This window comes from Podarcis liolepis (genome assembly GCF_965112155.1).
Source record: "Podarcis liolepis genome assembly, chromosome: 5".
Taxonomy (NCBI): Eukaryota; Metazoa; Chordata; class Lepidosauria; order Squamata; family Lacertidae; genus Podarcis; species Podarcis liolepis.
Window position 1 is genome coordinate 66,870,717 of NC_139556.1, and position 144,179 is coordinate 67,014,895.

At 42.4% G+C, this 144,179-nt stretch overlaps 4 protein-coding genes across 12 annotated transcripts in view; 3 read left to right on the forward strand and 1 right to left on the reverse strand.

The window, feature by feature from the left end:
* The first annotated feature begins 19,331 nt into the window (after positions 1-19,331).
* KY (kyphoscoliosis peptidase) lies at positions 19,332-54,818 on the forward strand. Its single transcript, XM_083506443.1, has 11 exons — positions 19,332-19,755; positions 24,852-24,902; positions 31,813-31,860; positions 34,027-34,101; positions 35,360-35,407; positions 39,443-39,525; positions 42,103-42,211; positions 43,541-43,658; positions 49,617-49,805; positions 52,263-52,453; positions 53,304-54,818. Exons 1-11 carry the CDS (start codon positions 19,614-19,616, stop codon positions 54,206-54,208), a joined length of 1,959 nt encoding a protein of 652 aa, XP_083362569.1. The 5' UTR covers positions 19,332-19,613; the 3' UTR covers positions 54,209-54,818.
* Positions 54,819-60,115: 5,297 nt separating this feature from the next.
* CEP63 (centrosomal protein 63) lies at positions 60,116-88,843 on the reverse strand. 9 transcript variants are annotated; one of them, XM_083506435.1, is made up of 15 exons: positions 88,758-88,843; positions 86,036-86,092; positions 83,555-83,729; positions 81,811-81,906; positions 78,325-78,450; positions 74,994-75,107; positions 72,584-72,817; positions 72,182-72,327; positions 70,199-70,318; positions 69,209-69,323; positions 68,153-68,350; positions 65,402-65,467; positions 62,959-63,164; positions 62,417-62,699; positions 60,116-60,606 (listed from the first exon to the last, which is right to left on the reverse strand). In XM_083506435.1, exons 2-15 carry the CDS (start codon positions 86,065-86,067, stop codon positions 60,448-60,450), a joined length of 2,070 nt encoding a protein of 689 aa, XP_083362561.1. In that variant the 5' UTR covers positions 86,068-86,092; positions 88,758-88,843; the 3' UTR covers positions 60,116-60,447. The 9 variants fall into 9 exon arrangements, with proteins under 9 accessions (XP_083362561.1, XP_083362558.1, XP_083362556.1 ...); XM_083506432.1 differs by having other exon boundaries at positions 83,555-83,732; XM_083506430.1 differs by having other exon boundaries at positions 83,555-83,732; positions 88,491-88,825.
* A 59-nt stretch (positions 88,844-88,902) lies between these two features.
* Positions 88,903-91,758, forward strand: ANAPC13 (anaphase promoting complex subunit 13). Its single transcript, XM_083506690.1, has 2 exons — positions 88,903-89,204; positions 91,018-91,758. Exons 1-2 carry the CDS (start codon positions 89,106-89,108, stop codon positions 91,141-91,143), a joined length of 225 nt encoding a protein of 74 aa, XP_083362816.1. The 5' UTR covers positions 88,903-89,105; the 3' UTR covers positions 91,144-91,758.
* Positions 91,759-144,001: 52,243 nt separating this feature from the next.
* Positions 144,002-144,179, forward strand: part of AMOTL2 (angiomotin like 2) — a 20,325-nt gene continuing 20,147 nt past the window's right edge. The window contains exon 1 of the mRNA XM_083506409.1: positions 144,002-144,179. This exon is cut by the window's right edge and continues 394 nt beyond it. The gene's annotated coding sequence lies outside the window, so the exon portion shown is untranslated.

The window sequence follows — 144,179 nt, forward strand, 5'->3', positions numbered from 1 at the left end:
TGTGCTGTTTAGTTTCTGAAACGTATTTCTTCCATTAAAAGACTCTAAAACTATCCACTTACAGCCACTACAGTAGCCCACTACATTTATTTGGGAGCACTGCTGTAGGATTCCTGTCAGGAGAGCAGCCCTGTTCTCCCACTGCTAAAGAGTTTTCATTGTACAGCCTATATTCTTGCATATCAAGGTCATATTGACACAAAATAGGCTTTAAGACAACTGAGCACTCTAAAGGTTCTTTATACGCTGCCATTTTTAGCTACCTTTTTATTATTTGTATACATCTGGATTTTTTCCATAGCCTTTTAAAAACAGTTTCTTCTAAAAACAGTTTCTTCTTAATGTTTCAACAAATGAAACTGATTTGTAAGAATGTTACATGGGGGGGGGAACGATAGAGGCATTGCACATACTTTTGCAAATCAAGAAAATCTTTAATAAAAATACATTTTTTAAAAAACACAGTTTCTTCTAAACCTCTACTGATTCTTATAAACTTTGCAAGTATTAAAAATTGTAAATATTATTTGCTTGTTTACATTATTGTGCTCCATGCATTCAAACTTTATTCTGATCCTTGAAAAAGTGAAGTATAATTCCGCACAGGGTTGTATCCATCTAACCTGACATAAAAAGTCTAGTCCATTGATTTCAAGAAATGTACTCAAGAGGTATGACTTCATTGGATACTGAGTCTTTATCAGTTTGTGAACTGCATCTGTTTATTTATGGAGACAAAACTGCATATTGCGCTCAAACTGTGTTCTGTAGTACTCATCATACATCTGGATTCTTCCTCCCCACCCCTGTCTTTAATAAACCTGTTTTTAATCTCTATTTCTGCATCCATTTCTTTCAGGAATGCAGTTTCCATTTTCTCTTTTGAAGATACTGTTTAGAGTATCTGATAGACAATATGATTATGACTATCTGATTTATATCATTTTAAAATAGTATTTATACTCTTATCCATACTCTTTGCACACTTGTAAGAGATGGTAAGATTTGGTCCTTGGTGGATGCTGGAGGGGATCTTGTTTTGATTGTACCTCTTTCATCTTTTTTGCTCTTTTCATTACTTTCTTCCCATGGCCCATCTTTTCTGTGTTTTTTTGTTGTTGTTGTTGATGATGTTCTAATTAAGTTTTCTCTCTTCATCATCTGTTTTTCTCTTATTTTTTTCCTGGTTCAATCCCCAACACCTTCAGCTAGGTCTGGGAAATATTCCCTGTCTGAAACCCTGGACAGTTACTTCCTGTTAGTGTAGACAGTTCTGAAACAAATGGGCCAATACCTGGTCTGATGCAATATAAGGCAGCCTCACTAAGGTCCTAACCTTTTAATCTTATTTTTAAAATGTTCCTTTCTCGGTTGCGGGTGGCCTCTATTTTCTCAACAATGGCTTCACCCTATATCCCAGCACATCAACTAAAGTCTCTGCATGTGATCCTTTGAAACCTGAGGAAATTGTGCTTCTCCATAGGAAATGGCTGCCTATTCCAACATTGGATGATCTTCAGGGTCCCTTCCAAATGATTCCATGATTCATAGCGTTGGTGGTGATTCTGTTATTCCAACCAAGAGTCTGTATGGGTTCTCCCTCCCAACATACTCTGCCTTTTGTAAGGACAGTGTTTAGCATATGGTTGGCATGCGCCCATCTCAGGGGACAATGGAAGTGTGTGCCTTTGGAGGTGAAGTCAAACCATTGGAGAGTTACATCGCCTGCTGTGGCTGTAAAGACTGATACAAGAGACACATGTTTTGTTGCAGCTGGATCAGATGCAGGCATCCAGTTGTTCTGCTACAGGTGCACCAGGGTGTTTCTTCTCTGGGTGGGGCTGATAGAGGGAACCTGGAAATCTCTTAATAGCTTTTAAGCCTCAAAGGGTGTTAAGGAAAAGAGGAAGAAGTCATAAGAGAAGCCTAAGGAAGTCAGAAACGGCCTCTTAATGGAGGAGGAAGGGAACTGGTGAGGCATGGCAGGTGGTAGGTGAGCAGGCTTCTCTGCTCTGATAAGGGAGATGAAGAGAAGGGAATGCAAGCTGCTTCTGAAAAAAATCAACAAGCAGATGCCCGAAGATCAGTGAGGGGGATTTGGAACCCCAGGGTGCTGTCAAACTGCATACCACTTTATTTTCCTCTGCATGTCCACACAGAGGCAGTCTTGCAAACAATATGACAAACTAGACACGCTCCTTTCGAGATCTGCCATGGCAGAAATGCCATGACTTTCCGATCTTTATGCATAAGTGCATTATGAGTGTTCCAAAGTTTCACTGCTGGGACATGTGATGATGGAACATGAGCTGTCAATACCGTTAGCTATGGGGAATTAAGGAGCCTGGTGCAGCAGACGCCCTTTTCTATAGAATTGTTTTCAAAGATGTATAAACTACCAAAAGTGTCCCAGTTTGCCTCCTTAGTATAGCAGAGCTCCAAGTGTGAGGCACTAGCATGGATTGGCCTAATGCATGATGCCAGCTTTAAAATGTTATGTGTGAATCAAGATGAGTTTCTGCCTTGAGAGACCCTCTTTGGTTGCCCCAATATGGAAACTGAACCAGTCCTCGGTTTAAGCTCGCTCCTTCCCTTGTAGGGCAATTCTTCTCTATAGAAAGCTTCAATCTAGAAATTTAGATAAGACATCCAAAACTCATAGCTAGAAAAGACAGAGTCAGCTCCTCTGTAAAGTTCCAGGGATCCTGTTACTGCCAGAGCCCTGACATCCTGTGGCATGCCTTCTCTTTATAGAAGCCGTTGGCTCGGTGCAGCTGAGAGCAGATGGTCATAATGACTTGGCTGAGAGAAGCTGTCAGCACTGATCCTCCAGTCTCACATGATTTCAGAAATGCCACCTGGGGAGTGCAAAGTGTCTTGCTGCGTGCATACTAAATTACTGCCCATGCTGTGCTCTGTGACCATGGCACCACACAGTGTGTGCCAGGTACAGTTCCTAAAGGTTATACAGAATTCTGATCTAGGTTGTGTGATGGATGGAAGAGATTTTCCACATCAGGAAGATGGTACTGGGTCTCCCCAAGCCCACGTGGGTTTTATGCATTTCTGTAAGTGAAGGATATGCACACATGCTTGGTGGGGGTTTGGGCTGAATTCTGCATGCATTTAATGATCATTCTGGATTTTTTTTTTACCCATTTTCACTATTCCTGAATTAGGGACGCAGCTGGCACTGTGGTCAAAACCACTGAGCCTCTTGGGCTTGCCAATCAGAAGGTCGGTGGTTCGAATCCCCGTGATGGAGTGAGCTCCCATTGTTCTGTCCCAGCTCCTGCCAACCTAGCAGTTTTGAAAGCACACCAGTGTGAGTAGATAAATAGGTACCACTGTGGCGGGAAGGTAAACAGCATTTCCGTGTGCTCTGGTTTCCATCACAGTGTTACATTGCACCAGAAGCAGTTTAGTCATGCTGGCCACATGACCCGGAAAACTGTCTGTGGACAAACGCTGGCTCCCTCAGCCTGAAAGCGAGATGAGCACCGTAACCCCATAGTCGCCTTTGGTGGACTTAACCATCCAGGGGTCCTTTACCTTTACCTTTTTTTCACCTATTCCTGAATTATGGGCTCATCCAGATAAACCTATTTATTGAGCATTCACATTCATTTGTTTACAAAGAAGTTAGACTTTGTCTGTTCCGTTTCTTTTGTATGTTTGATTTTAGAGTTCTTTATTTCTTCAAACCTAAACACAAAAATTACAGATTTTGCATACAGAAATAGTGATAATGAGATTGTCCTGATTACAACAAAAACTGAGAAAAAATAAACCAACAAAATTTTACAACTGAGATTAATAATTCCGAAGTCCAGAACTATGATAAAATATATCCTATTAGTTTTCCCTTTCAGCTCAACGTATTATATTGTAAATTGTGAAAAAATAACCTCCGGTGTGTTGTCTAAGATACAGTGGTACCTCAGGTTAAGTACTTAATTCGTTCCAGAGGTCTGTTCTTAACCTGAAACTGTTCTTAACCTAAAGCACCAATTTAGCTAATGGGGCCTCCCACTGCTGCCGCGCTGCCGGAGCACGATTTCTGTTCTTATCCTGAAGCAAAGTTCTTAACCCGAGGTACTATTTCTGGGTTAGCGGAGTCTGTAATCTGAAGCGTATGTAACCTGAAGCGTATGTAACCCAAGGTACCACTGTATAGGTGGGGGCAAAGAAATCAGATAAAATTAAAGGTTTCAAGTTATTCTTGTTTCATTTGGGGGATGCTTAACATTTGTTTTTTTCGAATCCCTCTGAGGTATATCATATTAGTAAGTTATCCAGATCCTCACAGCAGATTACTAACTTTATAATTTCTCTGCTTCCTTTACTGGTGTTGTTTTCTTGATAACAGAGCTTCAGTCATAACTCTCATATACCAGTAACAAATGTGCATCATCCAAGGCTTGTTCTTGATTTGTAGAAACCATAAAATAATACCAAACTGGATAAAAGGTGTCTGATTTCTTTTGTGTAGTTGCCAATCTGCATCTCTCCATTAGTTTTTCTAATAAGGCCACATGTCTAATTATCCTACATGTCTAAGTACAGTCCCTCAAGGATTTTCTAGGGTCTTACTATCCTTGCCTTCACAGCAGTTAAAAAGAGATAGATGGGATCCTTGTTTTGCAAAGTTATATTTGCATCCGTAAATGGATTAAGAAGAGCCAATGTGGTGCCATTTTAATTTTTTTATTCACTATAGTTTGTATTTCCCAGGAAGAAAACATCTAAAATGCCTGTACTTTTTGGCACATCCACCACATATGTATATTCCTACTTCACCAAAGCACCTCCAACAAAGGCCACACAATGTGATGTTAATGTGAGATTTCTGTGGAGTCAAGTATTAGCAGTGGACCAGTTTCAGGTTTTGACACCTAATGTGTGTGGAAATTGTTTTAAACAGTGGTTTCTCCCACACAGCTGTTCATAGAGACTCCTCTATCACATTTCCAGAATTCTTTCCCCGCAAAGATCTTAAGAGATCAGCAGTACTTGTATCTATATCCAGCAAAATTTCATATAAGACTTGTGCCTTGTTATCCGGCCTCTTCAACATTAAGCTATTTTCCCAAGTTGTCAGTTATTGAAGGACCCTTTTTTGAATATCTCTCTTACTTAGAAAAGAAGGCAACTCTCTCCATAACAGCCAATGTATTGGGGTGTCATGTGAGTTTCGGCTCTTACAATGGTTTGCTGTCCTTATAGAAACTCTTTAGTTTGTCCAGCTTCCTTTGTTTCCATACCATCAAATTATATACAGTGGTACCTCAGGTTAAGTACTTAATTCGTTCTGGAGGTCCATTCTTAACCTGAAACTGTTCTTAACCTGAAGCACCACTTTAGCTAATGGGACCTCCCGCTGCTGCCGGAGCACAATTTCTGTTCTCGCCCTGAAGCAAAGTTCTTAACCCAAGGTACTATTTCTGAGTTAGTGGAGTCTGTAACCTGAAGCATATGTAACCCGAGGTACCACGTATCCTACACTAACTTTAAAAAAAAGTCTGGATGAAACATCAAAGGAATTAAGGTGTCTGCTGAATAGCTAGACATTCCCTGAACTTCAACTCAGAGTCGTGCAGCAAAAAAACTAAAGGGGCCAGGTTTCTGGCCCTGGGGGTGGAATAACATGGATGTTTCTGTCACAAAGACAGACTTGCTCTTCCATCACGTATTTCAAAAATACTTTCCACCTGTTATTGCGTGAGAACGATTACAACTAAGTTACATTTTAACACTTAAATATTATATACAACTGTGAAACGGATAGTGTCTTAAACGCAAATTGTTTCATATGTAATCTTCCTTGAGGAGAATGGGGAAATCCATGTAGAAGTTGTCCAATTGTTATTGCCCACAAAATAATCTGATAGGGTGGTGATGTCCTATGAGTATTCAATGAGTCCTTTAAAGGCATCTAGCTGATGTGGAGTACAGAGCTGTGTGTGGTGTTTGGGGATGATTGATGTACTTGGTTTTAGATTTTTCTTCCTCTTTCGCTTGTTTGGGTTATGAACTTGCTTCCTTCCTCCTTCAGAAAATCTGTCATCTTCATCATCGTCCCCCTCATCTGAGGGCATATCTGTGTTGAGAGTGCCTTCTGGCAATTGCGCCTCTAACACTGTCAGCAGCCTCACTGACTCTCTAATGTTTCATGCTGAAGGTTCCTCTGTTAACTATCAATTTAAAAGAAAACCCTCACTGGTACCTTAAGTTTACTTCTTGCAGCTGAAGTGTGAATGGATGGAGTTCCCTGCATTTCCTTAAAGTTTCAGGACGAAGGTCATGCAGGACCATCGTTAACTGGGTTTAATATGCTATACTCTGTTGGCTGTGGGGTTTTTTGCCTTTGCCATTTCTCTACTTTGTTTTTTCAGATATTATTATTATTATTATTATTATTATTTATACCCCGCCCATCTGGCTGGGTTTCCCCAGCCACTCTGGGCAGCTTCCAACAAAATATTAAAATACAATAGTCCATCAGAAATTAAAAGCTTCCCTAAACAGGGCTGCCTTCAGATGTCTTCTAAAAGGTTTATGTTCTACTTAAGTTTACTTTTCTTCAGCATCTAATCTTTTCCTCTTATTTTTTTCCATCACGCAATGGAAGAGTGTTTGCTTTGCATGCAGAAGATCTCTGGTTCAGTCCTATGGCCATTTTGTTGAACTTTCTTCATCCTCTGCTCAGAACAAATGCATCTTTCAGAATGTTGTTATTTTGTAGGTGGAATTCAGTTGCACACTGACAAATTCATGTTGTACAAATGAAGTGGTTTTGGCACTCTCATGCAACAAACCTGGTCCCCCACTCCCAGTCAGTAATTTTGCAGTAAGGAAGGTAATGTGAAAATATGCTGAAAATGGTGGGGAAACAATTGCTTTCTGTGATACTATATAACTTCATTGCAAGCCAGTCAGAATGAAGGCTGAATAAACAGTCAACATTATCTAATCTCTCCACAAAGTTTCTGCAACTTAATCAGAATAAATGCTCAATAACAAAGTCATCAGTAAGTGACCAAAGGCTCTGTAGCTTCAACAGGGCAAGTATAATAAGCTGGCTAGAATTAATGACTGTTTCTAATAGCATTACTCTGTCATCTCATACTTCAAGCAGTCCCTAAGTGAACTTACAAACACCAGAAAAATCCATGTAAACAATTTGCAAAGTTAAGAGCACCAGCTGCATCATCAGCTCTTTAGTATAAATATGCCTTTGGGCACTGAACTTTTGTTTTCCTTCTGCTCAGTAGCAAAGCATAGTGCAGCTCTTCAAGCAGTAACAAAGCATGTTCTGCAAACAGAATGTCAAGGTTTCATCTGTTGTAATCATGCTAAGTTTAACAGGAGAAGTGAACAGTGGCAACCTGTGAGGCAGTGTTACAGGTGGTAGGAAGAATGGGTTTTCCAGTGGTGGGCTGTGGCCTTCCAGTGGTGGGCTTCAACTCCCATCAGCCCAGGCCAGCATGGCCAATGGTTAGTACCAATGGGAAGTGGTGTCCAACAAATTCTAGAGGGCCACAGGTTTCCCGTCCCTATCCTAGCCAGTCCACATTCATGCACCTGTAGGTCCTGAAGGCAGAAATGCTCTGATTCCAGCCCAGCCTTGCATATCTCTCTAGTAAGCTCATGGGGCCTCATCTTCCCCATGTGCCCTCTTCAGTGGTGATGTCCTCTTGCTATCTCTTCCTACTAATCACACCATCTCACTAGCAGCTCCCCCCCCCCCCAAAAAAAGAACATTTGACTTCCACAAGTGGTATGTATCCAAAGCTTTTTTTTTTTTTAATGTACAAACACCCTCCCCATAAATTCCATCCATTTCTACAAGTGGACAAGGCCTTGGGAAAGTCAGACTAGTCACAGTGGATGCCCAAGAGACTGAAGGCAAACACCAGCAAAGATCTTAGGGATGTCAGAAGTCTTCAACAGGAAGTCAAGGGAGCTGGCTAGAAACTGCCTTTGCATCCATAACGAGGAGAGAAAATGCAGCCAGTGAGAAGATGGGAGTTACAGCTTGCATTAATTGACTCTTCCAAGCTCATGTTACACTCCTCTGCCCTCGACTAGTCTTTGTACAGTTGAAGCATAGCGGGCGAGCTGCAGTTAACTCAGACAGCATCTTTAAACAGAGGGGGGAAATAGACTCCCTTCCTGGCACATTTAATTGGTGACCTGCCGACTTAAGAGGACAATTTTACTTGAACTGTCTGCCTTGTAGAAGTGCTTTAGGGTTTGATTGGCCTGTCCGTCACCACAGGAGGGGGTGCATAATGAGCATCGTACTGAAAATTGCTCCCTGGAAGAATCGCCAGGAACTGGGCACTCTTTTTCTGCATGAAAATACAAAGTGCATGGTTTATGCTTGGGACAAATGACCTACCATTACTTAAGCCCATAGCAACAAAAAGATATGGGATGGTGATGGAAGTGTGATGACCTATACTATCTATGGAAATTATGTGGCCTTCTAGCTTGCAGTAATCATGGGTGGGATGTATATCTACCGAGTTTTACGGCATGTATTTCACTTTTGATCCCATAAACACAGAGCATTCAGATTATGCGCTTCGTGGTTAAAAGAAGTAACCAAACAACCACAAACTGATGGGCATTATCACTGGAACGCGATGCACCTATCACTGCTTTGCTTCAAGGTTGACCTGACATCCATAAGCAGCTTATGAGTGACAAATTTGTCTGCTCACACATTCAGTCTGTCACACGCATACCCTAACAAGGTATGTTAGGCTGCTTTCTGTAGTTAGGGTAGCTCTGTTAATGTGCACCACTGCATGGTCCTATACACTGCACATAATCCGAAATCTGTGCTTTTGCATGGTTCATAATTGGGCTGAAAGAGTGTGAATGCATATGACAGTGGGACATGTTGTGCTGAATGCAGGCAAGCTGAGGGCATCTGATTCTTCTTTACTGGTAACACCCCTCTTTTCAGTTATTATTTCATTAAAAGCATTTTCAACACACGTCTCCATTAAAATAAAATAGAAAGCTCAAGGTGCCGTACATTTTGGGTTGAGTCAAAATTTCTCATTAAAAGCTTTTGAATAAATTCAGGCAAAATGTCTCCTTTCCTGTTCCCTGCTCAGAAATAGCATGAAGAATATGGGGAGGCTGTTTTCTTCCCTCCTTACAATCTAATCAACAGGTTTAAACCAACAATAAAATATAAAATACACAACCAGAGAGGAGAGCAGATTCAACACATAAAAACATTTTCATTATCAAATTAGGCAGGCTAAAATTAACAGCTCGGGAAGCCAAACGGCTGCTACAAAATGAATGTTTTCACAAAGTGGTAGAAGGTCATCAGAGGGTTTGAAACAAGGAATGTGGAGGACCAGTCATCTCTTCAAAGATTTGAGGGTCTATGGGCAGTATTCAACTAAATTTTACTCAGAGCCGATCCACTGAAATTAACCGTCATGGTCAGGGGTCTGCAACCTTTAAGACAAAAAGAGCCACTTGGACCCGTTTCTGAAGGAAAAAAAACTGGGAGCCGCAAAACTTGTCATTATAAAAATAACTTTTTTGCCACTTTTTATTATTATTTATTTGTTTGACCCCTCAGAATTACTCCTCCTCATAGAAATAAGCGTTAAATTAACAAGTTACCTTTTTGTGTGTGTGTGTTCTTCACTCCCCTTCAAAACAGTGACAAGCGTACATGCCCCCTTTCAATGCAGTGACCAGCGTACATGCCCCTTACAATGTAGCTGGCGGGCGGGCGGGAAGGTGACATCGGGACGCACGCACCGCCCCCATGCGACGTCACAGCCAGTACAGCGCCCGCCACAGTGGGGAGTGTCGGGGCGCACAATGCGCCTCCCCCCCTCACTAGTATCCGCCCCGGAGCCACGGTAAAGGTGTAAAAGAGCCACATACAGCTCCGGAGCCGCGGGTTGCCGACCCCTGGTCATGGTTAACTTAGCCATTAATTTCAATGGGACTACTCTGATTAAAAGTTAGTTGACAACAGTCCTATGTTAGCACAAACTCATGGATTGCATTAGACCCCAGTCAGAAGATTTATTTATTTCAAAGCATTTATTAACTGCTTAACATGATAAAAATTTAAAAGATCTAAGTGATGTACAATTTAAAAAACACCCAGTATCATTTTTAGAATAGCCTAAAACCAATAACAGCAACATAAAACATCTTTACAGTGCATATACATATAATATAAATATAGATTACATTATGTAAACAGGAGCCTGCCACCTCCGGGTTGGTGGTGATGCAGAAAACCTGAATTGATGTTTGCTCCAATTGAGTGATAAAGAACAGGTTTTCATGGGGGAAGCTCCAGGGCAAAAACAACAATAACAAACCACTCAGATATGGAGCTTTTAAGGATGGACATGTGCCTGGAAAAAGCGGGGCAAAAGGTAAGTGTGGTTAAGCCCTAAAGTGGCAATGCCCCAAAGTAAAAACTGTTCTGGCAAAGGATCTTTGTTACTATTTCTAGGTAACACAGCAACAGATTCAATTAGAACAAGCTTTGGCTTTGCTCTTGATTTTCCAAGGTCCAAACAAATCACTGCTGCACAAGGGTTCAAGAGTGTACCTCCTAATTGCTGCACACATAGATATTGGCCTGGGGGGGGACAGGAAGATGCTACCAACTGGCGCTTGTTGATAGGCATACACAAAGATGTGAACAGACAAGAGGTGAAATTGAACAGGATACGTTTCTAGAGCAACGTTTCATTTCTCATGCTGTAACACATGCCTAGCAAAAGAAAGGCCAGTTGTGACAAATTAGAAAGTTGCCTCAAGTGTCATATCATACTGTTGGCCAGGTCCACACTTAGTAGTTCAGTCCAGAACTGGTGTCTTTCATTTCTTTACTTTCTGTGGGAAAGCTGGTTGGAGGGGAAACACATCACATTTCTTAAATAAGCTACAGCAGGCCTAGGCAAACTCGGCCCTCCAGATGTTTTGGGACTACAACTCCCATCATCCCTAGCTAACAGGACCAGTGGTCAGGGATGATGGGAACTGTAGTCCCAAAACATCTGGAGGGCCGAGTTTGCCTATGCCTGAGCTACAGGATACCTATGGGATGTGGCTACCATCATGCGTACTTGGCTTCAAACACCAGAGGTGTCAGAGCCGGTGGAAGCAGTGATGTGTACACACCGGTGAAGTCCATTTGTTCACTGTTCAGTATGAGGATGAGCAAAGGACAAGCTGTATGGTCAAAGAAATGGGAGGATTCTGGTAAACTCACCGCAGGTAGCAAAATGAAACTGTGAAGGTAACATATGGATGCCCAAATGAAAGTTTTCCAACATTAGGTTGAGCTGTTTACACAGTACAGCAGAAGTAGGGAACTTGTGAGCTACACATTGAAGTCCAACAGCACCTGCAGGGCCACAGGTTCCCCACTCGCAAAATATAGGAATCAGCGTATCTCTGTTTTTCTTCCTGGTTAGTAACTGAGGGGTGGTGGGAGGGTGAGAAATGTTTCTTTTCCGAGAACTAAATCTGATACACACTGGAGAAGCCAACTTGTATAGGGCAGCATTCATATTCATAAAACCACAAGCTGAGCCACAGAGAATTCAGGGCAGGTATGTTGAACAAGATTTGTAAGGGAATTCTCTCTCAGCTTCCTCAACCTTTTGTGTACCTCCTGCTGACTGGCTGATGATTGAGAAAGAAAGAAATCAATAAGTGCAGTGGGATGGGGTGGAATAGGATGGGAAGAACATTACAAACTACATGAGAGTGTGATCCTAGCCCCAAGAGAAACAAACTATCTCTGGCCCAGATTCTCCTTGCCGTCTCCCACTACAAGCTGTGTAGTTAAAACCTACCACACTATCAATAATAGATTCAATATTCCCAAAGTTATGAAAAACGATCTTCCTGGGTAATTAGATGTGGGTTCTCTTTCTCCTTTCCTTCAGTACGTTTGAATTAAAAGGAGAAAATAAGAGATAGCTTTGGGTAGACAGAAAATGCCCTGCTGCATTTTCTGCCATGGCATTAGAAAACTATACATGGTCAAAGCCATATGGAGAGGGCGCAGGACTGGTTAACAGGTGAGTAAAACATCCACATGTGTAGATACCATACACAGCACAATGGGACAATGACCTATCACCCCAACTGCATACAAATCAATATGGTTAACCTGACCCAACAACCTACCCCCACCCTCAACACACATACAAACAAGAAACACTGCAATCAACTGAATGCAGCCAACCACGCTTGGGACCCCTTAGCACCTCACATTATCTATCTATCTATCTATCTATCTATCTATCTATCTATCTATCTGTCTGTCTGTCTATCTGTCTATCTGTCTATCTATCTATCTATACAGGACCTAGCCACACAAACCCCGACACAAACCCTTATTCTAATAACAGGCAATAGTATGAAAGAACAATACCCCCTCCCCCCCCTTTTCCTCCAACTGCAAAATGTCTATGCCAAAAGTGTCTCTCGCTATATGTAAACAAACCGTGGAAGAGACTATGAATTGAAATTGGAGACAATAGATGTACCTTACCCTATTTATCTGTTTGGTTTGAAACACAAAAAAACTTTAATAAAAAATTATTTTTAAAAATGTGTAGACACAGTCTCACCAGCTGAACACAGCTATAGACAGCTTGTACACAGGTACAAGATAATGAATGAACACATGTATTGTTACTGGTTTTAGCTTTCAACAAATGGCCTGCTTTTGTTTTTTACAGTAGTTCAGGGATATATTTTGCCTTCACAAATACATTTTAGTTTGCGTGTACACCGGGGCCCCAGAGAGTGTTCACCTGTTTTACATAGTTGTGCTCTTTTAAGGAGTGTCTCGCTGTGGACTTAGAATTAAGCCTTGGCTGCGTTTGAAAAATGCAGCTGAGAATACAAGTATTCTCCTATCAGTGCCCCAGCCCATGGCACTATTTCTTTAAAATCCTTAATGTTTATATATTGCTTCAGGATGTTCAAAGTGCTTCCCATCAATATTCTTTACCTCAGCCCTAGGAAACAGGTCAAAAAATGTATACAGTGGTACCTCGGTTTACAAACTTAATCCATTCTGGAAGTCCATTCTTAAATCGAGGTGTGCTTTCCCTAATGAGGCCTCCCGCCGCCAGTGCCCTTCCACCGTTCAGATTCCATTCTTAGACTCAGGTAAATTTCTCAAACCAAGACACTATTTCCGGTTTTGCAGAGTTTGTAAACCAAATCGTTCTTAAACTGGACTGTTCTTAAACCGAGGTACCACTGTACCCACATTTCAGATGAAAGACTGAGGGACGGTTGTGTGTGCCTAAGAACATACAATGTCCACATTTGGATGTAATGACAAACTACAATTAGAGCAAGCTGAGAGGCACAAGCTAGCTTCAAATTGTGGTTTAAGGTTCCCAAATCATAGCTAGTGAACCTGGTCAGATTCACTGTCATAAACTCGCAGGACACAGAGGAAGGGGGAAGAGATCATGGTGAGGGGTGTAGCCACAATTGGTACACACCGGGACGAGCTGAAGAGGCGGGAGGGGAGGTTGGGGACTTAGGAGGTACTCACAGGACATCAGAGAATGTTGCAGGGGGAGCTGACAGTTCAGGGGAGCCAGAGAAGGGGGGTATATCACCAGGACCAGAGATGCCCCCGTCTCCACAGACACAACAGGCTCTGAGGCAGCAGGAACAGTAGGAAGGGCATTCTAAGAGACTGAGGCAGGCAAGGGAACACAGCCCAGCTCACTAGTGGACCAGGTGGAGATCATGGGGCTCATTAGGTCTGGGAAGAGGGTGGTGGTCAGTCAGCTGGAGTAAGCTCATAGCAGGTAAGGATCACATGCTTCATCAAGTAGAGAGGCACAGCTGCTCAGGAGCAGCAATCAAGATTGGGAAGGATAAAAGGGAAGCAAGGCAGAGACTCTGTGTCTGCTCAACTTTCTCCATTGATGAACTATGGCTTGGCTGCTTTGGGAATGCCATTGGACTGTGACTTCAGGACTGACCCCAGGTTGTAGTGCTTGTTGTATTAGACCTGGACTGGTATTTGACCATTTGGGCTGTCTGTCTAGTCTCTAATGTTGCCCTTAGGGCTGCGTGCAGTATCAAGACTTACTTCCCAGTGCACTTGGACACAGGACATTCATCCATAGAAAACAACCATAGTTTTGGCTAAATAAACCATTGTTCAGTGTTACATCCTAACCAGCCCAATGAGAGATTTGAACCAGAGACATCCTGGTTCATAACTGATGAGCAACCTTGCTTTTCTGCACTAGTTCTTCACACCATGCATCAGAATGATACTGTTACAAATCATGTGAGATTGTTTGACAATTAAGGCCTATTCAATTAGACTTTTTTTCTGCTCCATGTAGTTCCACAAAGTTTTCTTCCATTCCTTCTGTAATTTAAATAATTTAGTTTCCCCCCTTCTTACCCACAGACCTCAAGATATAAATATGATACCTATATGTGATAAATTTATTTATCATGTGCCCTAATAGCTTCCCCTACTCACTAATCCATCTCCCTGGGACTTATTACTTGGCACATCAAGCCCCCAAGCAACTTAAAAAATCTCTTCCTCCCCCTTCGACTGCAAATTTTCAGTCTGAACCCCAGAAGAGCAGAATTCAGTATCAAATCAACTTCTAATACATACAGATTAATTTGTCATGACAGTGGAGGCCCAAAGCTCCAATCCTAAATGCAATTACTGGAATGCAAGTCCCATTAAACTTGCTGGAAATTACTATTTCCAAGTAAATATGCTAAAGATTGTGTTAAAACTCAAACTATATGTTAGATGGTTTTCATTCCCTCCCTCATTTTGTCAAGACAATATCAGCATGCAGTCAGTGAGGCAAGGTTAGGGATGGGGCTGAAATTTGTTTTAGTTAGTATTCAAAGCCATCCTACCTAGTTTGTCCTTTCTGGAACAATATGTGAACTGAAGCACAGCTAAGCTTCAAAGTTCACAATTCTCCAAATTTTACAATGCAGTTTGCTAATCAAGTAATCTGTACGAACAGATAGATAGACTGGCTAGATGTGCATAAAAATGCATATGAAAGTGAACATATAAAAAATATGTTAGGCAGACATTCACACTAAAATGCTGGTGAATTTTCAAGAGGGCTTTTCAGAAAAGATTGTAGACTGCTGTGGAAGTACAGAGGTCTGAACTCAAGGCTAGAAAAATGAGAAATCAAAATTGACAGATTCATTTGTCTGCACCTTCTGTGCACTTCTCCCAAAAAGATCGAAAGATGAAACAGAAAACATAGTTTTGGATCATGACGTATCTTAATGGAGAGGTCAATCCATGCATATGCATGTAATTCAGCTCTCTGAAAATCTATCCACAGAATGAGAAATTAATTGTCCTTCAATCCAACCATGAGCCTGAAACATGGTGAAGTCAGTGAGGGAAAGACACACCCAGAGAAACTTGTGAGGGGCAGAGAGTGGGCTTGCTACAGCTAGCTTAATTAGGGATGTTTGAGAAATCTGACAACAGAAATGGGAGCAGAAATTGCTGCTGTTCATTTATTTGTCCCATATCTAGAAAGGAAATCAATCCAGCAAATACACTCTGGAGTATAAAGTGGATTTGATGTTTCCCATTTGTACCTGTCTTTCACGTTGTCCACATGACATGGATGTCAACCAAGTGGCAGGCCACACTCCCCCACCCCACCCCAAATTAAGATTTTCCTGATAGGTGGATAATGCAGTCAGGTGTGGGAGAGAGAAATCCAACATAAAATCAAAGTGTGGATGAAGTGAAGCACATTATGTGGCCAGGATGTTGTTGTTGTTGTTGTTTGGCTTGTTTGCATTTAAACTATTAAATTAATACAAAACATAAACATCAGTATTGTTACCACACACCTCAATCTCAGCCAAGCAGGTCTTGGTGCTTAACTAGGGTTTGTGTGCCATTGGAATGAGACATGGTAGAGATTGTATTAAGAGATTTGGTTTACACATATTTGCCTCTGGTGGAGGGAGTGCAGAACACTACACCCCAAGAGTATCTCTTTGTTGCTCCTTTCATAGCTTCAGCAAGCTTGGGTCCAGAACAGAAGGCAGCCATACTCCCTACTCTCTCAGAGCCCCCTTCTTCCAGCCAATGAACATGGAGTTCTTCCCTCCTTCCTCTGTTTTAAAAGGACACATTTTTTCCTGTTTTGATATCACCCTGTTACTCTGACGTCCCCGCTCCCAGCTTACATCATCAGATAATGAAATGCTAAACCTCACCTTTGTCTCTGCTCATCATCCCCTCATGAGGAAGGGCTCACACTCGTCTGTTGCCCAGCACAGGGTAACAGGCTCAATTGCCCATTTTCTTCCTTTGTACTACACAATGGTTCTTTTCTCTAAGCAATTCCAGGCCAAGAAACTGATTCAGTCTGCATTCCATTTACATGGAAGAGGGAGCATGCTATATTTCTCCTGCTATGGAGGGTAGGACTCGAGTCGATGGCTTCAACTTACAAGAAAGGAGACTCCAACTAAACATTCGGAGAAACTTTCTGACAGTATGAGCTGTTCGGCAGTGTAACAAACTACCACAAGAAGTGGTGGACTCTCGTTTCATGAGTTTTTCTTAAGCAGAGGTTGGATGGTCATCTGTAATGGATGGTTTGGCTGATACAGTATTTCTGCATTGCAGGGGGCTGGACTCAGTGATTCTTGGGCCCCTTCCAACTCTAAGATTCTGTGATTTGTACACTGCTAAGTTGCCTCGCACCCAGGTGAAGACTTCAAGCATTTAGTAATTGTCTACATTTATTAACTCTAGAAATTATGAGGGAGGGGGAATCTGGTACGCAGGACTTTCAGGGGAATCTGCCTACTCCCCCAATTCATAAACAACATTATTATAGAAGATTTAACAGTTCATATAATATGCTTACTATATTAACTATTACAATCAACACACACACACACACACACACAGAGAGAGAGAGAGAGAGAGAGAGAGAGAGAGAGAGAGAGAATATAAATTAATAGATAGAGTATATATTTCAACAGTTGGCCAACACTCTTAGTTTTACTGGAATCTCATGTTTCTCTGATTTGTTCCACCTACAAAGGAAAACAGGAAGTACCACCTTGAGGAAGTAAGTTGGTACCCTCTTGGGATACCAGTTGCCATCCCTACAAAAATAATGGTGTCAATAGATGTTAAGAGCAAGTATTCCATCAAGGGAAGCAATGTTGGGTCTAAGCAGGAAAGAAAGTGGATCCACTTCAATGAGGGGATTAGTTGAAAGGAAGTCAAATGGGAGAGTCAGGAGCGTCAAATCTCTCTGGGATGCTTGGAGATTCTTTAAAACATAATAATAGAAGCTCAGACAGAATGTATGCCACCACAAATTAGGAAAGATACCGTCGAAGTGGATGCCAGCCCTGTTAACAAGCAGAATCAGGGAAGCTATAAAAGGAAAGACTTCCTTTAAAAAGTTGAGAGCAGAAAGTTGAGCACTTTGGTAGCAAATGAGAGCATTGCTAAAGGAAGACAGGGAAATTGCAGAAAAGCTTAATGAATTTTTTATATTGGCCTAGGGAACAAAATATGGAGTTCTAGAGCTATTTAAATTACAAATTAGCACGTCACCATGTCCAGTTTTTCACAAAAGGCTGCCTAGTCTTCGTAAGTGCAAAGTTGTTGCCTCAACTCCAAAAATCAATTTTTGAATAGCCACGTAGACTACTGACATCAGAAATGGAGTGTGTGGGCTTATCCACTCTTATATTTTGCCCTACACTTTCCAGGTATGGACCACACTTTACAGCTCTGTGTCCAAGTGTCCTTTCTTTGCTTTGCTCCAGACCTTTTCCACGAAAACCTGCTCTTTAGAGCTCAACCCAAGCAAATGACAATCTGCTTAAAACCCAAATTGACATTTGCTCAGATTGAGATTTGCTCAGTTAAAGCTCTAGGGCAACCACCACCACCACCACCAGCAGCAGCAGCAGCAGCAGCAACAACAACAACAACAACAACAACAACAACAACAACAACAACAACAACAACAACAACAACAACAACAACATTGTGGAGGAAAGGTAAGTGTGAATAAGCCCTATATCGCTATTGGACAAAACAGTCTTATAAAGGGAGCTGCTTTTATTGGTTTCATATTCTTTTATGATTTTGACTCTTTCTCACAGTACCTCTTTTCTGCCAGCCATGATGGCTACAGTCTCCTGTTTTAAAGGTAGCATATCAGTTGCTGATGGACCATAATGGGAGATGAGCAGATTGCTGAAAACGTCTTGCCTTTATGCCCTGCAGGAGTCTTTCAAGAAACACACAGAAATTATACATGTGAACAATTATTGCACCTGATTTAAGCACCAACTGTCACTTGAGGACCATGGAGTGGTAGCATTTAAGCCCAGGATGGCTTGCCATCAGTTTCATGGGTTTGCATTCATACATCGAACGAGGGCTGCAGAAGTTCAAAAACTATCTAGCTGTGTTGCACTGTCCTCCAGCCCACAGGTGTTCCCATCCCAACCCCTGCCACCCCCAAGACGATGAGCCAAACATTGCTCAGCTGCCAGCTCGGACTGTGACAGGATGGAGGTCCGGGATATATTTAGAAAGAACTCTTATGCCAGCACACTCTCCCCATTACGGCAGCCGGCTAAACTAGGTCGCTCATAATTGCTATACCATACTGCCAGTGCTTCTATTTGCTGGACTGGGAGCTGGTAAAAATTGTTGACATTTCCACCTTTCCATGTTCTCTGCCTGCAGTTGCAACGAGACTGAATGGCAAAGCACACAAGTTGCTGCAGAAAAAGTGAATTGCTTGAGAAACTGAATGGGTGTTTTTGACGGGCAAATGCTATTACTGCCGCTGCTGTTAATACGATATTTTAGACACCAGGTTACTTCTGAAAATAATTGGGATTGCTCATTTTATCTGAAACAAGTACCCCAGGATGTGATATCAAAAACTTCCATTCACCAAAAGCATCCCTATTGTTGTTTTATTTTTTGCTGCTTTAAAATAATTGACCACCACCACCCCCTCCCCGCAGTCTCGTTTTAAGTTTCCACATTGGGTTTGGCAATCCAGCAGAAGTCCTTTTAGGGGGTATGCAGACTTCACAAAGCAAATTCTCCGAGAGCAACAGTGGTGTTAGCGGGATTTACATGTGAGCAAGGGCTTAATGCTGAAAGGGCAGCCAGAAGGGAGGGGGTTCGAAAAGAACATGTTCTGAAACTAGACCCCTATCTCTATCTCTCCCTCTCTCCCTCTCTCCCTCCCTCCCTCTCTCTCCAAAATGTGTCTCCTTCCTCAGGTTTAGGAAATGGATCCCTGCTGGGATTTCCTTTCAAAGGTGACTTGTAACCTACTCATTAGGGTAGATTTCTGCCGGGTACCCACAAACAGTGCCTTTGGCAGGGTCAGCCAAAAGTCGTGCGTGCGTTTTGCGTGCATGTCTGTACGGGTGTGCAATTTGGGTGAGGGGTAGAAAATACCCAGGGCACTTGGCAGCCGTGGCAGCAGTAGCATTAGGACTTCTAAGAGGAAGGCTGGAGAGGCAATGCTCTGATGGGGACTATGGAGTTTCAGAAAGACCCCAGTGCAGTAGCTCTAGAAATGCTCTTGATAGTCCAGCCCGAGAAGAGGAAGATGGTGCAGAGGCTGCAGATGGACAGACAGACGGAGAGCCACGCTTCACATCAAAGCGAAGGTAAAGAAATCTGTGTCGGCTAGTTAACTTGCAAGGATGGGAAGTGCAAACAAATCCAGTGGCAAGAGTTTAACTTTGCAGGATGAAAGTGGGAGGAGGGGAAAATAAAGGGAAGGAGCTATTTTTGCACATGCACTCCCACAAACAAGTTTTAACAAAACATGGGTATTCCCTTTGTCTGAGCTGCTTTTGCTAACTTTCAGCTTAACTCCCTCCTACCAACCTTTCCGTGAAAATTGTTGTCAACCACCCTGTGAACTTTGGATGGTGGATGAGATAATATAATAACAACAACAACGGGAAACACTGTTCCTGTTGCATCTCCATCTGGGAAGAAACCTCTGCAGCAGCACATAGGGCATAAACACAGCATTGTGCATAGTTACTGTGAAGGCAATGTCTTCACACTGTCCCTTCTTGATGTGAGAAGTTTTACAGTGTGAGAAACTTCCAAAGTTGTCATTCAGAAAATGTTCCCCGTCTGCAGACAGAACCAGTGACGGGGGCTGCTGAAACAGACAGTGATTCTGTAATTCAATCTCCTGTCTGTTGCCATCATAAACAAAGAGAACAAATGCTTGCAGTGTGTGTCTGTGTGTGCTAGCATGCATGTGTGTAATACAAGGAACTTTAGTATATAGCCTGATGCACCTTTTGCAGGGGACGTAATTGTAATGGTGACCTAAGTACTCTCCTTTCACAGTACAGAAACCAGTGAAATCGGTGACCTCAGAAAAATAATAGGAGCAGCTGTAGTAATATAATATGATAATAATAGGATATTGCAACTGGGAAGAACAGGCATTTCCAGTTGCTAGGGTATGAGGGGAATTCATTTGTTACTCAGTGTATATCATTCTCCCCACAATATTTCTTCCCTCACTACAACACTGTGCGGTAGATTAGGCTAAGAGTGAGACTGGTCCAAGATCACCCATTGATAATACAGTGGTACCTCAGGATGCGAACGGGATCCATTCCGGAGCCCCATTCGCATCCCGAACAGAACGTAAGACGTGATAGTGCGTCTGTGCGTGTGCAGGTCACGTTTTGCCACTTCTGCGCATGTGCATGACGTCATTTTGACAGTCTGCACATGCACAAGCGGTGAAACCCGGAAGTAACACACTCTGTTACTTCTGGGTCGCCGCGGAGCACAACCCAAAAACGCTCAACCTGAAGCGTATTTATCCCGAGGTATGACTGTATACATCACACATATTTAATGCTGAAATGTGCTGTATAGCATTCAGCACTCTAATACGGTAATCAATGTTATTGTCCCTTTATTACAAATGGAGAGTGAGTGAATAGTGGCTTGCTTAAGGCCACTTTGTGAGTTCATGACTGAGGTACAAATTGGTAAAATTTGAACCACCATCTTACCCACCACTACTAATTTTGTCCCTTTCTCCAAGAAACTCAGAAGCGACATACAACACTAGAATTTTGCACAACTTCAGCTACCCTGAGGCAGCCCAGTTGCTAGGGAAGCGAAAGTGCCTACATACTGTACACATAGGTACAATGCCTACATATACTGTAAACATGAGTACAATGCACAACATTCCCAGAACATCCTAGACTGCCACAACAAAGAGCAGCCTATTGGGAAATGAAATGCTCAAGATTTTAATGGTGATGCATCACTGTGGAATTATTAGGAGAGAACAGAATTGTTGGGAAGGCTGTGGCCCTTGTGCCTGCTCAATCTGCTGTCCAGGTGATGGACAATATCAGGACCTCTACTCTCCCTTCTTGGGGATCTTTACCTTTCAGCTGGACTTAGGCCAGGCAGCCTTTCAAACACATTGTCACGCTGATAGTAGCTCTGAGTTGTGTGTGACTGATTCCTTAAATTCCACCTTGACCACTGAGAACTTCACAGAGACGGGGCACTTCTCTTGATTGCCCACATCCCTGAAGTTCATTTGGCCTTCACCAAGGACCAAGCTTATCTTGTGGCAGACCCTGCCCTGTGGCCCTCCCCACTAATAAAGGTTCAGCAGGAATCATGCCTCCCTTTTTTGAGACGTCTTTTGAAAATTGTATTGTTTGTTCAGGCCTTTACAATAGGAAGTTTCATTTTTGACCCATCAGTATTTATTGATGTTTCGTTGATGTTATTATGGATACTTTTGTTGATTTGATTCTCCTATGTTGCACACTCTCTTGATATTTTTTATGAAAGTGTGGATTATAAATGATCAAATAAATAAGGAGGTTGGAAATATTAGGTTCCCTGTCCCCTCCCCCTTCTCCCTGCCGTGCATCTTGTCTCCATTCAAAATAGGGGACCTGCAATTGTTTTTAGGGAAAAAAGAGCAAGATTCTTTTGGGAGCGCCATGGAGCATCAACTTAATGTGTAGCTGGAATGAGTAGAGGGCTTGAGGAGAGAAGCTCAAGCAGGGTAAGCAGAGGATGCAAGGAAGATTCAGCTTCCCCCACCCTACTCAGCCACCTCTCTTGCTCATTAGAAGAAGAAGAAGAAGAGTTTGGATTTGATATCCCGCCTTTCACTCCCCTTCAGGAGTCTCAAAGCGGCTAACATTCTCCTTTCCCTTCCTCCCCCACAACAAACACTCCGTGAGGTGAGTGGGGCTGAGAGACTTCAGAGAATCGTGACTAGCCGAAGGTCACCCAGCAGCTGCATGTGGAGGAGCGGAGACGCGAACCCGGTTCACCAGATTATGAGACTACCGCTCTTAACCACTACACCACACTGGCTCTCGATACATTAAATTGTATTTCTTAACTCCTGCTTTCTTTGTGAGCGGAGCAGATGTAGGAGTTGTGTTAAAGAAAAACAATGACATATTAAAGCAAATGGAAAGTCTGTGCTAGATTGTCGCCATTATTTGTTTATTTTGTATTGGTCTTTCAGTAATATACATATGGTATAAAGTCACAAAATAGAAATCGAATATAAAAAGAAAAACTAAAACAACACACACACACCCCATTCCAAAAGGCAGGCAAGTCATCGTTTTTATTCTTAGGTATAGTTAATGTTGCATTCATTTTGTGTTGTTCCTGCAGCGTGCAATGTCAGAATAATGTCACTATTTTCAATGGCCAGAAGAGATTGAGATATCCAAGGACAAAGTTCAGAGCAGAAATATAAATGTAACATCCCAATTTGTGCTGACGCATTAGGTGTTTACGTGTTTCATAAACCTGATGTGTTGTGGCCATTATTTATAACGAAAACTGTCTGTCTGCAATATCAAGCCATTCCAATTCCCTTAGGCAGGCTGTTCACTCATCACACCGCCGTGGTGCCTTGGTCAGCTGCAGCGAGGTGGATCAGTCAAAGCACTCAGGGTTGTATGTTTGTTTCCAAACAAGGAAGAGTAGCAGGGATATGGTCACGAAACAAACACAGAAGGAGATTTTGGCCTTGAGAATGAGCCAACACATTTCAGAAGTTACCCTGGGGAGGTTTGGAGAGGGGTGGGAGTGTTTTTGTTCTAGCCAGCCCATTTGTTCATTCCTTCCTTTGGGAAAATGCTGTACATTTAATTTAAACTAACAGCTGCATCCAGACACCCTAGCATAGAAAGAGTTTGAAAAGGAATATATTGTTGCACAATCTCTGAGCAGTGTAAGATTCCAGGGCTTCAAATCGCTTACCTACGGTTTGGTTTCCTTGGAATGAGGGGCAGGGAATATTGTGGTGTCTGTTTGCCATATGGTTTATTTACACATATACACAGACTGAGTCTATGATGAAAGGGCTCATAGCATTAACACCCCAGAAGGACTTGCTTCTCCCATAGCCACAACCCTTGACATGACTATCACTCTCAGGCATCTACTTGCTTGTAGCCCAGTCCACTCTCTCCACTCTGGCCTTTGACCTTCTCATTACCAGCCACTACCAGCCAATTTGCCCTCACGCGCAGAGCAGGTTCCTTTCTTATACTAAAGACCCATACCTAGGGCCATTACCAAGAAGCTAGCCTGGCTATTCCAACAACTGAATCCTTCATGAGATTTTAACCCTTGCTGGATCCAGGAAGGGACTTGGGCATCCAGCCTAATTTTGTATGCATGCAAACACCAAAAAAAAACCACAAAGTTCTAGACAAAATCTCCAAGCGCTCCAAAGCATTGGCTTCCCTTTTGTCACCAGTTCTGCAAGACAGGCTGTGTCATGATCCTGTGATCACACCTTTATGGTGCCACGGGCAGGCTTTCAATTCTTAGTGAAACCTGAGAGATCAAAGGGAGAGCTGAGCAGGACTTCAGTGCCTCCAGCTTCTCAGGATTTGCAGGAGGACAATAAGACTGTAACTCTGTACCCAGCTACCTGGGAATAAATCCCATGGAAGCCAGTGGGACTTCAGAGGAGACATATAGAAGATTGCACCGTGAAAGATGAAAAATAAGCATACATATGCACATTTCTTTAATTTATAAAGGGAAACCATTCTAATTTCCTTAGCTCAGCCTTTTTAAAAACAACAACAACCCAGCTGAGAATTTGTCTTTGACTTCATCCAGCTATTCATACCTTTGGAAGAACAGTGAGCTTTTGCAGGTATGCCTTAAGAGCAGTCCTAGTAGTAGATCATATACACAAAGGCTATGAGTGCTCTGTTATTGTAGCTGTCCATGATGAAATACTCTTCTAGGGGATGATGAATTCATTATGCTAGCTTAGTGGCTTTTAGGCTTGGGTTTCTAAGCAGTTTGGTTAGTTTGCTAGTTGGATGAATCCAAAATGTTATGAGCAATATCTGATGTTAATCATGCTCAAAGTAGACCCATTGACTTGGGTAACTTAACTCCATTGATTGAAACTCCCTGCCTATTGACATCAGTAGGTGCCTTTTCTGTATTCATTTCAGTGCCTGCTTTAAAACATTTTTGTTTTCCAGGCACGGAAATCTTGGCATGTTTTAACTGATTTTTAGTTCACTGCTTATTTTAATTGTTTTTTTAAAAAGTTTTTAATTAATTGTTCTTAACTTCTTTATTGATAATTTTAATATTTCTTGTAAGCCACTTAAATATTTTGTTACAATCCAACAGCACATAATTTTTGTTAAATAAATAAATAACACAGTTTACTGGTTTCGTTGTTTTTTAGGCTTTCAAGGAGATGGCAATGGAAACAACAAACTAGGAAATGAGCTTCATGGTATGTCATTTTCTCTCACCCTTTGAGTTTTCATGTGAGAATTGCAGTCCAGATCAGTGTATTCTAATACCCATTAAAGGCAGCCATACCATGTTGAGAGAGGCTGGGGGGTCTCTTGGAGGTTTAATCATTAGCTCCATATATTTTGCTGCCTGAAATATAAGGTCCAAATGCTGTCACCACAGAGGCTGCTCAGATATTGTAAACAACTGGCAATCTGCTGCCATTTAATGGCATTGCAAAATCTGTCCTCACTCAACCTAATAGTAGAGCCGGTCCTGATGCCCATAGCAACATGGTGGCATTTGTAGAGCTAGCGATTTCTGTGCTGAAGGCAGTCTGGGGGAGAGAGCTCCCAAATTCCCGAATTACAGAAACAGCCAAGTACAGATATTAGCAATCTGAATTAAGAAACCCAAATATTAGGCTGTGTGTGTTAGGATATTTCCGTTCCACCTTAAAAGGGAGCAGGCTTTTGTAAGCAACAGAGTCTGCGCATGTCCTATTCACAGGATGTTTATGCTTGCTGTTTATTCCTTTCGTTTTCTCAGTTGGCCGAAGATGCTGACACAGAACGGTCACGTTTTCTTTTGTTCTGTTAAACGCTAATAAAGTCTGAAAATTATGCTCTTCTGCGGTGCAAGCTTTTGGCTGTGTTTCTGCTGATAAACAGTGTACACCCAGCCCTGGAATGTGGCTAGGAATTTCCAGAGGCTTCGTGTCGCTAACTGCTGGATCTGCCTGTCTACGGGAGGCCGATGGATCGTCCAGAACTCCGGCTTGGGGGCTCATGATGGACACTATCTCCCTGGCAGTTTCCCAACAACAAGGTTTCGGGCCCAGATTCACGGCACCTACAGGAGAGTAAAGCTGCAACAGACTGCGTTTGAGGTATGAAGGGGGGAAAAGCGAAAGCAAAGGGACGCTTTTTCTGTTATACCTCGGCAAAGAGCCTTTGAACTCCGGCAAGGCTTAATTGACCTGGGAGCCGAGCCAAAGAGTTCATGATTAATGGGCTGCCAAGATAAGGGGTCTTTGAAGGCATAAGACTCACGGCTAATGCCAAAAGCTGGAATGGAATTTTTCCAAGCTTCTGAAACTGCTCCGTGTCCTAAGTTGGATGGGCAGAATTATGAACCCTGGGCAAACTGGTGTGAGAGTTTACTGCGTCAGTTTGGGGTGTGGCATGTTGTTTGTGAAGCCCCCCCAGTTCCTCTGACAGAGAAATGGAGATCAGCTGATTCGAGGGCGATTGACATAATAGTCCTATCCGTATCTCTTGAGGAAATTAAGACGCTGGCTGGCAACACCACTGCACGTGCAATGTGGTCTGCTTTAAAAGAAGCTCACAAAGCAAAAATCCCAGCCCAGAGTTTGACTGCATCAGAGGTCCTAGCTGTTTCCCAGAATGCGTTTGAGTGCAGGGATGCTGAGGGCACCGGTTGCAAGCTGCAGGGGGAGCTGACCGTCACGTCATCCCAGGCAGCATTCCAGCCTCCAGGGGGAGCCAAGGAGTCGGCAGCTGAGAGCTCTGGTTCTCATGGGAACCAAGGCCATCGCCTTTGCAGAGGCCGGAAAGGCAAAGGTAAACAGAGCCACAGGCAGACACCTGCAGATGGCCAGGAGCAGAGGGAGGGTGAAGAGCCCGCGCAAGGGAAAAACAAAGCGTTGTTTACTGGCACAGCTTCACCAAAGGCTAAAGGCACGTCTGCAGATGGCCAGAAGCAGGGGGGCGAGCTGCAAAAGCCCACGTCAGTGGAAAGCAAGGTTTTGCTTGCTGGCACAGCTTCACCAAAGGCTAAAGGCAAGTCTGCTGGCCAGGAGCAGCAGGGGGGCAAGCTGCAAAAGCCCAAACCGCTGGAAAACAAGGGTTTGCTTGCTGTAAAGACTGCTCCAACAGCCAAAGGCGACTTTGTTGTGGATTCAGGCTGCACGCGCCACATCTCCAAGGACAGGCATCTCTTTATCTCCTTCAAGCCTCAGGAAGGTGAGATCCACCTGGCTGATGGAAGGACGTTGCAAATTGCAGGAGAAGGGACTGTGAAACTTGCAAGTTTGCACACAACCATCAGCGGTGTACTATATGTTCCAGGCGCTGCAAGCAACTTGTTGAGCGTCCCACAGCTTACTGGGCGTGGTTTTCAGATTTCCTTCAAGAGGAGCGTCTGTGTCATCAGAAAAGGGAAAGAGGACTATTTGCATGCAAAGTTTATGGATGGTTTGTTCCATATAACTTATGATGACACTGCTGTTGTATCTAATGCTGATTCTTGTTGTGTTGCACAAACTAACAAAGTTCTTCATGCAGGTTGCATTCATGATGCGCATCGAAGGTTTGGTCACCTCTCTTGGAAGGCACTGGCCAAGATGCCAGAGGTGGTTGAAGGTTTGAACATCAAACCTTGTAAATTTCACATGAAATGTGTATCTTGTGCAGAGAACAAGGTGAAGGTTGCTCCAAAAGGCAAGGAGTCTAGCAGGCAGGCTTCCAAGCCCTACCAGCTAGTGCATGCGGACCTGGTTGGTCCACTAGCGCCCTCTATAGGAGGAGCAAGGTACTTCATGATTCTGATTGATTCTTTTTCTAGGTACATTCATGTGTATTTGCTCGAACAGAAATCGCAAGCGTTTCCGAAGTTTAAGGAATTCTGTGCTTGGTTGGAGAATGTGCACAGTAAACGTATTTCTTGTTTGTTTACTGATCGGGGCGGGGAGTTTACTTCTCAGCAGTTTGAAGCTTTCCTGACTGAGAAGGGAATCCAGCATGACATGTCAACGCCCAGATCGCCATGGATGAATGGGCTTGCGGAGAGAGCAAATCAAACATTGCTGCAAGGAATCAAGACCTTGTTGCATGATGCCAATCTCCCTGATAAGTTTTGGGGGGAAGCTCTGGGGAATTTGGTTTACACCGTTAATCGCAGATTGTCATCACCCATTGGTTGTACCCCCTATGAGAAGATGTTTGGCAAGAAACCCAACACCAAACACATGAGAATTTTTGGTTCTGACATGTGGGTACGCACACAACAAACCAACAAGCTTGGGAAGCGTGGGGCACATGGTTTGTTCATGGGGTACGAAAAAGGTGCATACAGGGTATGGATGACTGACTCTAAGTCCATTAAGTTCACAAGGAGTGTTGAGTACAATCCTAAGTGGGGGGAAAATGTGGGAATTTTCCAGAGTTACCCAGAGGAGGATGAAGGTGATGTCAAGCAAGCAGCTAAAGCTGAGGAAGCTGCTGATGATGATGAGGATGATGATGATGATGATGATGATCAGAGTTCGGATTCCAGTTCAGTGGGCGGCGCTGCTGCTGATGTCAGTGAGAGTGATGACACAGCAGACTACCAAAGCGCAAAGGCCTCAGTCAGACCATCTGATGCGTCTGACAATGAACTGGAAGAACCACTGTTCACCATTGGTCACTTTTCTCCTAAGAAAGAGGAGATGAGTCCAGAAGACTTGCGTCTAGTACGCAGATCTGAAAGGGCGACCAAAGGCAGACCTCCAAAGAGGTATGCTGATGAGTTTGCTAAGACAGCAACTGCTGTTCTTAGTAGCTCAGAGAAGGTGTGGGAACCTTCAAGCTTCAAAGAGGTTCAGGAGTTAACCTCTAAAGATGCTGAGCCTTGGCTTAATGCCATGAAGGCTGAAGTTGATTCCTTGAACAGGAACCAAACTTGGGAATTGGTACCGGTAGTCCCAGGAATGAGACTGGTTGGCAGCAAATGGGTCTTCAAGGCCAAGACAGACCAGAATGGCAAGGTAGTCAGACACAAAGCCAGATTAGTTGCCAGAGGTTTTTCACAGGTACCAGGACAGGATTACCACGAGACCTACTCACCCACAGTCAAATATGAGAGCATTCGACTGATGCTCAAGGTCGCTGCGGAGGAGAAACTGCATGTTTCCCACCACGACATTAATACAGCTTTTTTGTACGGGATTTTGGGGGAGGAGCTGTTCATGCTTCCACCTGATGGGATGGAGATACAGAAGGGTATGGTCTGTAAACTGCGGAAATCCTTATATGGTCTCAAGCAGAGTGCCAGGTGTTGGAACACAAAACTCACTGAGACATTGCTTTCTCTAGGTTTTCACCAGGGCAAAGCTGATCCATGTGTGTTTGTCAAGGAGGAGGGGCAAAACAAACTGTATTGTTTATGTTTTGTTGATGATCTTCTGATGTTTTGGAAGAATCAGGCTTTTTACCAAAGCACCCTAGCTCAGCTGAAGGAGCACTTTGACATGAAGGATCTTGGTGAGGTATCCAACTATCTTTCTCTGCAGGTGGAGAGAGACCAAGCAGGTAATTTTCTGGTACACCAAACACAGAAAATTGCTGATGTGTTAACCAGGTTGAATTTGGTTGATGCAAACCCAGCAGACACACCGATGGTGACAGGTTACCAGGTAGACAGTACTGCTGAAGCGTTTTCTGACACAACGCTATACAGATGCATTCTAGGCAAGCTGAATTTCATTGCCAGATGTTCAAGACCTGACATAGCTGTAAGCTGTAATCTGCTTAGCAGACATGCTAACAATCCTACGGTTCAGGATTGGAAAGCTCTGAAGCGCATAGCCCGCTATTTGAAAGGGACTATGCACTACAGGCTGAGATTCACCAGTCAGAAGACTGGAGGTCTTGAAATCTTTGCAGATGCAAGTTTTGGAAGTGACACCACGGATGGTACAAGCACTTCTGGTGTGTGCTACATGTACAACCACTGCCTGTTTGACTGGTTGTGCAGGAAGCAGACAACAGTGAGCCTAAGTTCCTGTGAAGCAGAACTCAATGCTCTGTCATTTTCACTCATGGATTGTGAATGGTTGATGCAACTGTTTAAGGACATCGGGGTTTCTGTGAAATGTCCTATACAAGTGTATCAAGACAATAGATCTTGTTTGGCTTTGCTGAACTCCGAGAGTTGCAAGCAGAGAACCAAGTACTTGCAGATTAAGCTACATCGTGCAAGAGAGTGTATTCAGAAAGGACTGATTCAGGTGTCCTACATGGCAGGAAATGAAATTCCTGCTGATCTGTTGTCTAAGGTTGTTAACAAAGAACAACTAAAGGTTTATGTACAAAAGTTGCAATTGGGTGAACCACAGGTACAACAGGTTACACGGAAAGGGGGAGGATGTTAGGATATTTCCGTTCCACCTTAAAAGGGAGCAGGCTTTTGTAAGCAACAGAGTCTGCGCATGTCCTATTCACAGGATGTTTATGCTTGCTGTTTATTCCTTTCGTTTTCTCAGTTGGCCGAAGATGCTGACACAGAACGGTCACGTTTTCTTTTGTTCTGTTAAACGCTAATAAAGTCTGAAAATTATGCTCTTCTGCGGTGCAAGCTTTTGGCTGTGTTTCTGCTGATAAACAGTGTACACCCAGCCCTGGAATGTGGCTAGGAATTTCCAGAGGCTTCGTGTCGCTAACTGCTGGATCTGCCTGTCTACGGGAGGCCGATGGATCGTCCAGAACTCCGGCTTGGGGGCTCATGATGGACACTATCTCCCTGGCAGTTTCCCAACAGTGTGCATAACTCTTCAGTATTTTCCAAACTTGGTTCTCCAGCTGTTTTTGGACTACAACTCCCATCCTTCCTAGCTAGCAAGACCAGTAGTCAGGGATGATGGGAACTGAAGTTGAAAAGCAGCTGGAGACCAAGTTTGGGAAACATTGTGAGATAATTCCATTTTGCTAATCTCAAACCACAGTACAAGAGGCAGAGTCATTCTGCTCCTCGTTCTATAAAAGCTGCTCCAGAGCAGGAGTCCTAGCAAAGGAACGACCAAGAATCTGGGCATGAAATTTTCAGATCAGATGGAAATAGGCTCTTTAGCTTTACAACTGGATCTAACAAGACTTTACAGCGGCTTCCACCAACTCATAGGTATTCACGGAAGATCTCCAGTTGTATTGCCAGAAATCTTCATGCACCAAGCATGGAGGTGTCAACAAATCAATTTCAGGCAGTGTAGCGAGATTACTGTACTTATGAAGTCTGACACCGTGAAGCAGCCGGTGCTCCTACAGTATTTCTGAATGCTATGATGCAATTGCAGATTGAGCCATATTAAAACAAACACATGGGCCGTCATCACACACATTGCAGTGATATCTCATCATCTTTCATGGGTCTGAGCCATGCCAGCCATAAGATACGTGGTACCCAGAATGGCAAACACATTGCTGAAATGCTCCAGCTTCTCTCTGGGGACTGCCAATATACTGATCTTTGAAAGAAAAGGGATGCAACTCAGTGTGTCCATTGATGTAGACTGGTCTATCTTCCATGCTTGGAGGGGGGAAGGGGACTAGTATTTTAATTTAAAATTATATAAAACCATGGACCTGTTAAGATATATGAGAGAGAGAGTTCTATGAATGCACAGAGTAGGGATTGAATCCATTATCCTTGCTGCCAAGTTGCATTCATCAAAAGTCGGAGCAGAGTCTACATATATACTATTACACAAATTTTAGAATCATAGGATTATAGAGTTGGAAGGGACCCTAGGGGTCATTTAGTCCAACCCCTTGCAATACAGGAATCTCAGCTAAAGCATCCATGACAGGTGGCAAAGGCTACCTTTCACAGTTATCTTACTTGTACCATGTTGGCTCTATTCAGACCATGGGTTGGACATAAGGAGGTGATGTTCAATTTCAGTTGGAGAAGAACAGGCAACTGGTGTTTGGGAGCGGAGGTGGAATGACCTGTCCTGAAGGAGGGTATGGTTGGCTGGCTGGGACTTTTAACAGGAACTGCTAAGAATGATACTCTTCAATCTTCTGCCACTAGTCCAACTTGCATTTCCCCTGCTTTTGCATGGACTTATCACTTTGCCCGTTTCATAGGTTGTTTTCTTGTCACTAAAGCTTTCCTTCCATCACCAGGCCATGCAGCTCAGATGCAGCAAGTCATTACTTCCTGCTCTGCCCAAGGTATGTGATAAACCAATGAACTGTCTGGTAGTGCCCTTTGCCCCGTGCTGCAAGTTACTGGGAGTAAGCTTTTACCTTAGAATATCATAAAACTGTGGAGCATTGAAAGACGTCTGAACAGAGCAAAAAATGGCATACTATTTTGGAAAATCACCATGAGCTCTCCAGATGTTACAAAATTACAGAGGTTAAAAGAAGAAAAAACTCAATGAAATTAATCTCTGAAAGCAGGATTAAGATGAGGGAAGGCCTACTTAAAAAAAAAAAATTCTGCATGCCTGATCAATCTAAATATGTTGTGTTACTGAGGGAGGCAAAATGTAGTTGCTAGAGGAGTATGTAATACAATCTCAAAAGCATTTTAAACTACTTTTTCCCCTGATGATTTCTCATTGTAACAATAAATACTTAAAGGTCCAAAATTATAGAACTTCCATTCATTTTTAAAAAATGTTTGCATTATAAAATGAAGAAAAAACAAACATATTTCAATAATCTAGAATTCTGTCTTCATAAGTAGTCTGTCAGATGCCCCTAGGATAGGGCTGCCATATGTCTGGATTTTCCTGGACGTTACCAGGATTTCAAAAGCGGAATTGATGTCAGAAAGGCGGTGTATTGTCCTGGATCTTAGGCAAGTCAAAAAATCATGTTTTTGGGTGTTTTTGTAAAAAAACAAACCACAAAAAACCTCAACTTTCAGGGTGTCCTGGTTTCTGCTTTGTGACAACCCTACCCTTGAAGGAAGAACATTATACAGATAGTTTTCTAATCCTCCAAAACAGAATGGCCATCATGAAATGATATAGCACATTCTTTGCATGAAATGTTTACAGGTTCAATTCCTGGAATCCCCAGTAGGTCCCTCAGAAAAGTCCTATTGCTATGCCCACGAAAGCAGCCATTTTATGAATGGGCTGCTTCCCATGGCAGCCATTTTGTGATGGTGTCCACTGCATTTTCTCAAAATTCCCTTGCACTAGATGGACCAGTGATTTGACTTGTCATTAGGCAGCTTCCTATGATCTTCTTAAAGGCTACCCCCATCCCACGACTTTTTACTGCAAATCTGCTCCTTAAAAAAATAATATTGCAAGCCCAATTGTAAGCCATACCTTGTGGAGAAAGAGTAGAAAAGATTCTACTAAACTAAAAGAGAACTGGAAGAAGTAAGAATGAAGGACTGACAGGGCAATTACTTGACTTCATTGTCTGCAAAGAAACTACAGAACATCTGTTAAGTGCCCAGAGGCTCCCAGTCAAATTTCTCTGTTTGATGAGGAAATATCAAACACAAAGGGGTATACAACTGTCAAAATATGTCTTGATTGAAGAAAGTCCCTCATGGTTCCCTTCTGAGAGAGGCTGAGAAATGAGAATTGGCTTGAGGTAGTTATACATCTGAACTCTTGAATAGCTTATACTGAAAGCAAGCATAAAGGAAGCATATTTATGTGGGGAGCCAGCTCATAAACTTTCTAAACAGAGTGTTGCCCCCTCTGCAGAGGAAGTTATGTGGATTCAAAGCACTGGAGGAAGGACTTTGAATCTACACAGCTTCCTCCAGCCGCCTTGTCTGCACCAGACAGCTCCTGACAGCAAACTCTCTAGTGTACCAATCCTCCCACTTGCAAAGGAACAATTCATAGAGTTGGAATAGACCACAAGGGCCATCGAGTCCAACCCCCTGCCAAGCAGGAAACACCATCAGAGCACTCCTGACTCCTGAATTCCTTTCAGTTCCTGATTGTTCTGGATTGTGACTTGGATTGTCCTGGTTGTGACTTGGAAAAACGGCCTTTTCTGCCATTTTGTTTCGTATGGGAATGTAACAAGTGTTGCACAAATGGACACCTGCTTGTTTAAGAGGGTTTTCCGGCTGTCCTTCTCCCCACTGCAACCCCTTTGCCCCTTGAAGGCCCCTTGAAGGCCTGGGATGTGGCACAGGGAGTGGTAGTGGGAGGAGAGAATCACCCAAAACTACTTCCATTCCCACTATGACTGCAGCTCCTAGCATTTTGGGGTTACAGTAGGAAGGAGGAATGCACGATTATCCTAACACTTTCATCCTTGGGCTCTCACTGCCTTGGATGCAAGGTATGATGCTTACATGCTGAATTACGTGTCCCAGTACTGACCAGCTTCAAAAATTCTTGCTTGTTTCAGGAACCCACGTGACAGTAGAAGTACATGCTAGAAATTCTACCCCACAGTTATTCAAAAAACTCTCCTTTGGGAAAGGTATGCCGCTTTTAAAAATCAATATTTTGTTTTGTCACAATTCTTACACATTTATTTTTTTTTTGTTCCCTTGTTCTCACAACAATAAAAATAAATTGACTGGTTCCTTGATAAAGGCAAAATATCTCATATTAAATTATATGCAGGAGCTCATGTTGCGCTGTAGTAAATAAACTGAGCTATGAAAGAGGGAGTCTCCAAATCTTCTGCAGACTCGCTAGGTAGCCTTAGGAAAGACATTTTCTCTTATCCACAATTCCTCCACTGTGATATGTGGGATATTAATAGTGGCCTACCTTTGCAGATGGTCTGATGGTCATGACACCAGACCCCACAAATACAGCAATCACCCTAACTGAGGAACTCAACACATTTGCAGTGGTGTTGGGCTTACAAGTAAACTTTGCCAAGTCCAAGGCTATGTGTTTCAACACCCCACCTCATAAACAAAAAGAATTTTCCAACATCACAAAGATAAAAATCTGCCGTACCAAATTCAGATACTTAGAGGTACAAATAACCAGAAACCTCAACAAACTACCTCCACAACTACAAAGCCCTGTGGTGACAAATTAACAATGACCTGAGGAGATGGAACCATATTATCTTCACTCTGTCAGATAAAATAGCCATGATCAAAATGATCACTCTTCCAAAATTGACCTACCTATTCCATACCCTTCCAATCTGGATTCCACCAACCCAACTCTACTAATGGCAGAAAAGAATACACTCGTTTATTTTCTCATACAAAAAGCTTCAGTCACTTTTGCACTTTTATTATTGGAGAATTGTTCCATCTTTGTAGGGCCAATTTCCCAACCTTTCCTCTTACTATATTTAGTAGTAGAGAGGGAGAAAGAGACCGAGAAGTAAATAAGTAAAATCTTCCACATATGAGACTATACTCAGCCCTTTAAAATGGTTTGGGCATATTAGTGAGCTGATATCCCAGAGATGATGGGAACACAAATAGTTGAGAGTTCAACATATGTCCTCAACTTATGGCAAAAGAAACACTTTCAGCATGCTTTTCACGTGATCATATGCTCATGGCTGCCACACCACACTGAGACTAGGAAAATGCCATGTGGGGTTTTAGTGTGATGACCTCTTGAACAAATCAGTGTCAATTAATTAAGTACTTGTTCTGTAGGCCTGCTCTCCTTTCTCACTTCTCTTTTGTCTTTCTACTTCAATTCATTTTACATCCATTCACCTATCTCACATGCTTTTCACAATTTCATATGTTTTCCAGAGAACAGAAAACGCAGACCCCGTCCACCGGGTTTGAAAGACCAGCATGGTAACTATAGAGTTGTATTATACCATCGCTCCTACTCCTACAGTACAGATTTCACAGAGGAAACAACAATATACAAAACGGGAAGCATCCTTTTAAGAAAAAAAATGCACACACCAAACAAATGGAGTTCAGAGCAAAGTTTGCATTCAGCACCCAAGGCTGCCCATGTGGTGCTCCTTGCCACATGTTCGCCATTGGACAGTATTTCTGTGCTGCCAGCTCTGTTATCTTTGAAGCGGTTTGGGAACTGACCTGACAGCACTTTCCATCTGTTTAGATGGCAATCCTCATGAGCAGCAGCAAGAGCATTGTTGCCACCCACAGCCCCCCAGAAAGATGCCTGAGGCTGCATACACAACATACATTTAAATCGCATGGCTTTCCCCAAAGGACCCTGGGAACCGTAGTTTATCTTTCCCAGAGCTACAGCTCCCAGAAACCTTAACAAACCACAGGATTCTTTGGGGGAAGTAATGTGCTTTAAAAGAACTGTGTATGCAGCATGGATCAAGGGGTGTGTCCTCTCTGATGACTCAAAGCAAGGATGCTGGTGCCGATGAGTTCCAGGAGGCTAAACTTACTAAGCTTTTGAAAATGCCATCAATGCATTGGCAATTTGGCTGAGAAGGAAATCCTGCTCTCAGATTACACCTCCGCATTTCTTAGTTACAAATACAGCTGATTATTAGGGAGTGAATGTATAAAGCACAGCAGCCATGGTGGAGATCAGCATCTGGCATCCTAGGCCACTGCCCCAGTGTTCCAGCGGGGTCCACCAGCACTTATGCCTGTGTTGGACCCTCCACCTTGAGCATCTGGGCCTGTGAGACTCCATTTTAATGTCCCACAGCACCCTGAAGTGAACACTCCATTGCATGCCACCCCAGTCCCCAAGTGGTGTGAGTCTAGGTGCTTACCCAAGGTTTGTGTTTCCTTTGGAATGAGGCACAGCAGAGACTGTGGTGTCTTTATGATATGTGGTTTATATACACATATATAAGCAACCTGAGCCTATGATAGAGAGGCTTCACAGCATTAACACCCCAAGAGGGCCTTGCTTCGCCATTAGCCACAGCCTTTAATTCCTGCAGAAACCCAACATCTTTCTCTGCTTTGCCTCTAGTGTAAGGTTACTAGATTTTTTTCAATGAATTTGGGGACACTTTTCAACTTCAATTGATTTTGTATGGGGACTGATTTGTAAATCCAGGGACTATCCCCGGGAAATGTAACCTTACTCTAGTGTTTAGCTCACATCACCCAACTCTTGGCTTTCAACTCTGCCTTTGGCCTTCTAACTACCCACCCATTTGCTATCTCACACAAAGCCCTTTCCTTTGTTCTGTTTAATGGCCCATCACCCAAGCTGACACCTCACCAAGAAGCTGGCCTGGCTATTCCAAGAATTAGAAAGGGTTCAGGCATTCAGCCTACTCCCCCCCCAACCCCAACCCCCCACATAACAGCTACATGAAATGCTCTAGGGCATTATGGTGAAATAAAATGGCAGTGCCTGGTCTCTCCTGGAGTGCTGTTTCTGTCACCACCGCCACCACAGCCAAGTACAGCTGAGGGAGCCCACCAGTGTAAGAGGGGGCCCACTAAATGGTACTTTGACCAGAAACCCGTCCAGCCTGGAGCCAGTCCTTGTGGAGATGCAACCTCACTTGGTTGATGGCAAGGTGTATGCATCACCATAACCTGATCACGCACAGCCCTTTTCGGAAGTTTGATGGGCAAGTGTTTTAGCTGAGCATGCTGCTTTTAAGAGAGGCCTCCAATTAAACATTCGAAATTGGTATAGTCAGTGCCTGCCAATGTTATTTGTGCTTAAATATTGCCTTGCTCCAGTTTGCACAGCATATTGGAGGCCTAGTACACAATTCTGGCTGCTAATGGTAACAGTGTGTGACTGTAAGAGTTATTGTGAATTCTGCAGCTGTAGGGAGCCTTTTCAGTTATAACCTGACAAAGACTAAAACTGATCACCAATTTGAAGAAACTACCCGCTCCCAAATGGCAAAAAAGTAATTTTCTGAGCTGTATAGAGCAGGAACCTTTTAAGTGCGTAAATCTGCTTTAGCTCTCTTTAGGTCAGTGTAATAGCCCTCTTCAGCGAAAGGCCAGATAAACAAACAAGCCTGTTAAAGAGACAGATGCCTTGTGCTTGAGTGCTGGTTTGAGACAGACAGATGGCTGTTTGGTACATTAGGTGACAGCGCACACCCTCTTGCCTGTGGTTGCTCCATCACTAATCACAGTCTGGAAATGAGGTTGAACCAAGCCTGAGGAATAGTGAGACACACAGGCTTCTGACACTGAGGTTTTCTTCAGCTGTGCCTGCCCATTCCCCAAAGGTAAGACACAGCAGAAAAGGTGTGTTAGGGATGGAGAGAGAGCAAGAGAGTTGTGTGCTACTTGGCTTTAAAATCAGGAGAGGTGTGATGCAGTTAGACTACTCCTGGACATTGTTCCTGGGCCCGTGAAGCTGCCAATTTGCAGTAGAGACTATTTAGCACCTAAGTGCATCAGCTGATGTATAGCTGATTCACACAACACAGCATAGATGGCTTGTGTTGGCTGTGCATCTATGAACAGTCAACATAATGGCAATATACAAATCTGATCCTCTGCAGATCTGTCAGAACATTTGGGCCCAACCAGATGCCCCAACCAGAAGCAGGGAATTGAGGCAATCAGCCTCTCCTACTGTGGCCTGTCATTCAGTGGCATTCTGCATATTTACCAAGAGGCAGTGGTGGCTGATGGGGCAGAAAGCAGGGAGGTCAAGAACCAGAGCCCATTACAGGTGGAGGCAGAACCAACGAGAGGCAGAGGCAGCTTTTTCTAGTTTTGTCTCCATCCTCCACCTTGCTGAGTTCCAGGAGAGCAACACCGAGACGAAGGAAGAGGAAACTGACAGGCAGTACCACCCCCTAGACTGGCTGTAAATAAGGCAGTTAGGTGGGGCTGGCTGAGGGCAGGCTGGGGTTGGTGCAGCAGTGCCCAATTTTGCCTAATGGAGCAGCTGCCTAGAAGTTCCATAGAACCATGATGCCCAACAGCCATTGGCAGACCTAGCCTGTATCAATTTGCAAAATCCCATTTTAAACTGACCTAAGCTAGTAGCCATCATGAACACAATCCTATGCATGTCTACTCAGAATACCTATTCAAATTGATTTAGTCCCAGGACATAGTGCATAGGATTTCGGGCATAGGCTATTTACATGAAGCAATAGCCTGTGTAGGTAGGGATGCAGATAGTTGCATAGGGGAAATGTTTTTACAAAGCTGATCAGATCTGATTTCATCTTCTGTGTTCTGCATGTGTTGCAGCTGATGCAAATCTCCTCCATTGCTTAGCCTCTTGGTCCCCTCTTAATCAAGAAACCTTTTGCCTCCCCTTTGTGCCTTAACGTTTATAAATTGGGAAAAGGTGCGCAATACACGCAACTCCCCATTTACACGGGGGCTATGCTCTGAGGCACTGTGTGTTTACATGAAACTGTATATATTGGGAACACCATTGAAAAAACCTGCAAACACCCTCCAAACCTCCAACTCTCCAGAGGCCTCAATGGTTGGAGCAAGGACTCCTGGGATTGTGTGATCGAACCCAGCCCTCCTGCCCAGCATGATATCAATTGATTGACAAGTGGACGTGGTTTGGGAGACATGGCCTCACAGGCCAAATTGGACCCCCTACTACAGCACAACTGGCGCATAGGCTGGAGTTTCCTCATTCCTAGTTCGTGTATAAACTTACCTGCACAGTGCTCCATGCATCTGATGAAACAGGCTCTGGGCAAAGAAAGCTGATGCCACTATATATTTATTAGCCTTTTCAGTTGCTAGTGGACTTTTATTTCTTTTTACATAATAAATGGAGGGAAACTTAAACTATTGTAAACCTTGCATGTGAAAACGACTTTAGTATAGATCTGGTTTATGCTTGCTAGAGCGTTTGTCCAGCTGAAATGTTTCTTCCTTTCCAGAATAATTATTACCGATGACATGTGTTTTTTCTCCTAGCTTACCCATGGGACAAGTCATGCTTGAAATCCATACCTTTTGACCTAAAGGACTTTGAGAAATTGGATGCATATGCAACAAAGGTAAAAACATAAATGGAGGTCATGACATCATGAATTCAAACTCTGCTTCCCATCATTTCTAAAACTCCAGCACCAGATATATACTGCATATATTCTAGTAATTACACAATGGAATGCTTGTGGAATTTGGTTGTCTGAATGATCAGATATATCAGTTCAATTATTATTTTTTACAACACTGTGCGCAAAAAGCTACATGCCTGCTGGTAAATATGCTGAGAAGCCAATTGTGTGGTGAATTAAAAACCAGTCAGCAGAGTGTTAATTTAAATATTTTAAATAACAATAATAACCACTTTGAAAAAAAAGATTACAGGAACTGGCCTTTAACATAAATTCATGATCCTTGGAACTGGGTTATGGACTGAGTTATCTATGCAGAATACTCTGCAATCATCATCACATTTTTGAGAAGTTATAATACAATTTGTTGAAGTCTGATGATTGCAGAGTCTATTGCTCATATCAACTCCTTCAGACAACCTCTTCCACTTGAATAGTGGGCAAAACACAAATAGTCCTTTGAATTTCATTTGTGTGTTTCTGAGGTGTCTTTCAGATTCTGCATTAAGAATACCCTTCCGCAATCATCTGATTGGAACTCTTCCCTCCTTATCCCAAGCTCCCTTAGACCAAGTATTGCCAGTTCTGACTGGAAGCAGTTCTCCATTTGAAAGAGACATTTCAAATTACTTGCTGCCTCAACCTTCCCCAGCCTAGTGCTTTCCAGAAGTTGTGGACACCATCAGCCCCAAGAGAGTGTGGCCAATGATGAGGGGTGATGGGAAGTGCAGTCCAACAACATCTGGAGGACCCTAGTCTGGTCCTTTGAACTGGAGATGTGAGGCATTGGACCTGCAAAGTAAGAGCTCTACTACTGGGTAATGATCCCTTTCCCTAGTAATTCCTCAGGTGATATTTCCCTGAGGAAGCACTTCCAAATGTTTTGCTTTAGGCAAAATCTGAGGGCAACCTTAAAAGCTGCTGAGAAACTCCACAAGTCTTATCAAAATGTTGTTTGGCTTCCCTCAGATGTTTCACTTCAGGAGAAGCTCCAAAATTTGCTTCCAATTTCACTTTGGACAAAAATTTCACTGGCAACTCCATAACTCACAGCTGTCCATGGAGGCACAGGTTAAATCCGTGTCCAGGGCAGCTGTGTACCAGCTCCATCTGGTACGTAGGCTGAGACCCTATCTGCCTGCGGACTGTCTCGCCAGAGTGGTGCATGCTCTGGTTATCTCCCGCTTGGACTACTGCAATGCGCTCTACGTGGGGCTACCTTTGAAGGTGACCCGGAAACTACAACTAATCCAGAATGCAGCAGCCAGACTGGTGACTGGGAACGGCCGCCGAGACCATATAACACCGGTCTTGAAAGACCTACATTGGCTCCCAGTACGTTTCCGAGCACAATTCAAAGTGTTGGTGCTGACCTTTAAAGCCCTAAACGGCCTCGGTCCAGTATACCTGAAGGAGCGTCTCCACCTCCATCGTTCTACCTGGACACTGAGGTCTAGCACCGAGGGCCTTCTGGCGGTTCCCTCACTGCGAGAAGCCAAGTTACAGGGAACCAGGCAGAGGGCCTTCTCGGTAGTGGCGCCCTCCCTGTGGAATGCCCTCCCACCAGATGTCAAAGAGAACAACAACTACCAGACTTTTAGAAGACATCTGAAGGCAGCCCTGTTTAGGGAAGCTTTTAATGTTTGATGTATCACAGTATTTTAATATTCTTTTGGAAGCCGCCCAGAGTGGCTGGGGAAACCCAGCCAGATGGGCGGGGTATAAATAATAAATTATTATTATTATAAACAACATGCTAAATATTTCTCACAAAGACAGCATCAGCCCAGGATGAGATGTCCACTGAGTATGTGGCTTCCAGATCTTTTAGAACAGATACAAGACACTTTCATTGGCTGGCAAAGGAAATTGTACAGTAACAGAATCTCATATTGGCCTGAGGGCTGAGCAGGTCTGGCTGACAACCATCATACCATGTAAAAGGAAACAGTTTAAATAGAATCTAGTTATAGTGTCTAAACGTATCTGAAGGGCATACGTGGGATAGGAGAGAGTAACCCTACCCAATAATATAGTTGAAGCTTGTAAAAGACTTGCTTCTTAAAACACAGCAAGCTGCCAAGAACAGCATGATGAAGTTGAGGAAAACCCTGTTCTGAGTGCCTTATGCCAACCTGCTGACTAATAGATAGGGCTTCTAAACAAACAAACAGAAACTGGCTCCATCCTGAGCCAAACTGTAACCCAGGTGTAGGGAACCTCTGGCCACCCAGACATTGCTGAACTACAACTTTGTTTGTTGAACATGCCATATGACCAGAGATGGCGTGAGCTGTAGTTCTGCAACCTCCAAAGGGCCACAGGTTCCCCACACCTGTAAGCTAATGTTCTTTCTGTGACACATAGCAGAGATTTTGTTGATGAAGTTAATGGTTCTGCCAAGTAGTGGACCCTAAGAGAGATCCTCTGAATTTTGTAGGAAGGCAGAAAAGGTAACCAACATTCACAGCTGGTTTGAAATCACCAGTTATCCACTTTCTTCGTATAATACAGGTGACCGCCAAGAGTACTGTGGAGGAGCTAGTGAAAACCTTGCTTCGCGTAGCACGTACCGACCTGGAAAAGGTTAGGGCCATTTGGACATGGATATGCCATCATATAGGTAAGCAGAGGATGCCATCATTTCCTGGAACCTGTGTATAATGCTGAACAGTTGCTTGCCTTTCACTGTGGTTCTAGAACCCAGTTTATACATTGTGTTGGTAATAGAGGCAGGGAGAATGTCAAGAAAATGCACCAGGCCTTGAAAATCTGAATTTTAAGAAACTTTGAAATGTTTTTACCACCACTGCAAAAAGTGCTCTGTGTCAATAATCTTCTCACTCATATACCTTTCAGAGAACTGTCCCTTCCCAGAAAATACAGGTGTAAAATATTGTCTTCCCTTGGACCATTCTTTCCCAATTCAAGTCTGGCGCAGCTGTGAAAATTGTGTTGTGACACCACAGAAGGCTCTTAGTACTATTTATGAAACAAACGACAGTTGATTCATACTAAATTGGGTTTGTATTGGTGCCTACAGCTTTTCTCCTGCAAGGAGGGAAAAGTAGCAATTTGGAATGGGAACTGGCCAAAGGAGAAAGGGTTGAACAGTTCTTCTCCCTTAGGATGCAATTCTGGGCAGAGAGGGAGGTCCTTCCTTGAAAACCCCCTCCCAGGCAGTGCAGGAAGAATTGTCGCTGGGGCTTTCCAGCTGAGGTCCAGTGAGAGAAAGCACTGGAAAGGGGTGCACCAGTGGTAGGTCACTGAGGGATTTAAAGCTGCTGGATCTGAAACCTTCCCATTCTCCAACTAACACCCCACCAACACATGGAGGGAAAGAACATCAACCCATGGACTGGTGTACTAAAAAAGCAAAAAGCCGCCCTCTCTTCCCTTTCTGTCCTACTGGTGAGAGCCTAGCAGGAATATTGATTTGGTGGTGCATCTATCCCTGGGGCAAAGCAGACTTCAGGCTGATCAGGCCTCCTTTGATTCCCACCCCTGTTAGAATCTCAGTATCTACCAACCAGAGCCAGACACAAAAGACATCCCAGTTACAATTAAAGAACAGGGTGACTCTGAGCACACTGAACTTAGTGCTAGGAGTTTGTTTTCAGCAGCAGCAGTTAACTGAATTCACAGTCCCTTTATGCAGTAATGCATTTTTCCTGGTAAAGTTTCTTCATTTCAGCAGTCTAATTTGGATGGGGAAAGTTGTTTTGTTCTTGTTCTTTAACAACAGAGTGTCAGTATCCGTTGCACATTACCAAGGGCTTCCACTGACAGGCTTCCTTAGGTGAATCCCACCCTAAGTAAACATCTGTTGTACCTGTTTGTACGTATGTGAATACTTCCTGGTTACTTAGCACAGGTCTGAATGACCCTTGTTTCACTTTGTCTATTTGTTTACTTTACACCTGTGGTTAAACTTTCAACCTTTGCTCCCCAGAATATGATATTGTGGGCTTCTTTAACAAAGACCAGCAGTCTTTCAAGCCCAAGGATGTTCTCCAGAGCGGAAAGAGCATTTGCGAGGGATACGCTGGGCTCTTTGAACAAATGTGCAGGTACATGAAGATCAGAAATGTTCCCTTGCTCTGTTACCTCTGCACCAGTTCTCTCTCTCTTTACACCAACTAGGATTTGAAGCACCGTTTTGAAGCTATATTGTTGAACAGCAGCAAGTCCTAGAAAGGTCAATTTTGCTTTCCGCCCACCCCCCCCCTCCATAATTTACTTTGTACCATCTGCTGAGGCTCGCATTGCATTAACATAATGGCAGATGAGTACATGGGGATAATTTAGTTAGAAGAGGCTCTCTGATTTTTTCTGGAGCATCTGAAGGTTAAAAGAACATTAGGACTGAAGAATATAGACTACCCCCATGCAGTTCCTCACACGCAAGAAATGGTGAGTGTTGTGTCCCATACTGAACTTGGCCACATCCTCTGCAAACTGCCCCATACATCTAGCACAGGAGCACCCTGGTGCAAAAACCTTTTCAGTCCAGGGGCCACATTCCTTTCTGGGGGACTTCCCAGGGGCCACAAGTCAGTGGTGAGTGAGAGGGCAGAGCAACAAATAAGACTCTGGGCAGGATTCATCTAAGTCGTGTGTGTGTGGCACTCATGCAACAGGACATTTCCTCCCTCTCAAGGGGACAGCAAGGCTGGTGAGGGGCATGGCCTGAGAAGATTCCCAAGGGCCAGTTAGAGAGGCTTGGAGGGCCACATTTGGTCTTCAGCCTGAAGTTCCCCACCCTGAGTTAGAGGGGTGGGATTTGGCTGTGCAAGTACTGTGATTAATTTCTACCTGACTGCTCACAAAAGAATGGCTACAAGACATACAAGTTGATTCCTTCACAAGAACCTTCCTGCCAGCTTTGTTTTATGAATTAAGGCTGGTGAGATTTTTTTTTTTTAAAGGATGTTGTTAGAACTTCCTTGAAGACTTGGATTCTCATGCCACCCACTCTGTTACATCCAGACCTTAATCGAATTGAGAATGAATCAAGGTTTTCTTCCAACACATCCTCTACCCATTGAGAAAAAACAGGTGCTTATGGAAGGAATTATGTATATTTTTAATTGCAGCTTTGAGAGCTCTTCCAAGCCAAGCCCCTGGTGTCCATAAAAAGTAAACATCAACATGATGAAATGTTGTGTTACCAGATATCATTTAACAATAATAATTATCAACTCATCCAAATGTTCCCTTGTCAGGATCTAGCCCTGCTGGAAGCTAATTAAGCAATTGTGGGATATTGAAGCACTCACCGAAATATTCATCCCATTGCAAAAAGGATGCTTATGGAAAACAGCATTTACATGCCTACTTGAATGCAGATACTGTGCATCTTCACTGCATGTCTTCCAATGTGCTGTGGATTCCAATCTTTATCCATTCTGCAACAGCTAATCGTGGGCGACTACACATGGGTCAGCCTAGGTTTGCCACATCGTGTTTTGATGAACACAAAGCCTGCCAGAGCAGCATGACAAGCATTGTGGCTGCTTTGCAATGGAGATGTATCCCAACTCTCTCCATTCTGCCTCACTGAGTGGGCTGGGGCCAGTGGAAGACTTTTCCTAGCCCTCAGTGATGTTACATTGACTACTTGCTGCAGACATCATTGCATTCATTATGGCTGAGATCACACAATGAAATCCTAAAATGGGACCATAAGTAGCCCATTGAGGGGTGCAAAACGGGTACAGAAATACTACAAAAAGCCATTAAGGCAGGCTGTCTCTATAGGGTATTTTGCACCATTCACAACCCTGAATACGGTATTGCCTTGTGTGCCTCAATAAAGCATGCAGCCCCTTCCTGTTAGACTGAAGCAGTACTAAGTTCTGCCTTCAGGCAAATTATCCAACCTCATTTGTTTTCCTTTCTTAAGGCATTGAAATCAACAGAGAATCCTGCCATCCTTTGTTGTTGTTTTTCCATAGCAAACACTGTTGAAGAGAAAACTGAATCCAAATTCCCTTCTCTACCCCAAACCATTGCTCTGTCAAGTGTTGCTGTTGTTTAGTTGTTTACTCGTGTCCGACTCTTCAGGACCCCATGGACCAGAGCACGCCAGGCACTCCTGTCTTCCACTGCCTCCCGCAGTTTGGTCAGACTCATGTTTGTAGCTTCGAGAACACTGTCCAACCATCTCATCCTCTGTTGTCCCCTTCTCCTTGTGCCCTCAATCCTTCCCAACATCAGGGTCTTTTCCAGGGAGTCTTCTCTTCTCATGAGGTGGGCCAAAGTATTGGAGCCTCAGCTTCAGGATCTGTCCTTCCAGTGAGCACTCAGGGCTGATTTCCTTAAGAATGGAGAGGTTTGATCTTCTTGCAGTCCATGGGACTCTCAAGAGTCTCCTCCAGCACCATAATTCAAAAGCATCGATTCTTCGGCGATCAGATTTCTTTATGGTCCAGCTCTCACTTCCATACATCACTACTGGGAAAACCATGGCTTTAACTATAAGGACCTTTGTTGGCAAGGTGATGTCTCTGCTTTTTAAGATGCTGTCTAGGTTTGTCATTGCTCTGTCAAGTGTACCTCCAGCCAAAAACCTAATGCTTGGGGTGAAAGAGAAAGGAGCAGCTTTGCTACATTTGTGGCTGCTGAGCAGGCAAAAGCTGACACATGTGTCTTTCATTTCTATTCTAGAGCAGAAACCTTTAGGGTACTTCCAAGCAGTGGCTGTGATATTACAAGATTAGCTAGCTTGTTGCAGCAAGACCAGCACAACATAATAATGGTGCACAATTGCTGTTGTAATGATCAGGGTGATAATTTTCATGTGGCAACAAGGTGCACTCTCAACCTTTCATTACCGTCTCGCTATTTATGTAGGCAATTTTCTTCAAGCTATACATTTAAGTGACACTGGATGGAGGACATAACATTTCTAACTGAATAGGCTTAGGGGCAACGGCATCCAATGTCGGGCCATGGAATTCGCTTCTCATGCCGAGATTTTGGCACCCTGTTAGGCGTTCTGATGTTCAGGTCTCACATACAGTGTAACCTCCATGTTCGATCAGAAGTTGAAGATTCTGGTGGCAGCAGGGTCTCGCCTCCAACAGCTGCTTTGCTTGGCAAGCCTGCCACAGCTCTGGCTGCATTTGGGAAATGAACGACTTTTATGGAGGATAATAAACGCTGGGGAAAGCCTACCTTGCAGTCCTAATCATTACCACAAAAATGGCTTTGGAAACAAATGAGGTTGACAAGACACCATCCATCTCCATTGTTGATGTAAATAATACAATTAACCAAGAATGTTTTTTAAAGCAATGCTGGATTGCCAGCTTGGCATATCAAGGAAGAGCCCGTCCAAAACTCCAAAGCCTTGCTGACTTGGGCAGCTGTCTGGGCTGGCAGCCCCACAGCTCGAAACAGCAAAGTTAATTGACTAAGGGCAGAACTAACTGGGTGAACAAAACACCATTCTGGCAGAGGGAAGTAGCAACATGCAGAAATGCTTCTATTTCAGCAGTTTAAATCAGGAATCATTGTTGCCTCTAGTGCTGGCCCAGCTATAGACATGTTGAGGAAGAACCCGACCGTCAACCAAGTACCCATTTTCTCCTTTCATTGATTATATAGACTTGCCTTCTCTCCAGCCGTACCCTTTATCACTGGCAATTATCTCATTTCTCCACATGCCTCGCTGAAACAACTCTCTCTCCCTTCATGCGCTTTCCCTAAAGCCTTTCAAATTTTTGTTCTCTTTCTCTCAACCACTTTTCTTCACATTGAAGTGACCAGCTCTGTCTACTGCAGTAGTACTGAAGGGAAGGTCATGCCATTCACGTAACACCATTGTAATTTGCACTGTTTTCCGGGCTATCTTCTATTCCCCTTTGAAACACAGGCTAACATCTTATTTGCTTTTAATCATCTCCATGCACTGAGCAGATGCTTTCGCTGAACTGTCTGCAAGGATTGTATCACTGTCTGCAATCAATTCCAATTGTTTCATTCAATCCAATGTTGCCACAAATTTAATTTCATCTACCATCACTCTCTTCAAGCTACTGGCTTTGTTAAGCGTCAAGGGAGCTCTTCACAGCCCTCTCTAGCCACTCACTCCTAATTGATGAGTTGTTAACAGTAAAAGGAAGGAACCTGGTTAGGCCATCTCTATAGGATTGTCCAGAATTATTACGTGACTGGCTTGTTTGCTGCCTTTTTAAAACCAGAATATGCAATGCAACTTACAAAACTACCGACATAATACAAAGCAAGAGAAAGATGAAATACCAGCTAAAACCACCACACATTTCAGCAAAAACAAACACAGCAATGTAAAACAGCAGCAGGACACATGATAAAAGCAGACTTCAACAAAAGTTCACATATGAGATCATCGTCACTGCCTGCAGGCAGTGAGAGAACTATTATGTGCTTTGCTCAGGAGAATGGTCCAAATCCTGAGTGCCACAGTTGAAAAGGCCCTTTTCTGGATACTGATGTGCCATTTCATACAGCAGTTATAAAACCCAAAAAAGGGCTTCTGCAATAGAATGACTGTCCCATGCTGGCTGCGCTGGATGGATGTGATTTTGGAGATATTCTGGGTCCAACCATGATAGGTCAAAGCAGTGCTTAAACTGAGCTGCGAAGCAAGCTGGTAACCAGTGATGCTGGAGATTGGACAATTCCTATCACAAACTTCACTGCCACATTCTGGATCAGTTGAAGCTTTAAGGCTGTATTTAAGAACAACCCCATACACAGCACTACAGTCATCTAACCTGGATGTAGCAAGTATAAACTAAGACATTGTACTATGAGACTTGTGTGAGTTCCTCAGAACTGGTCAAGGCAGGACTCCAGTCACGGCTGCAGCTTTGCTGGTGGAGCAGCCAGCTGGATTTTATGGGGCTGAACCTTTACAAGCAGAGCCAGCCTAGACTACATCCTCCTATGCCTGGTTTGGGGATGAAGAGGAGGAAAGAGATGCCAGAATGACCATGGGGCTGGAGCAACTCACCTATCGGGAAAGGTTACAACGTTTGGAGCTTTTCAGGTTGGGAAAAAGGTGAGTGGGGACATGACAGAGTTGCACGTTGTGAAGAAAATGGATAAGGTTTTTCTCTGTCTCATATAATACTAGAACTTGGGGCCATTCAAAGAAGCTGAATGTTGGAAGATTCAGGACAGACAAAATAAAGGACTTCTTCACACAATGCAGTTAAATGATGGAATTTGCTCCCACAAGAGAATGATGGCCAACTTGGCTGGTGTTAAAAGAGAACTGGACACATTCACAGAGGACAGGCCTATCAGCAGCTACTAACCATGAAGGCTATAATCTACCTCTGCTGTCAGAAGCATTACATTGCTGAACGCCAGTTGCAATTCAGGTCTTGTTTGTGGGCTTCCCATTGGTATCTGCTTGGCCACTTTGAGAACAGGATGCTAGGCTAGATGAGCCTTTAGCCTGATCAAGGAGGGCTCATTTTATGTTCTTAGCAGGCTAATTTTGCCGTTAAGAATGCAGGATTATCCTGATTGACCTGCAGACTGGGAGCGTTTACCCAAAATAGCAGCAGGGCTCCATCACAGAAAACAACAGTGAGACTACTTTTTTCTTCTCGCCTGCATCTTTAATCACATCTTGGGCTACTCTTGGGCTTCCTTCTTTATCTTAAATAAACTGAGGCTGCCTGTTTTCAGGAGTCTTTACTTATTCAAGCATTATTATGTTTTAAAATAAAAAATTAATAAAAATTTCACAGCACTTGGATCAACTGCCAAATAGTTAAAAGTCTGCCTCCTCCCATAGTAACACTTGCTCGAAGCAAGAGATGTCAGGAAGAACAAAAGACAGCCTTTGACTTAACACCCATAAATATTAGTAATGCATGAAAAGAGTATTATTTCAGGTGTGATTCACTCTAATCTGCAGTGAGCAAGAGAGATCATAACACTTCCAACATTTATATGAATGATAAAGACAGCCCCTTAGAAGCAAGACCCTGTTCTTTAAGTCCTTTCTATCCTTTCTCTCTCCCCAGTATTGCAGGAGTGCAATGCATGAATTTATCTGGTTATTCTAAAGGCCATGGCTACAGGGCTGGGGAGACTTTCACAGGAGAGTATGACCATGCCTGGAATGCAGTTTACCTTGATGGAAGGTGGCATCTGGTGGACAGCACCTGGGGAAGTGGCTCCATTGATGACTGCTTCAGCAAATTTACCTTCAGGTATGATTGTCCTTTCTTCCTCCCTATAGCTCTGGGGCACAGGGGTGGGGATAAGCAAAACAGGTAGCTTTCCTTGGTCACATTCAAGGGCTCTGCAACATATACTATTTTATTTGCTTGCTTTATTTATAACTACAGTGGTACCTCGGGTTACATACGCTTCAGGTTACAGACTCCTCTAATCCAGAAATAGTACCTCGGGTTAAGAACTTTGCTTCAGGATGAGAACAGAAATCGTGTGGCAGCGGCATAGTGGCAGCGGGAGGCCCCATTAGCTAAAGTGGTGCTTCAGGTTAAGAACAGTTTCAGGTTAAGAACAGACCTCTGGAACAAATGAAGTACTTAACCTGAGGTACCACTGTACCTATTGAAATCCATGTCAAATTTCAGATTTGAAAGAGCAAAAGCATCATCAGGATGCAGGGCTTATCATTTAACCATAATGACCATTTACTTCACTATTCCAAGCTATGTGTCTCAAAGGCTAAAGCATGAAAGGGACAAAGCCTCATTTAAAAAATAAATAAGGGTGTATATATTTTCTCCCCTCCCACCAATTGGCCCCTAAAAGTTCTCCTCAGGCTTCCACCTATGAGAAATGTCAAGCTCTTAAACAGGGTTGTTATAAACTAAGCATTAAAAAGGCACAGAAATCTAACTAAACAAGTCCCCATTCTTCGAATGTTAATCTTTCCACTAACTATTAAAACCAAAACACTCCTGAAAGGTGTCAAAACCATGAAAAGAAAATTAAGGCTTGGAAACAAATGGTAGAAATCCACTTGGTCCAGATAGCCAGTGTTACTGGTAGTCTGGACAATGACCCACGTGAAGGATTTGATATTTCTCCATGTGATGACCTAGTATTGGGACAACCCATGTTGTAATCAGAAGGCCACAGTAATTAGAAATGAAACACAGATCACCAAGGCTAGAGACACCATGGGGCAAGCAACAGGCCAAACTGAGTTTACTTGCCAGTCTGAAAATCCCCACATTAGCTTATTATAGACCTTCTTTGGCACAACACAATGAAGACGAGCATTGACTTTGAAAATACATTTTCAGTAGCTCCTGCTAAAAATTAATTATAAGAGAATCCTGTTTCCATTTGGCATTGTCCCTTAAACATAGAGGGACTACACTGGGTGTAAAGAGTTATTTCTTAACTGAAGTTGTTAAATTCCACGTTTTTGAAAATTTCACTCTCTAATGGCTAGATTGTTTTTTTCTTATTGCTCTTTCAAAATGCCTGATTTGCCCACATGCTTGGGAACAGAATTCAGCATTCTTAGAACTCCCATCTAGCCTTCCTTTATTTAAATTAAGTTTTTATCCCTTAAACCTGCAAACCTAGGCTTGAAAGTGCATGCAGAGAAAATACAGTGGTACCTATAGTTACGAACTTAATTCGTTCCAGAGGTCCGTTCTTAACCTGAAACTGTTCTTAACTAGAGGCGTGCTTTCACTAATGGGGCCTCTTGCTACCGCTGCGCCGCTGGCATACGATTTCCGTTCTCATCCTGGGGCAAAGTTCTCAACTCGAGGCAATTCTTCCAGGTTAGCGGAGTTTGTAACCTGAAGCGTTTGTAACCTGATGCATTTGTAACTCGAGGTACCACTGTATAGAGAAATCCAAGAAGCTGGGGAGGATGGAGATTTCAGTGCTTTGCATAATCCTGTCTATGTCTTGCTGAAGCAGAATGACTGAATTATGCAATTTAGGAAGTTTATGTAACCTCCCTACCTTAACAAACTATAGTTTATTCAGTTAGGAACAAGTTTTTGGCTTTCGCACATCCTTTCTGATCTTTAAAACAGCATCCCTGTTATATATGAAATCTCATTTGGAAATCTTTTTGGAAACATGGATTGCATGGGTGCATGTAGGATTGTTTTTATTGTTAAGATGAGCTGACAATGTTTCTTTTTATTGTATTTGCAAAATTTTAAAAAATTAAAAACACATTTATCATATCATTTAATATCATTTAACTATCCAGCACCATACTATGGTTTAAGATCCTGGTTAATATGCTAACACTAGTTCCTCACTAGCATAACTAGCAACTCAACCTTAAACAGACCAGGACCGATATGAGGAAATCAGTGCATAAACTATGCATTATCTTTAAGCCAGGAGCATTATAACCAAACTAGGCCATTGATAAATTACACTATAACAAGCAGCCTCATTTGACTGCACCCTCTGTTCTACTGTATTCTCAGCCAAATCAGTCCAGCCCAGTCCCAAATCTACACATCTCATCTCTTCATTTTGCCTCCTAGAGCTCAGCTGTGTTTCCTACCATCATTCCGGTCCTAATTTATGTACAGTTGAAAGGAAACCCCCATTGATAAACCTATCTAGAACTGCAGCCGTAGTTAAGATTCAGCACAAGGCAGAAAAGAGCACCCGGTGCCAGTGTTGTATTGACCTCTCCTTTCTTGTTCCAGATACAACGAATTTTATTTCCTCACCCACCCCGCCCTATTTATTAATAATCATTTCCCAGACAACAGCAATTGGCAGCTCCTCAAACCAGCTGTGACATTGAAACAGTTTGAGAGCAACATGTTATATAAGAGTGACTTTTACATGATGGGATTGCTGGCAGCCCACCCAGAAACACCAATTATTCAAACAGGTACAGTGATACATGTCATTGCCCCATGCCGATCTTATTATAAGTAACAGTTCCAGCTTTTGGTAGGGGGCTAATAAAAAAAAGATAAAAGTAGCAAAGGTTAGGATTTAGGCTCCTGGGTTACTTTTAAAAGATTAGCTCTGTAGGACTAAAGCATGGAGTTCAAAGTTCTGCAGCCTTTTTTGGTCATAATCACCATTACCCTTGGGGTACCAATTGGTGTAAAATACAAAGTGCTATTTATTACCCATCAGATTGCTTTTGCCCTAAGAATATTTATATTCCAGCCTGAAGTGAAGGGGAAAGTTTCAAAAAATTCTGAGCTGAGGCTCAGAGCCTTATGTGGGTGCAAGTTAGTACACTTGAGTTTCAGAAGCTCCCCATGGTGTCATTCAGAACCTAACCATGGAAGGAATAATTTCATTTTGAAATCCTGTCTTTTGAACTCTCTCAGACTTCTCTGAAACTGACAAGTTTCTAAGGGGTTGTAGTCAAAAGTGCAGGCAGCTTGAGCTGTAACTGAAAGACATTGGTGCTTTCATCTTTTCCAAGAATGATGAGCAATTCTACTGCATTTGTAATAAAAGAGAAGCAAACAAGTACCCGAAAATGAAGGCTTCCCGCCCTTAACCCTCTTGTTATTTATTCTGAATTTGGACTTGACAGACGCTTGTCAAATTCTAACCAGCCAACCATAATATTCTCCCTTTCACTGCCAAAATGATTGACAGTACAGCAGGCAATTCCATTCTCCAGGTCATTTTCTCCAGCATTTTTTTTTGATTGATTTGTATTTTTGAGTAAATAGTAAGAAACATCCTAACCAGCCTCCTTTATTTGCATGTCACAGTAAATGGGAAAGTAGTAGTAGCTGTGGAGACTCGTTTGCCGATGCTGTTCATGTTTGAACTAAAAGGGGCAAAGGAATATAGCTTGATGACTCTGAAGAGGAATGGGATGAATCTGGAGCTCTACCCACAGAAGACGGGGACCCATAAGCTACAGATCTACGCCAAACCATCCAAGAGCTCAGATGAAGTCTACAAATGTGTGATAGAATATACATTAGAGTGTAGCTCTGTAGACAGGAACGTCTGCTTTCCAAAGGAACTTCATCAACCTGTTGGTCCCAGCTGGTTCTCAGAGAGACAAGGATTCCTCAAGCCCTCGCAAAAAGGCCCAATCATTCATACCAGTGACGGGCGCTACGATCTCAGCTTCATCCTCAGTAAGGACTTGAGTGTTTTAGCTTCCTTGCATTCGGGCAACGTAAGCCTCAGCGAGGATACAACAAGACGGCACATCTTGCAAGCTTGCCAAGGAAACCAGGTAGACTTTAAGATCCATCTTCCTCATGCAGGGAACTTTGCTTTTAAAATCTTTGCGAAAAAGAAGTCTGATCCTGGAAATTATAACTATGTCTTCAACTACCTCATCTGTTGCCCAAACACCAAGGTGAAATGGCCAGTGTTCCCCCAGACTTATAGCAAGTGGGTGGAGGGTTATGAGCTAGTGGAGCCGCTAGCTGGGTTGCTCCCTGCTGACCGCAACGTTAAGTTTAAACTCAAGCTTCATAGCATTGCCAAGGCATTTGTTCAATGTGAAAAAATCTGCCCCTTGTCTTTAAGCAAGGATGGCTACTGGGAGGGATCTTGCAGCACATCAGGCTGCACAGAGGTCTATGTGATGGTGCTGGAAAATGCCAATCACAAGTTCTACTCTCACATCTTGAAATATGAAGTAGAGCCACAGTAGGAGGCCACTCCTACTCTTATCATCTGTCCACATGTGCAGCGAGATCTGATATATCACAGTTCATACCGCTCTCGAGTAATTCCTTAAGGCTCCCTTAACATTGGGGAATAGTGCTCACCCCTCTCTGAAGAACCAACAAAACAATACAACTTGATCAAAACGTCCTGAATGGTATTACGCAATGAGTGGCATTTGTAGGAAATGTAGTTTCTTTACCACTGTAAAGTCATACTTCCCATATACATAATTTCAACTATAGATTATTCCTGTGCTACAGGCCTAGTACATTATGCACAGTTCCCTACCTAGTCCACCTCCATTTTAGGATGCAACTGCTGATTTCTGAATGGCTTACATTCAACAAATATGTTATGGACAACAAAGGGGCATTCTCTAACTCATTGTGAGCCAGGAAGAGAGAAGGACCACACACTTTTGAGCATCAATGTGAGAGTGGCTGCGGAATCTCATCAAAACACATATTGGTGCAAGATTATAATCCAAATGGAAGCTTTCTTGTGTGCACTTCATTGTCTTACAAATATAAATGATACTGCGAAAACAAGTTTTTACACCAGATCTTAAAAGCAATTAAATACTAGTTTTTATCTCATTGGGCTGTGGTGCTTTTTAAATGACATGGTAAGGAACATGTATGTGAACAAAAGGGCAATTTAATTCTTAACTAATTTGCTACCTATCAATAAAAAAAGATTGTGCTGCTGATTCTAGGAAATAGCAATTCACCAAGTGTGAAACATAGTGGGATAACCAAAGACAATCTTGATGACCTGCACAGAATGAAACACGAACACAAAGGTATCATAGATAAAAGTTAGCTTCTATATAAACACATGAACCCTTTTGGTCAAACATGGATAGTTTAGTATAACAGCAAAGATCTGCGGTTTAAGTCAGAAAATGAATTTATTTTAACACAAGTTATAATCTGTCTAATCTTCTATATGATCAATAGACTGCAATTTGCTCTTTTAAAAATCCTTGTATCTAATCAAAATTCAGGGAGCTGACTGGATAGCCCTGGAGGTTTTTCAGTGCTGTGACATTAATTTTTTATTACAAATTTCATATATTCATTGAACCATATGGATTCCTTGCCTAGACCAAAAAATATCAGCAATTCGTTTTTTCCATGTGCCTTTAAAAGTTTTGCTTTACCAGTTTTTGTAGGAATATATATACTTGAAGCAAGCCCCTGTGTCAAATGAGTAATTCTTCCTGCTGTGACTTGGTTCGCACCAATAGACAACAGTTTAAGGACTAATATAGATGGTCAAGTGGCATGTGTCCCAATTGCATCTTCCCCAACAGCAGTTTGAATGAAGGTGCTAATACTACCCAACCCGTTATTCAGCTTTGGGGAAGCAGAAGGGAAGATAGCTACGCTCCTGTTCAAACAACTTCCGACCCACCACACTTTAAATTGTAGTACCCACTGGAAGAAGCCAGGGAAAGACTGTGGATGCAATAGTCAATGACACTCTGAAGAATGATGACGCACAAGGTGGTGCAAGCATGACAGGCCACATATATAATTAAAAGAACATTGCAAGATGAGCTTTGTAGCATCTCTTAAGGAGGGGAGCACTCATTTAGCAAAAAAAATCATAAAATAAAAGGGAAAGCTAAAAACATATGAGGAATATTTTGGCACTCTCATGACTCATAACTTTCCAATAGGCTCCTGTGTCATTTTTGTAATATTGTACAATCACATTACATGCAGCCATTGTGTTAGCTATATTATTTTAGAGGATCCAAAGATTTAAAGTTCCTTTAGAGGTGAGTTGGAGCGTGATTGTGCCAGCCATACAGACAACATCTGCCAACTGATGAGTGACAATTGCTGCTACCCCTGTCTGTTGCTACCCCAAAATTATAATATGGCCTGGGTAAGTAAGTTTGAGAAGGGTTCCTTTTGTCACTCTTGAACCTACTGCCGTATTCAGCTTCATCTACAGATCCTAAAAACGGAGGAAGAAAAGTCTCTTAACCCAGATGTCTGGAAGGCACCATGTTGGCTACCCCCAAAATGCATATAGTAACTGGGATTCTGTGCTGTAAATCAGGAAGCAGTTGATCGAAATCTTGCATCTGCCATAGACTGATTAGGTGACTTTAACAAACCCTTCTCTTTTTCTATATTTGGAAACAATACCAGCCTACCCAACATAGCTAGGAGGATTACAAAGACTTTGAACACTCTTATCATTGTTTTATTCTACACTTTCACATCACTAATGGATCATTAGAAATTTCTCGGAAAAGAGAAAGCCCTGCATTGCTTTCTGAAGGCTTACGCTGCAGGGCTCTGTTAAGCCTCCTAGGGAAAACAATTTCACAGGACTCCGATACTAAAAGGCCCTGCTCTGGGCTATAAACTAGATCTTACAGAGCACCAAAAAATGGTATTTGGTGCAGGGCTGCCTCTAAGGAAGTTAAAGGACAAGCACGCTCAGCTGCTGGATGCAATCTTCTATATCTGATGTGAAGGCAGATAATACTGAACACCAGCCAAAGCATAATCCTTAAACTTTCTCTGAACTCTTTTACTGAGGATTACCAATTAAACCTACTAATATAATACACATTGATTCTCAGTTGTTGTTTTTTTTTAAATGTAAAGTAGAAGGCGAACATCTGGCTCAGCCTTGCAAGCAAAAAGGAAACTCTTTGGTGTTATTAAAAGGCTCAGTTCAAAGAAAAAACTCCCCTCCAGCTTCATTAATTATAAAACTGTTAAGGCCAACTGATTATTCCAAAGGGATGTTCAACATTCTCAAGGCATAGATGAATGCATGGAAACCCTGCAGCCACAGATAAAAGTGCCTCAGAAGTCTGCACTAGCTTTGTCATCACCCTCCAGGATAAACAACCTTCCTCCACCTCCAAAACATGCATATTTACAGTCTCAACACATATTAAGCCCACTCAAGAGTTTTTGATGATGTAGCCCACAAACTACACATAACTCCTAATATAATTTTTTCTTTGCCCTTAACTCATCAGTCCTTTCTAGCATTTTCTGTACTCTATATGCACAGGGAATCAACAAGCAGGAATACCAACCTCCTTGTGCAATTTGCTCGTCTCAGATTGCTGTCCATTTTGGGACTAACAGTTTGCCCTGCCAAAGTACAGCACTGTCTCAGGTTCTTGGCACCTCTGTTATTACAACTCTCTTTCCAAGAATGAACCAGTGTTTCCCCTGAATTAAAAAAACACAGTAACCAACTCTGTTACATGAAGCAACACGAGTGAAGTGGCACAGAACATTTTTGTACCTCTTTCGGATCAGATAGGCCTCCAGGAAAAAAAAAGATACACCCAAATTAGTTTTTGATTTAAAGCAATTTGTGTTGAATCAGAATGGAGGGGTGAGCCACCAAAGATACTCCTCACCAAATACACTACTTTAGCTCTATACAACATAGAGATGCCCCACAGTTTTTTAGAAGGGACTGAGCAATGTTAAGATGTTAGATATATTTACAAGAGAATGTTAAGGTGCTCTCGTCTTTGCCCAATTATGAATGTCACAAAGGGAATTATATTGAACTCGATGGCGGCATGCACAACATCCTTGAAGATTTAGCAAGGTAGGAAAAAATATGGCTGCAACAAGGCATATTTTATATCCCAAGGTACACCATGCATTTCAAATTTTTAAGAAGCATCTTCTTTTCTTTCCACTGATAATGTTCTCTAAGGAATGTTTGCCTCCACAGCACTGCACAATCTGGAGCACCCATTGCTACACTTTATTTTCTACCCTCTGCATTACTGGAGGTCAACTTAAAGATCATCATACAGTAGGAAATGAATGGCCTTTGGGGAAACATCAACACTGGCTTGACGCCAACTCTGTCAAACATGATACAATAGCCTTATGCACTGCAGAACCTGCAAGCCAGTCAGAGTTCTCCCTGGTTCAAAGAGCAAACTGTCAAACAGGAGATCATAGAAAGCCACAGTTGCTGAACTCTCCTGACCAACACTCACAGTGGGAAAATTTTCATCTTCAAGTCACAGAATTTGAAAAAAAAATTGTTCTTCTCATTCAGTAGCAGTCCATTTTAAAGGCTGTCATATTTGTGACTAAGTGATTATTTTTGTACTCTTAAGTTTCACAAAAACAAATCACAACATCTCTGAAAATGCATCTGGAATGGATTCATAATTATTCACGTTTTCAGGGATCCAAAACTTAGTTTGCTGGCCACTCCCATAGAAGTCACCTCTATGTGCAGGGAAAGTCAATCCCAATGTACATGTCAGGTTACTCATGTATGACAGAAGTTCCTTGCTCAGTATGAAGGGCAAAATTACAAGGTCTCCCTGTCTGACTTCTTTCTTCCAAGGAGTAAATCTGTAGCATGTGTTTCTTGACTCGAGCAGCTGTTTCCTGTATTTTCAGTCCCTCTACTCAAAATGTTAACACCAGGGCTCTTACACAAGAAATGATAGAGTATACTCACTTGGCTGGGGCAGCCACCCAACCACTTTTTCACAAAAAATATTTGCTCTGTGTGCTTTGACAAGAACTGTTCACCATTCCTACAAAACAACATAAATTTTTTAAAAAGTCTGTCTTCATGCCACATTTGATTTCATATTGTCTATCAGTGTCAAGCTGCTGTGAGAGGTGTTGACGAAGAATGACATGAAGCCATAAAAATCAAACACAGCAAGCAAAACATAGGAGTTAGCACACTGGAAAGAGTTTGGTGATGTACAGAGACTATTACATTTATGATGGAGGCAAACATCAAAAAGATGCTCTTGCAGAGTAGGAATTCTCCTGAATCAAGATCTAGAAGGTTGTTAATTATGGCCAGCCTTCTAGCAGCAGAAACATCCTCAGCTTGGCAACAAACCTTTCTGCATCTAGAAATACAGATGTTCTCCACTTTCTCAAGATCATACATTCAGCAAACAATAATTAGCATTAATACCATCATGTATATGGGAGCAAATTCAAGTTAAAACCTCTAAAAATATATGTTATTGAAAAGGGGAGATATTGGTCACATACAGGGGCTTCTCTGACCTATAGAAGAAACAATAAATGAAAGGTATAGACTACATGCAGATGAACAGAAGCCTTTGAAAAGGAAAAGCAAGAGATTTAGAATTTAAATGAACACATGGATTATTCTAAGGATTCAGGGGGCAAGGCTGAATATCTCCACCATTTTCATATTTCACTGAAAATATTTTAAATGTAGTAATTCATTTTAGTAATTCAGATTGGATTATCAAGGGCCAATAGGGAGAAAGGATTAATTGAGGTGGGAATGGAAGCCTAATGCTTGGGATCTTGGTTTCTGCTCAAGGACACATTTTTAAAGATACACATTTCTTGTTTAAGCTAAAACAACTTTTTAATAGCTGTCTGGCAGATTGACCAGCCTTCTAAATTTGCTCTTATGGCTGTGAGCAGCTGCTTAGTACTTCATAAGGCAGCTGTTGTTTAAGTAAAATGGATTTCATGTATAGGTGTTTATTACTTACATTGAACTTCACCTTCTGTACCAACTTATCTTCCACCAAAACACCCTCTCTTTTCATGGAGTATCTATTTCACTGCATTTTGTCCTCTTCAACTATGAAAGATAAATAGTAATAAAACAGACCCCCAATGGAACCACTGCCACATTATTATGTAGTGTTTGGTATGCAAGTGATAGCAACACAAAGTACAGGAAACTCCAACTCTACAGGAAAACTAAAAAGGAAGCAAAATCACAACTCCTTTTCTTGGTTTCTCAAACTGTTTGAATAACATATTTCATGGAATAAAAACATCAAGCAAAATTGGAAGCAAAAAGTAACCTAATTCCCAAAATGTTCAGCAACATGAGTTGTAACGATATAAGAAGAAGATGGGTTAGTTGTCATTTTATTTATTCACATGGATATATACATATAAAATAGATTTATTTTCTTTTACAAAAAAAGCGCTACATCATTCCTTCCTGAAAGTCACTGCACACTCTTGTGCAGCAGGACTTAATAAGGCATCTAGAAAGTCGTGCAATTACTGCCCCCAGACAAAATGCTTTGCTCCAGACAAACTTCATTCCCTTGGTTTCACCACCACTAAAACCAGGGAAAAGAAGAGAAGCCCCTTTCTAGCTGCTGAAGGCTCCCTTGGTCCCCTTCTTGATGCATCTTATATTAAGCCAGCTTTCCAATCCTTGGGTCTTGAAGCAATGTCACTTTTGGTGTTTGAACTGCTGTATTGTCATTTCACTCTCCTTTTTCAACTCCTCAATATGTGCATCTAAGCGTTCTAAGATATGTTGAGATCTTTCTTCTTCCTCCTCCAAGAACTTGACAGCAATCGCACCAATATTTGTTGTAGGCAACGGGCTCTAAAAAGAAAACATATATGTTGAACAGGTCTCAACCAGAAGATTATTTCTGGCCTACTGCTACATTTTACTATTTAACTGCATCTATGGACAGAAATCCCCTAAGCAAAGCATCATCTCAGCACTGTTGGTATATATTTAACCCTGAAAAATGTGAAAATGTTGGATTATATAGTATTTGGCTTACACCATCATCCAAAGATGTTAACTTGGAGATTAATCTCAATTATTTCAATATAGTTTGCTTTTGAGCACACACCCACACCTAAGCTTTCATCTATTGAGCTTAGATTGGGTGTGATGAAGTTGTACATTAGAAATCATGACTGAAAACTCTAGTAATTATTATTTGCCTTTAAAACACTGAAGTTAATTGAAATATTTTTAGGATTTCAAGTCACAGAAATGGGGCTGACGTCTGATTAAACAAGATTAGGATTGAACTGTAAGCCTTTCATGCTCCCCTCAAGATTCTCAGTATACCTCAGCAAGCTATGGTCAAGGAGTCACATCTTTCAAAAATAAAATTATAGGATGGAATTCAATGTCACACACTTCTAATCGTTCTGTCTGCACAAGTATTTCAGCTTGTCAGACAGAATGAACCCCACCTCTCCTCCCTCCGCATGTTCTGGGGTTTCTCACTGGGGCCTCAAGGCAATTTTGGGGTCATTGCGGGTGGGGAAGCCTTGTTACACAAGCAGAAGTCTTTAGTTGAGTTAAACCTTAAATGCACAACCAATAGAAACTGTGTAAGTGTAAGAGGACATATGCTGCCTTTTCTGGAGCTACTATACTAAAGACCTACATTGCACATGAGTGTATCAATAGCTCATATTATAGGAACAACTTAATATCAGTGTTTCAGTTTTCTTAATACTAGACATTGCAGGCACCAAATCCTATTCCACCCACTTCAGTGTGTCCATTTCCACATGGTTCTCCATTGCAAGAGCTACCATTATAATGTCTAAGGCCACAATCACACCACACATTCAAAACATTATAAACAGACATGACATCCCCCATAATTCTGGGAGGTGTAGTTTGTTAAGGGTAGTGAGATTTGTTAGGAAACCTCTAGTCCCTTCACAGACATACAATTTCCAGAGTTCCCTGTGAAAGGGGGTTGACTGTTAAACCACTCTGAAAACCTGTAAAGGAACCATAGCTCCCAGAATTCTTTAGGGGAAGCTGTGCCTGTGGATTTGCAGTACTTTGAATGTATTGGTGTGAATGTTGTTTACAGCCTTCCTAGGAGAGAGGTAGGCATGATAAAGAGCTGCTTATCCATAGAAGGAATTGCAGCATGCCAGCAACGAACTCACTGCTAGCGCAGTGTTGGCCAATCTCACCATGCCATGTGTGTGCATGCAAACCACTAGCAAAGAAAGCACAGGGAATTGGGAAGAAATGATGGAGAAGCAGGACCTATGAGCAAGCCCTCCCTGTTCGCCCATGTTTTCATCCAATCTTAAGCCCAGGCTTTGATAAGCAGCAAGTCAACTGAAGAGGGGCAGTGGAATCCGCTTTGGTCTGCATGGAGACAAGGAACAATTCAGTTGTACTTGGGACACCCCTTTCTGTGCCTCTTGTCAACAAGCTGCTGCCACCTGCTGTCCTACTACAGAATCCTCGCAGTCTTCATTTGAACAGAGGTTTCATGGCATTTGGAAGACTTTTTCAAATAAGATTTGTCTAGTCTAACACACACATCAAACATTTGTGGTAGTGGTTTTACATTAGGCACCACACTCAACCCTCGCGGATTCTGCATATAACTTGGTGTGACACTTCGTTTCATGCTTACCAAAGACAGGAGTTCTTTCTCATTCTTGCCGAACATATAAGTAAATTCACTGTTTCCATGTGGCAAGGAATCTGATCTCAGAAGGGGACCACAGGACAAGGATTCAACAGAGTTGCTCCTGCTGATCTGGGGTGACAGTCCATCAGCTGTACTAAAAACTCTTCTGGTTGACAAATGCTGCACCTTTTGAATTTCTTCTTCATAGTGCTGAACAGTCTTGTCAAATTTATCCTGAAGTACTCTCATTTCTTCTTCATGCTTACACTGCAGCTCTTGCAGTCTCCTGAACATGGATTATTAAAAATAATAATTCACTCAATACAGACCAGCTCTTCTTAGCTGCAAATATTATGCAAGAACGTTTAGGAACAAACTGTTTTCAGTTCCAGGGGGGAAACACATGCAGTGCACAGAGACTTCAAGGTGTAACAGCAGAATGACTTTCTGCAGAACTCCATAGTCGTTAAGCTATACTAGGATTTCAGCCATTGTAAACAATTCATCAGAACAAGCGAAAAACTTGTTGAACACATAGATCTTACCTGCTTTCCACATTCTTTATCTCAGTCATCTGCTGCTGCATCTGCTGCATGATATTCTCATATCTGCCCTGAGACTTGCGGGATGAGGCTTCCAGGCTGGCTTTAGTTTCTGCTAGTTCTTTCAATAATCGCTGGTTTTCAGACTCCACCTTATTTAGGGCTTTGGTATAACTTTCCTGGAATTCTGCCAGGGGGGCACTTTTTCCCTTAAGGTGACAGAAGTGCTTTAGTCAGCGCTGCTGTGTTTGTTCACCAGCCCAGCTTTCCCTAGAAAGTTTGATTTTGTATTGCAAATTTAAGAAGTAAATTTTCCAAGTCTTCTACTAGGAAAAAATCCCTTCAGAGTGTAAATCAATCACCAGCTGTCTGAATGAGTCTACATCTAGAAAGACCAAACTAATCAAACCTACATAGGTACAAGCTTCCCTCATTCATCTCAATTGGGTGTGAACTTCAAGACCAATTTGTGATCACTTAAATGTCAGTCACATTAAATGTGTTCCAGCTGCACAGCTCACCACTAACACCAAAGCCAATGGGACTGCTTGCTTGTACCTGGGTATACAAAAAATCTCCTGACACTCCACTCATTTGAAACCGCTGTGTGATTAGTGTATTTGCCAACTGCAGAGAAAAGCTTAAATAACCAGCTGGGACAGACCCCTCTAGAGTCACGAGTCCAAGATCCTATTACCAAGAAATCCAACCACACATGCACACACAGATCAGAGCATAACTGACGTCAGCTGAGCAACACTGAGCAAACATATACATTTTTGAAATATCAAGTTTTTAGCTCAGTAATTTCCCTTAGTAAGATTATTCCCTTAGTAAGATTATTTACTACCCCATCTCCTTCACTTCCCTATTCCTTCACTTCCCTATTCTAATCAGCTTGCAAGAGCTGCAACATATCTGCAAATGCTGAGATGTCATTCAAGATTTTCAAGTGAAATTTCCTTCTGTATTTTCAAGTGGAGACGTAGAACATTATCAAACCTGCTCCCTACCATTTGTTTCTTGTCACATCAAAATGTTGAAATGCATTTTGTAACATGTGATCTAGATTAATTTCATTTCAAAATATGAATACAGTGGTACCTCGGGTTAAGTACTTAATTCGTTCCAGAGGTCCGTTCTTAACCTGAAACTGTTCTTAACCTGAAGCTCCACTTTAGCTAATGTGGCCTCTTGCTGCTGCACCGCTGGAGCCCGATTTCTGTTCTCATCCTGAAGCAAAGTTCTTAACCCGAAGCACTATTTCTGGGTTAGCGGAGTGTGTAACCTGAAGCATATGTAACCCGAGGTACCACTGTATACTTGTAAACTGAAGAACAAAATCAAACTCAGAATCCACCCCACCCCCCGTACACCATGGAGGCTGTAGGGACATGACTCCCACCCCTCTATGCAGAGGGCTATTGGACTCATGAGCTGCTGCCCTGCTCACCCTATCTGTTGTAAAAATGAACACCTGGACAAGGAGATTTTCCAAAGTATAGGGAGATCCCATGTTCAAACTAACACAGGATCAATTTGGTTCACTTCTCCCCATAATGACAGAAGTGGGGAAACAGATGGAAGGAAACCCGAGGCCCACACGTTGTCTCACAAGGTACAGAAGAGACTGTGTGTGTGTGTGTGTGTGTGTGTGTGTGTGTGTGTGCAATGTCTGAACAGCCAAATTATCTCACTTGATTATAAACACAAACCAAATTGTATTTTCTTAATACCTACTAAAATTAAATGCCCTAGACAAATCTTCACTAGTATTCAATTTTCAATGTTTTGTTCTCAAATGCTTGTTTTCTCCAGAGAGCTTAAATTATGGGGAGGGGTGGGGAGGGGCACAAGAAGACACCACCCTCTGATATGCCCACTTTAATTACCAATATGAGACAATTCTGTCTGCTGCAGCCATGTGCAGAAAACAAGTTCCACCAGTTCAGCAACATTCATCGGGGGAAATCATCTGCAACAGTGTTCTTATTACTGAGAAGAGACAGCACAATTTTTCTGTGACAATGTGGATGGGCTTCAAATTACTATAACTATGTGTAGGGGTTCAATCAAAACATTGTGTGAGCAGGCTTTGAATGCCAACTTTTATTGCAATGTTTCATTTTATACTCTCCTTCACTAACATTGCACTGACACCTAGTGGGCCCAGAAAATAAAATATACATAGTTCAATCTGTCCATCTTTCTATACTAACGATTAGGATGTTTAGTCAGAAGTAAGACTCACCAATTTCACTTAAACCCTACTGTGACTTAACCTGCAAGCTTCAGTATAAACATATCAAATCACCTTTCAAAGCTTTGTATAAATATATGAAAGATGCACTTGCCTGCGCAACACACACAAAAGCCAAGTGTTTTATAGAGAGAATACAAGTGCACAACACTTCAAATAGCACATCCCATCACACCAGACACTTACCTTCTGAAGAATTTCTGAGAGCTGGTGATTGTCTTGCTTAAGAGATTCCAACTGCGACAAAACAGCCTGAAGTGACAGGGTGGGGGGTGGGGAGAAGTTACCATTTTTTCCCGTTAGTACCGTATTTTTCGCTCTATAACACGCACCAGACCATTACACGCACGTAGTTTTTAGAGGAGGAAAACAAGAAAAAAAATATTCTAAATGAAACAGTGGATGTATGATTTTTGTGGTTCATGCTGTGGCCACAGACATGTGATCTGACAGTGAGTTTGGAGTAGCCCAATGCAAAAATCCTGAGGATCCATGTGGATCCATGCTTTGTAACCATGTTTTTGCACCACTGCGACCCTAGGCAACAGTGGGTGCGTGATTTTTTTGGTGCAAGATGTAGCCATGGACATGCTATGTGATCTGATGGTGAATTTGGGGTGACCCAATGCAAAAATCCTGAGGATCCATGCTTTGTAACCACGTTTTTGCACCATTGTGGCCCCAGGCAACAGTGGGTGCGTGATTTTTTGGGTACAGACTGTAGCCATGGAAATGTAATGTGATCTGATGGTGAATTTGGGGTGACCCAATGCAAAAATCCTGAGGATCCATGTGGATCCGTGCTTTCTTACCACGTTTTAAATGGGGAGGGAAGGAAAAACGCAGAAGGGACAAGGAGCACAAGAGGGGTGTGCGGAGAAGCAGCTGGCTAAGAATGCAGGGGAGGGGTTTAACGGGGGGGGGGAGGAAAGGAAGGTAAAAGTTCCCCCCACCCACCCAAGCCAGCCCTCTCTCTCTCTCTCTCTCTCCCACCTGCATGTTTTTCGGCTGCCTGCGAGTCCCTAGAGCATGGAGAGGAGGAGGTGGTGGGCTGGAGCCTGCGCGCAGTGTGACTAGGAAAGAATTAGAAGGAAGGACACGATCCTTTCCTTAACCCTCTGCTTGCCAGGAGGGCAGGGGATTCCCTGCTCTTTGTTGAGTTTGAGCAAACGCAGCAACAGAAGCGGGTGGGCAGTAAGACCCTGAGGCAGAATGCAGTAAAGTAGCAGCTTCCGCCTTCCCTCTGCCCGCCCGCCCGATCTTATTTTTGCCTGATTTTTGCCTATTTTTGCCCCTGTGCTCCAGCGAGTCAGCTCCAGGGACCACACATTCGCTCAATAACACGCACAGACATTTCCCCTTACTTTTTAGGAGAAAAAATATGCGTGTTATAGAGCGAAAATTACGGTATATTTCACATGGAGGAACCATATAGCCCATAAACTTGTGCCAATCTGAGAATTGTAACCTTAATCTTAGCAAGTTTCTAGCCCTCATAGCTAACTCTGAAAATGTGGTGCCAATACAGCTAAAGGTCTGGAACATACGTGCAACCAAAGAAGTGTCATCCCACAACAGATGGTTTCCTCTAATGCAGGGCTCACCAACCAGGCACCCATGAGTGCCATCATTCCTGCAAAAGCCTTCTTCATCAGTAACCCACAGGCAGGGCCCCAAGACTCTGATATTTCATTTTTTAAAAATTAAGTTTCTAGCCATCCTAGAAAGCTATAAATCAAAATGTACAGGCAGCTTTCTATGCAATTTCTGTGAAATTAGCCAGCCTGGCTACTCCCAGCTGGTAGTGGTTTTTGCCAATGAATACATGAGAGCTGTAGTTCATAAATGAGTTGTTTGGACACCAGGCAACAGATATCCCTGGGGTCCCAAAGAGCAGCTGTTTTCTCCTCTCCTTTAGTGGCCTCTGTGCTTCTGTGTTATTTTTGAGACCTCAGACTTTCCATAGTTTGCCTTTTCTTTTTCCCTAGTAACCAAGTGTGGCGTTTGCCCATTCTTTGGGGATACGTTTGTATTGGGGGAGAGAAAGGGTTAATAGGTTTACCAATAAGAAAGCCTGGCGGAGCCTACCTGATTTTGAGGCTCAGCCCAGAGGTTTTGACAGTTAGTTCGGTTGGTTCTTTTGGGCGGGGAGATAGAAGAGTCAGAGTGAGTTACAGACAGGGACATGATTGAGAGGGAATAGACTGACAGCTTTTCAAATATATTTTAAAACTTGTTTGTGTTTGAAATAAACTTTAATCTTCATTGTTTACCTGACTGAGACTCAATACTTCACCGGGGAACCCTGGGTTTTTTCCACAAAATTGGTGGCAGCGGAAGAATAAAGTAGTTTTGTATAGGTCAGTAAGTCTGTGAAACAATGGGGGGCTCTGTATGAACGCCACACCAAGCTACATCTTTCCTGCAGTGGGTTCATCTGGGATTAGGTATGCCCTAGAAATTATTATTATTTTCTAATATTAAATAATCTCTACTCCTCTGCCAAATGCAAATGTGAAAACTTTATGAAAGAGGCTTAGACATGCCTCCTACCTGCAGAGAAGCTAAAAACCAGGGACTCATTAAGAATTCACTGCATAGTCAACTTATAGTACAATGGTATACATGTGTTTAATGGGACACTTTAGGCTATGGGTTGGGGTTGGGGTTGGCATTGGGGAAAACCAGAATATTTGTGCCTTTAACAGCTGTGCGGAAAAGGCTTAGCCTTTTCCAGTATGGAAAGACAATTATAGAAAAAGCTTCACCATGACTGCACAAATTTTTTGTTATGCCACCCCTCCCATGGCATGTTGTGACTGGTGCCCACAGCACTCTTTCAAAATGCAAGATGTGCCTACTGCTCCATAAAGGTTTGCAACCCCCTGCTCTAATTGCTATACATCAAAACATTTTGAGGGATAACGGCCTATTTACCCTGTGCTCCACTGCCTTCCGTTCTGCTTTTTCAATCTCCATTTTTAGTTGCTGCTCCAAGTTTAAAGTACAACTATTTGATGAGGCAATTGTGATGTCGCGCTGGTGAAGCTCCCGTGTTAGCTGAGCAACCTCCTGCTTCATTCCTTCTAACTCGCTGTTGTGACTATGTTCTTTGTGCAATCGCTGCTCCTTCAGCTAGACAGAAACATATATGAAATTTGCAGTTAACATTTCACTGATTATCAGAAATCTCAGCATACAAAGCTCTCTGGAAGCACAACATCCTCCAGTTGCTCACTACTTAATCCTAGTGAGCAGCACTGTTTCCTAATTCATTCAGTACTAATGCACAGTGTAATAGTTCTGCCTGTATACATTGATCTTCTGCATTCTTAGGGCAGTTGTATTTCATTGAATCGAGGGATTAATGATAAACTAGCAAATTACCCACAAGTGGACTGGCCAACTGAATTATTCACACCATAACAATGCCCCCTGACTGTTCCTGAGCTTCTACTGCACACAAAAGTGCAAAGAAGACAAATATTTTTAAAAATATTACCAAAATGCAGAGGCCAGAAGAGTAAAGGACCCACTTTTTGTCATCAAAAAAGGTGATAGGTGCCAATAGTCAAATTGTAAGCACCATTTCAAAAACTAATGCTGAACACAACTGAACACTAAAAAAAATTGCTTTCCATTCTATATGAAATACTCACTGACCTAGCCATTGGACCAGGCTGAGCTATTAAACAAAATTGAGGGAAGGACTTAAGACACAGAAACTGAAGAAGCTGATTGTTGCATAGTTTGTTACACTCTATGGACTAAAAAATCCCTAAAATGAACATCAAGCCACATCAGAGTAAATTCTTAACTTAATACATAGATGACATCTAATACATAGACAAAACTCAGAAGCAACCATTAAAAACAAGGGTGCTTACTAGGTGTAATGGGGCTTTCAGTAACAACATTGATTCCTACAGTGCCCAAACCTATTTTAAAATGATATATCACTGCACATCTTTTATTTGCACAAAAGACCCTCACCTTTTTTATCTCAGCCTTGGCCTGGCAGAGGTGCTCTTCTGTCAGCTGCAGCTCCTGGCATTTCTCAGTTAGCAATTCACTCGGCGGGGCATGGTTTGCATTTGCAGAACCCAGGCTATATTCCAAAATGGTACAAGCACAACAAAACACAAAAGACTTTGTAAACTATTGTAGCAAATCGCTATGGAGAGGAGAGTGGCAGCCATTTTGCAATTACAGTGGTGCCCCGCAAGACGAATGCCTCGCAAGACGGAAAACCCGCTAGACGAAAGGGTTTTCCGTTTTTGAGCTGCTTCGCAAGACGATTTTCCCTATGGGCTTGCTTTGCAAGACGAAAACGTCTTGCAAGTGTTCCGATTTTTTTCCGCTCCCCCCCTTTTTCTAAGCCGCTAAGCCGCTAATAGCCTTTTAGCCGCTAATCCGCTAATCCTTTAATAGCCGCTAAACCTTCAATAGCCGCTAAACCGCTAATAGCGCTAATCCGCTAAGCCACTAATAGGGTTGCTTCACAAGACGAAAAAAACGCTAGACAAAGAGACTCGCAGAACGGATTAATTTCGTCTTGCGAGGCACCACTGTATCTGAGCCCCCGCAAAAAAATCTGATGCAGAAATCCCACTGAGCAACATCCAAGTTACAGAAACTTTTCCTTGGTAGCTTGTTGCTCACTCAACAATTCAACAGTTGATGAGAAGTTGTAATTTTAGTCACCTAGCAAGCATAAAAGTCGGACACAACTAAACGACTAAACAACAACAAAGCAAGCATATATGATTCTTAGACCTTTGTATGAGATAAAAATGTCTTAAATTACAGTCAGGCATCTCCAAGTAAGGATGTCCTATTCATATAATGCTAAATAAATTACTAAAAAGTTTAGACATTTCTAAGCCACCATTAGAGCCCTCTGCTACAGTAAAGATTCAGAACTTATCTTCTAAATTCAAACTCTTTTGTAAAGGTGGATAAATTTCTGCAATGATCATCTACCTGCCCTCAAGATGAATAATTTCAGGATGATCTAGGTGCAAGTGTATGTTGTCCAACTCTGTCCTGCTACGATAGATTCCATTGGCTCCTTCACTGCTCTGCAGGCACTCTTCCAGCGACCTGTACAGGAAGACATGTGAGTTCCTAAAGACCGTAGCCTTCTGACATCCAAATTAAATCAGACACACCAGTTCTATTAGATGTGCAAACAAACCCACAACACAGTTGAATATTGCGATGCTTGTTTCTGAAGTGCTAAATATATGATTAAAATAGAAAGTAGTACCTCAACTCTACATTAACAGCACTTAACCGTCAATGAAATAATCGTGGAAGAAATAATCATGTTCACCACCAGTGTTGCAAATGAAAAAGGGAACAGCGCAGCCCTTGCGTGTTACTCACCTTAAGCTCTGGCCAGGCAGAGCTATGGCCCAGTTCACATGTAATGCTAAGCCAAACCATACTAGAAGGGAGATTGTGGCAACTTTGCTTCCCCACTGGTACTGGTACTGCTACTGCTGTGATATAGGCCATGGTTTGGCTTAGTGTGTCATCCGAATCAAGGTTCATGGTTTGTCTCCTCAAAACAAACCACAAGCTGTAATTCAAGAACAAACCTTGGTTAAAGCTTGTGGTTTGTCTGAAGGAGGCAAACCAAGAACCTGGGTTGGACAATACACTAACCCAAATCATGGTTCACCTTGCATGAGGACTCAAGAACAAATGAAGCAGGCACACTCTTTTCCGGGAGACCACACATTTGTTTTCAGCAATGGTTTGGCTTAGTGTTACAAGAAAAGCAGGTCAGTTAGTTACTACTGCCTTTTTAAAGCTTGGAGCAGTAATTCAGGGACTCTCAGTAGGTCGTAACTATCAGTCACAAGGATCTTACAGTTTAAAATGTTGTTCCAGGTGTTAATCGGTAAGGAAAGAGGATGGGAAGTATGACTCAATTCTAGTATTATCATCCACCTTACAATTTCTGCCCAAGAAAAGTGCTCAACTTATGAAAGCCAACATCCAACAAGAGGGTTTTTTGGGGGGAAATTGAAACACTTTAAAGTAATACAATAAAGCAGAGATGATCTGACAATTATCTGGTGACTGACTCCATCCTAGTGAGTAGGATACGCAACAGGGATAAGCCTTTGCCTCCTTCCATACCATCTGAGAAGGGGAGAAGGCTAATTCTCACATTTGTGCTAGGCTTTGAATGTTCTCCAATTACCTCAAGTTCAGTATGTTGCCAAGAGACAAGACCCCATCCCCCACGTGAGATGGGGTTTATGTCAAACACAAGTGTCCTTGCTTATCAAGGCCAGTCAAAATTTGTGGATCCTTGAAATAAAAGGAACAAATAATAAGACATTCAATAAATGCATTTGGTCTGGCTGAAATTTCACGTATTTCACTGGACGGTAGTACAAAATCCTAAAAGCAGTCCATGTGTACCCTCACAAAATGTAATTCAAAATGCATGAATTTACTACAGTGGCAATTTTTATTTCAGAGAAGTAGGATTGGTGGTGTAGAGAATAAATAACCAGAGGCATTATTCTACTATTACAAGAACAAACAATTAAATTTAGCAAGTGTATTTGTTAACCTACTGAAGCAGTTCTCAAAAGGGAGAGGTAGATTATGGTAACTTCCACTGGATGTTTTGATGCCTCACTGAAAGCCTCTCAAACTGGCAACAGTTAATTGACAGTCAGTTAAAAATATTAAATCTATTTTCTCTTTCTCTCTCCAAGAAACATTTAGAAAATCCACCTTAAACCATGTTGTAGACTGATATAATCCTGCCTCTTTTTCCTTTTTTAAAATAACGTTTTTAGCAAATGCTGAATACTAATCACTATCTATCTTCAGTTGGGTTGGAAAAACACATGTGCTACAGTCTTTTCCTAGACATCTAGGAATATCTAGGTTTCAGGCAAAGGGCATAATTTCGGTATGTTTTGATGCCAAGAACCATACCTGACAAAAGCTTCTTTGTTTTGCAAGGTTTCAGTTAGTTTGGACACTTCCTTCTGTAATTGTTCTTTATGCATCTGTAAGTTGTTAATGAAGTCCTCCTGAGAGAGCAGAGTGGCTCTAAGTTCCATCTTTTCTTCATGTAGAACCTTCAGAGGAGAAGATGGAAATTAGTGATGAAAAGATACAACAAATGGGATTAAGATTTTAGAATAAGCACGCTATTGTGCTTGTGCATATACCCAAAGAGGAGGACAACTTGGAACAATCCCTTCCCTGTCAGACATTGCTTCTCAATTAGGCTCAGGATAAAGCTGGGAGGAAGCCTATTTAATTAGTGACTTGCCAGCCCACTACCATTACAAGCTGCATATTAACCTGCTTCCAAGCAATTCACTCACAGACCTCCAGTGAGTTCCGGGAAACTTTCAGCTCATCTAGTACTCTTTGATGTTCCTCCAAAATTTTCTGATTGCTAGAAGTTAAATCATCCACTTTCATATTCAGCCTTTCCACTTCCAGTTCATTGGCACAGATAGTGTCATTGGCCCTTTCCAACTTGCTAGTTAAGTGATGGATTTCAGATTGGCTCGCCAGCTCCACAGACTCAAACATTTGCTTCCGGCTGGACAGTTGAGCCTGTAACACAGAGAGCACTGTTCTGTTACGCTCCCCATTCCTGGCATAAATGAAATGGGTTAGGTTCTATTTTTGTCCACTTGTAGCAGTGATCACGACACTACTTCTGGAAGAAAAGAGCCACAAGAGGTTTACATGTCCAACTTCTCCAACTGCAACAAAAGTTTCCCAAGAAATATAGTACTTTTTCACTTATTAGATGGTCACTATAACTGATAAAGGGAATAAAGACGAACATATATGTTTGGAATCTGCAGACATAATGTGTCCCGTAAGACATACATATAAGTTAAGGGATATACATACACAAAACCTTTTGTGCAGGATGGCTTCCCTACTGAATAGGAAAGCTTTCAAACTGAGAGTTTTAAAGCAACCTAGGCATGCACTGTTTTTAAACTGAAGGTATCCAACCAACTTATGTAGGGTGTGAAAGTTTCCAGTATTGTATTTTTGTGCTTTTAGAAATGCATTGTTTCACAATACAAATCAAACTGGTCAACTGGAATGGATATAAAGCTAGTGAAATATAAGATGGAAGTTGTAATCATATTTTAGTCAACAATCCCTTAAAAATATTTATGCACACAGCTTTTCAAGCATGTTAAAACTAACAAAATGCTTTTCAGTGCCTTCATTTTTCCACTTTAAAATCTAAATAATGTAAGGGAAGTGTATGTAATTGAGTTTCACTTCTTAAAATATTTACAAGTATTCTTATCAAAATAATTTCCAAGTAAAGCTCTGAATCTCTATGAATGTAATAAACCACTCTAAGTGAACTTTAATTATTTCCTCTCATCAAGTATTTCAGTTCTCAACTATGCTTGGCTTTCAGAAAAACTTTTCTGATATTCACATAACATGTACAATTAACATGTTATTGAGCTCCTTGGAAGATAAAGGTGGCCTATGAATAAATGAATATTTTTTCCCCTTGAAAACCCACATCATCAGCATCCAAGGAGGCAATCCTATTCACCCTCAGGTGTATGTCACATGGATTTTAATACAACTTATTCCCAAATCAATGTCAACAGGACGACTGCATACCTGCAGTTAAGAATTATTTGGGTTACATTAAATATAGACTAGGGTTCTGTCAGTGCAAGGATTTCCCCTATGCCAATGGAATGTTCTTCCCTCTCCTCCTGCCTGCATCCCCTAGATCTGTTCTAGAAGTTCCCTCAACCCTCAAGAACAGATGTGGGAATGGCGCAAGTGGCAAGAGAGAGTGGGAAGTCCTGTTGCACTGGTGGTGATCCTTGTGTGCATCTGCAACTATTTCACAGAATGCTGCCCTTTGACTGCTTTGAGAATCAAAATCCTACTACCTGGGGTTTTTTTGCTGCCCTGTCACTGATATGACCTTCTAGCTAAGGCTCCAAACAAATCTGCTTTCAATAGACTAAGCCATCAAAAACACAGGCACAGCTACAGCAAGGTATTTGTCTTCAAAAGGCTTACACTTTGTCCAAGCACATCTGTGAGCATCTTTCACAAAGCCACTATCAGTGTCAGCCTTAATCCTGTCACTGCCAACTTCTGCCATGCAGAACTTCCACTCAGTGGCAACTGCGGAGTCCATTAAGTGCAAAGCTCCCAGCAAGAGCTTCTTATCAACAACTCCAGTGTTTTGTGTCAGACCAAGTTTATTCACAGCTGGTACCTGGTCAGTTAAACTAAGCCACAGCGGCACTAACTCAATGAACAGATTAATTTTTCAGAAACAGCAGAGGCTCTGCACGCTTGCTTCAAGAGACACAAACAGCACAGCTATGCATTAACACTACCTTGGTTACCCTGCCACATAGGAAATGCACCATTTTTAAAAATCATTGTTTAAACAGGTTGCATACACCTGGTGGCATGTTGTCTGGCATCTATACAGTTTTGAACAACATCGTATTTTAATTCTTTCACACTGTGCAATTACCCAACCAGAATCATTTTATGGCCTTTCTCCAGCTGGCACTTGACAGCAAAGATAGGCAATTGCCTTCCAGCCACTGTACAGTTTTCAGATTATTTCCTGGCCTTGTCTACATATTGAACAGGACAAGGTTATTCCATCAGGAGTTTCATTGTCATTTCACTGGTAACCTAAATTGTGCTAAGGCTCTGAAGTCTGCCAGTAAGTCCTTTCCAAGGCAAACTCCTCATCCGTTAACTCTACCTGAATGAGATCAGACTGCTCAGAAAAAGCCTTCCGCTGTGCTTCCAGTGATGCCACGTGCTGCTGGTAGTGCAAGCGCTGTTTCTCCCAATCTAGAGATTTCTGGCGGAACTCCTGTAAAGACAATTGGTAATCGCTATTGATGTGGTTGAAAAATACCCACTATCCCAAATCCAGTATTTTCTATCTTGCCCCTATCCTTATCCAAGTCAAGAACCTCATGAAGTACTGTAAGCCTGCAAGGTACATGCATATAACTTACGCACATTCAGCTTTATGTGCTTGGCAATAAACAAACAAATAAAAAGGGGGTGGGCAACGGGTGGGGGGGGGGACTTTGGCAAATCCCACCCACCACTGAACCCAATGTGTTTTGAGTGCAGTGGTACCTCTGGTTACGAACTCCGCTAATTTGGAAGTAGCAGCTCCTGGTTGTGAACTTTGCCCAAGGATGCGAACTGAAATCGCACGCCAGAGGCACGCACACAGCGGGACACCCCATTAACGAAAGTGGGCCTCAGGATAAGAACAGTTTCAGCTTAAGAATGGACCTCCAGAACAAATTAAGTTCGTAACCAGAGGTACCACTGTATATACAATTTTGGCTTTAGGTGCGATCCCCAGAATGTCACACTGTGTTTGTTGGGGTCTTACTGTAATCTAATACAACCATTCATAAGAACAATATTTTATTTTGGTTTCCAGTCCATTTTTTTTTATGCCAGTTATTGCTTGTATAGATGTTGGACAAATGCCTTTATAAATCTGAGAGTTCTTTAGAGTTTTGTTTTTCAAAGTGTCTGCCACAGAGACCATGCTACAGAGACCATATAGGTTGTAAGCATGGAGTATACTGTGACAATAATGATAGGTCCAGAAAAAGATACAGCATCTGAAAAACAATACTGAATTTATCGTGACAGGAAAATTAAGGTGGTCTTGGAAGACCCTACAAAATGCTTCCAGCCAACAGTAGGAAGAAGGCATCCCCAGGTCTTTGAATGATCTGTCATTACACATTCAACTAAGTTTATCAGAACACATCATTATCTCTCAAGGGGTTTCTAAGTAATGAACATTAAAAAAAAAATACTGATTCTATCATATCCTGTGTCACACAGTCCTCCGAGTTATTATGCTACTGCAAATATATAACATTTTCCAAATGTTCCAGGTAAAATATATTTTATCTGAAAAAATGCTACACATCCCCTGAATGATAAATTTGTTCTTGTGTAAGCACTATGTGGGATGAGGCTGTGTAGCATGAGTGCATTAAATACTGCTTTTGACATAATTAGTAGGGATGGACAAACTTACTCCACAAGAAATTGCAATTCTCGCATTAAGAAATAAATCCCATGGTACAAGCTCAGATGAAATCTCAATTTTTCTGTCATTTCATAAGTATATTTAATTCCTGCACATTCCTGCACAACAGGAAAAGCACTTTCCTTGTCCATTACCAGAGATTACTTAATTGCCCTCAGGGTTCATCCTCACACACTCTTTTCATACAGAACACCAGAGATTTCATATGTATAAAGGCAATGGTATACATCTGTAACTGTGCCAATTTAATATTTTTTAATTAAAATAATTAACCCCCTAAGCAGCATTTATGTTTTCAAGGCTGTATCTAGTGGGAGACATAGGAAGCATTCTGACTCCATCACTGCTCAACTCACAGTGGCATGGGTTTAGTTCTGGAATGTGGCTATCTGAAAAAAGCACGTGCATACAGAGAGAGAGAGAGAGAGAGAGAGAGGGAGGGAGGGAGGGAGGTAGATACACAGAGATTGAATGCACAAGCATTATGTACCAGTATGTGTCATGAATGCAAATTACAAAGACCCCCTGCAAAATTTCTTGAACCCCAACAATAGAACTATATTGATACATTCCTGTACATACTGGAAATAGGCAAAGTTCAGTTCCAAGACAAAGGATAAAATGCAACATAAGGTGCCTGTTTCTCTCATATACTCACACAAACACACCTCTGCTAAATATTACAGTAATAAGCTAGCAAATAAAAAAAGTTTCTAAATATTTTTGCAACTTATTACAAATTCATTGATCAAAGAACCTGCTGGCTTAAGATCAGTATTAAGACTCTCTCATATTGGCTCAAGATCCACAAAACTGAGAAATCTGAAGCCGCCTTAACAGCAGACATTGCCCCATGCATTGCCATGTGATCAGCAATGATGCTGTGCAATGTTACAAATTGTGCTTCCTTACACCTTGCCCTCCATGCACTCACAGTTTTCCGTGGCCTTTCAGGTCCAAATCAAGAAAGGGAGGTTAGAGTGCCTGAGACCAGCCAAGATGCTCCACACTGTCCTGGTCTGCATAGCTAATCAGGGGGTACAACATACACTACCCAAAGTGTGACTGCTAACTGATTGAACAATTATGCCATATTTCTTTTCAAACAATTAAATATACCTTAAATCAGTGGTTCGCAATTGGGGGTTCACAGACCCACCCAGGGGGTCCATGGCACCATTCACATAACAAAAACTACCATAGAGATATCGAAATTTTCAAAAGTAGGGGGCCCCTGACTTGGCTTTTGAAAAACAGGTCTGCAGTACTTAGCTAATTGGGACCCACTTCCTTAAATAATTAAGTATCTAATTTAATACCTTAAATATTTAATTTGCAATTAAATATACCTGTGTATAATCAAATGCATTTAGTTATGCAGTCCAGATGCATTTTTTTTTTTACTTCTATAGGGGCAAGAGAATAATTGAAAAATTAATCAACATACTTTTGAAGCTCCCTGTACATATACAAAGACACTAAGCAAATAGCTTGCTTCAAGTCTAAAGCTAGAATCCAAAGAATCATGGAACAAATTCCTTGAGTCCAAGGGTCTTCAGCTTTGTTTCAAATCAGATTTTTACTTTAAAATAAATCCAATTTCAATGTTTAAATTATCAGTTTAAAAATAATATGTTCAAAGGAAATCACTGATTTTTATCAAACCTGTCATGGTTCAGGCTGGTTTCTTGCTTCTGTATAATGTACAGTTGTGCTCTTTAACCCCAAATGGGGAAAGCATACTGAACAAAAATAAAGCACTTATTCTTCCACACATTCTCAGAAATCTGATGAATATTGTGCTCGCCAGTGCTTGTACATCAGATTCCAAAGAGACCATGCAAATGTATATAAAAAACAGCTGAAAACATATTTGCTCAGAAAGCACTAGAGAAAAGAAACTAAAGGCCAATTCATATCTACTCAGAAGTAAGCCCCATTGAGTTCCATAGTTCTGAATTTATGAAACCCGGACCAGGACTGCATTTTATCCACTTACCTCTAACTTCTTAGTCAGGATGCTTACTTCAGATTGGTCCTCCTCTTGGCTCCTGGAGGGTAATTTCCTTGCTTCTTTCAGTTGTTTCTTCAGCAGTTTCTCATAGCTTCTCTTCAGCCTAGCTAGCTGTATGAAAAGCAAGGCAATTCACAGCATTGTGATTGGTGCTGTAGAGGAACACAGGTTTTCTGAAGCAATATTGCAACTTTGTAGGATACATTTTTATTATGGATTTTCTATTTTTTATTTGGACACTTCATTATTACAACAAATGGAGGAAGGATAAGAATAATACAACCCACAAAAGTAAATATTCCCATTAAATCCCTATTCTAACTCCCTCCAAACCGACAACTCACAAAATAATAAAAGACCGCAAAGCAGAAAATAAAGAAGGGGGAAAGAGAGAACAGAAAGTAGACTAAAGTTATGATAGGTCAGAAAATATGATGAAGCAAGTGTAAAGAAGCGGGGAGGGAACTGGCAGAGAGCTATGAGCTATCAGTGTTTTAACTGTTACAGCATCCATGGCATGCATAATTATTCAGAAAAAGTATACATTTAAAATAGGAATCTTGATTTAAGGCAGTCTAGAACAACTCTGGAAATGCTGTAAAGAGAACAGACAGTTTGCAGTAAAGATTAAACTATTACTACTACTATTATTATTATTATTATTATTGTTATTATTATTATTATTATTATTATTATTATTATCATCATCATCATCATTTCCATACCTATTTATATTTTTTAGAAAAAAATCTCAAAGCAGTTTACAACTGACATTAAAACACCAAATCAAACAATCCAGAATAAAACATTACTGAAGAAAGTCAACTATAATGTATAAACTCAAAGCAACATAAGTAACAGGAAGCTAAAATATTCTTAAAGATTTCAAAATAAAGCATTATGAAGGAGGTAAACTACAGAATGTACATTTATCGCCGCAGGGTTAACAACATTATCTTAAACATTAAAAGAAAACATTATTAAAGGAAGTCAAATACAAGGTGCACATTTAAAACAGCATAATTAGCAAGATAATAGATTATTATTATAAGCACAGAGCATATCTGCTGCTGGTGCTGCCAATAATGCCAACAGTGGTTCATGGCAGGCGGCAGATGTGGATGCTCAGGTTTGATGACTTGGATCTGCACTAAGAGTCACTCAAGTTGGTCTCTTAGTAATGCTGCATGTATTGAGAGGGGTATTTTTAGTCGTGGACCAAGTGCTTAAAATTACAGTAAATTTATAATTCAAATGTGGATATTCCAGATAGCAGTACCACTACTCTTAAAAGGGGGCACCACTTAAGAGTAAAAATTGTGACACTACACACTCTAGTGCTAGTATACACATAGACTGCCTTCTGCTATACTTACTGAATTGCTAACACTCTTCAGCCCTCCTGACTGCCCCCATACTGCTGCCAGTCCAGCTTCCAACCTTTGCAAATATCTGCCACTGCACCTCAATCTTGCTTGGCAGAATCCTTACTATCCCCATGGGGGAATCTCCTAAACAAGCACCATTACTCATGTTGGAATGAAAAGACTTCTAAAAATGTAGACAGATGTCTTCAGATTGCTAAAGCAACAGCACAAAATTAATTTTATTTATGGCCTACAGTAGGCCGCACTTGAACCAACTCTCCAGAGAAAAAGGTTAATGCATTACAGGTCTCATATGGCATTTAACTTCAAGCAGCTGACAAGAAAGAAGAAAGGAGGACAAAAGCGAAGGCCAAACATGAAAAGCTGTCACAGCACCCAACTCCTTATAGTGAAATAGCTGCAGTACAGCAAGCCCTTTGTTCCTTATTTTCTTACAGAATATTTTTTTAAAATCAGATTTCGGCTGCAACCATATACACACTTACTTGAAGTAAGCTTCACTGAACACAGCAAGGAAACATATAGGACAAGGCCCCAGGAAGAAAACAGACACAAATTCCCCATGAGAATAATACACAGAGAAGCTGCTGTAATATAAACAATCCACCCCACACAACTGTGGTTTAAAGGAACCATTAGCACAGGGAAAGCAAGATTTGAACTTAATACTCTGAGCTGAGCTGCTCCCAACCCACCCAACCATATTGAAGCTACCAACTGAGTTTGCAAAGGCAGCTCAACAGCCATTAGAATGATATACAGTCATACCTCGGGGGTTACAGACGCTTCAGGTTGCGTGTTTTTGAGTTGCGCACTGTGCCAAACCCGGAAGTACCGGACGGGTTAGTTCTGAGTTTCGGCGCTCACACATGCGCTAAATCACACGTTGCACATGCGCAGAAGTGCCGAATCGCAACCTGCATGTGCGCAGATACAGCGCTGCGGGTTGCAAACGTGCCTCCCACACGGATCACGTTCGCAACCCGAGCGCCCACTGTACTACCACCAGCAAAAAAAGTGGAGCTTGGGAGGCAAAATGTTTTTATCTATTAGCAAGAAAAGATGCCAAAATGAGCCTAGGCTTTAGAGTTAATTAACACAGCTTATTAAACTCAGATCTTAAAGATATTTAATAAGGTAGTTTTTCTTAAGGGTCAGCTAACCAAAGGGCTAACACAGATTATGAAAAGGAATGGAAGGGTATGAGATTATATATATATATATATATATGTGTGTGTGTGTGTGTGTGTGTGAGAGAGAGAGAGAGAGAGAGAGAGAGAGAGAGAGAGAGAGAGAAGTCTACATGATATAAATGAACTGGATATTTGAAAATGCTGGGCTTAACGAGTGTTCTATAGATAGTTGAGCAGAAGTAAAGCTATTTGAGATCTCCCAATGGAGTAAAACAAGAACAAATCAAGGTACACATATGCTGTGGATAGGGAAACAGTGACCCTCCAGATGTTATTCCAATTCCCATCAGCATTGCCAATGGTCAAGGATGATGGGATTTGGACTCCAGCAACAGCTAGAGAGCTCCAGGTTCCCCAACTCCTGATGTACGCCATCAACATTTTCCCAATAATGATTAGACATACTCAGCTGTATGTGAACTGTTCTCTTATTAATACCGCTTGACTTTGTTGAACTAAAAACCAACAAGTACTTACTTTAATTTAAACTTTCTCTAAATTCCTGGAAATAAAAGTACGCCATAGAGGGAAAGACTGCAAACATTTCGTGAAGCAAAATCTTTTTATGTTTACATCCATGTTAAAACCCACAGTGATTATGTAGAAAATAAACTGCACTTTTTATGTCCATTGCAATAACATAACTGCTGAATGTTTGCATCCATTAAATAAGCAAAACAGCAATCACTGCAAATTCCACAAGTTAAAAAGCGGATGTTAAAAGGTTTTAGGAAGAATTGACATATGCATGATTCAGGTTCTTGTTTTTGCACTTTCATGTGAACTGCATCATATTATATATATATTTATGAGATGACAAGATTATAGACATGGCAATATCATACAGTAACCTACAATATAAAATAAAAGCTGGACTTGAGGAGGCTCACCTCTTCCTGGACTTTTCGTAACTGCTGTTCATATTCCATAGTCATATCACGATTCAGTTGTTCCATCCCTTCTAGTCGCTGACACAGCCTTTCAATCTGAAAGCCACCAAATGTCATTTGACCAACAGCAGAAACCCTCTCCTTTTATTTTCCAACTTTTATGGGACAATGGAAAAAGTCACTAAAGTGAAGAAACTGTGAAAATCATCCTGTACAGCACAATTAAGGAAGGGTTCACTACACGTTATTTTCCTCAAACTTTGCTACAATGATCTCTCCACCACAAATAAGTGGTTGAGTCTACCCAAGTGTAACAAGGAAAACAGAAGACCACTGATTTGGCTGATCAGTGAAATGGGATAGAGCAAGTGTCTCTTTTGCCCCTGGCATGTTCTAAATTCCCAAGGTGGAGAGAGGAGCAAGAACACCTGCAAAGCAACTCCATTTCCCTCCCAAAGCAGCAACAATCTACAAAACTGAGGAGGTAGCACATCTGCCCACATTAACATTGATTGGAAAATGGAACACAGGTTATACTTTCTCTCTTGAGCCAAGGTAGACACAGTGTGAGGTTTGGAAATAGTGTCAGAACAAGCTTGTGCTGCTCCTAGAAATTGTTTGTGCTCCCAAAGGGAGGCCTTCATTACATTTTAATAAGCCTATAATTAGCCTATTCAGAAGTGAGATTAATAGCCTGCCACAATAAGGAACTGGAAAAAGAATGCACACTGTCTGTGCCAGCTATACACAGTAACAATGAAACAACTGCAGAATAAACCCAAGATGCCGTGTCACATTCTAAAGTGGAAAGTAAAATTTAAACCGATATCTGGAATATAATATATTATGTTAAACAAAATGAGAAGGCTTGGTTCCTATCCTGGGAGAAGGACAAGGCAAACCTTCCAACTCTCCTGGAATATTCAGCAGCTTTAGATACCTCAAGCATGGGATCCTTCAGGTTCAGTTGTCCCAAATGGGAATTTGGGTTACTGTTCTTCAGTAGTTTCATTCAAGAAAGTGATGCAGTAAAATATTGCTCTGCCCCACAATTGCTACGGGGCTTCATGTGCATATAACGTGGCTATAGTTATTCACACTCTGGTAGCCTCTTTTAGACTTGTGTAATGAGTTGTACTTAAGATTGTCGTTGAAGGCTGAAGAAATGTTACTTCATACAAAAGTTTGTGGAAAAGATATTGACTGAGGCTAATCATTAGTTCTGGAAAAACACTGGCTATCAGTCTGTTTCTGAGCACAGTATAAAGTTTTTAAAGCCCAAGATATCTTGGGACCAGAGTGCCTGAAGGATTATCTTCTTCAACATGAATCTGCCTCAGCATTAAGCTCAAAGATCTTGCTGTGAGGTCTCCCCACGCCTGCCCCAGCCCACAAGTGAGATAGGTAGTGGCCATGGATATAGCCTTTCCTGGGCTGATGATGCCATTATGGAATTCTCTCCCTCAATGAGGATTTACTGATGCCAAGCCCAATGTCACCTTTGGAGCCAGGTGAATACATTTTATTTACTCCAGATTTTTTTAGAATTGGAATATTTTACTCCTTTTTATGCTGAAGTTGTAATGCTAGTCTTTCAGGATTTTTGATTCAGCATTCATAAACTGATAAAAGGATATAGGAAAGATGAGAGGGGGTACAGCTTTATGCAGTGAAACAGCCTACAGTGAAATTTCAGAAAGGAAAGCATAGACAAGTACACATCGCACCAAAGCTATAAAAGTACCTCTTTACATTTCTCATCCAATGCATTCCTGAGAGAGGACAGTTCCTGCTCTCGCCCATCCAAGCAGGATTCTAGTGCCCGGGTTTGAGTTTCCCATTCAGCTTTCTTATGAGCCACCATTATGTCTATCTGCTTCATCAGCTCCTGTAGTTCTGCTTCACATGAAGTCTGGAAACTTCTATTAAAAATAAATACATTATCCTCATCCCTTATTTGAATGCTGTTTTTCCATGTTAAACCATGCACGGTTGCTTTAATCATGGAGCAAATACCGGAGAGAGATACCAGGTAAGCAAAGCTTTCTTTGCTTCTCTCACTCTGTCATACACACCATAATAATCAGGCAATGGTAATACTTCCAAAGACAACTCTTCTCCTGGATCCTTTTATTGCCATACTAAGGGATAGGTTCCTACAGCCAAAAGCACTAACAGAGAGCATGTAACGGGGCAATGCAATGTAACTTGAGCATACAATGATTGCCCACAATACACTCACAAGGATAAAAGCTGGGAAGCTGCATAACACCAGGGGTCATATTATTTTTTTAAAATGAAAGTGACCAGAAGGGCTTCAGCTAATTTGAATTTATCAGGCTTGGACTTTGTGGTCCACTCCAAATCCTAAGCACAACAACAAGGAAGTGTTAAGTGGAGTTTGAAATGCCTCATTTTCCCAAGAATGTCCAAATATTTTTGCAACTTGGCAGCTTTTCTATAGAGGCAAACATTCTAAAGACACTAACTTTGTGGTTTTAAAACTTCACTTTGTTGTGCCAGGAGACCAGAGAATAAGCCACAGTGATGCTCAGAATTGGGGATTTTACCTTAGGGTGTAAGAAGTTGCTTTTTCCTTAATGAGGCCAATACAGTGGTGCCCCACAAGACGAATGCCTCGCAAGACGGAAAACTCGCTAGACGAAAGTTTTCTGTTTTGGAGGTGCTTCGCAAAACGAATTTCCTATGGGCTTGCTTCGCAAGACGACAATGTCTTGCGAGTTCCTGCTGGGTTTTTTTCTCCCCCCCCCCCTTTTTTCTAAGCCGCTAAGCCGCTTATCAGCTGATCCGATCAGCAGATAAGCCGCTAAAAGCCACTAATAGTGCTAATCCGCTAATCCGTCAATGGGTTTGCTTCGCAAGACGAAAAAACCGCTAGACGAAGAGAATCACAGAACGGATTCTTTTCGTCTTGCGAGGCACCACTGTAACAGCTTGGCCAAGAAAGGAAGCTCCATGGTGCTGTAGCATTGGACACACACACACACAAATATGCAAGCCCCTCCTAGCCATCCCCCAAACCCCAAAATATCAAATGTTAAAAACAGGAGCGGCACCAACATTTAGAACTTGGCAACTTGTTTTCACACATTGTTGATACATTATGAAAGTGCTGAGTATTTTAAATCATGTTTCACTATAGGTCTGCTTTTTTTGTTTCAAATATGTCTATGTTTACATCTTTCATTTTACAGACTGCATCCTAACTACGAGTAGATTTCCCAGTATACGTTAATTAATTTCAAGGTTTATGTTAAAGGTCTGTAAACTATTCTACAGTAAAAATATTAAATGTATTTGTTATGTAATGGAAATCATGGAGATCTGCACATCCATTTGCACAATTTAATCTGTTTTTAAGAATTGGGCTATCAAAGACTTGTGTTATTTTAGTGACAACTGAGGTGGCTGTGGGTAAATGGGAATGATAATTAAGCAAGGTAAAAATAGGACCGATGCTTTGTGAGGGATTGCTGGACAACAGCCTGATCTCCTGAAAACGTGGGTTACATCTTTGCAGTTTCTGACCCTTCCAAAGACATGACTGACACATAAGGAAAATATGTTTGTTTAATAATAAAAAACCAAGATTCTTAGGATGTCAAGTTCTGTGTAAGAAAGCTGAAGAAACACAGATACACTGTCCCTTTAATGAAAACAACAAGATCAAAGAGGAAAATATGTTCTAGAGCAGGGGTGTCCAGCTCCCAGGAGATGCAATCTACTCCCAGGGGGGGGACTGGCAGTGATCTACCAGTGGGGGGGGGGCAGACCAAAGTTGTTACTAAACGTGACGCAGCGAAAGACCAAGGGGGGAGGGGGGCAGAGACATGATTCTAATCAATGCGAGCGGTAAGGATCCTGCGATCAACCACGATCACCCAGGGGTCGACCTGTCGATCGCGGTTGAGGATTTCAGGAAGAGCAGCTTCATAAGCACATTCTGGAAGCTGTAGCTGCTTTTTTTTTCTGTCAAAATGGTAATACCCACCAGAGAAGAGCACAATTCTTTCACATAATGCTAGCAAAACAGGAGCTGTGAACGCAATTATTGTGGAAGTAACTATCATATCTGGGACTGAGAAGAAACTGACATGTGAAGCACATGTGCAAACCCATCTTCCAGGTTCAGTGTAATCTATGCATTTGTGTAATGTATGCATCTGAATAAAGCCATTAATAACTATTACTAGTACACACATACCTGCCCTGTATTCTTTCTAGCAATGCCTCCATCCTGAAATCACATCCTTTAGGGCAGCTAAAAAAGTAAGCAAAATAAAGGTTATACCACAGTAATTCATCACCATGTCCAATCTGTCTCTAGGTGACTGCAAAATGTGAGATGTGTCTGACAATTGAGAAAAGGAAAGGTGAAGATTTACACAGTTTACTTTAAGTATGCAGGGAATAGCTGTCACTTCAATAAATTTGTAGGCCACATATCAAGCACCTTAAGCACCTTATAAATGAAAGATAAATTGCAAGATAACAAACCAGAGTTATTACTCGCTTGCTATCTGGATTTTGCAAGTGCTTTAGTAAAGTATGTGGATTGTTTCCAATAACAAAGGGATTACATTGTTGCAGATTACATTGATATAAAGCCAAAAGTACCAATTATATGGACCTTTCTACATAAAAAGCTTGTTTGCAATTTTTTTTGCTGTCTTTGTGCCCTGCTCTCTTTTAGAGCATCAAACATAGAGCTACGAAATATTAGCCATCCAGGTACTAATGGGTTTATCTCCTTGTGGAACTATTGAAAGTGATGAAAGCCATTTTAGAGAAAAAAAGATCCAGGGTGAAAGATTCTGATGTGTGCATCCTCTGTATGCCTGCCTCAAGGGCTGATTTAATAATGTAGGCTAAAACCCAATTAAAAATATACCAAAAAACATACTTACATTATTTTTTAAAATAAAACTCACTCATTTAATATTTCCCCCCAGAAATCTTAAGTTGGAAAGGTCAACTTGTGAGCACACATGAGGGAAATGCAAAGATCTCAGATAAGAAAGTTGAGCCACTTCTAGAGACTGGTAAACCCTGGCGAAGGTTCAACACCTGGAGAGGCAAGGCATACTTCTCCACATCAAATTGTTTGAATTTAATGTGTGGAGAAGGGTGGGAAACAGGATCAGGCTGACAGGCAATGATTATGCCAGGTGACAGATTTTATTCTCCACCCCTGCTATAAACATAAAAGGTTTTGTAAAGTTTCTCACAAAGATGTGTATTGTTCCAAGGTTTTCTGAGTGACAGCTACATGTTTAAAAGCAAATTTATAAATGTAAGCAACATATTACTGCTTGTGAAACTCAGCATCTTTTTAAAACAAATGCAAGATAGCTATTGAGCTACCCAACTTGAGTATCTTGCTGTTCCTTACAAAGTCACCCCCCCCCCTATTCTTTTTTTATTCAGTCTGACTTTGTTCATTTGGGCATAATTCTAGGTATGTACACATATGGCTGTTGCTGAAGTCTCTATTTTTGAAGCTCTTAAGTAGTACTTTATATTGCAATAATAATTAAGCCTGATTGTAACACAAAAAAGAAAAAATGTCGCCTCAGATGTTATGTTATCCAGGTTTGTTTCAATGAGATGCTTAACACACCCATGCAATGTATAAATATTGAAGAATGGGCTGTTGAGTATCCTTTTCCCATGTAGGCCATGTATGTCTACATATGTATGCTATATGACTAATATGCATGCTTTAAATAAATTTTAAAGTACTGCACTTTTCAGCAAACCTAGCTTTCCTGCTGCTTTTAACTGCTCGTTTCATGGTGGTGGTTGTATCGCAAGACTATCCCAAAAACTTCTGCGAAAGGTGGTATTAAAAGCCTTAGACCAGCGTTTCCCCAAACTTGGGTTTGCCGGCTGTTTTTGGACTATAACCCCCATCATCCCTGACCACTGGTCCCAACAGCTAGGGATCATGGGAGTTGTAACTCAACACCAGCTGGAGACCCAAGTTTGGGATACACTGCCTTCGACAAATAACTGATGTGGGTGCAATACGATAAAAACTTTTAAGCTGCAAGGTTTACAGCTGCAAGCAGTTAAAAGGCCTCAGGTGAAAGGGGCGGGTGGTAACAAAAGAGTGTTCATTCAAAAACACATCCAGAGTTAAGCACAACAAAGAAATGCTTTGCTAAAACAAGTACTGTATCTGTAAAATCAGAAGCACAAGCTGCTTGGGAGTGAACTGAACGGTGGCGCTTTGCTTCCAAACAAGTAAGTGCAACACAGAGCTGGGCTGCAAAAAGCTATAAAACACGGGCTGAATTGCTGCAAGCAGGGCAGGCAAAAAGTCGCCAACGTTTCCCCCTGTTAAAAAAGGGTAGCTTGCAGCAAATGGCCTCTGGCCACCATTGAGCTGGAATTTGCCGCCTCCGACTGACAGTGGCTCCTGTCCCTCGAGGAAGAGGAGGAGGAGAGGGAGCTTTTCACAGCATGGAAGTAAAAGGGCGCTGTTGTTTCCCCCTGGCCGCTTTTATAAGGCGCTGCTTTCTAAGGGCCGACCTTGGAGACGAATCTCCACGCCCAAGTCGCCACCGAGGGCCAGAGCTCCGCGCTCCCAGCCGGCGGAGGGCAGAAGCCAGGAGGCAGTTTCGCGCGTGGGTCGCGTGCACACGTTACGAAGTTACCTCACAGGCGCGCGTAATAACCGAGGATAGCGCCGCGAGGGAGAGGCGGTTCTGCTGCCCGCGAAGTGCCAAAGGCCAACGAGGCGGCGCGCGCCCGGGTGAGCAGAGGAGAAAGAAGGGACGCCTCGCCAATCTCCCGTCACCCGGAGAAAGAGAAATGAGCCCGCCCGACCAACGCCGCGCCAGGGATAATGGCCGACGAAACAGAGTGTCGAGCTTCTCTTCTCCCGCGCGAGCCACTCAGCCACGCCCCCACGCCCCGGTTACCTCAGAACTTGGGAGTCGCTCTCGGGTTCGCGACTCCCGCCCGCGTTGTTTGGGTAAGCCTAGCGACGCTCTCTTCTTTTTCTCCCCCATCTCTATGGGTTTCCGGCTTCTGGAGCCGCTTCCTGTGATGTCACTTCCTCTGCCTCCGAGGTTCGGAAAATAGTGGCGCTTCTTAGGTGAGAAGCTGGTGGGTGACAGGAGCGGGGCGACGGCGGTTGTCCCAAGCCGCCTGCCTTTTTCCGAATGAAAGCAAAGCGCAGGTACGCTTAGGATCAGGGTCCGAAGCCCGTGTGTGACGTGGACGCCTCCTTTATAACGCAGCCCTGGTTCTCCCCGATCTGCACGAAGATGGACAGCGAAGTGCAGAGAGACGGGCGGATCCTCGATTTGATCGACGACGCGTGGAGGGAAGATAAGTTGCCCTACGAAGATGTGGCAATACCGCTGGTGAGTAGAGTGGGCGCTTAAGAGCCTGGCCCTGAATTGGTTTTCCTGGGTCAGACCTCTAACCACATGGGCAGGGGCAGTATCTGCCTTATGGTGCTAGCCTGGTTCGGGAAAGGGGCCGATCTCTGTGCCCCCTTTCTCCTCATCAGGTGGGTGACGCCCAAATGCACACAGTCCTAATAATAATAATAATTAATAAATGAATTAACCTTTTGCAACCAGGGGCAAAACTGCACGGTATGAGGCAAGCGTGGTTCCCAAGTCTATATTTGACTCATATTGCTAATGTGGGTAACTTCCCACTGCAACCATATTTAAATGTGCTTTGTAACTGGGTTGGCACGCTTCGTGGAGGATCCTGGCTTCCTTCACATCTTTTGTAGCAATAATGAAACAGGTCAGAATTACCTCATTAAAAGTACTTGGTTGTTTATTTATTTTAAAGTACCATAGTGGGCTTCAGCATTAAAATGCAATGTATTAAAAACAATTTAAAACTGTACTTTCCAGAGCCACATTTTGTGCTATCTGTATCTGTGCACATTTGTTGGATTAGGATACCACACAGTACAAGAAACTGGCTCTAGTGAGCATGTTTAGCTGAAGTGGAAAATGATACTACAGTGTATGTATATTTCACCCACCTAGTAAATTTCAGCTCTTGACTCTCAAATGCCTGTTGTAAAGAGCTGAATCGTCACTTGCCAACACAAAAGCATGAGGGGCCAAGACAGGGGAGGGAGTTTCATTATGTGCTGGGAGCCATCGCAGAGAAAATTATCTCAGGACACTGCACAATTAACCATATCTATTGAGTATACTTACTGAGTTCTAAGCAGTTAAGGAATTTTAATGTCAATAGCTATATTTTTAATCTGGTAGCAGATAGCCAGTGCAGTCGATGCAGAATTGATGTAATGCGAGATCTCTTCATCACACCCCTCACTACACTTGCAGCTGTATTCTGCACTTGATGCAGCTTCCAGGCCTCCTTCAAGATTAGCCTTACACAGAGCATGATACAATAGTTAAACCAGGAGTTTAACAATGCATGAATAACTTGGCCAGCCTCTTTTGGGGCAGTAAGAATCAAAGCTGGCATATCAACTGGAGCTGGAAATAGCTACTGAAGCCATTTGGGATTCTATCAACAGATATTATTCCAAATGTACCCACAAGCTATATACCTGCTCCTTCAGGGAGAGTACAGTCCTTTGCAGATCACTTTAATGACCCTTATCCAGTCGATAACTCCCTGTGAGAAATGGTTCAATGCTTGCACAGTTTCACTGTGGTAAGGAGAGATAGGGTTGGTGGTCATCAGCTTTCTGGTGACACCATTCCCCAAATTCCTGAGTGGCCTCTGCAAGTAGCTTCATATACCAGTAGATGCTAAACAGTATAAAGGATAGTATGGAGCAAAAGCCATAGAAGTCCCCCAATGCCACTCTCTGGTAGTGGACGTGCAAGTAGGGGAAGACTCACCATAACGGTGCCTCAAATAACCTGTCCCACAAAACTACTCTGGGAGGATGTCATGGTTTACGGTAGCGAAAGCTTCCAAGAGATCAAGGAGAGTCAACAGGAATGGGGATACACACACACACATCAGGCAGAAAACACACACACAAAATGTTCTCCCAAAATATAGACATAGCTGGAATTGCAATTTTTTCTGGCATACTTCATAAACAGATATGTGAGATACATTTTTCTTTCAGTCACATTTATTGGTCCCTAATCCGTCAGTGTCAAATATTTCTAGATGCTATTGCTTTTTAAAACATTTTAAATAATATGTTTCTGTTCTCAGAATGAGCTTCCTGAACCAGAACAAGACAATGGTGGCACAACAGAATCTGTAAAAGAACAAGAAATGAAATGGACTGACTTGGCTTTGCAGTACCTTCATGAAAACATTCCTCCAACAGGAAACTAGTGTGCCTGTGATACTTCTTGCAGTAATTAAAGTGTTTCCAGCACTTCATCCACATCTACCTGCTTTAACTTGGAAATAAAACATTTGTAAAACTTCCAATCCTGAGTCACTGATTATTAGGTCTTTGTAAATATATCAGAGCCTTAGAAGCTGCACACAATAAGTGTGTGTAAATTAATAATTCCTTAAAACATGTCAGGGTGGTTGTTTTTACATCATGTTTCATTGTTGGGGGTCTGTGATATGAGCCAAGGAACAGTTCCCAGTGGCAGTAAACATTAACCAAACTATGTATGGATAATGTTAGTCTCCGTTTGGTACTTGGTTGCAAGCTGATGGTATGACCTCACCAGACCAGTCACACCATATCATATTGGATGTTTAGATCAAGCAGAAGAGACAAACAATCTGAACTTTCTTTTACGGTCTTTATGAGTGTGTCCTAAACACTGCTTCTGAGTAATAGGCATTAAAAGAATTTTACACAAACATTTCTGAAGAGGGTAAAAGAAGGTTTGCAGTTTGTATATTTTTATTACAGATCTCCTTCCCAATGTCATAGAAATCCTCTTAACATTTATTCCATGTATTTATAGTAAATAAATGTGTTAGTAACTGTGTGGTTGTTCTTTGAATGAACTTGGTGAAATATGCAGTGGGTCTCTCATGAGTTCTGCAGCAGCTGGTCAGAGGGTAAAACTGTCTTGTAAATTTCACTCTTTTAGCTTTTTAAGGAAAGGTGTGTAGATTTCACTTCAGCAAAGTCAGTATGAGTCAGTTGCAACAAGAACAAGGCAGAGGGAGAGGGGTGGATAAAACAACTACAGAGAGAAACTGCTACAGGGAGAAAGTCCAGTGAAGACTATAAAACTACAGGTTTGTTTTAGCTTTCTTCTTTCCTTTGAGTGGCACACATACCGTGAGTTCTTTTAATTGCCATGATTAAGACCTAATTTTTCAGGTAATATGGACCCAATGCGGTTTTTGCCATAATTCCTCATGGCAGGATTCAAACTTCGTATTTTTGTTCCTTCTAGTCTGTATGTAAGGGTATGTGGGGAGATAAAGACAAGGTAGTTTAAGGCCGTAGTCCTAGGAATCCTGATCTGGTAAGCAGCATGTCTCTAATACTTACTCATGGTCTCAACTCCTCCAATCTGCAGCCAAATACAGTGGTACCTCGCAAGACGAAAAACGCGCAAGATGAAAGAGTTTTCCGTTTTTTGAGTCGTTCCGCAAGACGAATTTCCCTATGGGCTTGCTTTGCAAGACGAAACGTCTTGCGAGTTCTTGTGAGTTTGTTTCCTTTTTCTTAAAGCCGCTAATAGCCGTGCTTTGCAAGACGAAAAAAACGCAAGACGAAGAGACTCGTGGAACGGATTAATTTCGTCTTGCGAGGCACCACTGTATTTACTGTAATAGGCTAGCTTTCGGGGGTAATTCAACAAGCAAGTTTTGCTGAAGACAGAGAGAAACTTCTATTGAAAGCAAATGAGTGCAACAGTATCACAGCAACAAAAGTGCATCTATTCTACCAGTTGCTACATACATATTTTAAGTGGCAAGAGAATTTGAGACAGAGTAAATCAAAAACAATGCATACTAATCTTTGAAGCTGGATTTATGACTGAGGTACTTCAAGCTGAACAGGAAAAGAACTGGTGAATCCTACAAGGGCAGTGCCATGCCCTCTGCAGCTAAAGTTATTAATTGTTTAAGCAACTTTGGGTTTAGGTGGCAGTGGCAGATTTAGGGAAGTGTGACTGATTCATTCATACTGGATGTGGAGCCTCAGGGGCGCCACAACTATGATGTTGAATGGAAGGTGGGGTGCTGTATTTTGCCGTCGTACAGGGCATTGCTGAAATTTGAGGCTCCAAGGTATGCCACTGCAGGTGAACCTATTACCTGGTTCAGATCAAAGTGCTGATCAATCAGAGCAGTATTTTAAAATTCGGTAGGGAGGTGCTATACACCTGCAAAATGCAATGCTGCTTATGGTGTTCAAGTGCTAAACTCTTCCTTCTACTATCCAGCAGAGGTCGCGAAAGAGCCTTTGGTCAGCTTATTTGATCACATTGCACGAACTCTTTATGTGCTTGAAGTGGTAGTTTTCTCTTACAGTGAATTACTATTCATTCTGAACTGGGTTTCATGAAGAATTGGGGCTTCCTAGATCAATACTCTTTAAGTTCATGTTCCATAATGCTCTTTTAGAAGACAGATTGGGGGTGCTACATAATCAACAAGCATAGTAATAACATTCTGATGGTTGCTGCTTTGAGAGGAAGAGGTTTTGCAACTGAAAAAGAAAGGAGAATAGGCGCTTAACGGATTTTGTGCTGCATCTCACCCCAAATTTTCCTCAGAACCTCTAAGGACATGTTTATAAGGTAAATATTCATCTGGACCCCCATTGGCAAGAACACACAAGGGGTGGGGAGTTGCAAGGTGGAAATGGGAGGATCAAGAAATCTTTCTGCTTTTTAGTGAAAGTCCACTTGTTTATTAGAAGCTGTCATCAGAGTTTTATTGTGCATCTTTATATGTGATGTGTAGTTCTGCACTTGGGTAGCTAGTTTCCATCTACCCTATGGAGACATTAGTAGTTATGTGATGAGCTCCTGTAGAGTCAGGTGATGTGAAAAGATCCAGCAGCACAAAAATGTATTTCGCTGAAAAGTGTGGAATATGTGGACCCTGGTTTCACAGAGAGCCCCCAAGGCAATGTGCAAAGCCCTGGCACATAAGACCACAATCCATAAAACTGCAATCTAATTCAGTACCATCTGCAAAACGTTTATATTTTCTTCCCAACAACAGCCTCTCAGCTTAGTTTACAGGCTGTTTTTTCTAGGGCTGAAGAACTTTAAAAATAGTTTGCAATGTTGCCACTGGGGAGGAGCTGTTAAGGAAAATAGCTGAAAGTCCTGCTGGGCACATACAAGCTTTCCACATGCCTAAAGGAGCTCACGGGATTTGTGGCTTCTGGGTTTCCAAGTATGCAGCATACTTTGCCCTTTACATAATACTGGAAATTTTTAATGTGCATTGGTTGGATTAAAGTTGGACTAAATGTGTCAATGCAGGAGGTGGAGCAAGGAAGCACGTTCCTCTTGAAGCCTTTTCTATTAAGGACAACAGTTTGAAGCCTTTAAGAAAAATAGGCCAGATGTAGGTTTTCCACAGACTTCACTGAAGTGAGTTGAGGGGATTTGGGAGGGAGGGTCTTCCTTGAGAGATCAGACCAATGGGACTTGAATGTCACTGAGGTGTATTCTCAATTGTAAAAAAATTATCTGGCATTTCCCATTGGTCTCTGAAAACTTAGGTTTTATGGGTAGCTATCAACTTTCACTGAATTCCTGACATTTACTGTGAAACTATATTTCTTCAGTGATGACAACACAGCAATCCAAACCACCATCTACCTAACACCTATATGTTGCAAGAATTGCAAAATAAAATTCAGCTGCACTAATTAATCAGGTGTTTAATTACAATTAAGAACATTGCTAACCGCAAAGCTCTTTCTACACCAGAGAATGAAAATGTTGGGAGTTTGTTGGAATGCAAGACATTGCTTGTAAATTGGCATCTATTAAACTAAAGGACCAATTAGTTATGTCATGCAATTAACATTCTGGATATACAACATTGTTCATATACAAGGATTGCAATCTCAGTGATTTGACACTGAAATTAAAAGCCACTGCATTATAAAACTTACCAACTTTTTGGCATGTTGCACCTCAGAATTGCACACTACAGTAATGTTATTAAAGATTTATTTTTCTTATGCAAGAAGTCATACATTTAAAGAATAAAGGTAGAAATATAACAAATTATGAACTGGGAAGCAAGAGCCCATTTATGGCTAAAGCCGTCTGATTATATAAACGTGAGAATTTTGTGCATAACTAGCAAAGGTCCCTATATAATATGGGGCCTGGTGCAATAAATTAATAAATGAAGGTCTGCTTCTGACATAAAATATTTCTCAACTCACCTTTTGATACCATGCTATCCTGGTTTAATGAGACTAGCTTTGGTTCCCCTCAAACCTTCTCAATGTATTTGTATATAATGACTGGAGAGAATATTCCTGCCTTCTCTCTCCATCTTCTTTTTCAAGTACAGTAGGGTCAGGCAATAACTTACAGCTGCAACTGGGCTTGGGGCCAAGGTTGAGAAGGGAAGTATTTCTTTGTGAATTCTCTCCATCTTCTTGTTGATCATCTCCCAACAGCTGAGACAGAACCATTTTACATGTTAATAGATACACAAAATGTTTTACAAACAGTAAACAAAAGAATGTATAAAATGTGTGAGGGGCAAACAGATGTCACATGTTTGAGTCATACCTGTACATGTACCAAAGAGCAGGAGTTGCCTGGTACATGCACTTTTGATGACATACACAGTTGCTGCCATTTTGTTTGTGCAGTAGCCCTAAGATAGATTCTGTCCTTCATTTTCTGGCTCTGGGTCCATAGATTATGACATACCATGAGTGAGAGAGAGAGAAAGAGAAGTTGAAACAAAGCCACTCCAGCTCACTGAGGCTATCAAACTTTGGTGTATCAACAGAGAGCTCCTTTAACCTGTTTATAAAACTTGTTATAGTGATATTCTTCAACAAAGGCAGGCAAAAATGGTGCGCTGGAGAACAGAACTTCACACAGGGCACTCCTGGTGGGAGCTGGGAGCCTATTTTCACCAGTATCTCATTCCCAATGTGGCCTGTTTCTCCTGCATATCTCTATACTCTCTTGCAAATCTGCAGAGGTCTGGTATCTCTCTGGAATAGTGTAGGAGATGTTGCAGGAAGGAGTTGGAGGGAATTGGCAAAAAGAATCTTCCTCCAACAGAAACCTCCTGTGAATTGCATCCCCTTCTGCAAACAGAAGGGCAACTCTGGTTGTGTCTTGGTGTTAATAGCCTCAGAAACGTAATAATACTTGTCACTTTTGTGATTGTGCACATGAGGCCTTAATAAGAATGTAAATACTTTTGGAGTTGCGATGGCCTTTTTCACACAAACTGCTAAATGTGTCTATATAAAAACACGATGCATTCAGACATAGCGCCAAACAATGATTTGGCACTATATTAATTGTGTTTCCATGTTCTCTTTCACTTTGCTCTTACAGTAGTTTGCCAAAAATCTGGAGAAGGGGAAGGATAAATCTTCAAGGTGGCAACAACTAGAGGTCATATTGTGACCCTAATTTCTTTGTTCAGGTCAAAGGGGAACATTTATTTATAATATTTATATACCCTTCATCAAAATTAATTCCAGGGCAATTGTGAATTCCAGTTGTGCTAATATTCCTCTTGTTCACCTCCTGCAAATACAAAAAGTTGCAAAAAGTTTTGTTGTTTAGTCGTTTAGTATAATTTCCACAAAAATTGATGGCACTTGGGCATTTTAATTCCTGCCCATTATACAGACAGGGAAAACTCCCATTTCAAGCAACAAAGAGGGAAAGGTTCGGCCTCTTTTTTCCCTCCCTTTCCTCGTTTGTCGCTGATTTCCATCAACCCCATGCGCGTGTGTGCAAATGCTCGCTCTCTCACACACACATGCACCAAACATTGCTAAATGCTTAGATATGGTTCTCATTTCGGGAAATAATTTAAGGAGCAAGCTGTTGTCGGCAAATGAGACAGTACTGGAATTTTAATGTGGACCATCTGGAGTATTTGCTAATGTTGAAATATTAGCGCGATGTGGTAATTTTGGAGCGTATGCCAGGGAATGGAGGAGTGAGCTGTTGGTACTTGTTGCCCTAAAACATAATAACAATCAACATACTCTCTCACTCCCAGCACACAAACTGAAAAAGATGACACAGTGTGTATGCATGCTAGAAGGGAAGGCGAGGATATGTGTTTATTCTCTTCCCTCTTCCCTGTGCTTTCTTTGGAAAGCGGGGGGGGGGGTGTTCTTTTCCAAGGAGACCTTGAGGTATGGGGTTTTGCTAGGCTCTCCGCCAGCTTGCATGGAATCTGGGTCACCATGGAAACTGGCCACGAGGAGAGCAACAAACAGAGGCAAAGGAATTTCAGCATTGCCAGCCAGGCCTCACTGGAACTAGAAAAGTTCTCTTTTTAAAATGAAGGCAAATAAAAGCAACAGACACATAGGGGGCAGGCACACTATTAAGAAAATCAGTTAATGCTGCGGACCCTAAAGCCACAGAAAAAGGATGGATGGTTCTCACTCTTGCTGTTCCACAAATGCCCAGCTCAGATACAGCTGTACCCTGAGAGGAATTTTCTTCTTCTTGTGATCTCAGAACCAGCCTAAAGGGTGGATTAAAGTGAGAATCCTGTTTAGAATCAAAATCTTGCCTCTCCTTATGCTCCAAGGAAATCTTTTATCTCATTTTAACTTGAAAATGTGCTTTAAAAACAAGCAAGCCTGTGGCATAAGCTGAGACAAAAGGGAAATAGTTCATAGAAAATTAGGACTTACACTGATGGTGTGAGGTGTTTACATATGGAAATATAGTTGTGATGTTAGCCCAAGTTGTGTAAAAGTGCCTAAGTGACATGGAGAGGAGGGACAAAAAGTTGGTTGGTACAGACATCATACATCTTGTATGCAGAAGGAAACAAATGTTGGGATAGGGGCTGCAGATGTCTTACAGGAAGCTAGACAAGAACTTTATTGTCTCTTCTAAACAAGCACAGAATAGTAACGTGAAATTCCCAATTCCACCTCCAGAGACAATTCAAGTCCAACACCACTTCATGACTAAACTATAATAATGTTGCTATCCACCCAGCAGTTTAGGAAAGATGGAGAACCTTTACAGCAAAGACCGCTCTCTACCTTTGCTAAGCAATCACGGGTGGTTAAATAACCCTTTGTTGTGCCATCGCTCATACAAAAACTGCAGTGGTAAAAGTGTGGTGCACACATACTCAAGCCACCAGGATTCCCAGAGAAAAGAGATAGACTACACATGAATCCATGAGAGGTTGGGAGGCTATTGTAACAGAAGAAGATGCTGAAGAGCCATCATTGCCCACAGTCCACATCCCCTCCGCCGCCACATTCCACCTCAGTTCAAACTAGTTTTGCATGTTTTGGTAGAACTTTATGCATGATCAGCAGGGGGGGGGGGGGAGGCCAAATCTAACTGTTGCAATAGATGTGTGCATGACTTTTCAGAGACACCTATTGCCTAAAACGGTCTTAGGTGGTGAGTCACTCTGTCTATTCCCCTCCTTGTTAAGACTGTATAACCTGTTTCCCTCCTGATGTTGGTGCATTCCATCTCCCACCAGACCCAGACAGCATGGCCAATGGTCAGGAATGATGGGAGTTATATTGCAGGAACATCTGGAGAGCCACATATTAGCCACCCCTGCTATGCCTACTTATCTGGGAGTTCCCACTGAACTCCACTGAGTAGACATATAAAAGCTAGTATATTGTACATAGCCACTTATCTGCTTGGGCACACAGATAGTCTTTTAAAATAGAACAACATTATCCACTTCCCTAATTACCTACTATTTGAGGAACGTATATATCACTTAGGGGGGGGGGGAATATGTGTTTTTGTAAGGGAATAATAACAATAATATCAGCAATAATAATGTAATTTACTTTCTTTTCATCCATTTCCTCTATTATAATTTAATTCCACTTTTCCTCAAGAGAGCTCTGGACACTGTACAAGTTGTGTCCCCTCATTTTATTCTCACAACAACTCCAAGGGATAGGTTATTCTAATAGTGAGTTTCCCCAATCCTACCTGAACACTCAGGTGGTTCTCAACTGCCAGCAGGGTACATTTCTCTTCTCCAAGAAAAGAACTACTCTAGGAGCATTCTGCTTATATCACAAATGCTGCCGATATTGTCTCACATCAAATGTCACTGATCTGTAGAAAAGACTCTATGACCTGAAAATAGAGACAGTGCATGTACTTTTGTAACCCAAGAAAATCTTTAATAAAAACAATTTTTTAAAAATGCTTCTGATAGAGTTGATGGCATCAATCATTTGGTGGACATGGAAGTATAGCTGGGTGGAGAGCAAGTTTCAGCTGCTAAATGTTTATATTTTAGGTAGCTGTTAAAGGCACAGGAGTTGTGCAAGAAAAATAGCTGACGATCCTAATGACTAATAAGAAGGTATTAAATGCAAATGATAACCCATATTGTTGGTCTACATTTGCACAGGTCTTGGGAAAAATTATTTGTGCTAAGTGCCTCACCCCAGCCAGGATTTCACTCCAGAGGGTGACATTGAATGCAGTAAGTCACAAGTGCTCAGCCATCTGTGCAAAGTTGGAATGACCTCCTAATGCAAAAAACATTTATGTTTTCACTGACATCAATAGGTTTTACAAGAGCCTTAGGCTTACACAACAGTGACCACCCATTGAGTCATTAAGGAACTGAGGCAATACAAATTCCCATCAAATTAGCCAGAAAAATGCAGAGACTTAATATGACACTATCAGCGGTTCCTTGGACATCAAAGAGATCAGTTCATTTCCATCCCCCCTCAGGTAACTTTTCACATGCAGTTCATGAATAAGACAGTTAAATTCTTGATTCTTTTCCTCACCCCATAGTGCTTCCATATGCTGGAAATATTTTACTCTGGGCTGTTTGGAGAATGATAATCCCACAGATCCTTTGGTATGTTTGGAATGTTTGCATTTCCTACTGTGTGTGTGTGTTTTACAAAAGCCTGTAAAAACAAGAGCTTCCTACTCACCTAGTAAAAAAAAAATATTAATGGGCCAAGCCCCCCTTCATAATCAGTAGTAAGGAACTAAGGGAAGATGTGGCAAAACTGTCATTCACATGTCAAGTCCATTAATATACAAAGTTGGTTTGCATATATATATTACTTTAACAGTAAACAGAGTGCGTGGGAAAGGGTACTAAATTGTCCCCTTCTCCTTTTCTTTCTTTCTGACTCCAGTACCACAGCTAAGTCAGGAAAGAAGAAAAGTGTCTAGAGTAGCAGATTGAAGGGAAATAATGCACAAAACAGGATGTAGCACCTAAACTCTCATGTGATTCTTTTCATTTTAAGGCAAGACCTACCCATCAGCCATTTTACACAAGAATAGGACAGATACATTAAAAGGAACCTATCATCATCATCATCATCATATCTAGCCAGGCTCTAAAACTAACATCAGAATCAGGGGAGGATTTTGGTAATATGGCAACCTGAGTGAGGACAAAATCCCCCCCCCCAAAAAAAATCTCCTTTTCACAATAATTCATTTTGGTATACAGTGGTACCTCGGGTTACATACGCTTCAGGTTACATACGCTTCAGGTTACAGACCCCGCTAACCCAGAAATAGAACCTTGGGTTAAGAACTTTACCTTAGGATGAGAACAGAAATCGCACGGCGGCAGCAAGAGGCCCCATTAGCTAAAGTGGTGCTTCAGGTTAAGAACAGTTTCAGGTTAAGAATGGACCTCCGGAACGAATTAAGTACTAAACCCGAAGTACCACTGTAATTGCTTTTATATGTATCTTCTCAATAGATTGTGGTTGTGGCTGTTATGTTGCGCCTGCAAAACCCTAAATATGTTGTTGTTGGAATGGAACCAACTGAGGATTATACAGTACCTACAACATCTTGAGGAGTGGACCAGAAAAGAAAAAGGAAAACATGGGTACAGTCTGAGACAATGCCAATAGTCCAGCAACCAAGACTAAGCAAGCAATACTTTCTATTCATGCCAGGAAGAGTGATTGGAAGAGCTTCATCTGCTTAATTTCTGTTTGCTAGGCTGGTACTATCTACTTCAAAAAACTACTATCCTAATTTTATCATAGCTGATTTGCTTATGTTTGTCAGTGTGGCTCCAAATTCATCTGCGTTGTTTCTTGAATCCTGCCTTTTCTTAGATTATTACCTACACTTCTCTAATCAAAGAATCACAGAATTGCAGAGTTGGAAGTGACCTCGAGGGTCATCTAGTCCAACCCCCTGTGGTGCAGGAATCTCAACTAAAGCATCCATGACAGATTGTCATCCAACCTCTGCTTTTGAAACGATCAATGCCATTGAATGGTCCCCAAATTATATTTGGGATTTTCACCATTCCCTGTAACTTTTCTCCACTTGCAAATCCCCTGATGTGATGTAGGGTGCAGTTGTATACTCGAGATCCTCTGTCTACAGGGCTTACAGGGTTTGGCAGAAGCTCTGCTACGCCAGCCCTAAAGTTTAGAGTAACTTGTTTTTCTGGGGGAAACGGATTTTGCTAAGCTAAGCACCTGCCCCTTCAGAACCTGCCTGCCAGCCTTAAGTTGCTTCTGGCTCTTCTGATCTTCAGGTTCTGTTTTCAGAGAGTGACCATTGGCTCCCCTAGACTGCCATTTTCCCTGGGGCAACTGGGCTAACAGCTGATTCTTCCTGGGACCTGAAAAACTGACTGCATGGAGCCTGGTATTTCATGGATCCTGACAAGTTCAATCATTCCCCCCCCCCCCAGCCTTGGCTCAAAGACCATCCCTGCACAGCACTGAAACCAAAGATGAGCCAGGGGTGAGTGTTCAGGGAGAGAGACTTTGGGGAACCACATGGAAATATGGACTGGGTACCATTTATTTCACCCTTTTCCTCCTGAAAGAAATCATACCCCATCCTCGCCTGCTGCTTTAGAGATTATTGGGGTAGATGGACATGGACTTAAACAAATGGGTCTGCTGCCATCCCACATAGCTGGAGACTAAGTGAAATTAGGGGGTGTATTCCCCACCCCCACAGGATTTGTTGGCTGTTTGAAGGCACTCCTGAAAGAAGCAGTGAGGTGTAAGTGATTGATCATTGTGAAATAAAGGTAGGGATGTTGGGAGCAGGAAGCAGGAAAGGGAATATCGGAGGGAGGCTCTTTAACTAGCTGGAAGGCTACAATTTGAGAGGGTGTTAAGAGATCAAAGGAAGAACAGAGTGAGAAAGGGGAAATGAGATAGGAACTGAAATGTGGAGGGGGTGGAACTGGTCTGTACAGTGTTGCTGTAGAGCAGTCTTTCAAAAAAAATTCTTGAGCTTGGGGCCCCTGTTCTGAACTTCTTCTGCCTTCTGGGACCCTCAAGCCCACCTCCAGCCATCTGCTTCATAGCAGAGCATGCACAGATCCTTGCATGTGGCCATGCATGTGCAACCTGCTGTTGTGTGCAGTGAGTTTTTTGCTTAGGGCAGTAATCAAACACTTGTGTTAGAAAGAGGAGCAGAACAAGGTATCGCTTAGTGCTCCTGAAAATACCAACAGGGAAAATATAATTAGAATATAACAGTAGTTCTTCCCAAATCCAGCTGGAATGTTGAGGTAGGTGGGAGAGTTGCTGGCCTTCCGCATAGAATCATAGAAGGGATTTTGAGGGTCATCTGGTCCAACTTTCTGCAATGCATCCATGACAGATGGCCATCCAACCTCTCTGCTTAAAACCCACGAAAGAAAGATATGAATCAATGATCATCCTCTTCTAGAGGGTGTAAAACTGATCTTGGTTGTAATGGCAGGAAGGCTTCAGCTGGTTCAGGATCCTTTGTTCCCTACTTCCAGGTGCTTTTAGGGGCATTCTGCACCACAGTTTGAAAGCCACTGCTGTAGGAAGAGAGCCAGTACGTCTCCCTTGAAAATTATGAGCCTTGCTCATGATCCTTCTTTTCTATCGCCCATCTATTGTTCTTTCTGATAGGCAATGTGAAAAAAGCTGAGAAGATGCAAAACTGCCCATGATAAAAAGGGATGGGCGCAGGAAAATCTCACGGCCAGAATTACACCCCTGATCTAACCAGATGATCCAAGTTTTTTAGGTGGTAGCTTCTCCCTCATCCAAGCACAGTCTCAATGCAACATCCCCATGGGCTGAACTAGGCAAGATTGCCTGCTTCAGATACTTCTCTCTCCTTCCATTTCTGCCTCATCAGTGATGGTTTTGCTCTTCAGAACTGGGTGACACAGCTATGTTGTCTGTGGATGTAGAATCTGGGAGGTAGGAACGTGAAGGTTTGAATTATTTCTAACAGACATAATTGTGAATCTGGATCAGGAGTCGAGGTCAAAGATTGAAAGCAGTAGTGGTTCACATACATGCCATATCCTTGCTACCTTCCACTTCTGGTTGGACCTAAGGAAGTACAACGAGCAATTTTTGTTCTATTGGGTTTCTTAATAAATTGTGACAGAGAGGCAGCTACTGTACTGGCCACTACACAAATCCCAAATGTACTCACTTCCCCCTTCTTCTATTCTTCAGCCTTATTTTGAGAAAAACACTTTAAGAAAAACACAGCTCTGCTCTGGTGCCTTAAATTCTCTGCCCCAGCTTGAACCTCCCTCAATGGCTTTGTGTTGGCACATTCCATGTTCTTCCAAGAAGTGCTCATATCTGCCTCTGACCATCACAAAAGGAAGAATGTGAAGACAGGATGGATTAGTATGGGCCATAAACTTAATGGGAGTTTTGAGAAATTCTCTCATCATCTAGAAAAACATGAAAGTGTGATTTTTAACTAGGGATTATGAATGATTCCAACAATGCTGTTCCATCACGCCAAGTGGGGGAAGAGGGACCCATCTTTATAGGTTGTTGTATAGTCTGGTAGTTTATGAACAATGCAGCTGCTTCCAGGCAGTAGTTTGTAGAGGTAATAAATCATTTCTCTTCCACTGTGAGCTACAAGCTGAATTGCAATTGACTTTCCACACTGTTGGGGATAATCTGTCTTTTCTGTATGTACATCCTACTAAGTTATGCCCATGCCAGTGAGTGTGACGTAGCTGCTTTAAGTGGAAGGAAAGTCTAGCTCACTGAGTGACCATTTGGGAAATCAATAGGGATATTAAATGGTGCTCACTGGGACAGTTATAGAGAATGTGTGCTGTTTGCCGCTACCAGTGTCAAAACCACACCTCTTTTTAAAAGATAGCAAAATAACAGTAGGGCATCTAAACCTGGGGAGATTTTGTACTTCTCCATTCTTCTTAAAAGCTGGAAGTCCTGTGGTAAGGGGGAGGGGGACTAGAAGACACACTGGGAAAACATGGGAGGAGAGTAACTGGATATTGACAAATGTGAGTGAACAAGGCATAGTGATGGCACACTTCGTGCCTTGGGTGATATCCAAAGTTAGTGCATTGATTTCAGTGGACTTTCTCTAAGAATGACTTGGTGAGATACCACCCCTAGCCGAGTGTGGTAGCTATGCGGGGGGGCTACCTCATGAGGGGCACCACTGAGGCTCTCAGCCTGTGTGTGTGTGTGTGTGTGCGCGTGCGTGCGTGCGCACACACACAAATGTGCATGGGAGGGTGCCACACTGGGTCTTTGATCCAGGTGAAATAAAGCCGAGTTTTGCCCCTGCCTAGCCAAAGCTGGTCCGCTCATGCAGCAAGGTGAGGCAACAGCCTCAGGTGGCAGGATCCACAAGGTTAGCAGATCCAGCCCCCAAGGATACATCACCCACTGCTGCAATACATCATGTGGAGCCCAAACCTGCGAACCCATTGCCCAGAATATGTGGGTGGGAATCACTCTGCCAATGTAGTGAATATTTTTACCCCTGTTTGAATATCCCGCTCCAAAGCATTACTGAAACAGAGGTGAAAGGAGACTATCTACTGAAAAGGGCTCAGCCCTAATGCCACCCACTCAGTCTGTATACCTGTAAATTACAAAGGTGCTACAGGTTTCCCATGCTCTTCAAAAAATTGCATTGAAACTTGTTGTCTTTGGAAAGGCAACCCGTTATCGTCAGAGAAAGCAAGTTCCACCAATTTCTCAAAAAGGCATAACACTGATGGTATGTGTTATGTAGTGTAGTGTAGTTGCTCATGGAACTTTGAAGTGTCAGGCATAGCCCTATTGGCTTTAGCCCAAACATAGCAGAGTTTTCCTGCACAGCGAAGAAGCTAGTTGCGGCAGTAATGACTAGTCAGCTAGACTCAGAATAACTATTTACAGGATTTATTAAAAGGAAAAAATAAAACCAGCAGAGTTTCTGCATACAAATCAAAGCAAATAAATCCTTTCTTTCTCTCTCTCTCTCATAACCATACACAGCACTTCTAACTCCTAACACACCTCACATCAAACTGAGCTAGCAATCCCTTGATAACAGAGTTGAGTGCTGGTCGTTAACCAATCAGAGTGAGTAGTTTCTAGGTCAAGCAGACCTGGGCTTTCTGCCAAGAGTAAATTGACACCAGCTTGAGTTAATTGGTGAAGCTAGAATCTGCAAGTTTCCCACGAGAACCAATTAACAGAAACTGAACACCCCCTCACAGATTCTGCTGAACAATTAACTCCAAATACACCTATGTAGGAGATTATTTTTCCAGCAAACCTAAACCCTTGCACATTCGCTTGTTCTTTATCTTTGCCAATGGTTTAGTTAACACATCTGCTACATTTTCTTCACTTGATACATAAGTACAGGTGATTACATTGTCTTGTACACAGCAACGTACATTTTGGTATTTTACAGAGATATGTTTGGAACGCGATTTGAAACCCTCTGTTTTACTTAAGGTTATACAAGCCTGATTATCAATGTAAACTTGTACTGGTTCTCCACAATTTACATTTAAATCTGCTAACAAATGCTTGAAATAAATCACCTCGTTGCACAATTCACTCAATGCGGCGTACTCTGATTCCGTTGATGACACACTTACAACGTCTTGCTTGCGTGACCGCCAGCTGATTAAAGCTCCACCGACCATTATGACTAGTCCTGTGACAGATTTTCTATCTGGCAAATTTCCCCAGTCACTATCACAGTAGCAACTCAACATTTCGTCCTCGGAAGAATTTAATTGTAACATATAGCCAATTGTCTGTTTGAGATACCTCAGAACTTGTTTTACCCCTTTCCAGGCATTTAGTGTGGGTTTTGAGACCAATCTACTTAATATGCCTACTGCATAGCTAATATCAGGTCTGGACCACTGTGCTATATACAATAAACTTCCAATTACAGAGTGATATACATCAGGATGTTCAAATTCAGGACTCTCATCTATATGAAGTGTTTTTATGAAACCTGGATCCATAGGCACCGCTGCCCCTTTGCAATCCTGCATCCTGTATGTAGTCAGTAGTTGTTTAACTTTGTTCTGCTGACTAATTAGGCAGCTGCCATCTTGGGCCCAGCACACTTCCAACCCTAGATATGTCCTAACCGGGCCTAAGTCCTTCACTTTGAACTTACTGGACAATTGCTTGGCAAACCTTTTAGTTTGTTTATCTGTTTTACAGGCATACAAAACATCATCTACATAAATCAGACAAAACTCTTGATCACTGCCTGTACCACGTACATAAACACAATTGTCAGCTGTACTCTGCTTGAAACCAAATGACACTAAGGCCTCATGGAAACATTTGTTCCAAGATCTTGCAGCCTGTTTGAGACCATATAGAGCTTTGTTTAATTTTAACACTGTATTGGAACCTGTCTCATAACCAGGCGGTTCGGCTAGATACAGGTCTTCTGATATTGATGCATGTAAATATGCAGTCTGGATATCAAAATGGTTTAACAGGAGTTTTCTCTTTGCTCCAAGCGTTAGAATCAGCCTTACACTGTCCCCCTTAGCAGTAGGGGAAAAAGTTTCGTCATAATCTTTTCCAGGCCTCTGAGAATATCCTTGAGCCACTAAACGAGCTTTGTATTTGTACTCTCCTGTCACCAGAGGTTTAAGTTTGTACACCCACCTGCAGCCTACAATCTTTGCCCCCTCAGGCGCTGCTACTGGTGTAAAAACCTTGTGCTCATTCAGAGAGGACATCTCTTCCTCCATTGCCTGTTTCCAGCGCTCTGCCTCCTCTTTTGGTAACTTTAACACCTCCTGAAAACTCTTGGGTTCTGCAATTACACTAAACACATTTGCAGTATCTGGAGAAAAACGCACCGGAGGCACTCCTTTGTTTTGTCTTTTAGATCTTCTGGGAGAAAATTTTTCTTCTGACCCACTTTCCTCCTCAGAACTACGACCTCTCTTTTGTTGCTTAGCAACTGGTCTCTGGCTAACTCCACTTTCTTGAGAGCTCTTATCTGAACTTTCCTCCCCCTCAGACTCTGACTCTCTGTGTCTACCTTCAGAGTCATGAAGCTCCTGGGAAGGTTCAAACCAAACCTCAGTATTGGCATGTAGTCTCTCCCAGCCACTATGTTCACAAAAACTGGCATTCCTGGAGATCACAATGCCATTTGTCCCTTCAGCAAAACGGAAACCTTTTCCCAGCTCCTGGTAACCCACAAACACTAACTGTTTGGTCTTAGGATCTCCCTTCTTTCTCATTTGTTTTGGAATTAATACCCAGGCTTTTGATCCAAACACATGCAAATGGTCAATTTTAGGTTTTTTCTGAAACAATTTAAAGTACGGGGTTGTACCTATTGTTTGATGAAAGAGCCTATTTTGGAGATAACACGCGGTGAGCATGCTCTCCCCCCAATAAGACATGGGCAAATCAGCATCATCAAGCATGGCAAACATCATATCTTGTAAAGATCTGTTTTTTCGCTCTGCAACGCCATTCTCCTCAGGGGAAAAAACGTTCGTTTTTCTATGCCCAATGCCACGCTTTTGTAACCAATCTTTAAAGGCATTTGACATAAATTCGCCACCTCTGTCCGTCTGAATCCTTCTGAGTTTAATGGACAGAAATCTTTCCACAGATGCCACCCAGCCTTTGAACTTAGTGAACACGTCACCCTTATTCTTCATGGGAAAAACCCAAGAATAACGCGTGGCGTCATCCACAATTGTTAGTGAAAAACGCGATCCACCCCTGCTTACAGCAAATGGACCAATTACGTCCATGTGAACCAGCTGTAGCGGTGACTCACTAACTCTGTCACTTCTGGGGTAAGAGACTCTGTGGGTTTTAACCTTTTTTTACACACATTACAATCAAGGTACTTGTTACAACTCTTTAAATTACCCCCATCAGCCAATTCAGACATTTTTAGTACACTTTTCCAGCCAGCATGCCCCAATTTCCTATGCAATAAGTGCACACAGTTGTCATGTATAGCTTTGTTATTCACTGCAGGCTGAGATTTACTGACTACTGCTGCAACTTGAGATCCTGCTTTAAGCCAAAACAAGCCTCCCTCTGACTTAGCAGTGCCTAAAATCTCACCAGCCTTCTTAATAATGCAAGTGTCTCCTTCAAAATACACTTTAAACCCAGCTTTTAGCAAACAATCTACAGACATCAGATTGCTCCTTAATGAAGGCACACAAAGTACATTTTGCAGGCATTCACGAAGACAAGGAACAAAAACTGCACCCCCCGAAATCACTTCGGAAGTACTTCCGTCTGCTAGAGCCACCTGGCTGCGCTGTGCTGAGTTCTTGGAAACAAACAATTCATCTGAATTTACGATGTGGCGAGACGCTCCCGAATCGACCACCCAGACCGCTTGTTTCTCATCAGCAATCTTGACCTTGGCGGTCACCAGCTGAGCCGACTGTTTTTGTTTGAAGAATTTCTTTTTACGCTGCTGCTGATGCTGATCTCGTCTCTGCTCCTGCACCGGCAACTGAGACTTGACCAACTCCGGACATTGTCGTTTTAGATGCGCTGAAGACCCACATCGGAAACAACGCCTAACAGCAAACGCTGACTCCTCACCAGTACGCTGCTTTTGCTCCACCTCTGGCACGGCATGAGAACTCCTTCCAAACCGTCCACCTGTAGAAGCCTCTGCAGCCAACAACCTTTCTTGCCTCTTCTGCCAGTCTTCAATCAAACGCCCAGTAACGTAACTGACTGATAAATCACGCTCCTGTATGCCTTCTAGAGACAAAACTAAATTATCCCAGCTTTCCGGGAGAGAACTCAAAATAATAGCCACCTTCTCCTGCTGGTCTAACACACAGTCTCTTTCCTGGAGCGCAGCAAACTTTAACTGTAAACTGTGTAGGTGTTCCTGCATTGTAACCCCAGGCTGTAACATTGCCTTGTACAATGCCTTGCGAATGAACAGCTTGGAAACCGCTGTCTCACGCACATGGAGTTCTTTAAGTGCTTGCCACACACCTCTAGCTGTCTTGATTCCCCTTACATACGGCAACTGGGAATCTTCCAGCCCCAAGACAATTGTGGCCCTTGCTCTTTGGTCTTTATCGAGGTCTTCATCATCAGGCTTCGTAGGAAACTTACTCACCACTTGCCAGAGACGATCCCTCTGCAGCACTGCCTGCATGCGTTCCGACCACAGCAAGTAATTGGAGTCATTCAGACGCTCAAAAGCCATCTGAACTGGTTGTGAGGCCATCTTGAGAGCGATGTCCCTGGAACCCGGAACCAGCTACTCACGACCACAGAGAGAGAAAACAGGAACCACAGCACCCAGCACTCACACGCTGCAGCTGTTGTCCTTCTGTCCGCTGCGTCACCAGCTCACCACGGTCAGGAACCAGCCAGGAACAACAACTTCTGGAACTACTGGAACCAACGCCGTTGATGCTGACACCACCGCAACTCAGGCTGGCAGCACAATGCCCATAACCTCATGGAACTTTGAAGTGTCAGGCATAGCCCTATTGGCTTTAGCCCAAACATAGCAGAGTTTTCCTGCACAGCGAAGAAGCTAGTTGCGGCAGTAATGACTAGTCAGCTAGACTCAGAATAACTATTTACAGGATTTATTAAAAGGAAAAAATAAAACCAGCAGAGTTTCTGCATACAAATCAAAGCAAATAAATCCTTTCTTTCTCTCTCTCTCTCATAACCATACACAGCACTTCTAACTCCTAACACACCTCACATCAAACTGAGCTAGCAATCCCTTGATAACAGAGTTGAGTGCTGGTCGTTAACCAATCAGAGTGAGTAGTTTCTAGGTCAAGCAGACCTGGGCTTTCTGCCAAGAGTAAATTGACACCAGCTTGAGTTAATTGGTGAAGCTAGAATCTGCAAGTTTCCCACGAGAACCAATTAACAGAAACTGAACAGTTGCAGTATAGGCACTCAAGTGCAAGGCAAATGATTAAGTAAGCAAAATTATTTAACTAGTTGCTCCTAGCAGGCATACAAAAATGCTGGATGCTTGCCACACAAAGTTTCCCTTTCCCACAATAAAAAGATGAGTATCTGACTAAAACGACACACAGAGAGGAGTGGCTGTTCTGTTTTGTTCAGTGTAGTATTCTGGGGTCTTCACAGCTCATTTCTTGTGTGTCAATATTTTCTAAACATGGACTGGCCATGTCCAGAGGGAGTAAACAGCCTCTTTGGGTACATTCCCTGCATCTTTAGCATTCAGGTTACTGCTCCGGAATGTTATGCATACAAAGCAGGTCTTATTCTTACCCACAACCAGAGAGAAGAAGCCCTTGTGTTACTGCTTTCGCTCCGTGCTTTTTTGTGTGTGAACCTCAAGCTGCATAGCACGCTAAGCTGAGATCACTCCAAATGTAGGATGGGCTTTCCAAACCAGTATAAACACAAGTTTAATGGTCACAGAATATGATGAAGCAAAAATCCTATCTGCAGCAGAGAGCTAGATGAAGTGAAGTGTGAGGGCTGCCCTGGGACAAAAGGGGCTTATAACTATACAGTGGTACCTCTGGTTACGTACTTAATTCGTTCCGGAGGTCCGTTCTTAACCTGAAACCGTTCTTAACCTGAAGCACCACTTTAGCTAATGAGGCCTCCTGCTGCTGTCACACCGCCGCCGCATGATTTCTGTTCTCATCCTGAAGCAAAGTTCTTAACCCGAGGTACTATTTCTGGGTTAGCCGAGTCTGTAACCTGAAGCGTATGTAACCCGAGGTACCACTGTACCACTCAGCCAACCTATAGAGAAAGCTCATTAAAGCCAGTGAGGTTCTGGCTTCATTATGCTTTAGATATCACTCATATGAATTAGGCTGGTCATGTGTCCTACTTTACAAGGGACAGTACTTTGTTTGAATGTATCCTCTCTCTGAAGGCTGTACTTGGGAGAGTAGGAGCCTTGATGTTGCCCATCAATAGTTAGCACCTGAGCAGGCAAGCACACAGGTCACTTGGCCACAGTTTGCCCCACTGTGAAATGGTTTATTATATTTCTATTCATATTACAATAATTATTTCTAATCTTGTGGTACAGGAGGAGGGAATTGATGTGACATAAAAGATTGGCTTTTGTGAGCTGGTATAGTGCTCCATTATTTCTTTAGTTGCAAAAATATTTGAAACCCATGTGGAATTGTGTCATATAAAACAAGCCGTTGGGAGGGGGGGAATTAAACCAGCTACATGCTATAAATACAAACATTAATGATAACAGCCAAAACAAGAGAGGAGATCAATCAGGGCCAATAAGAAGCCCTCTGGGAGAATGTGGCCTTGCCTTTTAAGTGCCCCGTGCATTGTCCTGTTAAATGTGCTGATCAGTGGCCAAGTATAATACTGTATATGATGCAGCTCTTGGGCTGAAGTCTTACAAAGAGTTGTGCACTTACCATTCTGTAAATTGTACAAGGGTATTTGTTTCCTTCTGTTGTGTGGCATGCAGAGTCTGCCTTGTAAAAAGCAGGATATGAAACAAATAGATTGGAATGGCAGGTCATGGAAGGGAGCAGGAAATACCTCCAAGGTAGCATATTTCTTGAGAGGGCCTGTCTTCCTGGACTGTGAGGCACCCTCTGGTCCAGTTCATTGTTCCTGCCTCACTTTTAAGAGGACAGAGTTTGAGAGGGAGTGAGGTGGTGAGAACAGCCGCCAAATATCACGACACATGCCTGTTTCTCAAACTCCGTCTTTACTACCACGAACAAATGGGCAGACACTCTAAGAAGGGCAGAGGCCTGTGCGTTATCGGCTATATTTAGGGCCTGCTCTTTATCCCATTTCTCATCCTAATGTGTAACAGGGTGCGGATTAAAAGTTAAAACTGAGCCAAGCACAGGGCAAGAAAACGCCCTAAGGTCAGCCAAGGTGGGGAAGTGTGGGAGCAGCCAAGAGAAATGTCAGTTTGAGCGAGGGGCTAATACAACTCCGTAGCTACAGCTAATTAGCTTTGATTTGCAAATTAGGATTCATTACACTCAGGGTGAATCAGGGGAAGCAGAAGTGTGTGCAACTTGGTTTTCTCCTTCTCCTATTTCTTTCTGACTTTCCTGGGGCTCAAGGTCTTTGATGCGGGTGAGATACACAATTCCTACTTTCCTTGTTACTGCAGAAATAGGACAGTTGTATGTGGTGTGGGCTACTTACTTTCCTCTCTGTCTCTTGCCTACAAAGACCTCCACTTCTGGCTATATAAAAAAGGCAACAAAATCATCAGAAGGTTGGAGCATCTTCCACATGTGAAAATGCAGCCTTTTCTTGCAAAACTTTAAATCTGAGCCACCTAGCTGCTCAGCCCTATACCCCTGTATTAAGAATCTCTCCTTGATAGTCTCTGATAAATGACAGGTTGCCATTTGTCTCTGATAAATAATTTGATTGATACCTGTAATAATACAAAGTAAGGGGCGGGACTTTCCATGCAAAGCATGATTAGAGGGATGTACCCTCCACAAACAGAACAGGGTTTTTGTTTGTTTGCTTGCTTGCTTGCTTGTTCTGTGCACCAGCAACGACAACAAGCTGAGTTTCCATGGGATCTGCCCCTTGAAGGCCAGAGTTATTTTTGCAACCCTATGGATTTGGCACAGGAACAATTTGTCTTTCAGTGGAGCAAAAGCATTCCGTGAGAAGAGGTGCCTTGAGAAAGGACTTCACAAACAGATTTGGGGAAGCCATCCACTTCCTCTGAGGTACATTGGAAAAAGCACCATGCCCAGATTCCAAGACAGAACATTCTCATTGGAGGCATGTGGGGGGGGGGGATAGGACTGTAGAGCTACTGCCTCATATCACCCATCACTGTATAGATTCCTGAATAAGGGCATTTCCTGTATGTTGAATGTCCTTGTGTTACAATTTCAGAGAAATAGAGACCCACTGTGGAATGAAGGGAAAGAGGAACAGACAATGCTGAAGGCTACATCTTCAATACCCCCTTGAGAAATAATCAAGGACATTATTTCCCTCTAGTTTAATTAGCAAAATCCCTTTATCTCAGAAGCATGAACTGTGAAAGCAGAGATTTTTCACACAGCCCAGTTCCTTGCCTGCAGGTGCCTTTGCTCTTATCAGATGACTGGTGCTCAGCTGCAGGATGTGATAAGGCCCAGTACTTTAGCTATATACTGGCTGGATTCCTGGGGAGGAAACTTCCTCCTTTGTGTTTCAGGTCTGGGAGATGTGCCCCACAGGTCACCATTTGCCCCATACCATTTTAGTGGAAAAGGAGGAAGAAAATAAATCTACCAAAGAGGATGAAATGTAATCCAAAAGCGAGATAAAGGAGCTACAGATTAACCTTTTGAAGAGTCTTTCCTGGGAGCAAACCTAAAGCTAATTTCAAAGATCGTCTCACACCTAAAGTGGTTATTAAGCTGGTGAGCTGAGCAGTTAACTTAAAATTGTGAGCTGCCTGTGTCTCAAATATGAAGCTTGTTAGGTAAAGGTAAAGGGACCCCTGACCATTAGGTCCAGTTGCGGACGACTCTGGGGTTGCGGCGCTCATCTTGTTTTATTGGCCAAGAGAGCTGGCGTACATGGGGCCAGCATGACTAAGCCGTTTCTGGCGAACCAGAGCAGCGCACGGAAACACCATTTAGCTTCCCGCCAGAGTGGTACCTATTTATCTACTTGCACTTTTACGTGCTTTCGAACTGCTAGATTGGCAGGGGCAGGGACTAAGCAACAGGAGCTCACCCTGGCATAGGGATTTGAACCGCTGACCTTCTGATCAGCAAGCCCTAGGCTCTGTGGTTTAACCCACAGCGCCACCCGTGTCAAAGATATGAAGCTTGTTCCCTCTAGGAAATTATTGAGTTGAGCATATAAAGCTGCTTTGTACTCAATCAGACTGTTTCAGAAGCAGAACAATGTAAAGTCCTGGACTTTAAGAAGAGATACCTGGATTCACATCCCTGTTAAGTTATAAACTGTGACCTGTGGCTGTCTCTCAATATCACCTACCACACAGTTCTGGGTTCTTGCGAGTCCACGAACTCCTTGGAAAAAAGGTGGAATGATAATCTAGCCCAATATTATCTACTGATAACAGTTTTCCAGGTTCTCAGGCAGACATCAGATTGTTCCAGTGCCCACCCAAATCCTGACATGCTTTGTTCCATTTTAACCAACTGGCTATCCCTTCCTCCCGTTGATACTTTATAGATGTGTCCTTATTTATTAAACTTTCTGTGTGCCTTCATTGCCTCCCACTATGTTCTTCCTCCTGTTATAAAACCAATCTTTGCATATTTCCCATTCGCATGCAACTTTCTACTACTGGAATTTAAAAAAAACATGGTAGAGAGGAAACCTAAAGATAGGCTTGTGATTCAGCTGACCTTTGGGTTAATGGAGCTACTGGGTGTGTTTCTGCTAAAAGAAATCTCCAGACAAAATGATCAAGGCATCTAGGTGTGTTATTTTGTTTCTTATTATTGTATTTATTTCAGCCAAAGAGTGGAAGAGATGCTTGCAAGATTTTCTGCCTCAGGAGACAAAATAATTTGTGTGGCCTTCAGTACTCTGTCTCTTTGCTTGGGAGTGGAGATACTTGCAGCTGCACTTCAAGCAAACAAATATCTTTGGTCACCCCTAACAGGAATCACATATTTGCACCTAAGTAACTAAAGTTATATGACACGAAAGATAATATTTTATGTTGTGAATAAATTATGTGCTGATTTGTGTATCCTGATTCCACCTGGCCCATGACTTTAAACCTTTAATTCTTCGTCCAATCAAATTAAAAAAGTGATGCATATTCAGGTGACTGCCTGTCCCACAAAGTGAGACTGGGCAGGGCCACAGAATCATAGAACTATCAAACTGGAAAGAACCAGAAGGTCAACTGGTTTTCAGTTTCCAGATCCCAGCCACAGTTTCATTTCTGACCTCTGTGATTATGGGCCCATCCCCTGAGACATGAATAACACCACTTCATTGTATGAGAGAACCTTAAGGTATCCCACAAAGCCTTCATTCCACTGTGGCTGCATTTTTTGTGAAAAGGGGCAGGGAGCTTAGAGACAGAGTAATTTTACACATGGAACAATTAAGATCTTGTCTCTGTTGGCCTGTGCCTCATCTTACAGCTATGTAAGTGGTTTGGTTTTGCAAAAGTGGCATTCTCCGAGACTAGAGAACATTGCCTAGATTGCTTATGTTAAAATGGAAATTTGCAGTTGGCTTCCGTGAAAAGATTCAGTGAGTTAAATATTGTTTGATAGTCTCTGATAAAGAAACGACAGGGCTTCAAAAATAATTTGATTGATACCTGTAAATTCTGGGGCTGCATCCATGATGAACTAAAAAAGATGCTCATGATATCTTTAGGGGGGGAAACCTGAGTCATTCTTACTGAGTATAGTAGGAGATGAGATACCACAAGACAGGAAAAAAATGTTCTTTTATACAACTGCAGCAGCCAGGTTACTCCTTGCAAAGAACTGGAAAGGAAATTATATGCCCACAAAAGAGGCCTGGCTATATAAATTAACAGAATTTATAGAATTGGCAAAATTAACTGCGGCAATAAGATATCAAACACATAAGAAATTAAGGTCACAATGGTTATGGTTTGAAGAGTACATGAGAAGCACTGCTCTAAAGATAACATGCTGATATGTTTAGACTAAGTTCATAAAGTTGTCTTGATAATATAATATAATAGTATACTAAAAGAAATAATGTAGTGACGCATGATTTGCAATGTAAATAAGAACTTGAATGAAAAAATGACGAGCACTGGTGGAGGGAAGTCACAAAGTTGTATTATCGCCCACCTATTTTATGTACTTCTTTCTTACCTTAACTTTTCTCTTTCGGTTTTTTTATCCTTTTTTCTTTTCTTTTTCCTTGTTATTTTTTGTTGTCATTATGTTATTATGGTTGTAAGTGTACGTGTATGTGTAGTAATGTTTGTATGAATGTCTAATCAAATCAAATAAATATTTTTTTTAAAAAAAGAACAATGTCTGCTTGGATCCATGTGATGTTTCCCCTAATCCAAAACTGACCCTAATCTAAGGCTCCTGCAAGATGTGATTATAGTAATAGTAGTTACCAGAGTCTTCACTGATAGTCACATATAATGCAGATGCAGTTCAGTTGTACTTGAAGAAATGGTGCAGCGTAGATGTTAGAAAGAAAACAAAGCCGGAAGTTTGTTGTTCTGGATAGAAGGTTCAGTTTGGATGAGAAAGACCAGGATTCAAAATCCTGGCTTGACTGAGCTTTGAAGCTTTTAGCCTAGCGTGCCTCCCAGGGTTGTCATGAGGATAAAATGATATTAACTCAGGTATCCTTCCTTGACCTCCTTGGAGGAATGGTCAGAAAGAATTTTTGCTATTAGTTCTACTAGTTCTTCCGTCTATGAGTCTACAAATGCTTTCCAGACAAGAGTTAGTGGGATAGGGGATAGCTCACTAGCCCTTAGGCTGTTATGGTGGGAGCGAGATTTGTGTCATTACAGCTATGAATAGAGTGCAAATGCTTCCAGATGATGACAAGCAAAGACAGCATCCTGGCAGTAAGACATTTGGCTATGGACTTGTCTTCCCTAGGGAGATTATTCAAGTTCCACCAGTGGAATATTTAACAAAACTGCAAAAACCAGCAGAACCACAATGCAAGGAGTCCTCTTCCACTCCATCTTACTTTGCACTCCCAGATAGAATACTGGACAGTTAAATCACCTAGCCTATCATCTTGAGACAGAGACCATCTTGGCTGTGAGTCCTGGAAGACCTACAAGCCTTTTCCCACATGGCCTGGGAGTATGGGTTCCTGATTGACTCAGCTTTCTATTGATGTAGAAATTGTTCGTTTTGGTTGTATATCTTTTTATGTTTTATTTTTTGTAAAATATTTCTTTTGTTATGTTGTAATTATGTGTTTTTTTCATGTTAGCCTCTTTGAGCATGATCTGAACTATGAGAATGTGGCATGCAAATAAAATTACGTATGTACGTATGCATCATTTGCAGACACAAAAGGAGTCAAATAGACGAGTGTAATTTCTTTTCTTTTCCCCTCTTTGTGAGATGCACACACTTCAAAGGAATGTTGCAGGCACTGTCCATCTTCTTACTGCCCTTGAATTATCAGCCTTCTAACATGATGCTATTTACTGTGGTCACTGATAAAATAAGCTGCAAGAAATACGTGAACAAAAAGGAAAGCCCTTCCATGTTTTGTCTTCTCTCACACAAACCTTCAGAGAAACATCTGCTTTTGTGAGTTCTGGGTAAAGGCTGCAATCAAGTGTCAGAGAAACTACAGAACCTGATTCAGAGGAGATGCTGAATATACGTCAAACCTGATTCATTTGGCCTGTTATGGTGCTCCTGGAGGGCACAAGGAGAAGGGGACGAAAGAGGACAAGATGGCTGGACAGTGTTCTCGAAGCTACCAGCATGAGTTTGACCAAACTGCGGGAGGCAGTGGAAGACAGGAGTGCCTGGCGTGCTCTGGTCCATGGGGTCACGAAGAGTCAGACACGACTAAAGGACTAAACAACAACAAATTGCCAGTGTTACTGTTCCTGCATTTTCCTGTGATTTATTTTGCACTACTTTTATCAGTCTCTACACAGACTGAACCAGAGTTATAAATCAAAATGTTGAGACTGAAGCTTAGACTTGTGCTTACCACATTTTCCTGAGCAAAGTGGTGCATACAGCACTATCCTAACCATGTCTATTCTGAGTAAACAGATATAGACTTAGACTGTGCATCAGCTTAAATCCAAATGCTTTGGCTTAAGTAAGCTCTGAACCAGAATGTAAATTTCCTCCAGATGCAGTCATCAGAGTTCTTATATTTTTCTGCTTTTGACTGTTTTCTAGGACATGCCAAAGCTTCTAGGAAAAAAGTTAAATCATGGCATGAGTCTGCTATAAAAATTCCTTCTGAAAGCCCCTTGTGATCTCACTGGCTTGTGGTATTTTTTTACACAGGGTAATATCGTATTGATATTTTGGATACGTTTACTAGCCAAATTGTTGCTAAACCACTAAAGACGTTCATTTCATAGCAGGAGCAGAACATTCTTTCCACCAAAGAAGTTATTTAAGCTGTCCAACAGGACTACAAATTTTGAATGTCTCCTTTTTGCTTACCCGATACTTTTCACAAAGTGATGATTTCATGTAATAAACAAGCCTTCGGATGTGGGGAGGATAAACTTTTTGGGTGAAGACCTGTGAAAAGAAAACAAGGTTCAGAAATTAGGGTGAATTCAGTTCTTGAATGTTTTGCTAACCTACTCATCTCATCTCTGTCCTTTTGTCTAGCCAGAGTAATGCTGATACGAAGATGACAGGGAAAACTAGTTCAAATAGTTATACTGTGTGTCACAGAAGATGCTCATAAGAGCCAAGCTTTGCAATCCATTTTGGTTTCTGTCCTAATTGATCCCTTAAATGGTTTGACATCTGGTTACTTTAAAAACTGTGGGAGAAATCATTATTTTTTTAAAAAAAAAAACCCATAAAGGGCAGCAACTGCTTCTACTTCCTTTTAACATTATTGAAGCTTAGGACCAGCTTTAATTAAACATTTTCTCATGGATTCCAGTCTACACACACACACACACACACACACACACACACACACACCACTATTCTTCTTCTTCTAGCCAGGCAGATGGTCAGACAATCAGATGGTTCTGCTTTGAAGGCAAAGAAGTAAATGATGGAACTGGGAACTTCTGGGTTAGCGCCATCGGCGAATGGCGGAGTTCCTCCGACTGGAGGAACTGGCTCCGTGGAAACTGGGTCTTCCCGCCGCGGCGAAGGTGGGTACCCGCTAGAAATCCCAGAAGCCTGGGAACATGGGGTTCGGCAGGGCACCAGGAGCGCTCCCCCTACGCACCGGGAACCCCATTTTGGGGCTCCAGAGTGAAGTGGGGTGAGCGGCGCGGTGCTGCGAACTGATTGCTACTTTCACGGAGTGAAGCCGCACAGCCATTGCCGGAGAGCGCTGACTTTTTCCTGTGGACAATTGGATTTAAAACAAGTACCCGTTAGTAGAAGCGGAAAATTGGATCAAGAAATATCTTAATTTGGCACCGAAGCGGGAAGGTTCAAAACAGGAAGTCCGCCTTCCGCTTTTTGTACATAGACTGAAGCAAAAACCTTGTAAGCTAAAGTCTGGAAAGTCATTAAAAAAGTTTAAATTTCCTTCATTTATAATTATTGAAACCCCCTTGGAAGCAGGAGAAAAGGGGGGGGACTTTATTTAACGCCTGCAGGAGAGAGTGAAGAAAGATAAGTTTCCACTGTCTCTAACCTGGGAACGGGGTGTCAGAGACAGAAATTCTTGGAGAGGTTCATTGACTGTGAATGGAATACTTTGATAGATAGCTAAAGAAGAGAAATAAATTGATTCCAATGTTGCCTTCTGCATTCTAAAGAAACAAAATATCTGAAAAATGAAAGTAATTTTCCTTTGTTGGACTTGCCTTAAAAAAAAATGGATACAAATAGAAATTGTCTCCTCTAGAGGGAGCTTGCTAAATTGTTGCTGCGTCTACTTGAGGACTCTACAGCTGTCAGATTAAGATCGTGGGACCAGTCCTTTTTGACCTTGACTAAATATGAGCTGGGAGGAAGTTTTGGTGCTTGCTTTATGCAAGACAAGTGCCTTGCTGGAACAGATGCATGAGAAGATGGATTTGATGAATGAGAAAATGGATTTGATGACTGTTGTGGTTAATAACTGTGGACAAACAGGGAATATTGATACAGAAACTATTCAGGGACCAACTCAGGAACCTGTACTGATTGGGCAAATGCAGAAGATAATGGAGGAGGTTGCGGTTGCACCTCAAATAATACATACCTACTCCCCAATGAGAAAGGAAAGAAACTAAGAAAGAGACCAACAAAAGACAAGGAAAAGTGCAAGTATAAACAACAAGAAGAAGATCTGCAGAAGGGACATGGAAGAGACTTAAGGGCCTCGGACATTAGATTACCAGGTTGATGGACTAGATGGAATGGACAGTAAGGACTGACACGACCCGAGACCAGGAAGAAGAGACGTTGGATGAAGATTGGAGGAAAATTTATAAAGAAATTTTTTTTCTAGGGAATTAGCCTAAAATTAATGAACATTAGGGAAAATGTTGGAATGAAACTATATTACTCTAGTAGAAAAGATATCAGGAGTTATGTATAATCGAGTATTAAGCGTTAAGCTCTAAAGTATTTTTTTGGTAAGATAAGGTTAAATAACTTAAGGTAATTTGAATAACAGAATATGGGGAAAGGATGGAAAGGATTTGTTGAGTTAATTAATAGGTTAAATTGTCAAGATAAATTATTTAGTAAAAATTGAGAAAGATGGAAAGAATTTGCTGAAATAATCAATCAAACTAGAATACAAAAAGGGAGGTGTGAGGAGGTCAATGAAACAAGCAAATGGAAGTTAAAGATATGTAATATGGGATTTGTGTCTTTTTTTCCTTCTTTTTTTATCTTTTTGCTGTATTGTTGCATTGGTTTTTATGTCTTTTTTTCTTGTTTTTTTCCCTATGTATTGTAGTGTTGTTTTTAATTTATTTTCTTTTTTTCTGTAATTTTGAAATTATTAATAAATAATATTTTTTTTAAAAAGAAGAAGTAAATGATGGAGCTGAGCCTGCAATGTGGAAGCCATGTTGGAGCTCTGGGCAAAATATGCTCTGGTATCACCACAGCTAGGTGTAAGTGCTAGGAATTCAAAACTCAACACTAGGACATGGAATACAAAGCAGAAACCAACTGAATAGATAGAAAGTGTGTGTGTAAAATCTACAGCCTGTCCTGCTGCACATTCACGCTATAGACCGGGGTGGCTAACAGTCCTCAGGCATGAGGCACATTGACACAAAGTTTTTAAAGGATACATTTTGGAGGTCAAGAGTAGCAGTCTCAAAAAGAAGATGGCCGCCAAGAGGTCAAAAAATGTTTGCCATGATAGAGGTCAGTTTAAAAATTGTGAGTGGACCTTGTGGTATCACAATGGGGTACCTATGAGAGCAATTAGTAAAAAACACACCAAAAAAACAAAAAAAAAATTAATGGATGAAGTTGAGAGGAGGCAACAAAAAAAACACCTTTTGGCATCAGGAGCACAGTGGGGATTCCATGGGTTCATCAAACAAATATTTAAACTATTTATACTTTTACTTTATTTCTACCAATTTGGAGGGTTGGGGGGGCAGTAAAAACATACTGAGGGCCATATGTAGCCTTCAGGTTATGGGTTAGCGTGTTTTGAATGGAAGCATACAGATATGTAGGTTTTCAATATAAGGTGGTATTTATGCATGCCCGTTATACAGCTGCACAGCGGTTCAGGTGCTGAGCCTGCAGTGAAGATGCTTGTATTTGGTAGGCATTTGTGATGGCCTGGGACTTGGGCTCGGACTCGGAACAGGAGGAGTCTTTGTACACACCGGATTCTCTGCCTCAGGCAGCAGCTGAACCGAGTCTGGGGCCTGATTCTGAAGAACCCCAGTCTGCACAGGTTCCGCTGCAACAAGCACCAGCTGAGCGGAGTCTGGGGCCTGAGTCTGCCCCGGCTCTAGATGCGGGAATTGCCTCATTGCCCTCTGCTTGGCAATCACGTGCAGCTGCTCCACTACCAGTTGAGTCAGGCGAGGATGAGGCGGCCTTTGGGTCTAGTAACCCACTGACATCTCCCGAGCTGCAGAGACTGAGGTCTGAGAGAAGGAGAGACCTGAGTAACCGCAGGAGTGCTTGCCTTTGGGTGAGACAGGGAGGTGAGTCACCAGGGGATCAGGACCGGCCGTTACCCCATCAGAGATAAAAGGCTGTCGGACCCCGCCCCAGGTTGTGGGAGCAACATTGCTGCTTGCTGGAACCTGCCTGTTACCCTGTGCCTGACCTAGCCTGGTTTCCTGCCTTGGCCCTGTTGGACTGACTCCTTGTGGAATCCTTGGATTTGGGACCGGACCTGGACCGCGTTGCTCGGGTTCACCCCTGGGCCCAGCACAGCATTCTACACTGAGAAGAGAAATTTCTTGTTGTTGTTTAGTCGTTCAGTCGTGTCCGACTCTTCGTGACCCCATGGACCGGAGCACGCCAGGCACTCCTGTCTTCCATTGCCTCCTGCAGTTTGGTCAAACTCGTGTTGGTAGCTTCGAGAACACTGTCCAACCAAGAAATTTCTTACTTGGGACAAATTTGCTTCCATGACGACATTTTTCAGGATGGTGGGGTTGTGTGCTTGCTTGCTTAGAAAAGCTGAATTAGTAATCTTTTCATACTGGTACAGAAGAATGTTAGCCTGGCTGCAGGTGAAAGGAAGGAGATCGACGTGACAGATGGTTAAGAGCGTTCATGAATTAAACAGTACGCCAAGAATAGAACAACTGCATTTATGAAACTCTCTCACTCATTCAGAAAGAAAATGCAAGGCTGGCTTGCCGAGGTGAAGAAGGCATGGCTAGAAGCTAGGAAACTCTCATTCCCCCACAGGTGGTTGCTTTCATAACCCAAAACGTTCTTTTTATTCAGAGGGAGAAGCAGCAACTATAGTATTCAAGGTCTCTCGTGACCTCAAACAGCTAATTTTCTCAGCCTTTGCATGCCTGGGTGTTGGGAGTGGGGCGAGGGAGGGGACACAAGTTGCCTGCCTGCTGCTGCTGTTGTTCATTATGCCATAATTTTACTGTTTAATACAGATGGCACCCCAAAGGGCACTGAAGCATTTGGAAAGGGCAAAGACCAGAATTCACAAGTCAAACCAAGAGTTTACTCTTTCATAGGAATCCTATATGTCAGGCATGGGATAACCTCCTTCAGACCAAGAGCCACACTCCATTGGAGAGTGGGGCCAGAGAGAAAGCAGCGAGTGGAGCAATGGATATGGCTTTGTATCAGGGTGGTAGCCATATGTGGTAGGGGAGGCATTTATTGGTTTGGTATGTTGTTGCTTTTATTGTGTGTTTTGTGTTTTTAATTTGTATTTTTTTATGCTGTAAACCGCCCTGAGGTATTTGGATGAAGGGCGATATACGAATTTAATAAATTGGGGAGGGGGAGGAGGTATTGTTGTGAGGTAGTTGCCTCAGGTGGCAGATTGGGAGACAACGAGAGAGGTGACAGATCTGAGGAGCATGCCAGTGTGATGTAGTGGTTAAGAGTGGTAGACTTGTATTGCAGAGTTTTGAGAAATTAAAAGATAAAGTGCGAGACTGGCTACATTACTATCAAATTAGAGAAGTTTTTAATATGGACAAGAAAGTAGGCTTCCAGGTGGAAAAATCGAAACTAGAAACAGAACTGTTAGAACCTAAAACTAAGGTACTTTCGAGAATGTATAACTTGCTGTTAAAATGGAACACTCAGGATGAAACGGTCAAATCAGCTATGATTAAATGGGCACAAGACATTGGTCATAATATTATGTTTGAGGACTGGGAACGGTTATGGACCACCGGTGTGAAGTTTACGGCATGTAATGCCTTAAAAGAAAATATTATGAAAATGATATATAGGTGGTACATGACCCCAGTCAAGCTTGCAAAAGTATATCATTTGCCTGATAACAAATGTTGGAAATGTAAGGAAACTGAGGGAACGTTCTTTCACCTTTGGTGGACGTGCCCAAAGGTTAAGGCCTTCTGGGAAATGATCTATAATAAACTAAAAAAGGTATTTAAATATACCTTCCTTAAGAAACCAGAGGCCTTCCTTTTGGGCATTGTCGGCCAAATGGTGCCAAAGAAGGACAGAACTTTTTTTATGTATGCCACAACAGCAGCAAGAATACTCATCGCAAAGTACTGGAAGACACAAGATTTACCCACTCTGGAAGAATGGCAGATGCAAGTGATAGACTACATGGAATTGGCAGAAATGACTGGCAGAATCCGAGACCTGGGAGAAGAGTTAGTGGAAGAGGACTGGAAGAAGTTTAAAGACTACTTGCAAATGATTGATTGATTGATTGATTGATTGATTTGATTTATTACGGCCATTGGCCCATATCTAAAACAATACATCAAAATTTATCCATAAACAAACAATTTAAACTGTTCCAAGTTAAAACACCCATATAAAACCAATTTTACTTCAATTAAGTAAACACTATATACAATAACAAAAACATTGTAAAATGTTAAAATGTTAAAATGTTGGAATGTTAAAATGATGCAAGATATAAAGACAATGTGGCATCAGTGACATAGGTAAAAGGAGTATGTAACAAATGTTTCAAAAGACAAGGGTGAAAAAACTAGATTACATTGTGTCAAATATAAACAAAAGGATATAAAGGGAAAGATTCGAGACACAATGGGTTGAAATATATAATATAGATCAAGATTTGAAAGAGGGTAAGATATTTGCTGAACATGGTTGTGTAAAAAGGAACACAAAAAAGGGAGATGTGAGGAAGTCAGGAAGAAGGGTTATGAAAATAACAAGTAAAAAATTGGATTTTTATGTCTTTTTTCATGTTTTTTATTTCCTATTTTTTATGTTTTTTACTGTATTTTTCTGTTTTGTTTTGAGTGTGATGATGTTATTTCTTTTTTGGTTTGATTGGAAGGTTTGTTTTACTGTTTAAAATTTCAATAAATATCTTTTTTGTAAAAAAAAAAAAGAGTGGTAGACTTGTAATCTGGTGAACCGGGTTCGCGTCTCCACTCCTCCACATGCAGCTGCTGGTGACCTTGGGCCAGTCACAATTCTCTGAAGTCTCTCAGCCCCACTCACCTCACAGAGTGTTTGTTGTGGGGGAGGAAGGGAAAGGAGAATGTTAGCCGCTTTGAGACTCCTTCGGGTAGTGATAAAGCGGGATATCAAATCCAAACTCTTCTTCTTCTTCCACCACCACTGCTTGCTCCTCCTCCTCCTCCGCTGTTGCCACTGCCTACTCCTCTCCAGCTTTCTTTTTTCTCCCGCGACAACTTTGATGGGGGCAGCTTTAGCGGCAGTAAGCCATTTTCTGTTTCACCTCAAGCAGCAAAATGTCCCAAGCCAGCTCTGCTTTGTACATTAGGCTACATAGTTACATTTCATCCACTCAAAATTCACTAGATTACACACAGTTACACACAGTTACACACACACACATACGTGTGTGTGTGTGTGTGTGTGTGTGTGTGTGTGTGTGTAAAATTTCACTGCCTTGGGAGATGCTTCCCACAATCAGGATGCAGGAATCCTACTGCTGACTCTATATTGCTATAGTTAATTCAGCATGTTTTTCTCTGTGTTAATGGCAGAAACATGCAGTCAGAATTACAAGATAAGCAGCATGGTTTTATTAACCAAAGCTCTCAGTTTGAAAAGGAGCTAACAGACAATGGGGGGGGGGGAATAATCTCATGGATCTATATGATTTTGTTGGAATGGGAAACCAAAGATGAAATGGTTAAATCTGCTTTGATTCACTGGGCTAGAGATGTGGGACATAATATCAAGATGGAGTCGTGGGGGAAATTGTGGAAATCAAATCTGAAATTCCCAGTGTGTTATCCTCTGAAAGAAAATTTTATTAAAATGATTCATAGATTGCATCTGACACAAAGCAAATGAGCAAAAATGTATAAATCTGAGTCAGGTATCAGAAATGTAAAGAAGTAGAAGGTACATTTTATCATATGTGGTGACATGTAGAGTGGCTAAGGATTTTGGGGTGATGGTCTATAACAGGCATAGGCAACCTTCGGCCCTCTAGATATTTTGGCCTACAACTCCCATGATCCTTAGCTAACAGGACCAGTGGTCAGGGATGATGGGAATTGTAGTCCGAAACAACTGGCGGGCCGAAGGTTGCCTATGCCTGGTCTATAATGAGGTAAAGGAAATATTTAAAGTGACTCTTCCGGAAAAAAACACACCCCAGAAGCACTTATTTTAGGGATAACTGGGGCAGATGTTCCAAAAAGGCAGATTAACTTATTTTTATATGCAACAGTGGCAGCAAAGGTACTATGTGCGCAAAAATGGCGAGAGGAGGTGGTACCTACTAAAGAAGAGATGCAATTAAAATTGACGGAATATGCCAAATTGGCAAATGTAGCTATGAAAATTAGAGATCAAGAACAGGAAGCTTTTAAGGAGGATTGGAAGATATTTGTAGAATATCTAAAGCGCTATTGTAAACATGCAAAATTGCAAGTAGGATTTGAATGAAGAGCAGCAGTAAAATATGTATCTGAGAATAAGCAGAAAGAATAAGGCAGAGTAATAATATGCACCAATATTAGAGAATATTGGGAAACCATGGAGGGGTGGAGGGGAAGTCAAATGGTAAACGAATATTAAATAGAAAGTATGTAATGTGTATTAAATTTGTAAACCTTTGAATTTCTAAATGATTTTTTTTTAAAGAAAGAAAAAGAAATGTACAGTTAGAATATGCAATAAAATGACAGGGAGAGGATGGAACATGTTTAAAAGAGATAATTGGAATGAGAATTAGTTGTTCCTATGAATTTTGGACTTTTTATTTTGAGGACTGCTGTCTTTCAAGACGTTTTGGGGCCAGTCTTTCCTATTCATAAGCTTCTGTCTACCTGAATCCTTTGTCTGCAGCTCAAAATACAGAGTAAATCCAAAAAATTCTTTTCTCAGTTTTAAAAATTATTCCCTGCCCAAGAAAAAAACTCTCCTTTCTTCTTGGGGAGCTACAATCTCTCCCAGAGAATTTGGTTTATTTGAGCTCTGTGGGTAGTTTTATTTTATTTTTTGTTTAAGGTGCTGAATGGAAACTTAATGTTCCATATCTAATTAGCAATTTTGCCTGCACCTGCCCCTTCTTTCTTTCTCTCTGCCTCACACTGTCATCCCTCTGACCATCTGCTGTTCCAGAGTCCTTGCAGATGGCAGCAGCTATATGTCTGGGCAGCTCTGTGCCCATGTGTGTCTCAGGGAAAACAATTTAAAGACAAGAAGAGGCTTATTTCAAATTCAGATGTCAGTGCCCTTGAAAACAGCAGGAGGGTCGAGTGCCAGCTACATTCCTCTGTGCCCAGAGGTTTTTTGTTGTTTTTTAATGCCCTGAGAAGTAATCTGAGCAGTTTCTTGGCATCTTTTGTTAGGCTGTAAGCTATTCACAAAATACAGGAGCTTTTGTTTGTCCTAGGGAGTGCTCCACATGGCGATTTTGCCAATCCTCAGGCATTCAGAAACAAGGAGGCAGCTTTCCAAAATTCAAACCTTGGTCCTGAAACCGTGGTGAAGTAGGAATAATGCAAATGGATGGAGCTAGCTTCCAAGTAATGTGTTTGGGTGTTCTCAAATCATTTGTGTGTGGGGGGGGGTCTTACATGCAGCTCTGGTGACAGCAGTTCAGTAGCAACTTACTTGTTATGCAGAATCAGCAAATCATTAGGCTTCAAGCCTTTGGGTTATCTCGGAACCACATTTTCTGTATTTGCTCAGATGCTGTTAATTCCAGTATAGTGGTACCTCAGGTTAAGAACTTAATTCGTTCTGGAGGTCCATTCTTAACCTGAAACTGTTCTTAACCTGAAGCACCACTTTAGCTAATGGGGCCTCCTACTGCTGCCGTGCCGCCGGAGCACGATTTCTGTTCTCATCCTGAAGCAAAGTTCTTAACCCGAGGTACTATTTCTGGGTTAGCGGAGTCTGTAACCTGAAGCGTATGTAACCTGAAGCATATGTAACCCAAAGCTCCACTGTATATATTGCTTCCAGAAGTATGCAAGAAATAAGGTACTTCTTTCTGTTAAGAGACACTCTGAAGTGGGCATTTTAGAGCTCTGGGGTTTTTTTTATCCTACAGAAGAACATTTCCAGATCACTAAAGTGGGAGAAGATTATCTTGTGCACATGTGCATTGTTTTTGTGCAAGGGAGCCTTTGACAGGTAATCAGAAATGATGTTCTGTCCTTGTAGTCTGTAATGCGCTATGCTACTTACGTTTTTCCTCTGAAACAGACTAGACTTCTTAACTCTTCATCCTGTACATCAATATTCAACCCCTCCCAAATATATATGCAAAGTTAGACTATATTGTATGACAATGCTGGTGAGAGTGTTCCCCCTCCATATATCCATTCTTTTGTTCTGCCAGTTCTCCAGAACAGCAACATGAAATTTGGTCCAGTCTGGGACCCTCTTCATACACATCAGCAGGAAAATGAACTACAACCTCTAAAATTGGGGTGCTCTCCAAACCCGTGCCAAAGTTTTGAGTGATTTGCAGCACCCCATGAACTGAGCAACTGATACATCAAACTCGGGGTTTGTACTTAATATTGGTTTGGAGAGAATCCTAGATTTGGGGGTTCATAGTTAATATTACGGTAAATATGAGCCCTGTGTTTGATGTATCAATTGCTCAGTTTGTCGGGCACTGAAAAATGTGGCGTTTTCGCTGCAAAATGCTGCAAAAAACCCTCCTGCAAAATCTTGGCACCCGTTTGGAGCCCAAGGTTTGGGGTTCGTGGTTAATGTGGCCCACATTATTATTATTATTATTATTATTATTATTATTATTATTATTATTATTTATACCCCACCCTTCCTGGTTCAAAAACCGGGCTCGGGGTGGCTAACAACAAATTTAAAACACTTAATTGTAAAAGCAGCATAAAATATAGTATAAAAACATAATAAAAATAAAATTCAAAGTTCAGAAATCAATTTAGGGGAAATCCATCCAATAAGCATTAGATAATCCCCAGGGCTAGCTGAATTGGTCCTACTTGGCCCAGCGAGGAGACCAGGGGAGAATTAGCTGTGGGGTCTCAGAGTGGGTAACCTTCATAAAAGGGGAGGGAAGAGAAGGTTAATAAAAGATCAGGCTGAATTCAAATTAAAGGCCAGGCAGAATAGCTCTGTCTTACAGGCCTGACAGAAGGAGGTTAAATTCTGAAGGGCCCTAGTCTCATGGGACAGAGCATTCCACCAGGTCGGAGCCATCACTGAAAAGGCCCTGGCCCTGGTGGAGGACCTCTAAACTATGGTTATTCATGGACCTTAAGGTCCTCTGCGGGGTATACCAGGAGAGGCGGTCCCGTAAATACATCAGCATGTAAGCAGAGCCCCTTTACAATCCAGCTGAATGCAGGGATGACTGCAGGACTGACTTCTGTGTGTATTGGTGGCAGCGCACCCACCTCCCCATGCATTCTTTCAACACATGGAGGGGCCATATGAACCCTGTAGGTGCTGTCTATAGACAGGTTCTGTCTGTCGAGGCAGATAACGGCCTGTTTCTACTTCAAATGTAGAAATGCTTCTGGTTACACTGCTAGAAGAGCCACAGTGGCAGCAAGAGGCCTGTGCTTTTGGCATGTGCCAAAATGTGTCATCCAAAGTATGTGCTTAGGTTGCACTTTCAGGCATACTAGGAAGGAGCATGGGGAAGGTTTGCGGGACAGTTGCTTTCAAAGTAACAAGAAAAATCTGTAGGTTGATCACAGTTGTTTGCTGATTCATGTTTTCCTTGCCAAATATTTTAGATGATTCACTTGGTAGATATTTCTACCATGTTTGAGCACCTGGGGGAACCATATGTGTGTATAGATGTACATATCTGAGGAGTGTTTAAGGAGGTTTCTGTTCATTCAGGTGGTTTTATGTAAGAGAGGACAACAGTAGGATTGAATTTTATTATGTATCATTACTATTATTTAAAGCCAGCCATTTAGTAAAGGTAAAGGTACCCCTGCCCGTACGGGCCAGGTGTGTCCGACTCTAGGGTTGTGCGCCTGTCTCACTTAAGAGGCCATGGGCCAGCACTGTCCGGAGACACTTCCGGGTCACGTGGCCAGCGTGACGAAGCTGCTCTGGCGAGCCAGCACCAGCGCAGCACACGGAAACGCCGTTTACCTTCCCGCTAGAAAGCGGTACCTATTTATCTACTTGCACTTAGGGGTGCTTTTGAACTGCTAGGTGGGCAGGAGCTGGGACCGAAAGACGGGAGCTCACCCCGCTGTGGGGATTCGAACCGCCGACCATGCGATCGGAAAGCCCTAGGCGCTGAGGTCTTACCCACAGCGCCACCCACGTCCCAGCCATTTAGTAGTTAGTCTTAAAAACATATTCCTTTTACCTAGCTTTTATTTATTGTTCTGACTAGAAGGCAGTAACAGCTGAGGCTGCAAGCAATTTGGAAGTAAATTGTTCCTCCATTTATAAGCAAAAGCTACTCTTGAATTCCCCCCACCTACCTCAAACTCTAATCAGAAATGCTGGTTGTTTTTTCTGAAATGAATCAGCATGAAGAGGGTTTTAAAGTAACAAAATCCTACTCCAAGTGGCTAACAGTAATACTCTTGCCAGAAGGCTGAGTTCAGAAGCCAAGAAAAGGCACAGGAGATAACATGAATGAATTGGTGATCTCAGACTTGTGATTTGTCCCACAATCACTTCTTGATGCTTTGGATGATAATGCATGGCTTTCTAGTGTGAGACCTTTCTTCACCTCCAGTTCTAAAGTCTTGAGAATTGGTCTGACAGAAACCAGAAGCTCCATTAAACAACCCAAGCCATCATTTACTGGTATTTTATCATTCTCGCCTACTTGTTATATGTCTACTACAAGATTGTTTCCACTTACGGTGCAGGCTCTTAGCACTTTGTAAGCCCTTGGTCTCCCTGACATTTTGCCTCACTTGAATTGTGCTCAGGGATCTCTATAGATTTCTTTTCCCACACAGTGGTACCTCGGGTTAAGAACTTAATTTGTTCCGGAGGTCCTTTCTTAACCTGAAACTGTTCTTAACCTGAAGCACCACTTTAGCTAATGGGGCCTCACGCTGCCGCTGTGCCGCTGCTACGCAATTTCTGTTCTCATCCTGAAGCAAAGTTCTTAACCCAAGGTACTATTTCTGGGTTAGCAGAGTCTGTAACCTGAAGCGTCCGTAACCCAAAGCGCCTGTAACCCAAGGTAACACTGTATTGTTAGCAAGACAGTCTAAGAGCCGCTGTCCATTTTCACTGGGCATTTAAAAAGCTTCCTCTTAAATGCATTGTCTTCCCCATTTGTATTTATTATTACATTTATACCTTACATTTCCTCCATGGAGTTCAAGGTGGCTCTCCCCTTCTACATTTTATCCCCACAACAACCCTGTGAGGTAGGTAAAGCTGAGATACAGTGACTGGCTTTTACCCAGTGAGCTTCACGGCTGAGTGGAGATTTGAACCCTTGTCTTCTGGGTCTTAGTCCAACACTCTAACCACTACACTTCCCTGGGTCTGTTGTTTCTTCTAAGGTTCTTATCTCTCTCTTTTTGCACTGCAGAAAATTGAACTTTCTTTTTAAAAAAAGAATGGAGCACCTTGGATTGTTTAATCAGCCAAGATAATTAACTATGAACCCCAACAATTTGGATCCTCTCCAAATCTGTGTGAATGTTTTGCAGTTGTTCTGCACCAAAACCCCAAAAAAGCAACTGTGTCCAAGTCACTTCAAACCAGTGCCAAAATGGCAATGGTTTTGCTGTGTTTTGCAGTGGAAACCACACATTTTACAACACCCCACAGACTGAGTAGTTGATACTCAAAAGGAGGGTCTTAGCTATCACTCCAAAACCCAACATTCACTCCAAATCTGTTCCAAAGTTTGGCAACAGTTTTGCAGCAAGGTCTGGTTACATAGAAACATTTTTGTCTGGCACCTAAAAGTTATGGAATGAAGGTACCAGACAAGCCTCCCATAGGCACAGATTCACATTATTTCCCTGCTCTGCAGTCTGTATGCAGAATGCCCCAGGTTAAATTCCCACCATTTCCAGGTGGGGCTGGAAATGTCCTCTGCCTAAAACCTGGAGGGTCACTGCCATTCTGTGAACTAGATGGACCAATAGTCTGGCTCAGTATATGGCAGCTTCCTGTGCTCCTGTGCTTCTAATAGTGCTTTGGTTGTAAAAAGACTGTAGAAAGACTCACCTGCTTAGCCACACAGCACTGTCACACCTTCTAGAGCAAAGGGAACAGAGTGAGACGTACATATACACACACACAAGCTCTACACCCTCTGAAGCAAAAAAAGTCAATTGCAATTGTCCATGCAGTTTATAGTTGAAGAATATTGTTAAATACCCCTAAGGCAGATTTGCCAGCTTGCCAGCTACAAGGAACCAGGCAGAGGGCCTTCTAGGTAGTGCCACCCGCCCTGTGGAATACCTTCCCCTCAGATGTCAAAGAGATAAACCACTACCTGACATTTAGAAGACATCTGAAGTCAGCCCTGTTTAGGGAAGTTTTTAATGTGTGACATTTTTATGTATTTTTCATCTGTGTTGGAAGCCGCCCAGAGTGGCTGGGGAAAGCCAGCCAGATAGGCAGGGTACAAATATTAAATTATTATTATTATTATTATTATTATTATTATTATTATTATTATTACTCTTTGAAACCTATTGGCTACCTCTGCAAGATATGCCTTTCATCTGCAAATATTCGCATGAATGAGTGTTCATCTCCATGTGGTGGTTCTTTCTAGAATATATCCAGGAATTAGTCAAACTGCAGATTATGATGATGAATGTTTGGCTTTCATGTTTATCCCCCCCCCCCTTTAATAGCATTCACAAGAGGTCTTAAGCAGGATTGGGGCCATTGCATTGGTGGAGGGTTGGTTTTTTAAAACCCTTTACTCCTGCACCCATTGAAAGCTCCATCTGCACTGGAAGGGAAGTTGCCACTGGTGCTGATGACAGTTCCCCTCTGCACACAAATACAACTCAAGGGTGATTGTGTGTGATGATTTTCATTGGGGTACCACAGTGAAGATATAAGGCATTTTAAAAGAACAAAAACAAAAAAAACACCCTCCAGACACATTGCAGCCCCAATCCTGATTGGGGGCAGGTACAGCAGCTATTTAAAGATAAAATAAAAGGGCAAGGCCCAGCCCCGCATTTAATGTAATGTTTATATAGTTCAGCAAAATTAAGATCTAGATAAGCCCTGCTCTCAGGTTTATACTTTTAGAAACCAGATACTCAAGGGGAAATGAGTGGAGGGAAATGATTAGAGGAAGATTAGTCTGAGAGATGCATTTTAGATTCAGTCAGGTTCAGGTTGGTTTTACTAGGAAGAAGAAAGCTACCCTGAAAACGTCACATGAAAATCAAAGAAAATTTGTGAGCTGAGGTAGAATCCAGAAACCACTTGCCATGTGAAGGAAACTGCTGTGGTGTCTTAGTGTCACTGTAGTTTACAACAGCTTTTGATGGGGACTGGATAATTCGAACAGTCTCCAAAACAACGTAGATGAAAATTCACACATTTAAATAGGTGGTATGGGATATACTGTATGTGAAACATTTGACCTACATCAAATTTTGGACCATTGGTGTACTGCATATTTGAACCAGTCTTTGTGTACATATGAATCTGGAAGGTTTTTCTGTTTGGTTTGTTCCTTCTGTTGCTGTAGTACTTTTTAAAAGAAGTATTTTTATAGCATGCTTCAACCATATTCTCATGCTGGCTTACAAAAAGAATAAATTAAAGGACATATTAATTAGGAAGGACTGGTTGGGGGGCTTTTAATATGGTTGTTTGTTTGTTTTTACTAAATCCACCAAGAGAAGGGTCAACTTCAAGGACAAATCTGGGAGAAGGTTTTGTGGGTTCCCAAACTCAGGGACGCTTCCCTAAAATATCCTGCATGGTCCTCTCATCAGACTAGGAGTCTGAGGGATGTTTTTCCCCATGGGTTATGGTGTAATAAACCCCAGGGCCAGCTTTTCAGTTTCCAAAGCTCTCCTTACCTACCAACAATCCACCTCTCTGCAGAGAGGGGTCTGAACAGAAGGGCCTGTTGGAAATTAGGGCATAAGGGGTGCGTGAGAGAAAAGCTTTTTCATACCAAAGGGACTGATGTTAGAGCAGGTCTCCTGATGAGAAGGAATGGCTCTCTCCACCCCCCTGCTGAGATAATGGGATAGTGAGAAGGAATATACAGCAGGGACTCATGGTGTTCAGGGAAGGGCATGAGAGTTAGTCTTTGACCTGAGGTGAGCAAATTGCTGCCTTTTGTCCCCTTGCATTGTATTGGGAACAGAAGAGGAAATAGCTGCATTCCAGACATTACCATGTCAATGTAAACAGCAGAGGGGAGGGGGAGGGGAGGAAGGCAGTGTGTGTGTGACTTTATACAAAGGGATGCCTGTCTCCCTCCCTAGAGCCCCTCCCACGTTATTAAGAAAAATAATTTTGCTTTGACATGAAATGAAGGCTACACTTAAACATAAAAAATGACCTTGATGTTGACACTAAAACTACAGCATCACACGCATCTAGGGACAAAGTTTACTCCTCACCAACTGGGGTCATGCGAAAAACACATTTTCAAAAGCATGTGACAAAGCAGCAACCAGAATTGTTCTGGGCTGGGAGCAAATAATCCTGCCCACCTGTGCAGGAGGCACGGTGGGGAATGCCGCAGAGAGCCTACAAAGAACAGTGGCTTTAATGCAGACTGAAGCATAAGGCCAATAAATGTGTTCAGAAAAAGTGTGTGATTAGAATGCAGATAGAAGCTTCTTTCTATCGTACTCCACATTTTCCCACAACTGAACTTGAAACAGCATATTTTAGGCTCTCATCCAGGAAATGACCAGGTGCTCACCTGCTTAGCACTGTCAGGGTTGCTGCATCATATGCCTTTAGACCACTGGTGGGGAATCTCCAGCCTGTGTGCCCAGTTAAGCCTAATAGGGGTCCGATCTCAGACCATGAGTCCTCAAACCCACTGACACCACACCTGATGTCATACTATAGGCACAGGTAGGAGCATCAGGGTAGCCAAAATAGTACCCCCCAGACCAGCCTTTCTCAACCTTGGGTCCCCAGATGTTATTGGACTATAACCCTCCATCATCCCTAACCACAGGTCCTGCTAGTTAGGGATGATGGGAGTTGTAGTCCAACAACACCTGGGGACCCATGGTTGAGAATGTCTGCTCCAGATGATGTGGGCTGCAGCTCCCATCATCCCTGACCATTGCCCATCCTGGTTGGGACTGGTGAAAGTTGTAGTTCACAACACCCGGAGGGTACCAAGTTGCTTATCCCAGGCCTACATGAAATCTGCTCTTTTTCTGCTAAATATGTTTAGCAACAACAAATACGAGCAACATCAAATGAGCAAGAATGTGAATTAAGATTGCAGAGGCTTGGATCACTCAGTGGTTGATGCTTATCAGCCTATTCCAAAGCCCTTCAACTAAGACTTTTCTGTTGCGTTCCAGAGATAGCATCTGTTTAGTGGCATCTCTCATTTCCATGAAGAACAATGAAAAGTTGGAAGGTGAATCGGGCTTCTTACTATTCAAAGATAATTGTGCTGAGGCAGGAGTACATAAGGGAACATGCTGTCTCCTATAAATCAGTATTGCACATTGTCTTTGAAACATCTGCAGCTGCCTCTGGGTCTGGAGGGCCAAGCGGACAGAGAGAATTGGAAACTCATCCATCACACAAAGGTCAAAAGATGAGTTTTCCACTTTCCACCATCTGCAGTGCACTCTAGTTTCATTTCTATTGTGTCCTGTGCTTCATTTTCAAGGCGGGTTTGACTTGGCTCTAGCCACAGTGATTATGCAAAAACAAAACAGAACCTGAAACTACCTAATCAGCAAACTGGAAAGTAACCTACAACCTTCTTGATGTGTTGGGCTGTGACTTCTTTCGTTTTAGTGGAGCGTTCAGGCTTGCTGTAGCCACCTGAGAATGATTCCCTGCCAAGCTGGAGATATTTCCTACCCTCTGCTCCCAGAATTTTTCATCCATTCTAAGTTGGCCTTGTGCAATGGATTTGCTAGATCCATGCAGTGATGCATGTTTTAAACTCTGTCACAGTGAACCTCTTCTAAGGCCAAGGCCAAGCAAATCAAAGGAAAATGGAGGAAGTGTGGTGACATGAGACCCAACAGGAAGGAAGGGAGACAGCTATTCCTACAAGACGGTGGCTAAAAGGGGTTAGTTCATGGTTGCCCTGATCACCTGTGGAAGAGATCACCTGGAAGCACACTTGGTGTCAAGAGCTGTATCATTTATTTGCCCAGACGTATGCTACTTATTATAACATCTTTTGATGGAGGATGTGTAACCCACCCCACAGTTTTTAATAGTTTGGTAGTACTTTCTTTGGTTTTTAAGTGCTGTTATTCTTTATTATGAATGGTTGTGTGATGGTTGTTGTTGCTGCTGCTGCTACGTTCATCCCATCTTCTATCCAGGGAGTTTAAGGTTCCGTGCACATGTCTCCATCTCCGCATTTTATCCCCACAACAACCTCGAGAGGGGAGTTAGGCTGAGAAATAGTATAACCAAGGTCACCCAGTGGACTTTTTTGGCTGAATGGGGATTTGGACCCTGGTCTCCCAGGTCCTAATAGGAGTCTAAGCACCACACCACATTCACGTTCTTTAACTGAATGTTTGTGTTATGCATTAGACTCTAGGATTGACTATGCTTAAGAGCAGCTGAGGAACATCTTTAAACAAATAAGATATGAGGGCACAGAATCTCTGCTCCAGTACACTGATGTGTTGGAACTGATTCCATGTGCAAACAACTATTATTCTTTAGTACATTTTTATCCCACTGTTCATGCAAGGAACTCAGGTTGGCATACGTGAATCCCCCTACTTTATCCTCACAACAAGTCTGTGAAATATGTGAAGCTGAGAGCTAGTGTCTAGCCCAGGCTTCCTCAAGCTTGGCCCTCCAGATGTTTTGAGACTACAATTCCCAGCATCCCTGACTACTGGTCCTGCTAGCTAGGGATCATGGGAGTTGTAGGCCAAAAAAACACCTGGAGGGCTGAGGTTGAGGAAGCCTGGTCTAGCCCAAGGTCATCCTACACCACACTGGCTGTAAAGGGGTTGGGAGAAGATGGTTCCTCCCTCTGGAAGTAGGTGTTGAGTAGTTCTGCCTTCTCTCTGTCACACAATAGCATTTCTCCTCCCTCACAGAGAACCTACCACTTGCTTGTTCTTCCTCTTACTTCAGACATAGCCAAAGACACCTTTTTATTATTTTTAACCTCTCTTGCAAGCCTGAGCTCATTCTGAGCTTTAGCCAGCCTTCAGCCTGCAACTGTTGACTACTTGTGTATACGCCTCCTTTGTGATTTCCCCTTTCTTCTTGCTCCATTCCTGTTTTTAAAAAGAAATGTTCATAAACATTCATTTTGTTGCAGGTCCCATTTGCTACTTAGCAGTATTACTGAAAATGTATCACTGGAACTGTCCTACTAGGGAATAATCTTTCAGTCTCAAAGTTACTGGTAGGAGCAAGAAAATGCATCATTCTGAATATTCATGATGCAGATGTTTGTGACATCATCACAGCAGTATGTGAAATTTAAATATTAACTTCCATCCGTGGTAACACCCTTGGATTACAGCCCATATATTTACACAGCCATCTCTTCCTTTAGCCCATGTCATTTAACTGAAGCACATGCCACAATAAAAATGATTCCGTAACTGATTACACAAGTTCACGTCACAACAAACCTGTTCATCCTTTTAAAGAGCTCTCTGGCATGTTGAAAACATTAACCTAACATAATTTGTGCATGATGAGCAGATAGCAATCCTAATTTTAAAATGTGCTGTTGACATAATTTCAAAACTGGGGTGGCTAGTACTTGAGGTCCCAAGAGACTGTCAGTCAAAGTTGTTTTATGTTTAAGTGGAACACCAATCTCTTGATCACCTATAAGGATCACCATTACCAAGCCATAAGTGGTACATGACCAATCAGGATTCCCAGGATCTTTCCAGAAGATAGTGCCAATACTTTTCATCCATTAAACATGCACATCCCGCCCCGTTTCTCTACTAAAGGTAAAGGTAAAGGGACCCCTGACAGTTAACTCCAGCCACAAACGACTCTGGGGTTGTGGTGCTCATCTTGTTTTACAGGCCAAGGGAGCAAGCGTTTGTCCACTTCCGCAGACAGTTTTTCCAGGTCATGTGGCCAGCATGACTAAGCCACTTCTGGCAAAACCAGAGCAGCGCACGGAAACGCCGTTTACCTTCCCGCCGGAGTGGTACCTATTGGATGAGAATATTCTGTGTGAAGCACAGAAAATATGTCCTTTTTTTAGTGCCTTTGTACATTATCATCTTCAAGCAATGACATGATAACCCTAATAAACCTGTCATTTAGGTCAGTAGCCCCATATAATGAATGGACCCATCAGAAAATTGAACAGACACATTGGCAGTGCACCATTACTGAAGATGAATGTAAAGGGGTCAGCAAACTTTTTCAGCAGGGGGCCAGTCCACTGTCCCTCAGACCTTGTGGGGGGCTGGACTATATTTTTTTTGGGGGGGTGAACAAACTCCTATGCCCCACAAATAACGTAGAGATGCATTTTAAATAAAAGGACACATTCTACTCATGTATAAATACGCTGATTCCCGGACCTTCCGCAGGCTGGATTTAGAAGACAATTTGGCCGGATCCGGCCCCCGGACCTTAGTTTGCCTACCCATGGATTAATCCCTTCCTTACATTGTAATCCTAAACACATTTACAAGCAATCAAGTTTTGTTAAAATCAGTTAACTTTACTTCCAGATAGATGTGTTTTTACTTGATAGTGATCTCCATGGGTTAAATCGGAATACTGAAAATATAGAAAGGTGTTTTCTATGCCTCTTTCCCAGTTCTGCAAGCTGAAGTCTGAGCATTTCCCAGAAGTTATGTAACACTAAAAATAACCAAGTTTCCAATGACTAGGACTAGGCTGGAGATATACTTATTGTATGTTTATATGTCTTTGTTAAATATTTCTTTTCAAAGGGATATTTCCAGCTTCGTGCCTTGGGCTCTTCCGCACAATCAGCTCATTGTACCATAAATGCACTTCTGTTCCTCATTTGTCGCACCTACACCTCATGACTTTCCTCATGGTTGTGCTTCTGTTGCCTGCCTTTCTGCTGCCAAACACTCAAAGCCACAGTATTTTCTATTTATCAAAGTAGAGCACTTCCATAAAAAGCCATTATCATAATGCTCACCACATGAAATGTGGGTCCACGACTGCTGTGAGCAATAATCAGATATATTTTTCCAACATGGCTAGTGATCAGCCACGCAAGTTATCATTTGCACCCACAGGGTGCAAGGAAAAAAACAACCAGTGACATATTAGGAAACTTTACTGCTTTGTTTTCTAGGGTTGATCTAATTCCTTAGAGGCTCTGTTCTGCCACAGATAACATGTAATAAACAAAAGTATCTTCTCCTTTATGTCTGCCCTCCTGTTTCTTCTAAAGCTTCTGCACCTATATTCTAATCCAATGTTGTCTTCAGCCTTCAGTCTAATCCTCAGTCACAAAATCAAAATCTATTCCATCTCCTTGGCTGTCTGTCCTCGGAGTAAAGCAGGAAATATTTGGAAACTTGCCATCTTGAGGGAAGAGCAGGAAAGGGGAGAGGAATTCCCAAGCCACCCCCTGGAATGTTCCTGCAAGTCAAAGGATATTGTGCCTTTTTGTTAGTTGCAAACAGCCATCACCTGTCAAATGGGGGCAGATGGGGGGAAAGAGAAGCTTCATTGTGGGGTGTGCAGTGAGAGGAGCAGATGGTAAAGGCAGGTTCTTTCTTTTTTAATCAGCCTTCTTTGGCATTAAAGACAACAGATCCTCTCACAGCTTTGATTAAATAAGATTTATTTCCACAGGCAGCTGGCAGGCAGAATGCTTATCCCCAGTCAATAAATACCCCTCCTCTAACAACAAGCTGCCTGCACTCGCCTCATACAGACACACAAATACATGAACAGAATTTCCAAGAATGAACTCCCTGAATCCACAACCAAATTGCCCAGAAAACGTAGACTAAGGACTCTTCCCCATATAGTACACATAATAAGCCCTTGTACTTTTTCTTCTTTGTTGGGAGATTAAACAGAAAAGGGGCTAGCTCCCCTTCTGAAAGATGCTGAGACCTCTCCCCTTCTTAGCATGCAATCTTCAGGACAAACACAGAGTACTGTAGTGCTTTTGTTTTTGTATTTATGAAATCACACTTCTTATGGTAGCTGTCTTGAGCATCCCATTACTGGATGGAAAGGCAGAGGGGGAAATGTTTCAATAAGAAGAAGAAGAAGAAGAAGAAGAAGAAGAAGAAGAAGAAGAAGAAGAAGAAGAAGAAGAAGAAGAAGAAGAAGAAGAAGCACTTTATAAAATGGGGCCAGCAGGCTCAAGTCTGGCATGATTTTGTGACTTGTGGCCTGGAATTTTGGTCCCACGACCCCGTGTCCTTGAGGCTGGCAGCAGCTACTCAGCAGAGAGGGCAAATCATTCTGTGCCCCCTACACTTCTGGGTATTATCTCACCTCCTCTCAAGTCAGTCTGAAGGTTTAAGACACCTTGCAACGTTTCACAGCTTTGCAAACTGCTTTGGCTGAAAAGCAACGTACATTTTAAAAATTAAAATAAATGCTTTGGGAGATTTATGCCCTGGTATGAAGAGGGGGGAAAACTATTCTGGGACTGCACCCCAGGAATCCAGCAAGAAGCACCCCCCAAAAAAATTCCAAGCAGACCAGTTAGATTTCTTCCTGCACTGTGAGAGCAGTGAACAATGACTAATATAATAGGGTAGCTTCACGGGAAGACAAAAGAGGAGTGTGCCTTTTGGAGGGTAAAGTCAAACTGTTGAAAGCTTACAGTACCTGCTGTGACTGTGGAGACCAATACAAGAGAGACATGTTTTATTGCTGATGGGGCACATGAAGGCATCCGATCGTGCTGCTACAGATGCACCATGGTCAGTGGCCGACTTTGGGCTTTAAAATTTCAGCAGCACCTTGTGTGCTGCCAAACTTCATCACCTTCCCCCCTGCCGCTTCTTGCCTTCCATTGTTCATCATTGTTGCAGTGCCCTCTGCAGTGCCTTCTCAGCTCAGTGTCCAGTATGGTTGAACCAGTCACACTCCCCTAAATTCACCTCTGCCATAGTGCTTCTTCTCTCTGTGTTCCTTCCGGCAGTCATTCCTCCTCTGCAGTGGCGTAGCGTGGGTTGTCAGCACCCGGGGCAAGGCAAGTAATTTGCGCCCCCTAACCCGTGGATTTCAGCACTCGAGTGTGAGCGCGCCCCCCCAGATGTTGCGCCCGGCCCCCCTGCACCCCCCACGCTACGCCACTGGGGCTGGGGGCGAGCGAAGGAGCCAAGGACCCCCCCAATGGCTCAGCAGGAATTTATTAAATTTATTATTTGCGGAGCCCCCGCGGGCCGGGCCGAGGCAGCCGAAGCCCCCTCCCCTCGGGCGCCTCCCCGCCCCCTCCTCTCCTTGGGCTGTAGGTGGAGCTCTAGATCCGGGCTTGGCGAGCGCCTCTCCTCCTCCTGGCCGGGTCCGGGGGCTTCCAGCCATGCTCCGTCCTCGCCCCCCCCCCCCCGCGGCTGAGACTTGCGCTGAGAGCCGGAGCCAGCGGCGTCCCCTTCTGCTGGGAGACCCTCGCCCGCCCGCCGGCTTCCTCTTGGAGGGTTTTGGGGAGCGCAGGGCGTGGCGAGGCCCCTCGGAGCTCTCCTCCCTCCCAGTCAGCAGAAGCAGCCGCCGCCTGTGGCTGGGCCAAGGGGATGGCGGCGGCGGCGGCGGGGTGCGGAGGCTGCCCGTGCCCGGCCAGGCGGCGGCGGCGCTGCTGCAGCGGCTGCTCCTCCTGCGAGCATTGAGTGGAGCACAGCTGCTGCGGCAGCGGGGGCGCGCGCGCGCTAGGGCGCAAGGCTGGCGGTGGCGGCGGGGAGCCCGGCAGAGGAAGGAACTTGTCCCTTCCCTCTGGACTCGCGCCCCCCAGATGTTGCGCCCGGTGCGGCCGGCACCCCTGACACCCCCCACGCTACGCCACTGCTCCTCTGGTCACTGTTGTGGAGACATGACCAGTCTGATTGTCCCCAGGCACTGTGGCTCTCGACAAGGGATTCCTACACAGCAGGGTTAATGTTGCCAGCATTCATGCCACTTTTGCAGACATCTTTGTAACACGGACCTGGTGCCTGAAGCCAGCTCCCTGTAGAGCGGTGTTTCCCAACCTTGGGTCTCCAACTGTTTTTGGACCACAACTCCCATCATCCCTAGCTAGCAAGACCAGTGGTCAGGGATAATGGGAATTGTAGTCTGAAGACAGCTGGAGACCAAAAACAGCAAGATGGTCCCACCATATTCCATTCTGTGAAAATGACCCAGCCAGCATAGACATATTTGAGACAGGCGTGTGAAAATGCTGGGAATATGGGCTTGGGAGAGCACATCTGTCCTGCCATGTGATGCTCAAAATCTTCCTGATGCAGTGCATATGGAAGGCATTGAAATGTTGCTCCTGGTAGGTGTAAGTTGCTCATGACTCACTACCATAAACAACACGCAAGCCTGGTAGACCTTCATCTTGGTACTGGACATTAGCATCACATTCTCCCTTTTGGAGAGGCAAGCCAATGCCGTAGCTGCCTTGCTAATACACTTGTCCAGCTCAGCGTCAATGGAGAGGCTGCTGGTTATGGAGGAATCCAGGTAGACAAATTAATCTGCTGTCTCAATCATGTGGCGGTAGACTCAGATCTACACGCTTTGTTTTAATTATACCAAAATCAGAGGCAAATATTAAGGCAAGGGCAAGTGTGGCAAATCTGGTTACACAAATCCCCCACTGCTGGCTCCGTTGTTCCTTTACAACCTTCTTTATCCGCTTCCTAGAGTCGCCCTTAGAGATGCCATTACTGTTGGGGTACATCCAGATAGAGGTGTTTTCAAGGGTCAGATATGCTGATTCAGGATGCCTGACAATGTACACAAGCCACAGGGGAAACAGGGCCAATTCTTGCTAGCCTTAGCAGCACACTAGAGATTCAGTGCAGTCTAAAAGTTGCAGTCACAAAGCCCTACATTGGTGGGTACTTTTTTGCATGGAGTATCTTCCCTCTCTGCTAAGTCTGGAATTGGATGTTTTCAGCAGCTGATGGATTGCTGAATGGGGCACAACTGTAGTAAGCCTGAGGCCTTACCATCAGACCTTGAGGCTTGCCCAGAAAAGTAAGCAGCCTTGCCAAAGGACAGGGAAACAGCAGGAACCCCAGAATTTGGGATCCTCTCCAAAACAGCTGGAAGAGGTGAGTGTAGAAAGTTGAAGAAGAACTGTGAGTGGAAGGAGTCATATTTGCTATCTTTTTGCATTTGTGCAAATCCACCTCTTTCAACCCCCTAAGCTGGGGAACTGGGTGTGTGAAGAGCAGCTTATTGATTGAATAGGACACAACTGTGGGCAGCCTGACAAATCTCATAAAAGCAAACTCTACCCTCAGCCAGTTCAGGGGACCAGTTCGGCTTTGTTCATGCAATAGTTGGTGAGTTTGCGGTCTGGTAAGAGGCTGAGTGGTGTGGTCAATGAGAAGCGGTTACTATCAGTACTCAAATACAGTACTGATACTTTATTGGCAGTTTGTGTTGAAGGTTTCATTGCATCTTTTTGTAATGGGTGCATTTTTAAAAACTTGCTGCACATTGCTTAAAATATATTTCCTCTATTAAACTGCACAGTAATGGTCTTCAATAAACTGGCTGCGGGGGAACTCCGCTCTCTGGAAGATGTATTAGAAACGGCCAGGAGCAACTAATTTATTTTTGGAGACTCCTCACAAAACAAGCTCCCCCTGCCCCTCTTTTAGAAGAAAACGTAGCTGAGTTGAGGGGGGGGGAGGGAGGGAGAGAGAGAGAGGCTTAAGCAATGGGAGGCACTGGGGAAGTTACGCGAGTTTTACGCTCTGGAGTCCGACCTAATATCTGCGTGCCCCTCGGCCAATTTAGAATAGGTAGTAATGAACATTCCCAGCGTATTCGTGGCCTCCTTCCTGCGCACAGTGAGGCGTCAGGCCATTATTCCGCGGCGCGCACGTCGACTCGGCTGCACTACTAGTGAGGACGCAGCGTCGCGCCCCCTCCCGGGCTCTGGCGCTAATCGCAACCGCGGGAGCGAACAG

Excerpts from the sequence above, each read along its gene's own strand:
- KY (XM_083506443.1), top strand. The coding sequence starts at position 19,614 with ATGGGGACTATGGAGTTTCAGAAAGACCCCAGTGCAGTAGCTCTAGAA. Across the intron at positions 39,526-42,102 it reads TGGATGCATATGCAACAAAG|GTGACCGCCAAGAGTACTGT; the intron begins GTAAAAACATAA and ends CGTATAATACAG. Across the intron at positions 43,659-49,616 it reads CTCTTTGAACAAATGTGCAG|TATTGCAGGAGTGCAATGCA; the intron begins GTACATGAAGAT and ends CTCTCTCCCCAG.
- ANAPC13 (XM_083506690.1), top strand. The coding sequence starts at position 89,106 with ATGGACAGCGAAGTGCAGAGAGACGGGCGGATCCTCGATTTGATCGAC. Across the intron at positions 89,205-91,017 it reads AAGATGTGGCAATACCGCTG|AATGAGCTTCCTGAACCAGA; the intron begins GTGAGTAGAGTG and ends TTCTGTTCTCAG.
- CEP63 (XM_083506432.1), bottom strand. The coding sequence starts at position 86,067 with ATGGAGGCATTGCTAGAAAGAATACAGGGCAG. Across the intron at positions 69,324-70,198 it reads ATTATTCATCTTGAGGGCAG|CCTGGGTTCTGCAAATGCAA; the intron begins GTAGATGATCAT and ends TTTGGAATATAG. Across the intron at positions 65,468-68,152 it reads GGAAGGCAGTGGAGCACAGG|GCTGTTTTGTCGCAGTTGGA; the intron begins GTAAATAGGCCG and ends CTGTCACTTCAG.